Genomic DNA, 144,179 nt, shown 5'->3' with positions numbered 1-144,179 from the left:
ACATTGAAAGTAAAAAAGCTTCAAATACACTGCGCCTAAACACATAAATTAACAAAACTTCACAAAAAACAACCCTAACATCAAAACCCTAATCACAAAATCAGAAAAAAACACAATACCAAGCTTTCGTTATCAATGGCCGGCAAGTACCTCTCAAGTCTCCACTTCAGTGTTCGAAATGCGCCTTCAATTTCTCCACCACTTCGCAAAGAATCGTCCACCACTTCGTCTCCCCTGCCTCACCTTTCCCCAATTTCACGTTTTTATCACATGCTTCTGCGACTTCTTTTTAACTTCTCGCCTTTTTTTTTAATTTTTGTTCTTTTCTTTTTTATTTTTTCATTACAAGACATATTTAATATTCTTCCCCAGATTTTCTCGTCATTAAAAATTAATCACCACATGTTCCAAATTTAATTCAGAGACCAATCAGTATTAGTCAACGTTAACCTTTCTAACGGCGTCAACTTAAATGGACTCAATTGGTGCACTTAAACTAATTTGGGTATGTAATTGAGACTTTTTTTAAACCGGGTACCAATTAAAAACTCCAGCACCAAACTGGGTACTACGCGACTAATTATACCTAATTTTAAAATTGTAAATAATTTTAATTTGAATATGTTTTTGAATTTGTTTATTATAAAATATAAAAAAATAAAAAATAATAATAATAATATTCACGCAACAATAAATTAAATATAAAATATAAATAAATTAAAATAAATTAAAACATAAATAAAATAAAGCATAAATAAATAAAATTAAAATAAAGCATAAATAAATAAAAATAAAATAAAGAATAAATGAATAAAAATAAATTAAAGCATAAATTAATAAAAATAAAATAAAGCATAAATAAATAAAAATAAAATTAAGCATAAATAAATAAAATAAAAATTAAGCATAAATAAATAAAATAAAATAAAGCACAAATAAATAAATAAAAATAAAATAAAGCATAAGTAAATAAAAATAGAATAAAGCATAAAACAAAATAAAAATATAATAAAGCACAAATATACAGCAAATCTTAGAAAAATATCAATTAAATCAAAATAAAAATGAAATAAAATTTTTACAAGTCTTACTTAACCATGAGTGAATTTTCGGGACTATTACAATTCCATTTTCGTCACCAAATACACCACATTCAAAAATATATTAAAATCGGAAGTCGACATCCGATCAATTACATTTTCAGATATCCACTTCTAAAAGAATATGAATATGATTAACATGACTTTCGAAAGTTGAATATTGAAAATGCATGTGATGTTTGGTCGGGCAGTCACCCACATAACTTCATAATTACTTAATTATTACTTTTACCTGATTCACTTTTTAATTTTTAAAGAACATATTTTACCTGATTCACTTTTTAATTTTTAAAGAACATAAATGGAATGGCACAAAACTTTAGGGTGGAGAAGAAATATTGGGGTGTAAGAAGAAAACCCCAGGTCCGAAATATCATTGTAGAAGAAGAAAAAAACTTTGATATTGAGGAGAAAAAAGACATTGCCTACACAAATTGTTAAATGACCAAATAGACAAACTAATAAACAGGTGTAAAGAAGAGATTGTTTGAAAATTTACTGAAATGACCAAATACCCATTATTGGACACGTGTCAAAAAATAATTGGATCAAATAAGTAATTTCATTAATAATGGTGATTTTTCTTAGTGATATAGTTGATGGGATTTGGTCTACAAAACCATGAGTGACACATCCTTAATTGTTATAGCCATATGATCTATTATGTGTCATGTATAATAATGTACTGTGTAGTAATATAACTTCACTTCATTACTTATGTAGGCCCCACACACTCAATTATACATAACCCAAATTAGTTATATAAGAAAACACTCGTCCAATTACCATTCTCCTGAAAGACATAGTAAATTATGTTCTTATCCCAATCAATTATATTCTTATTTTCATAAAAATAACAATATCAACACACTATACATTTTCTTGTATATTTTATTTTATTTATTTACTTTAAAAATGAGGACACTATGGCAATCACTTATATTATACGTTATAATTTAGGGGTGGTCATGGATTGGATTTTTAATAATCCAATCCATGTTATTTTGAATCTAAATAATTGGATTAGATTTTTTATCCAAATTTATTTTTTCAAAATAAGTAGATTGAATTTTTTAAAAATCCAGATCCAAATATTTAGATCAAATTTAAATGCATATCTAAATATTTGGATCAAGTTCAAAATCCAAAATCAATTTTTCATAAAATAAATTCAAATTAAATTTTTTAAAACTTGTGTCCATAGGACTGATACCATAGAATTTGACAGATTTTTTGTCGGAGCCAACGAGCATGGGATGAACTTGGATGACTTTCGAACAGATTTCGGTTGAAAACGACGTGACCAAATTTGGGTCAAAGTCGACTTGACAAAATTTCAGTCGAGATCGACTTGACTGGATTCGACTAAATTTCGACCAGGGCTGATTTTGCCTAGTACAACCAAATTTTGACCAGAGCCGACTTGGACAAATATTACCACATTTGACTTAGTCGACCGAATACAACTAAATTTGGACAATAGCCGACTTGACCAAATTTTGGTCCTGACCAACTCGACTAAATTTGGCCAAATTTAGGTTAGGACTGACTCGCCTAAATATGACCAAATTTCGGTCGCGATCGACTCTGTCGAATACGACCAAATTCAGGCTAGGACCAACTCGATCAAATTTAGTTCAGGACTTAACTCAAATGTGGCCATATTTAGCCAAGTCGGCTCTGGCCAAAATTTGATCGTATTAGGCAAAATCGGCCTTAGCCGAAATTCAATCGAATCCAGTCAAGTCAATCTCGACTGAAATTTTGTTGAGTCGACCTTAGCCTAAATTTGGTCACGTCATCCTCGACCAAAATTCGTTCAAAAGTCATCCAAGTTCATCCCATGCTGAAATTTGACCTCGTTGGCCTCGACAAAAAATCTGTCACATTCTATGGTGTCAACCCTATCGAAAATCTAATCCACATCCATTTTGGATCCAAATAATGGTTGTGGATCCAAATTTGTGTCCATAGTGCTGACACCAAAGAATTTGACAGATTTGGCCGAATACTTCCAAATTTTGTCCAGGACCAACTGGGTCAAATCTCGATCGGGACCGACTTGACAGAATTTGTCCTAATTCGGCCAAATTTTTTACAAGGTCACGCCAACTCAATCAAATACGACTAAATTTGGGTTAGTCCGTCTCAACCTTTAGCCTAACCTAACAAAAAATATAAAGTGAAAATTTGAATTGGATATTTTGGATTATCCATTTTGAAAATCTAGATTTAGAGAATAAGTATCAAATCCATAAAATATATAAAATGTAGATTAGATTGATATCCAGATCCAATAAAATAGATTTTAAATGGATTGGATTTTTAATAGAATGGATATTAAATAGATTGAATCATAGAAAAAATGAATTGCATCATAAAAATTGGATTTTTGCCCACCCTTATTATAATCTATACTTTATTCTTTCAAACCACTCTCAATTATTTATACTTTTTTTTCATTATTTTCTCCTCTCTCAATTATCTTTCCTTTTATTCAAATAATTTACTCTTTTTATTTTCACCTCTCACTTTTAACTTTTTCTTTCGAAACAAATACTTAGAATTGGGTAGCATGGGAGGCGGGAAGGATACAGCTTTCATCACTTGCAACAAGCTATGGCTCGAATACCACAGAACATGCATGGTGTGGTTCATGGGAAGCCAAACATACCCTACAAGAAAGTTATTATAGTTCATTATCACTTCATTATAATCTTCATTTATAAATTGCTTAGTGTAGCTCATTATCACTTCATTATAATCGTCATACAATATTTCCAGTGGAATTTGGATTCTCTAGTGAGAAAGAAAAGAGGCAATAAGCCCTGCAATCTAGTTTTTCTCCTTCTCCTCTCAGAAACCTACAGTGTTCTCTAACAAGAAGGACAAACAAAATCTAATAAAACCATTGCATGTCATTTGTACATTCTCACTTCTTAATAACACAGTGTTAAAAAAATGATGAAATAATAAAAGTATAAGCATCAGAATTCAAACTTATTACCCTTTACCTTCCCTGCCTCACCCATGAGTATTGAGTACCCAACCAACTGATTTGTGTGTCTCAAGATGGGAACACAGTGGTAAAGAGCTGAAGTACAGTTGCATAGAATCTGAATAAAGGAAAATCATGGAGAGCTCTGAAGAGAAGAAAAGAATTTCCACATCTATTTTCTCATGGTACATAATTTTAAAAGAAAACAAAAACCAAAACCCTACTTCAATACTCAATTTTGACTCACCCAAAATTAAAAAAACTTAAAAGAGAATTTTCTTTTCTACACTAAGTACATTACCCTTCAACTTTGCAGCCATTACCTAAATGTTCTTTTGTACAATCATTAAACAAAAACAAAGAGTCCACAACAACAGTAATAAATTAGTACTTTTTTTCACCATGGATAGAAAGTACTAATCCACAAAGTTGATGGTTAATCAGTGCAGGATAGTTTGACAAAGTTTTTCTTTTGAATCAGAACTTTTCTATCTATAAAATTCAAACTCAAAATCTTAGCTCATCATTATTCGTACCAAACAAATTCAATATAAAAAGTAAAACAGACTAATTCATTTCACCTTGCTTCAATATCCAATTTACAAAATTAATCAGACAGAAACGGCATTAAGTAAAATGAGTTAAAACAAAAACCTAAAACAGACATGAGGATAAACAGAAATAGAATATTAATAAACAATTAATATAAAATATATATACATACAGAGAGGATATTCTCAATCGGAATGTGGATGACGATAGCCAAGGTAGGAAAAGAGAGAACGGAAGAGGTATTGGAAAGGGAGACAGAAGAGGAGGTGCAAAACGACGTCGCTGCTAAGCCTCTCGGGATTGCAAGCTATGAATTGGAAAAAATGCGCTGATGTGTGCGCCACTCTCGCCACCACGTTGCTGTTCAGCACCATCCTCGATCTACGTCGTCGTTTTCTGCTCCTTTCGGAGTCACTTTACTTTGTTCCTTCGTCTTCTTCTTCACCCTGATCCGTGTTTGTTACGCAATCAAAATCAAACTCTATTCGAGGCCAAGGCCGTGCTTGTTAGATGGACGTTTGGGACCTTTCCACTTTCATTTTGCTTTTCTTTGTGTCTGACGCGCTTTTTTGGAATGTGATGAGCGATGACGAAATAAGCAAAAGAATTTATTTTCGGATAAAGCTAACCAGTCAGATCTTATAAAAATATATAAATAAATATAATATTAAATAAAATCTCACCTAAAAAAATATATATAGATAAATATAATATTAAATAAAATCTTACCTAAGTGTAATTTTTCTTCTAAAAGACAAAAATACTTATAAATCTTATACATTTGTATTTAAAATATTATATTTAATATTTACAAATAAAAATTAAAAACTAATTAAAAAATAAAATAATTATATTTTAATGTTGTTAAAAAGTTAAATATAATTAAATATAAAAAGTTTAAATTAACAGAAAAATATAGTATTAAATATCTAAAAATTAAAAAAAATAACGTAAGAAAATATAAAATAATAGAAAAACCTACAAAAAAAATAATATTAAATATCTAAAAATGTAAAAAAATAATAATTAAAATATCGAGACTTAATTAATTTTTTTTAGTAGAAATCTTAAAGTGTATGATTAATGATGATTGTGGAATAATAGGTAGTATATCAAAAAGTATCATGCGTAGTTGTATAAAGGATCTTACTCTATTTATGATTTGATATATTTTTTTTCCTTATTTTTTTTTAAATTGTTTCGGTAGCATTTAAAGTGTTTTTGTCTTTTAATTTTTGGTAAAAAATATTTTTTTAAAATTAATTTCATTCATCTAAGTAGTTTTGATTCATGTCTTCTAATTTGTTTTTTTCACTTGTTTTTACTTTTTATGTTTTAGAAAACTCTTGTGGTAGCTATAGATTCTTTATTTGCAATTTTCAGGTTTTTAAACTTTTTGTTATCTGTTTTCTACATTTATAGTTTTGTCTCACATCTTTTTACTTTTTTTGGTTTAGCCTTATTTATTAATATGGTGTTTTTTTGTTTGTCTTGGAAGATTTTTTTTTATTTGATCTCTTGAGTTAATATTGTATTTATTACATCTTTCACTTTAAAAATAATTTCTTGATAGATTAATGGAGAGTTCTTCTTCATAATTAAAGACAAAATTTAGAAAAAAAAAGAGTTCGTAACATTTCAAGAGTAGCACATAAATGAATTGCGTATAAACATTTTATGAGTGATGAGATCCATATAATCTAATCTTGTTTACTTGCCTGGTAATTATTTAGTGGTTAAACTTATGATTGTTTGACTTTGTTATTGTTTATTTGTATACATTAGTATTTATTTATCTTTCTTTATTTTTTTAACAAGACAAATATTTAATAATAATAATAATAATAATAATATATTCATGGATTAACAAAACTTATTTTAGGGTGGTAAAAAGAATCTAACCATCTAAACACTCTAGTGGAATAAAAACTTTGTGAAATTCACATGTATGTATATGAAGACACAAGTGTCTACCCTTAAACTCAAACACCCTATGAAGTATTATTTATAATTGATAAAATATCATGCTCTCAAATAACATTTTAATGTATTGTTTTTCTTTATCAACTTATTTATAAAAATAGCATACAATAATTTGAGATGATTTTAATTTACATGTAAAATCGTATAAAGAAAATATTTTTTTTAAAAAAATTTCTTTTACAATCATACAATTTTGTAAAAAAAAAATTTACACCTTAACCACCATAAGAACTATGTCTCCATAAACATAAAGTCAAGCTTAATATATTTGTTTCTCCATTAAGTACTATTGAAATGATTTTAAAAGTATATTTGAAAATTAGTTTATTTTGTTGTTAAGATCAATATTTTGACATTTTTTACTTAAATGGAGATTTTTCGCTCAAACAAAAATAAAATAGAAAGTCAAATCTCAAACAAAAATAGTAATACAACTCAATCCAGTTTTTACCTTGTTTGTTTTCAAATTAGTATATTTTTCTCAAGCTAATTTCTTTTCTTTTCTTTTTTTTTCTTTCCATCTCTTTAATTCATTGAATATGTATGTTTATATACATGCAAAATGAACATAAATTTTTATATTTGATTAATTTGTGATTTTTATTTAAACAAGTTATATTGTATTTCAATGCTTGTTGAGATTGATGAAACTTGTTTGTTATGCATATAGGATGATGTGTAAACCATTGTTTGAGTTGTCAACTAAGTACTCATACATATGATGTAACAGAGACCTCATAGTTTCACTAATGGTCTAAGTTGCATAGACTAATATATCGGGTGCTAAGTAGGCTAAGAAACTTAGAGAGAAGTTTTCACACATCTTGATATGTGTACATGTGCAACTTCGATTGTAATAAACTTATCCTTATTTCATGATTTGTGAGTTCACTAGTAAATCTATGTATTTGATTGAATCAGATGTATTTTAATCTTTAGCATGACGTACTTAATATGAGTCTTCTGAAAGATGCATGAGCCGATATTTCACTTATTAATATTTTTGATGAATAAAAAACACATGTGGTCATTATGACTTTTAAATATTAATGCTTTAATTAATATTTTTAATGTTTTCTTTATACATATTTTCTTTAGTCAAATGATAAAGATAAATGTTAAATTTTTTTTTAACAACTTACCTTTAACATTTGTTTGTAAACTACGATGATTTGTATAAATAATTAAAATCAAATAATTTATACAATCAGTTGGTTTCATTAGAATTTAAACTAAAAAAATCTATAATACATGCAAATTTACTTTTGTATGTTTAATTTTGGCTTAAATATTTTTTTGTCCTCATTTTCGTAGTGTTTATTGCGAATGGTCCTCATTTTGATAGAATGTTTAAAATGGTCCTCATGTTTGCAATTCGTGTTTTATTTGGTCATTTTCTTGTAACGTCGTTTGAATCATTAACGGAGCATTGTACAGGTGGCACGGTTTGAATTAAGGTGTATTACGTGTACTATACAGGTGTGGTAATTAGATATTTGAGGATAAATAAGTGAGCTAGGGTTTTGGTAAGGAGTGTTTGGGCAATTGGTGAGTTTTGACAATCTTGTTTCTCCATTCCCAATTGGTGTTGCTGCAATCTTCTTCTTCCTGCAATCCCATTATATAGGTATGTTACGGTCCCAATCTTCTTCCTTTACCTCTGGTTGTAATCGTTGGAGGCAACCGTGTTGTATCACTTCATGCACTGTTGGTGGTTCAACGAGAAATGGATTAATCCCGATTTGTAGCTGCGGAGAGATGACAACTTTGAGGATGACAAGAACTCCAAAGAATATTGGTAGAAAATTTTGGGTACAACCTGTTTTTATTTTTGTGTTAATAATAAATTGGTTTTAATTTTTGGTTTATTGATTTACAGAGTGGTGGTTCTAATAATGTGGGCTGCAACTTTTTCAAATGATGGTGTTGATGAAAATGATGTCATCATCATGACACAAATAAGACAGATTAATGATTTGGAGAAGTCATTGAAGGTTGCTGAGAAGAGACTGCAATTAGTAATAGGGTTCACTTGTGTTGTTATTGTATTATTCATACTGTTATTGTGTGTAATCTTTTAAAGTCCAATATGTTTTGTATTATTGTTAAATGAAGAAATGAATTAGTTTGATTATGTTGATATTAGTCCCAACATGTTCAAAATGACATCTTAATTTGAGCATTAAAGTAAATGATATTGATCTAAGTTTGGAAAAAATTAAATTGATCTAAGTCTGAAAGAAGTTAAATTCATAACATTAATTCATCCTCATCAAAATGCACTACATCAATGTTTGGCAAAAGTGAAATTGAACGAAGTTTAAGGAAAGTCAAAATGCAGTACATCAATAATGAATTATACATAAGAAATTCCAAAAAATAACTAAGACGTTTGTAGCTACTATCATGGCCTCCTCCTAATCTGTAATCTCATCCTAAACTGCTGAGATGGTTCTTCTGGTGTTGGTAGTGGTGCTGCTTGACTCTCCACTTCATCCACAATGACATGCTTTATTTTCAAATTTACCTTTGCTAGAATCATCACTTTCGAACATAGTTTCCACTTCAATATCACCTTCCACTTCAAATCACTATTCAAACCACTGACATCCCCAATCTCTACTTCAACAGCCTCTTCATAGGCCTTTACTTCACCACCGTGGTGGACAACAACATCGAACCTATCATCACTCATTGCCCTAAAGTAAATTAAACATATAAAAAGATGTATTATTAAGCCTACTTTAACGCAATGGGGGACCACTGCTACAATCAATTACAAATAAAATAATGGGGACCATTACACCAACACCGACAACCGACAAACAAACCAACTAAAATAATACTCCACTGAACCCCACCTACAGACACAAACTACACAAAATCATGGAAGTAATTTAGAAACCATGCAAAACATCACAACAATCGAAAGACAAACAAACCCCAAAATAGAATTACGAAAACCATAACCCACGAGCAAACACAACCCAGAAAACCCACGAGCAAACACAATCTAGAAAACCTAGAAGATTGCAGCAACACCAATTGGGAATGGAGGAACAAGATTGCCAAAACTCACCAACTACCCAAATATTTCTTACCAAAACCCTAACTCACTTATTTATTCCCAAATACCTAATTACCACACTTGTACAGTACAAGTAACACATCCTAATACAAACCGTGCCACCTGTATAATGCTCCGTTAATGATTTAAACGACGTTACAGAAAATGACCAAATAAAACACAAATTACGAAAATGAGGACCATTTTAAACATTCGATAAAAATGAAGACCATTTTAAATATTCTAGAGGACCATCCGCAACAAACACTACGAAAATAAGGACCAAAAAGATATTTAAGCCTTTAATTTTAAAAACTAATTCTTTCCAAAAGTAAATATAAAAATGTTGTCCTTCAATATGAATTTTAACACTTGAATTTTATTACTTTGTATAGTATTATCTCATTAATCATTGCACTTTACTCATTTAAATTGAAAATATAGAGATTGACAGTCTAAATAAAAAAAATTTAATTGGTATTTGTTTTAAGCTTAAATAAAGTAAAACATTTTTTTTGACGTAAAACAGATGTCTCACTGCCTTTGCAACAATTATTCGCTATTTATTTATTCTTTTATAATTGATGAACTTTACATGTCCATTTTCCCTCTCACTGCTCTCCTACATGCACTTCCTAGGATTTCTCACCATCTTCATTACAGAAGAAACATCATCATTAGAGATAATCACATTTTTCAAACCCCTAATGTTCAAGAAAACCTTCCTTCTCCAAGTAAGTAACTACTTGTCCAGCCATCACAGTAGGTGTTGGACAAAGGCCACCATCTTGCTTTATCTCAATCTGGAAAAGGATATATAATAGTGTAAGCTACAGCATGTAACACACTGCACAAAGCAAAAGATACGTGTAAATAGCTTTTGAAGCTTCAGGAACATGTACCTCGCAATTCAAGGGTGGCTCATATGGGTCATCAATGCCGGTAAAACCTGTGCAATTTCAGTTAGTTCATAAATACCATGTAGTAGAATTCAAGCAAGTGTTAGGATAATTCAGATACAATGCTGAATTCTGGCAACATTATTTATTAGGCCTTGAACTTTGCAATCACATTTAATATTGTAATTCAGCAGTTTAATTATAATATTCAGATGAATGTCAGCCCCGGTAAACTGAATCCAGGGTGGTTAACTTGAGAGTTTATGAAAATCTTCTCTTAGCCTGTTAAGAGACATAGTTAATTAGGTATTAGTTTAGTTATTCCTCACTGTATACAAGACAGGTAGATGCTTTGATTTAATCACTTTCTTCATCTGAGTTACATTACAGATCTGAATCCAAGGATTAGTCCAAAAACATTGCCAACTGTCATAGTCACTAATGAAACACCAGGTACTTTCACACTAGTCATCATCTCACTACTGATGTTTCAGAAGGCACCCTAGCAAATCCATTTTAACCACTCCCAAATTTAATTTTCTTAAATAATTTTTATCATAAAGACAATGATTTCCACTCTCCAGGAAAATAAGTTCATTGCATTACAAAAAGTTTGAGAAAAAATCATTAGTATTCATCTGAATTCAATGAATGAATCCATATGTCGTAGTCAGAACAGTTAAACATGAAATCCTATTGTAGTATCAAACTAATTAAAGTTCAATTGTTTGCAATATTTTTTCAATATTAATGTGAGAAATCTCAAAGCTACCCAGACAAACTACCCTTAATAAACTATAACTTGGCCAACAGCTGAATATGCTCAACCTAAAACACTCAACCACAAAGATCTATGAGCCAAACTAGTGATGACTCTAGCATCTTGTACAGGTAAAGGAAAAAAGCATGGGGTTCAATGCTTCCTTGAAATAATTATTGAATTGAATATAACCAAGTTAAAAATGCAGAACAGGCTTAATTTTGGGCTTCTTTTATTTTCTTTCTTGCTATGTCTCACTTCAGTTTACTCATATTAGAAAGGTAGGACAAAGCCTTTGCGAGTGAAACACACCTTTGATTTTGCCCGCGCGAGCAAGCTTATAGAGGCCTTTCGGGTCTCGTGACTCACACAATTCTAGGGGCATGTTCATGAAAACCTGCCAATACATTCCTCTATTAAATATCGTGTAGAACAACTAATAAAAAGATAAGAATTGCTTAATGGTGCCTTGCCTCAATAAAATTCGCATCAGGTAACATGGATCGGCAAGTGTCTCGATCTCTTCGGTAAGGAGATATGAGACTGGCAACACATATCAAACCAGCATCAGCAAAGAGTTTTGCCACTTCTCCTGAATTAAATAACTTTCTGATTAGTAAAACAAAGTTGGTAGAGAAATATGGATCAGAGATTCAAATAAAGCATCTAGACTTAACATAAATACTACAATCAAAGTACCGTTCACTAAGCAAATGACATATGAAGATCATTAAATCAGATATGTAATATGTAAACATCATAGTTTCATATATATATAGACACACACATACACACTAGTTCTGGGCATGTCATGGTAATATGTCTGGTAATAGGCTTCCACTTTATATGAACAATTTTATCCCTACTTCTGGTTGCAAACACCACCTACATTACTGAAACATTTACTTTAGTAAACAGATATTTGTTACCATATTTCAACATCAGAAAAACAGGGCACCAAAAAGCCATTATAAAGCACAAGATCATATAAGACCTTCCATCCTTTTGATTCAATGTTCAACTATACATTTTTTCATAGAAAAAGGACATGAACAGTTACTAATCAATTGCTCAAAGGGATAACAAAAATGTAATATTTATCATGCTGGTATAGACTACCAATATCACTCCAATATCTACCTTTGGTACATAACCAAATAATTAAAATATTAAACTGACTATTTCCGTTACTCTGTTTACTTAAAGCATTAGTTTACAGAAGCAAGCTCACCAGTTCTGCGAATGTTTTCAGTGCGTTCTTCAGCTTTAAAACCAAGATCTTTGTTTAGTCCATGCCGAAGGTTATCTCCATCAAGGACATAAGATAACTTTCCCCTTGAATACAGTTCTCTGCTTAGGGAACATGCCAATGTGCTTTTTCCTAAACAGTTTGAGAAAATAATTAATACAATATGTCAACAGCACACTACAGACACTTATTCAGGAATTTCAAAGACTATACATTATTTACCGGTACCCTACACACTTATAATTTAGGAATGAGTCAAGAGAAATGGAATACAGCATATCTTAAATGTGATTAGAAAGGTATGAGATGGAATAGATGGGAAATTTTGGTGATAAACAGTATACAATCTGCACATTGTAGTCATTTCCATCAGGGAAGAGGATTATTACAAGAATAAAAAAAGTAAAGAACTTATGTATTAAAGGTTTCTTTCAATCTTTGTAGTTTGTCTAAAATTTTCCTGGTCCAAAAGGTCACAATTCACTTCTCCCAGTGGTATTCAGAAAATATACATGGCATGCACGAGTATTTGATACTTAATTAACTAATTTATTCTATAACATGAATATGTTAAAACAATTCAAATAATATATACCTTCAATGGAGATATAAAGTTGGTTTGGTGGTAAAAGTGAATGGAAGAGAGTGATATGTCATGGGTTTGAATGCTCCGCTAACAAAAGCTAGCATATTAACAACTAACATGTGCCGATAATATATATACACACCTTCAATATCCTATCTTCTATGGCAGCCATAAATTGTCAATGATAGCTACTTAGAAATATCAAGCACCGGCACATATGCTTTGATGGATACAACCAGTTCAACTGGTTGAACTAATAAACACGAGATTAAATTAAGTAGACAATTTATTTCATGTCGTGAAGGGAATAGTTGATTGAAGTGGGTATGTTCTTTGGTAAAACAGATACATGCATTAAAAATGAAAACAGAATATGGACTTGAAAGCTTATTTGGTAATTACCATGCAATGTGACAGATAATACTTACCTGCCGATAAGGACAAGTTAAAGAGAAAACCTAAATTCAAAGAGCAATAAAAACACAACGAAAAGCAAAAAGCATCACAAGGAGAAATAATATGATTTTTTTCATGCCAAAAAAGAACTGAATATCTGGAAAAGGTTTTAAAATGTCAGCACTAAACCAATAAAATTAACAGCATGAACCTGATCCGCTGAGTCCAGTAATCCAAACAACACATCCCTTTTGGTTAAGTAGCTTCTGCCTTTCAGCCCTTCCTATCTGACAATCTTGCCAAAAGATATTTGTTGAATTGCTCAGAGTTGCCATTGCAAACAAGTTCCCTAGTCTTATCCACGGATCAATATTAAGCTATCAGTTTCATTTCACAGATTACTGAAGGATCATATAACATAAGTAGAGAGGGCCTTAGAATAGAAGTGCATGATAGTAATACAAGTATTCAAGAAACTTGGTAAGTGCTTCATCAGGACAAGCATTACAGCAGCAGTACAGTACATGGCACAGGACTGAAAGCACGACAACATGCATCAATTTCAGACAGTGGAATGGTGATCTCATCACTCACTTCCACTTATTATTGTCAGTAAAGAAGTATGACCTGTTTGACATAAATAGCGTCTACATACATTGTACATAGGAAAGGTTTCCATAAAGTCTAGGATGAGTCATGAGACCTTCTAATATGGATTTGGATACTCTCCTATTCTTGAGTGTCAGGGCACGATTCTATTGAAAAGGGAAAGACACCATTTTAAATTTAAATACAACAAGTGACCCCTTGACCTGGTATAGCCAATTATGGTGGGTCCTCATATGATATAAAAGGTACTATTTTATCGCTCTATCCAAATCCTAAAAATATGATCCAAAACCCACTCTTATGTTTCAAACGGAGAAATGTGTTCAAATCTCTTCATAATATCACAACTTATCCAAGCGATTGTTGTTGGAAGAGAACAACTTTCCCCTCTTCAGCTTACAAGTCAGTTTTTTAAAATCAAATTAGGCTTTCAAATTCAAATTACAAGAAAATGAATAAATAAACGATTGAAAGAGAAAATCTTATGAAAAATAATCAGGCTTTTTGACAAATTAATAATTAATAAAACCGGCGAATACTGAAACCACATAACATAAAAATCAGGAAAGGAAAAAGTGTGTCCCAGAAAAAGATTCATAAAATTAACTAGATGTAGCCCCTCTACTTTATTTTATAATCACATGATTCATGCATGCCAATTCTGCAAGCAACAAACTTGATGATTGATTAGATGAGAAAGGCAACGAATATGGAGGACCCAGCACAACACCCATCAGTCCCTTTCTTAAGAAAAAATTGAAGGCATTGTTGGCATGGGGCACAAACTCCAATCCCTTGTCTAAAAAAAACATTTTGAATTGCATGCTCCTCTAACCTACCCACCCTTTCCTCAGAAACACCGAAAATTCCACCCACTTCTCTTCTCTGGGCCATCAAGGAGAGAAATGATCGAAAGAATTTAGAGAGAAATTTGTTTTGTAAAAAAAACAAGAAAATAAAAAGATGAAAGAGGAGAATGAGAGTGAGTGAGTACCAGAAAAAAAAAGAGAGATTGGGTGTCTGAATCTGAGGGGAATTTGGGGTGTGGTGTGGGTTATTGCATGAGATGGTGAATGGGGTTTTATAGTGTGTTGCTGGGTTGAAGGGGTTGGAAGAAAGCAATGGCAATGAATGAATGTGGACACACATAATAAGAGAGACTTCCTCCTTCCTTTCCTTTCCCTCTCTTTCTCACTCTCACTCAGGACGCGCCATTCAAGGTCCTCTGTCATTCGGACCACCCTACCCAAATTAAATTACATTAAATTATATTTACTCTTCTTTCAATTTTATTTTCTCTTCTTTTCTACCACTCTTTTCCTTGTTTTTTAATCTTGTTAAAATATAATTTGGTCACTATTTATTTTTATCTGTGTTAATTTAGTTTTAATATTTTTTACCATGTTATAATTTTTTTAATTCGGTTATTTAAATAAAATTAATGGTAATAATCTGTGATGGTATACCACTTTGTGATTTTTTAATTTAAAAAAATTATAATTTTTGAAAAAATATCTACTTGTCAAACCAACCTAATATCACATGTCAGAAACAATATTGTATATTTAAGAAAAATGATTTTTTGACTACTAATTTTTGACAACTTTCTTTTATAATTTTAGATGTCATTTTTTAAGTGATTTTTCATTTTTCATTTTCTCATTCTCAATATTCCAAAACAACTTATAAGATAAACATCTCATGCTGTAAGACAAAGTTGTCAAGATTTAGTAGTCAAAATATTATTATTCTATATTCAATTTGATTTAATCTCTAAAAATTTTAGATCACTGGTAATTGTTGAAATTTATGTTCTAACTTTAAACTAATTATAACCTTTAATAAAAAATATTTAATAAAAATGTAAACTTTAAACAAAATAACATATAATTTTTATATAAAAATTAAATTTGGCCTTGATGAAAAATAAAATTGTTCAATTTAAAAAAATAAAATAAAAATAACGAATATAGAGACCAAATTAAATATAAAATAGGGTCTCTAACACGTGAACAGGGTGACAGTGAACATTTTTTCAAAAATTATAAAAGAATTTAAAAAAATTTTAAAAAAAATAAAAAAATCACAAAATGACACATAATAGTCAAAATTCATTACTGTTAATTATTTAAATAATGTTAAAAAAAGATAACCAAATTAAAAAATATATATCATGATTGAATTGACACGACTAAAATAGAACTAAATATATATTTTAAACCTTAATCTTATATATTATTATTATTATTCATTTATCATTCTCTTCATTCGAAATTATTATTTCACTTATATTAATTAGTTGTCCCCCATAATGACCATCTATTACCAAATTAATTTTATTATTAATTATCATTTAATGGACCTCCACATGCATTATGACAGTCATTAATAAATGAGGAGAGTAAATGTAATTCATTTATTAAGAGAACAAAACTGTTTTAGTTGTTTACATAAAAATATACATATATTGATTATTATTAATTTATGTGTAAAACTCTTAAACTTAAATAATTTCGAATGTTATTCAAATTTAAATTTATATTATTAACTCTTATTTCATAAATTATATGCTAAATATTTTTAATTTTTAAAATTTGACGCAAAATTAAAATTTATTTTTTATTCTTAAATTTTGATGTATTTTAATCTTAAATTTTAAAAAATAAATAAATAAAATTATTTTAACTTAATTAAGTTAATTTATTTTATGTGACAAATAGATTTTATATCGTTTATCATGTTTGTATTTCAATGTTTATTGAAAACAACTTTTAACAAGCGCAAAAAAGTTAACGTCACTACTATAACTAAAATATATCAAAATTTAAAATAATAATAAATTTTAATTTCACATTCAAAAATTTAATCTATTTAAGTTAAAAAGGACAATATTTATTTTTTTCAAAATTTAATATTAAAATGCATCAAAATTTAAAATAAGTATAAATTTCAATTTTATATTCAAGTTTATAAATAAAAATATATTTAAGCTTAAATTATATTTCCATTTTATATATATATATATATATATATATATATATATATATGTATATTATCATTTTAAATTTTTTTAGTAAGGAAATACTTTCAACATTTATTAACAAAATTATGAAAATATTTTTTTAGTAATTAATCTATTATATTGTTATTTATTATTATTATTATTATTATTATTATTAATACTAGTAAAAAGGTCATTTTATTGCATATTTTTACATAAGTACAAGTATTTTCTCTATCTTTCTCTCAACACTCAAGATACAATCAAAATAAAAATTCAATCCTAATTGCATATTTTCTTTCTTATTTTTCATTTATTTTCTTAAAGAAAAACAAAGAAACATGACGTATTTTTCTCACTAGTTATTGTTATTATTAAACTGGTCATTATTATTACTATCATTATTAAGTTAAATAAGTTTTAAATATTTAATAAATATCAAAGAGTTTAGAGAAATTATTGTGTGGGCACAAGTCTGATACCCAATATTTTCAATTTACATATTAATAACCTCACGATCTTAATTTAATTTTTTATGGTTTCAATGTGGTACATTATTTTTAAGGTTTTGTACTTCAATAAAATAACTCCCAAATATACTTTAATAAAATAAACACATACGCTGTCACGGCTATATATTTTATAAATATTTATAAATTATTTAAATTTTAAAATAATAATATAAAAAGTAAAATAAAAAAATAAAAAATGTATAGTTATAAATTTTGTTATAGATAAAATAAATATTAAAATAAAAAATATTAAAGGTAATATTGTGTAAATAATATTATAATTAATTATTTAAATTTTAAAAAATATTTATTAAAATGACAAAATAGTAAATAATTATTTTATAATAAGTAATTATTTAAATTAAAAATTATTTCCAAAACAATTAAACTAAAAATATTTTTTTATTATAAGTAGATATTTAAATTTAAAAAATAGTAATTAAAAATGTAAAATTAAAAAGCAAAAAGAAGATATAAAAAAGGTATATCTCTTTTTATATATAGTTACAAATACTACAAGTAAAAACTCTTTATCACTTATTAATTATATTAATTAAATACATGTTTTACTACTATTTAAATATATTAATGTTTTTTGTGTATAATATTTATTAAATAGATGCATTAGTTAATATTTATTAAATAGATGCATTAATTAATATTTATTAAATAGATGCATTAATGAATATTCATTAAGTGCATGTGTGGATAAATACTAATTAATACATTATAATTAATTAAATATATACACTAATAACATAGTAAAAATATATACATTAATATTTTAAAAATACCCATAAAGGATTAAACAGATATTGTAACTTGGTCATTTGACTTTCAAGCCATTTCTTTTCTAAATTGAAGGTGATATGTAGGGTAGGTTCCACCAAACTTTCTCAACAAACCCCTTTCCTTGATATAAATACCTCTTCTTTTTTTTTACTGAAATTTGTACCTTCATTCTTTCCAGAACAGTGAAATCCAAGATGCAAATAATGATCCAAAATCTCTCAACAGATATGGACACATGACTAATAAAAATTGCTATTAGTAATCCAACCTCAACTTCCTATATTATAATTGTTAGAAAAAAGTTCAATATGCCATTTAATTTAGTTTTGATTATGTGCTAAAACAACAAAAGTAAAAACAGAGTTTTCTAAGAATAATGTCTCGTGTCATGTTTAGACTAACAGACAAAAGTGTATTATTATTATTTTTTTTTGTCTAATATGCTTTTACTTGAAGAAATGCAAGTGTGTATATCTCATTTGGTAAACTTATTTTTTTAACAAATGCAAGTGTGTACAATTCACTTAATAAGGTTTTTGCTTGAATAGATAAAAACGTATTTAATAAGCTTTTTGTTTCAATAGATAAAAATGTGTATACTTTTTCTGATATGCTTTTGCTTAGATAGATAATAAGTATATTTCATTTTAAAGACATAAGCCTTCAACATTTTATGGTATACATGACACTTATAAATGCCTATTTCATTCTTGTAGGAAATGTTTGCTTCATTCTTACAAGAAGATTTTACAACGTTTTGTCAATATCAAGATCCTTTGAAGATCATGTTTAAAGTCGTTCCTCAAAAATATTTTTCTTGAAAAGAGGGGATGTCATTGTTACGAAGTCAGCTAGTTGTGTCAAGTCTTATGTTTTACTCAAAGGTGGAAAGAAACTACCTATCTTAGGCTTGATAAGACATGTTGTGTATAAGAGGAGTTGTGCAAAGAAGTCCAATGCATTTATTGTTAAGTTAAGAGCATTTAATGTATCTCTAGGCTCTAATAGTGGACAAATTATAGTTGAAGAAGAAGGACTTCATTTTAGTTCACCAGGTTCCAAAGATTTGCAATTGCTCTATTCTTTTGTGTTCTATATAAAGAAGATTTCTGCAGAGAATGAAGGTTGATAAAACTCTTGTAACAAGAATGGGAATAAACTCTTGTAGTATTAAGCAATCCTTATCCTTCTATTTGTAATAATGAAAATTTTTTATGTTCATAACAATTTGAAGATGTGCTTAATATTGTATTTATCTATAACTTTAGCTCTCTTTTAGTGAGAAAAACTCAAGATCATTTATATCATAACCTTTATCTCTCTTTTAGTGTAATCAAGGTGTTTTAGTCAAGAGTGTTTAAGTCCAACGAATACCTAGACTAACTTAGAAGTGATTATGTTTCAAAGAATATTTAGTTTTAGTTATGAATGATTGTGGTCCAATGAATAGTCAACCTTATCTAAGAGTGACTATGTTCCTAAGAATGGTTAGTTTTAGCCAAGAGGGGCTGCAGTCTGAATGATATCCAATCTTAGCAAGCAATGAATGCGCTTCAAAGAATACTCAATTAGTCTGGTATGGTTGTGGTCCAAAGTATACTCGATTTTATCTAGTCTTGGTCATGGTCCAAAGATACTTAGGTTTAACAAGGACTAAGTTAAAAGAAATACTCAGTCTTCTCCAATCATGAATTTGGGATCAAATTTCATGCATTTCTTTATCTATCAAGCATTTAACTTGTGAAAAGATTAATGGACCTTGATTTTCCATTAGTAGAAAGGTTATATTAACTACAACATTTTATATAGTCACTTTTTCAATAATTACTTATATAAGTGGTCTTGCCTTACACAATAGACAAATGCACTCACCAGTATATGGTTCATCAATTACATTACACATCCGACAATTATAACCAAAGGAAGTAGTTAATCAAGCACAATTAAAAAAATTTTATTCCATCCATATCCACTTTATTTATTATGTTAACTTTAGTTTCTATTTTATGTTTTATGGACTCCTTATTATAAAATTGAAATGAGTTGCTTGCCAAACGTTGACACTTATCGTCTAACTTATGTTGTTGACTTTTATATTTTCTCAAATATAAAATTTCATCAAGATGGTAAGGTTGTGTGACAATTTAGCCTTGATCGATCTATTTCCAATGTCCATTAAACCTAGATCAACTTCATAAGGAAGACATAAGAGAAAATACATAGATTCTAGTCACAATATCATTGAACATGGATAATATTGTGGAACAATTGTCCTTTAAACAATATAAAACACAACAAAAGCATCAATAAACAATGAAAACTTATTTACCAACATGTTGGATTTTATCCAAATATTGGTATCAACAACAATATGTTGGTCGGTCTTATTGGTATTGAAGATTTAAACATCTTGATTGAGTTAATTTGATGATTCCAATCACATAAATTTTATAGTCAGCATGTTGAGTTGATCTTGGTGTATATTTAGTGTTTTAGTTGTAATTTTGACTTTAATGTGTTATAAATGGGTTTTCATTCATTCGTCTTGATTAATTTTGATAAAAATGATTTGTTAAGTGTTAAGGGTTCTTTTTGAAATGTTAAAATATTTTTAGTTGATTAAAGATCATTTTAATAATTTGAAATGTTTTTAAACTCATTGAATTAGAAAATTTATTTTATTAAATCTTCATTTTAATTTTAAAGAATGAATTTAGTTATATTTTAATTAATCAAAACATATTTTTAATTAACTAAACTCACTGAGATTCCATGTTTAAGTGATTTTAGCAACCTAAAATATCTTTTTAAAATGTCATGCAACTTCGTAAAACTTTGTTTTAGTTGATTAAAACCTTGTTTAGTTTGCTTCGTAAATCACTGAGATTCCATGTTAATTTTCTTGTTTTCTTGAGAGATCTTTAAAACTTCAAATTAGTATATTAACTTAATTGGTAACAATTGGATGCAACACTTTTATATGACTAATTCAATATATTCAATTTTTCTTTATCTTGCTCTCATCTCTTATAACTTATTTTATTGTTGTCATATATATATATATATATATATATATATATATATATATTCAAAATTTAAAGAATACTAAATACAACATTCCCTACCCTACCATATGTATTCTTACACATAATATTTTGTTATCCCATTCAAATTTTCTCCCATCCAATCAAATATACCTACCATCTTTATCATGAAATAATCCTTCAAGATATATCATGCATAAATTGTTATTAACCTATTGTTTTAATAAAGGTTTGGCCATGCATGTGAAAAAACTCTTGTAATAACACGAACAATTATATATATATATATATATATATATATATATATATATATATATATATATCTTCATGACATGGAAAATAAGTTAAAACAAAATCTTAAATATAATCATATACATACCACACTAGTATTTAAGTAGATCCAAAGCAACACATAAATGATAACACTAGTACAAAAAATATATATATTAGATCAGTTTTAGAGCGCATATTAGATCTAGTTCTGAAACAATAGATCTAATACTTTAAATTGGAAAGCCAAAACAAATATGCACTCACACAATTAAACACAACTGAACAATACAAATTACACAAAATAGAAAACAAGAGTACAAAAGGCAGAGAGTAGATAAGACAAACACATGCTATACATAAAGAAAAGTATGAAAGAAGAGTAGAGAAGAGAGAGGTGAAAAGTAGAGAAGAGAAACATGTGGTATACAAAGAGAGGAGTAGAGAAGAGAGAAGAGACATATGGTATACGAGCCACCCTTGTTTTATAGAGTGCCATGTGTCTGTTAATGGGAGAGCCACATCCCTTAAATTTTTTCCCTTTTTATTTAAATATGAAATAACTTTTTTTTTTCTTAAAAATTCATGGGTGTGACATGTGTCAATTATTTCCGTTTGTGTTCTCTTATTTTGTATTATTTACATATATCTTTAGTATTGAACAAATTTTGCTTGTACTTTGATATTTTTATTTTTTTTTTCAATTTCAAAATGGACATATTACTAATAAAATTGCACCTTTTTGTTGTTGTTTTATTTGTATCTATATTTACATTATACTTATATAAAATGATATCCAAATATAGCAATAGGTTAATTAATTTAATTATAAAATTTATAACTACTTTTTTATATTAATTAGAGTAGTATTTTTTTCACCGCAATTACCGTTAAAGTTACATATTTTTTTATTGGTTGATAACTATGTCATTTACATGACTTCATATATGTTTTTGACACTTGAATTGCATGTAATTTATGTAACTTGAAGTTAATCATCCATTTTTAGCTTAGAAATTATAGAATGAGGCATTGAGGATCATATAAGTATGAAACTAATGTTTTTTTTTTTGTGAATTGCAACAATTTTAACAAGAATTGAAGACTGACCAGCTTAAGCTCCGAAATTTTCGTTGATCATTAAAATGCAGTTAAGACAAAATTCAAATTCAACTTTCACAACTAAGCAACGATGTTAAGTGTTGAGCCACAAAAAGAAACCCTCATAGCAAGAAAACCTTGGGAACTAGATTTAGGTGCTAAACCAAGGAGGAAAGCCTTCAAAGGAGGAAATCTCTAGTTTTAACCATTAAAGTAGGGGCCTAAGCTAGAAGAAAACACTCCATGGGAGGAAACCCGAGAACAAGAGTTGGAGTTGTGTTTTAATTCTAAAAAAATAGAGTCATGTTTTATTTCTTGTAATGAAATTGTAGCTTCTCTCTAGGATATCTTTAGACACACTCTACACTTATTTTAATATCCTTGTAAGAGACATGTGAGAGGTACAACAACTATAAGTTCTTGTAATCAGATTCTTCATTATGAGAAATTGAACTCTCTTGTGTTGAAATTGAATGTAACTCTTATGATTCCCTATACTGGTATTGATTTCTATTGTTGTTACTATGTCAAAGAAGATCTAATATGATGTCCATATGCAAATAATGGTTTAGAATAGGTAGATCTTAATATGATATGAATATGTCTCTAGATATGTTGTGAGACAAGCTAGATTATCCTTAAAATCAATTCAATCACAACATAATAAATTTTAAATAATTATGTCGTGAACTACATCATTTTCAAATGTATTAAAGGCTAAAAATGTTAAAATTGTCATATTAATTGATTAGGTTGTTAATCTAATCGATTAGGTTAAGTTTGGAGAACAAATTTTGATTCTGCAATACAATTAATCGATTAGGTTAATAACATAATCGATTAATCTCGTTAGGAAAATATTTTGTTTAAAAACTTAACATTCTTTCTCATTTTGAAGAGACACATTTTGCAATTAAAGATGAGAGAAAGAAATACTTGAGAGTTCTTGGAGAGATAATCACTGTTTTTCAAGTTTCCATCAAGATTCAAAGAATATTGAATTGGTTCTAAGGTTTCCTTGCTTGGCCTAGGATTGAAATGTAAAAACTGCACATCATACAAGTGTATTCGTTTCATATCTTTTTGTTGTTGTTTTTTTTGTATTTCCTTCATTGTGTAAGTGATAAGTATAGGTAATTGTGTGTAGCATTACCTTGGTTGAAATTCTTGAAGTGTATTTCAAGTTCTTGTATATCTAGAGTGTAGGTTTTACATAAGTGAATCTTGTAATCCTAACTCTTGATATTTTAATGGAAATTGTAGATAAGATTGCTAGAAACTGGATGTAGATTTGTTAAAATTGAACCAGTATAAAATTTGGTGTTTCTTGCTTTTTCTTTCATCATCTTTTAGTATATTGATAGTTGTATACACCATGTCAATTGATTGAAGATGTTCTTAAAACTATTTTTAAAGTAAAAGAAGAACTAAATTTTTGAAAAACCAATTCACCCCCTCTTGGTTTGTGAATATTGGCTGGATCTATTTTAACAATTGGCACCAGAGCTGGTTAATTGCAATATAATCAATTAAAAGATCCTGACCATGGCCAACGTTTCATAAATGCTTTTTGAAGGGGCTTTAATTAATAGACCATCACTGTTTGCTGTTGAAAACTATCCTTTCTGGAAAATATGAATGAAAATCTTTTTAGAATCTATTTACAAGGGAGTTTGGGATTTTGTGATAAATGGACCATATATTCCTATGCATACCATTGACAATGTGTAGGTTGAAAAAGACATAAAATTTTGGACTGAGGATGAGAATAAGAAAGTTGTTTGTTGGAGAAAACTATTCTTTCTGGAAAATAAGAATGGAAATCTTTTTAGAATCTATTTACAATGGAGTTTGGGATGATGTGATAAATGGGCTATATATTCCTATGCATACCATAATGTGCAGGTTGAAAAAGACTTCAACTTTTGGATTGAGGATGAGAACAAGAAAGTGCGGTATAATGCTAGAGCTAGATACATCATCTCCTCAACACTCACCATGGAGGAATTCTACAAAGTTTCTACATGCGAGAATGCAAAAGAAATGAGGGAAACCATGGAAAAAGCTCAAGAGGGCATTAAAGAACCTGACCGTAACAATTCAAAAAGCAACAACAACAATAAAGATATCAATACATGCTTCATGATTGATGTGGAGTCCCAACAAAGCAAGATAAGTACTTGTAACTCTAATATTCAAGCAAAGTATGATGAGCTTCTAGATACATTTGAAGAATTACAAAAGAAGCAAATGAACTTAATTGTTTAAACAAAAAGCTTAAGATGAATTATAAAGAGTTGGAAAATAGATTGAATCAATTAGAAGGGGAAAATAAGAATTTGAATTTTGATTTGTAAAATTTGGACATCATTCATAAAAAGTCCTCTTGTAATTGTAATTTAACCTTGTAAGTTGGAATTTTTGATTATAAAGACTGCAAGAACTTGAAAAACAGAGTTGAATTTCTTGAGAAAACTTTTACAAAGTTTACAATGGGAAAATCCAACTTGGATATCCTTCTTAAGTGTATAATGGATGGATATTGATATTCCTTTTCACAAAAAAAAAAATATTTCAAAGAATTCTCCTTTCAACCTAAAAAATATTCACTATAACTTTTGTATCTTGCTTCTATTGTTTAAAGAAGTGTTGTACATCAAATTCTTATTATTTAAAAAATGTTGGTGTTCCAAGTGGAAAAAAAATTTGTTGCCTAAAAACAACATCTATATTACTAACATGAAAGGACCCAACCAAAAAATGGGTACCTAGATGTATTTTACTTGTTTTTGTAGGGTTTATAAAAAGTCTAATGTTCAATGTGATATTCTTGTTAGGCTATACAAGTAAAGATAAGTTTGAATTATTCACCGCTTCAATAATGATATGAGTAAAGCATCTTTTTATATGTTTCTTAGGACATAAAAATTAATCTTTTACTACCAAAAATGGTTTTAGAAATACAAATTGTGTTGTTGCATACATGTTATCTTTTAACACTTTAAATAAAATGGAAATGCATATCAAATCAAGTGCATGCAAGGAAGTTGTCTTCAATTAGGGGCAATTTCATACTACTTTGATAAAAATCTACTAAAGACATATGGTGAACACTGATTAAATTATTCTGATAATTGATTAAAATCCTGCATGTTATGCTTATGTTTTACTTTGATATCATATTATATAATGACATGCATTCCATAACTATCACACTCTTTGTTTCCTTCCTTACTCTTCATTCATAAAAATGTTAAAATTGTCATATTAATCCTTATTGCTGCCCAGGATCGAACTGGGGACCTTTAGTGTGTAAGACTAACGTGATAACCACTACACCACAACAACCAACCAATCGTGAAACTAAACTATTTAATAATCATATGACTAATTTTATCCTAAAATTTAATCACACCAAAATCAATTAGAAAAATACCTTCTTAGGATCAAAACAGTACCAACCAACTTATTATCAAATTAAACTAAATAAAAATAAAATAATACAAATAAATTGTTGTTGCCCAGGATCCAGCTGGGACTTTTAGTGTGTAAGACTAACGTGATAACCACTATCATGAAATTAAACTATTAAATAATCATATTACTAAGTTTTTCCTAAAATTTGGTGTTTATTACTCTTTCTTTCATCATCATTTAGTATAATTATAGTTGTAAAGGTTCCAAACTATGCATTCTTGTATACACCTTGTCAATTGATTAAAGATGTTCTAAAAAACTATTTTTAAAGTAAAAGAATAATTAAATTTTTGAAAAACCTACTCACCCATATCTTGGTTTGTGAATATTGGTTGCATCTTTTTTAACATCTATACGTTTAAATGTTTTATTCAATGTTAATGGTTTGATTTATATTTACTTGTCCAGATGAACTGATCACTCGTCTTATTTCACTAATTTTGATTGAGTTGGAAAACTAGTCTAAATCTAAGGTCTAATTTAATTATCTATTGTTGTTAGATGCTAGGAATAGATTTAAATATTTTAGCTTAATATAAAGTTATGATCTTAATGCAAGGATTCATTTAATTAGGGGTTGAGCAATCGCTCTAAGTCTGAAGTCCTTAGTTTCTAAACTCAAGAAATTGATTTAGAATTAGCCAAGTACTTTTAGGAACTTTGAATAATGGTTTTAATATGTAGTAAATCAATAACAATGTAATAGAATAATATTAGTGGAGTTCAATCTCAACACGCTCAATCTCATTAGATTAATTTAACTTCAACTAGTATTTGTGTTTGTATTCATTATAATCAATCAAAGCATTGTTTCATTGAAAGTTTGAACAAATCTTAGATTATTGGAATATTTAAACAAACTCTTGTGGATGTGACACTTGTTTAGCACAACTGATCTAGTAGACTTGTTGGGATTAGAACAAAAAGGTCAACATCGACACAATTAAAGTTACATAGTATGACAATAAGATAATTTTTTTGAGTTTCAAAGAGTGAATTATTTGGTAGGAAGAGGTTACCAAGAAGGAGGCAAGGGCAATGTTCATAGTTAGAAGTGAGTGTTTGATTTGAATGAGTTTAGGTGTGGTTGTTAAATATAATCAAAAACCCCACCAAACAGAAGGTTAATGGGAAAATTAAGAAGAAAGAAGTGAAAGAAGAATTAAACTATGGGTTGGAATTATATTATGTAATTATAGTTTAATAGATGTATTTGGCAATAAGCCAAAAGATATGGTTGTTATCAATGATATTTTGATACTCTACAAAAATGCTTCTCTTTAGTCTCCTTAACCTGCTATAGGGAGTAGTAAAGCCAACTGACTCATAGTAGTTGCAACTTCACTTCTCAAACAGCTCTCCTTATGCTAAGCTTGTGTGGCATCCTTTTGATCACTTCATGATGGTTCATCCAACTTAATAACCTCTTTTAGGATCAAATCCAACACCTCAGTATACACTCCTCATTGCATTCAAAACCAATGAAATCAAGTCAGAATTAGTAAACTGAAACTCAACCATAAAATACAAATACACTAGTCAATCGAGCAAATGCCAATTAGAATTAGAGTTTGAATGCAACTGTTGATCCTTTCTTTGTCCTTCCAAGGTCAGCACAAATGTATTTAAGTCTTCTCTAACTTCTCCCAACTGCCATAACATTTATAGCTCAAATGCAAAATGTCAATTATTTGTCAACTCTTTGATCAACTCTGATGAAAAAGTCAACTCTACATAATTTGATGAGACTTGGCAAATTTGGATGCTTTGGTTGCTTTCAATCATCACCTCAGTGCTATCCTTGCATTTTTTGGCTGCATTTAGACTTTATAAAACTCAATTACAGTTAGTCAAGCTAAAGAGTCCACCTAACGACACTAACTAGACAATCCTATTATGTTATATTTCATTTAAGCATGAAGACTACACTAGACACATTACTAATTTGCTTTAACTCTGACTCTAAACTGAACACAACCTTTAAATTGCACACAAACACAAATCTAAACCAACTAGACTAATAAAGCTAACTAAGAAAACTTATTCTACTCTATACTACCTATTCTACTATTATGGCTACTACTAACTCTACTTATTTGAACTAAAATGCTATAAACATATATAAGATTTCGTAATCTAAACTAACCTTTTAGATCTCTAAACTATTCTAAGAGCAATTCTAGAACTTACACTAAAAATGCACTAGAAAGGCCTAATTAAGCTAATTTCACAAAACTAGTCTAAAAAGCTAATTAAACTAAATATATGCTAAGAACTCTTATTTAACAACTTAGATCTACCCAAAACAATACAAAAATCCAAGAAAAATTGTAAAGATAAGGGATTTATCAGTGTTCTTAATCTCTTGTGGTTCTTTAATAAAGTTGTGTTCTTTCCTAAATTGTTTATTCCATTAGTGTTTGTAATTTCAGTTTATTTTTGGTGTTTAGTTAATCCCTCATTTAAGAATGATTAACAATTGGATATAGTATCTTTTGATCCGAACCAGTATAAAATAACTTATGCAATTTTCTCTTCTCTACTTTTTATTTTGTTGTGATTATTAAAATAAAAGAAAGTTATTTTAATTGAACTTTGATTTTTAAGGGAAAATTTTAAAGCACAATTTTATTAAGAAAACAATTCACCCTTCTTTTGGTTTTTGTCCAACAATCCTAAGAGAGTTCCTTGAAGAGAAAGTAGAAACCACATTACATATCTTAAAGCACCGTTCTTCCTTAATTTGCATCGGATATAAACAAAATCCAATACAAAATTAAACTTAACATAGAAAATAAATATTGGAACCAAGATATGTTGTAATAAAGTTTGAATTTGAAATTCAAAAATGCAGAACACTGTGTATTGTTCTTTACATAAATGAAGTCAATGCAAAGTGTGTAGATACATCAAAAGTTTTTAGAAACCTTTATCACAAAATAATAATAATAATAATTCAATTTGTATTTTCTTTTTCAAAAATAAAATGCCCTCTTTTGTAGACCAACAACAACTTAAACCAAAGAAATGAGAATTTTTACACAACATACCACATAATTTTTGTGAACAAGAAGACAATGCAGAGTGTGTAGACACATAAAAAGTATTTAGAAACCCTTGTTACCAAGAAAGTAATAACAATTGAATCCATATTTTTTTCAAAAACCATAATGGGTCCTTTTGTTGACCAGGAACACTACAAACAAAGAAAAGGTGAGCTATAACAAATTATGTGTATCAATGATACAAATGTTACTGTTTCCATTTAAAATATATAGTAGACCGTGCATGTGGAGTGAAATTTTACCTATTTCATCTAATTGGAGGAAGATCTTACTGATTTAACCTATCAACTTATCCAGTGGAGTAAATTGGAGTTCATATAGCTGGGAAAAAACATTAAAAAAAGTGAGAAATTGTGACTTGGAAAATGTTTAACTTTTTTTCCCAAAATAATAATGCCTCAATTGCTGGTTAAATATAATAATGAATTATGAATTGAAAAAGTTTAATTTTTAAGTGAGAAATTGTGACTTGGAAAATGTTTAACTTTTTTTCCCAAAATAATAATGCCTCAATTGCTGGTTAAATAAAATAATGAATTATGAATTGAAAAAGTTTAATTTTTTTTCCTATACAGAGAAAGAATAATGCATAAGAAAGGGGTTAACCTTAAAAAATGAGAAAGTGCCATTGATTAGGGTTAAACCCTAAAGAATGAAAATATGGGAAACTATTCACCATTAATTGTTTGAAAGGGGTTTAGGTTACACATTTTGCAAATTTGGTACAAATGGAGCAAGATCTTACCGAGTTAACATGTGAACCTATATAATAAAGTGAACTGACTTTCATATAACTATAGAGAAACATTAAAGAGAATAAAAATCTGTTAACCAAAAAAAGTTTAATCTTTTCCTACAAAAAAAGAACGAAAATGTCCAAATTAGTGGTTAAATAGAATTGGGAATTGTAAACTTGAAAAAGTTTAATCTTTTTCCAATAATAGAGAAAGTAACAAAATAAATCTACATAGGCCAATTGAGAAAATACCTAGATTAGGTTGAAACCCTAAAAAATAAAACTAGGTGCCACATTTTCAAAGATTTACATTGATACATATATGCATACAATGAGCTAACATAAAGAGGAGTAGAGAAGAAAGAAGAGTAGAGAGATGATATACACATATAGGAGTACAAAAGAGAGAAGAGTAAAAGCAAAATTATAATATATTTTTAGGTGAGATGTAAAATTAACTTTTTCTTTCAAATAAAATGAAAAATATGATATTTCTTACCATCTTAATATACATCACAAATGATATGAAATCCATTTGCCATATCTTAGCACTCAAATTAATATATAACAACTACCGATATGGTTGCTAACTTGAAAAAAATTATAGATACTAACTTGTAATAAATGTTCTTTCATTAACTTTATTAGTCACTGTCCATTCCATTTGAGTATTTCACTTGAAACTGTTGTTAAAAGAAGTTACGTTAATGAACTAGTATTTAATTTTTGGCTAAAATCATGTTTTGGTCCTCTAATTGGTCAAGAAAAAATTCAATTTGGTCCTTAATTTTCATACGGTTCAATTTAGTCCACTATTTTTTTAAAAAAGATCCAATTTGTTCCTCATCGTTATATATGAGAAAACACCATTGAGGGAGTAGTGAGGTGACATTGTGGAACAAAATCATGTTAGTTTTGTTAATTTTGGTTGAAATTGGTGGGAGTGAGGTGAAAACTATGTGTTTTGGGGGGAGAAAACATGATATTTGCCCTAATGAACCATGTTGTATCTCCATCCTTCGTCTTGGCTTTCCTTCCTCTATCGTTTGGGTGATTTATGCCTAGGTATCCATCATCTTCATCTTGCTCATGCAACGATGGGGCATGCAAAATTGTAGCTTTTCCTTTCATGGTGGTGAGTCTAGGGGGCTTAGGTGTACCACCCATTTGCAATTGTGGACAGGTTGCAGTGTTGAGAACGACTAAAATATCAAATAATGATGGCAAAAATTTTTAGGGATGCCTTAACTACAAGGTTAGATTCATGGAATTTTTTTATTCTTTTAAGGTCTACCCTGACTACAAGGTTATGTTTTGTTGTTGTTACTTTGAAGAATAGAGAGGAAGTGAAGATTTGATGAGGTGCAATTATTTGAAATGTTGCATAGAAGATGGTGGTGATGAAAGGGATTATATTATTTTGAGGCAAAGGAGGAAGATTTATAGTCTAGATGAAGATATCAAGATTTTGAAGAAATGGTTGAAGTTGTTAATAAGGGTTGTTTGCTTTTTGGGTGGGGTCGTAGTGTGTGTGTGTTAGTGAAAAGTTCATGATTTAATGTAAAAACAATGAATGAGTTGTAAGTAGGTATATAGTGTAGCTATTGAAGGTTGTGGTCTTCTGTATTGTTATGGTACCATTTAATGAATGAAAAAAATTGAGTTTTTTTTTTTTGTAGAAAACAAACATTTGTATGAATGAATCAACAATTTTACTTCCTTATACAAAGAAACATTCATATATTATGCAAATGTTATTAAAAGAATGAAAAGTTTCATTTATTTATACAAAGAAGCGTTCATATTATTCTGCAAATGGTCTGCTATTATGTGGTGTTGGGTAAAGAAATACAACATCTCATCTCAAATATTTTACACATTCATTCATAAATGTCAAATCAATAGCAATGTTAAATATAAGACACAAATTATTATAAAATACCTTCTGTTTTGTCTGATGTAAATGTGTAAAGAGGATCAAACTTCTGAACCTCCAAGATCCTCAATCAACAACTCCAAGAACCAAGAACCAAGAACTAAGTCCAAGTACCCTTGTTTCCTACTTCAACAACAACCCATGCTATTGGCAACATTTGGTTATTAACATCTCTTCCAATAGTTGTTAACAATTCATCTCCATACTTTCCTTTAAAAAAACAACCATCTAAACTTATTATAGGCCTACATGAGATGAAACTATCCTTGCATGCCTTCAAACATGCATAAAATCTCATGAATATTGGTGTCCCATCATTTTCTTCTACTTTAACCTTTGCAGTAGAACCGAGCTTAGATATAATAATCTCATGTGCATAGTCATACATCCCTTTAAATTGTTCTTTAAATGAACCACTTGGATGTTATTAAGCCAACATTGAATTTTCTACTACATATATGATTATCATCAATTTTCCTCAATTGCCACACGTCCAATGATATATACCCCAATTGCCACACGTCCAATTTTTTTGTTAAATAAAATAAATAAATATATGGGTTCATAAATATTTGATCAAAATAAAATATTTTTTTAGGTGCAATTAGTGTTTTCATAGTCATCTTTTTCTTTTGGTTCTAGTAGTAATTTTAGAAGGAGTTACCATTTATTAAATGGGCTAAAATTTTTAGTTAAGAACAAACCCACTTCTAAACCATTAAAAAAATCGTAGAATTTCTTGTCTTTACTCATGAAAGTTAAGGAGTATAGGTCGTGCCATCTTCAGTTGCAGTAAAACAACCCTAAAATCAGAAGCACACATCGCCGCACCACCGTGCGACCATCGCTGCACTACCGCAACCACTACATTGCAAGCCTGAGCTCAAGTCGCGAACGCATATAACAGGTGCACAAAGGTGTGCGCGAACGAGAGAAGAGCAAAAATGAATCACAAATCGAATTGTGATTCACACGATTCACACTTGTATCGTGTGATTCAAGCACAATTTAGAAACATAAACAATACATCATACGATTCGTATTGTTGAGTAGTTGTATCGTATCGTACAATGTGTCAATGTGCAAAATGAATGTCTTCAACCAAACTCCCTTGCATAAACCAAAATATTTGTAACAGCAAAGTTTCAATATAGCATAAACCCCAATCTCTCGTTCGGAGGAAATCTCCCTCTTCCTTTGTCATGTTTTCCCCTATTTTTTAATTACTAAGATAAATTTCACCTGATTAATCCACGTTTGACACATGTGCCACTCAAAAATCTATTTTGAGCATGTCATTAATAATTATAACATCGCCTTTAATTAAAATTAATTTTGGCATCATTTAAAAATTAAATGACTAAATTGATTCTTATAAAAATTGGGAACGTAATTGAATTTTTTTTGACAAATTAGAGGAAAAATGATTTTAGCCTTAAACTTTTTAGCATGGAATTTTGTTTTTGAATATTTCTACTTGGTCACACTTATTTTTATCACTTACAAAAGTAAAGTCTTGAACATATAGTCTTAGATATTAGCAAGATGCACCAAATTACTCAAACCTACTTCGATTTTATGTACACACAAAAAAGACAATGAAAAGGAAAAATCTTGCATTGAGCTCCACATACTCACTGGCAGTTTAACAGTTCCTACTGACTCACAATGCAATCGCACCTTGTAGTGGGATCCATCTCCATCGCACGCTATGGTGGCGCCGCCGATTCCAGCCCCTTCCACTCCGCCGCACCTTCCTGCTGGACCAACCCTCCTCGCCGGCGCTCTTCACTCATCGTGGCCTCCTCCTCGCCCGCCGCCATCAACGGCGGCCAGAATCACTACGCCGTGCTCGGAGTCACTCGCACTGCCACCGCCGTCGAGATCAAACGCGCTTATCGCCTCCTCGCCCGCAAGGTATTCTTCGATTTCGCATGAATACTTGATTGGTTGATGTTTCGTTCTGAGTCTGCGTTGTAATATGCTACGAGCTGTGGCGATTCTCGATTTGAAGTGAGCACCTAAGAACTAGGTTATATTATAAGAAATTGGATTCTGTGTTTTCTTTGGCATTTCAGTATTTTGTAATTGTTTCAAATTATTTGGCAATTTCTGGTACCTGGTGATTGGTTGTGTAACATTACCACAAGTTTATCTTTTCTCATAAGAGGTCAAACCAAAATAATAAAATTACACAAGTAGTCTACTAAATGTTGAATATCCATGACTTTAGTTCTTAAGTTTATACTTTAACTAACATTCGTGGACAGATTTGAAGGACATTTTGATATCTGGGGATTATTTAGCATGATTTTTGGTATTGGAGGATTACTTATATATTCTCTCTACTTAGAGATCATTCAGGAGACAGGGTAATAGTTTATGGATGGAGTTGATGGTTTATATGAAATGGATTTCTCCAGGCTTAGTAACTATAAGAGAAGAGAGCATTAGAAAAATGAATCTAAACTATATAATTACTATATAGTCAAATCCTGAATAGCGCATGGCAGCTTCTATTGCGAAGTCTAGCACAAAAGTATGCATAATTTTTACTTTTATATCATACACATATAAATACAGAAAAATAGAAAATTTACAAAATTGAAGAGGAAAGACAAAATTACAATTAATCAGAATTTATAGTGATTGTCACTACATTCAAATCCAAGACTAGGACTAATAATCAAAGTAAGTACTTTGCCTAGTGCTTATTACAAGTAATTCCTTAAATAGAATTTCTATATCCACTTTTAAGTTCTTCCTTATCACCATTCTCTTGTTCATCATTATCAAAGATGCTCATCGTCCACCTCCTCCTCTTGAATATGTGCAATTGTTAAGTCTCAAATGCTGTCTAGGGACTCTAACTGGTTGTCTAGCTCACTGAGCCAATCCCACGTGTATCACCAATAACTCCCCATGTCAAGCTATCATACCAAAGATCAGTTCATCTTCACCCATCTTCACCCATCTCTCCTACCTACCACTTATTACAATCATGAATTTCATCTAGGAGAATAAGTTCAATACAATCCATGCTGTCACTACAATCTTTAAGGGTTTATTGTACTTTAAAACCCATGTCTTGTAGCTTTTTGATGTTCAAACTTGCTTTTCTTCTTAGAATGACTTTGTATTATATAGCTTTTAAAAAATAGTTAGTTGTGCTTCAATGTATTTCAGTTGTGCTCAGACCCTGATGTGCTACATGCGATGCGAGGCTTAACACTTCAGTTGCAATCGTTTGCAAATCTGGAGCATGTTCTCCATACATTCTCCGCCACTTATATGTAACTCAATAGCTTATTAGCTTTGTTTTGCATTTGGCAAAGCTGGACCATGTAATTGTAATTTAATAAACCATGCAACTTGAAAGTTAAACTTACTGGAATCAATAGTTGACTGTTGTCTAATTGGACAAGGCATGCCAAATACGACTGAGGATGGTTCATGAGTGTTCAACATAATCTTCCTTCTTGATTCATCATTCCAACCTTAGAAAAGTCCTCTGTAATATATTTGATTCCTTCTTGATTCATCCTCTTAATTCATCAAGACACCAATTAAGGCCAGTGATGAACATGCACTCACGATCATTCTCTCCTTGAACTGAACAGAATCTCTGGGATTTTCCTAATTATCTCGTAACTTAGTCTAACTCTTGCCAAAGAGTCATCATCAAGTTGTAATATGATGTGACATTGTTTCAATTTCTGCATTTATGTCTTCATGTAATAAATCTGTGATGAATTCTTCAGGTCTGAATAGCATCCACATCCAAAATCACAAACACTTTTGGCTGTAGGTAGAAGAAAATAGAGTTTTCCTACTACTAGTTCTATGGAGTTGATCAACCCAAACAGATAGTAATGAGAGAGTTTTCTAGCTTTCTCCTTGTGAAAGAGGGGTCATCCCTTCAATTTTATAACTTGCATGGTTTCTCCAATTAGGTATCTCAATTTTCATTTACCATCTATGCCCAACTTCACAGATTGAGTCCATTTAATGAAATTTTGTCATCGTTGTAAACTTGTTCTGTGAGAACGCATCAAATGGAACTGTAAGAGTGCTTTTTGGAGGCTCTGTTGAAGTGTTTGATGTATTTGTGGAAGCACCTGTCGTCACTATGGTTTAAAGAGGTTATAGCTGAAGCTGTGACATCATCTAGATTATAGAAAAATATAGTTTTTCTCTATTGAAAAAGAACACAGGTAACCATGGTAGTTGAACTTGGATACAAATTGTGAATCAGAATCCTTTTTTCAAGCAAATTGAATCATGAATACAATAACTTTATAACTTTATATAGAAAGTGAATTTTGTCAATCAAACCGTTATTTCATATCGTTATGATTATCAATATCAAATTTTTATAAATCTGAACAACATTGCAAGCTGATCAAATTATTCATATTTTAGTATATTTTGAAAAATATACATTAAATTGATTTTTAATCTATATTAGAGAGACATGAAATAATCTTTAGATTAATATAAAATTTTATACATATGATCTATGTGAAAGAAACATTTCAATATAAAGCTTGACTCAATCAAAAAGATATTAAACGGTGTAACATTTGGTTAAAGTTAAACCAGTGTAATTTAATCTATCTCCACATGTATATATATTCATTGTAAAGTTAACTAACAAAATGGCATATAAATTTCAAAAGAATTCTTATTTTAGTTTCGGAAATATATTAGTTAGAAGTTTTCTTTCTTTAAATTTGAAAATAAAAGTTGATTATAATGAATCCAGATTTTTACTTTTTTGTTTTTTTTTTCTCTGTATTTTGATTAAAGTAGTTTAGAAAGAAAGCCCTTTAATAAAAGGGTCTAATTGATAACTTATGCCCCAAAGTTGAAAGCTGAGACTGAGTGGTGTTTCTCTTGGAATTAAAATATAGAAGTTCCTAACAGTAAAACGAATGCAATACATTGTTCCTTAATATTAGGGCTGTGGACGATCTCCCTTCTTAACTCAATAGCAGCAACAGCTTGACTGGAACAGAGAGGCTGTGGATCTGCAGTGCAATGTGATTTCCCCACTTTAATGGCATTATTTTTGCGATTTTGACTGTGATCATGCTTTGGTTACCTCTCTTTGCTTGGGATAGAAAACGCCTGGCACCAATGGTCACAACAGTTTCGTTCACAAAAGTTAGGGTTTGGTACATCTTGAGAAGCGCAATCCAATCCTGATGGCTGAGTTTCCAAATTGTGTCAGATGCATCGCCACGTGTCGTCTTCTTCTTGTGGTTAGAATCCTTTGAGACCACCGTTGTTCAACTTGCTGGAGCCTTCTGAACAGTTTTCGCTCTTCATTATGATATTGTTTGGTGTCAGTCAACAATTCCTCATGATTTCTCTTTCCTTTGTCTTTCGGGCTTCATCCTCTCTCTCATACTCTTCCTCCACCATTGTTTATTGTTTGTATAGTTGGCACTAATTGTGGTATGTAGAAGTGTTGTTGTTTCTGACTACTATACTCATTGTATTTTGAGAGAGATTTAGGTTGTTGGTTTGCTATTGAGAGTGTTGGATATTGGATTGTTATCAGTGTGCTAGCTTTTTGATTTGGGTGTTAATGTGGACCCTTTAGGCTGCTATAATTTTGATTATTGATGGATTCAACGTCCTCAATGCTCCTTTTGTAGGAGAATAAGCCACACTCGAAACAACTGCTTCTCCTTACTTGGTTTTCCTAATAATAAGACAACAAACATCTTTCAATCTAATGAGGTTGAACCACAATTTACTAATGAAGGATATAAGGATTATCTCAAGTTAAATTCTGGCAGCCAAGCATAGTCTTTCACCCATTCTCTTTTGTCAAAAGCATGTATTTCTCAAACCTTGGAGTGTCAAAGTTCATGAATAATTGATTCAAGTGCTTTTGATCACATTTATGATAATAATTCCTTATTTTCTTCTATTTTTCATCCTAAAATTCCTCATGTTATTACTTTAGCCAATAGATCAAAAGTTATTTCTCAGGGAGTTGGTCAAGTCTCACTTTCTCCCTCTTTGAACTAAAAGCATGTTCTTCTTATACTTAATTGTCCTTTTAACTTAATTTTCTTAAGTCAATTAACCATATCTTTAAAATCTTTGAATTGTTTCATCGAAAAGAATTGAAACAAGGTGCAATGTTGTCTTTTCTATAATTCATTCTGATAGGTTTGTTGGGTTTTGTTATTTTTTCACTTTTATAAATATTCTCATTGTAGTTGGGTTTGCATAATGAAAGATAGGACTAAACTTTTGATTATCTTTGAGTCTTTTCTTAATGAAATTAGAAATCAATTTAGCCAAGTGATTAAGATCTTAAGGAGTGATAAAGTCAAAAAATACTTTTCTTTTGATTTTTCTACTTTTTTAAATTTACATGGTATTTTATGTCAGTCCAGCTGTTCTCATACACTTCAGCAAAATGATATAGTAGAGAGAAAGAATAGACTCTTAGTTGTGTTGGATTACCATTGGTTTTGGGTTGTCACATATATAGGCAAGACTGTAACTGGTTGGTTTTGATTATGGTGGCTCTTTGGATATGACAAGTGCATTTGCAGTGTAAATGTTAATGTGCATGTCAGTGTAACATCTCATCCAAGTTCACCTCTTTGAGCATGCCTTTCCATTGAAGTTGACTTTGTTTTTGTGAAGTATAACTAAACTCTAAGAGACTATCGTGACACAGGAATTTAATCAATCATATTCTCCTAGATAATATCTGTGACTATAATGAGTGGTTAGTTGGGGAAATGGGTGAAGATAAATTGGTCTTTGGTGATGAAATTGGGGCTAACGAGGCAGCTAGACTCAGTAGACGACATGCTATCTCACTACAGGTGCACCTATTGAAAAGGAGTAAGAGGAACAGGAACTTATCTTTGATGATGAAGAACAAGAAAATGATGTAGAAAAAGTTGGAAATGAAGATAGTGATTCTATTTAAGGAATCACTTGTGATAGGCACTAAGCAAGCATAATTTGATTCTTAGTCTAGTGTTGAATTTTGATGTTGCTGAAAATGGATTTTGATTGTTAATTGTGACCGTGTCTTGAATTTTGTCTATTTATAAATGCCACTATGGATGTGACAGTACATTTGGTATATGAATTTGTAAATACTACTTTCTCATTTTTTTCTTGTCTGTTATTCGTTGTGAGTGCAGTTTCATCCCGATGTTAGCAAGGATCCGCATTCTGCAGAATTATTCAAGAGCATCCGTCATGCATATGAAGTGAGCAATTGCTATTCAACTTTTCTTGATATATGGAAATAATTTCTGTTCCCTGGGATATAATTTCATTTTTCTGAGGCAAGGAAAAGTTCAACATTTTTTAATAGGGACCCTACTGTTACACAGTGCAGTCTTACCGGTTCCACAACATTCTTCGGCAGTACATTTTCTTCGGCAGAGACTAAAAAGACAGAATAGAATGCAACTGATTGATATTTATATATTTAATGGTTTTCGGATAGAGAGCATTGCAAACTTCTGCTTCTATGCTCTCTTTCAGTTTCCAAATTCAAAATAAGATGACTACGAAATGTTGTCAAGTTTTTCATCTAACAAATTTATTACATTTATGAAGTATTTTTTGAATTTTGAAGCATTTTATGAAAGTCCTAGAATTTCTTCTGTAATATAAGGATTGCTTCTTATTTGTTTTTCTTGGGCTTCGGAGCATATCTACCTTTAGAAATCCAATGACGGTATCTTTGTATCCCTAAACAGGTACTATCTAATGAAGCAACTAGGGTTCAGTATGATCAAGAACTTCAATTTAGTCACAGTTCTCATAGGGAAAAATGGAGTTACAATACTGAGTTTGAAGATCAGGTAAGAGTCTATAGATGGGCTCACCTGAGGAAAAAAATGCGTAGTGAAAGATACTGGGAACATTACAATGTCAGTGAGGATTACAACAGTGAAACTGAGGAGGAAGAAGATGAAGAAAATTTAGATGAAGAGAGGGGTTCTTTTATTGAAGTGCTTAGATCAGCGTTCTTGTCATTATTTTTGTTTCAGACGTTTGGATCCCGGCTCTCTCTTACATTTAGCGGCCTGACGGCATTGCTCGATCAAAAGTTAGACACCGGCTATAAAATTGGGTATGTAATAGCATGGATTTTGGGCGGGAGGGGTGGCATATTGCTAACATTGTGCTTGTCTTTTGCAAGTTGGGTTTGCGGGAAAACCAGTAGTAGTGTTGTTGCACTAATTGTGGTGGCCATGTGGGTTGGTTCCTACCTTGCAAGGTATGCACCACTTCCCCAAGGTGCTCTATTGGCGCTTCTCTACATGTCCATTAAGCTACAGTCTGACCTAATATAGACACATTGTCGCAATGCAACTAGCATATTTTCTGAACTTGTACATCTGACTATGTTCTCTATTATGGTGTTTGTACAGTGTAATATATATTCTGGTAAATGTAAATAGTTGTTATTTTATGAGTATAAATTAAGTGCATAAACGGTTGATGAATTCCATCTTGTCCCTGAGTTTGTACATGTGTGCAGTGTTGGCATAGAAGAGAGAAAAAAGTGCTGAGAATGAGGCACAAGGCTTTGGAAAATGAACACTGAAATTAGTTTGCAAAATTATTAGAATTGTACAGGCTACTTCCCATTTACCTATCAAGCATTTGCAGAAAGAAAAGGATGACAAGAATTTACAGGTTTCTTCACACTGGGAGTGAAAATAAAATAATGAATTAAAAGTTTGTGCATGAACAATCAAGATTTGAGAAGTTCCAACATCTAAGAGCTCTTTACTTGAACACCATCTGTCCTGGATATCAAATTTCTCCATATATACCTCCCGCTGGCCATGTCAACAAATACCCAGAATCCATTCTGAATCATCTGAAACCGAAGAAAAAGGGTTAAAAAGAAGAAAATCAAGAATGGTGGTGAATTTTATAAAATAACTGGAACAGAGGGCACCTTGTTGAAACTGAAATGATCGTTGGAGGAGGCTTTGTTATTCTGGTCTTGGGTGGTGAGGTCAATCTCTGGGGAGGAACGCACAGTGGTCCAGGCAAAATATGCTGCCAATGCGGCGGAGAAAAAGACAAGGATGAACCTGAGAGGACACATGTCTTGAAAGGCAACAAAGGTAACTGAACTTACAGCAATAGAAGTCGGAAAGAAAAAGAGAAAACTGAAGACAAGCGAAGCAAGTAAAGAATCGTTTGTATGATATGTGGTTGAGGTGGAGTTGTTTTTATATGAGAATCACCATAGTTGGAACAATGAATGAATTAGTAAAACACGTGTAAAGGCAGACGCTGCGTTGTACTGGTCTTTGTGACTTTTCTTTAAGAAGCAGTGTTGTTTACACTCTCAAATGTAACGCTTTCCCTTTGTGCATATTGGACTTTGTAAAACCTTCGATGATATACGTATTATGATGCATCATCAGCCGGCCCCCAAAATCACATCTACTCCACTGACTTATTCTCTGCTGCATTATTCTTTGGTTTTGATATCTTTTTTGGTCTGACCAAAAATTTCATTTTTCCTGTTTAAGGCAATATTCAATATTAACATACTCACTTGCACACACGGACCAAGTCTCAAAAGTTTGTTGAGAAGGACTGAAATTTAAGATATGAATCAATAACGATCTATACTTTTTTTTTTTTTTATAAAATAATTAATTAATTCATGTACCAAATTCAAAACAATTTATAACTTGACATAAACGAGAAAACCTATTTAAAAGCTATTAAAATTGTATAAAAAATAATTTACCAAATTTTAAGGGGGACTAAGCTCCTTTCAAGTGACTTTGCCTCTTAGAATAAAAAGTGCTTCTACCTTGATCCTTTAACTTAATTGAATTCGTCTTTTTATATATAAATAAAAGGTGTTTAACATTTTCTTTTTCACTAAATTTATCAGATTTTATTTTTTTATTTTTAATAAAAATATTTTTAGAGTTTTAATTAGTTTGAGTTATAATTTATGCTTTAAGTTATAATTTATGCTTTAAATGTGTTGTGCCTAATTTCTTTTTATCTTAGATTTTACTTTGATAAACAAGGTCATTTAAATGGGTGTTCGAATGTTTGGTGTGATTATGTTCTAGGACATTTCTTCCTGCACCTCAATAATTTCTTTATGCACCTTCATATATTTTAAAATTCTAAATTTATCCTCTCTCGAATATACAATTTGAAAATATTTCAAAATATACAATCCGAAATATAAAACTTATATTCCAGATTATATAAAACTAGAATGTAAAATGAAAAATGCAATCTAAAATTTGAAATACAAATTTTACATTTTAAATTATTCAATTCGAAATGCATTTTTTATTTTTGAATTATATAATCTGAAATGATTTTATATTATCAATTGTATAATCCAAAATATAAAATTTTGTATTCTGAATTATATAATATAATCTGGAATATAAAGTTAAAAAATGTATTCTATTATAAAATAAATCTCATAATAGAGAGAAGAAGTAGAGGATGAGAGAATGAGAAACAACTTTTCTGTGTGTCTTACTAATATGAAGAGTTTTATTTATAGATACAATATGGTAACCTATAAAGTATAGAAATCAAATAATAATACAAATATTTACATAAAGAGTAATGAATCATATGAGTATCAATCATATCAATCATACGAGTAATTGTATCAAATCAATGGATGATCATTAATTCATAACACTCCCCTTTGGGTTTCCATTGATAAGAGAATGTATTTTGTTAAAACCTTACTAGAAAAAATCCTTTGGGATAAAAACCTAGTGAAGAAAAATGAGTACACCATTCTATATAATATTGTTCTTTACATCTTCTATTTCTCCCATCTCATGTAAACTTACATCATTAAGATGACAGAGTCCAATCTTGTGAACCAATTGCTAAAAAATTATCATTTGTAAAGACTTTGTAAATAAATCTATTAGATTTTCACATGAACAAATCTTTTTTATCTCTACATCATCATTTCAATTGAACAATACACTATTGTCTTCATGTATGGTTGTTGATTCCATTCTTCTCAAGGATACGAATGCACCAAATTTAATCTAACGAATAATAATTGAATTTGTAATCCAATGTTTGATATGCAATAGGTGAACTCTGCCTTCGCTTATAAAGGTTATATGTTCTTGATGTTTTCCAAAATCATATTACAAATTTAACATCATAGTCTAATTGAGAGTTATTTACAGAGTTTAACAAAATGTTGCTATGGGGACAACAAGAGCATAAGGTTTCATTCATTGCTTCAATGGTATGTTCACTTCATTTCCTTTATACATCGATATGTTTCTTCATTAACACATTATGGTTATATGGATGTTTAAGACGCAGGGGGGAGCATTGTGTCGTCGTATTGTCACACGATGCATGAACCACATCCAACTATTCTTCCCGTAATAAAGGAGGCAGAGTTTGGTCAAATGGCTAAATAAGAACATTTAAAGGTTGATCATGCTTTAGTTATTGTTATTTCCTGGTGGAGAGGTGGAGGCCTGAGACACACATGGTTCATCTACCAACTATAGAATGCACCATAACATTGCAATATGTGTCACCAACCATGTTAGATTGGGATGACATGTGCGATAGCTTGTTAGGTATAACACCAGTGAAAGGGGAATCCATTGTGGGTTCTATGGTCAAACTAAAGTGGTTAAGGGAGAATTTGTTGCCTATATATGAAAATTCCAATATTAAGGTCATTCATGCACATGCTAGAGCTTATATATTATGATTGATTGGAGGGTTTTTAATACCTGATGAAACTAGTGATAAAGCACATTTAATGTACTTGAACTTTTTTAGTAATCTTCGAAGAACTTGTAGATATAGTTGGGGTTATGCTTGTTTGGTTGTTTTGTATAGGGAGATGTGTAAAGCAACAGATCGCCATGCCAAGACTATGGGTGGATGTGCTTCCTTGTAACAATCATGGGCATGGTTCCAAATTCCCTTTATTGCACCTATTTCAAGAGTACCACTTACTTTTCCGCTAGTTTACAAATGTAGCGACGGTTGAGTACTAGACTATAAGAATGTCCTCACACAATGATTTACTTGGGTATCGCTCAAGGATAGATCACATACAACATAACCAGGTAACATTTATATTGGGGTTTTACTTTTTTATTTGAACACCTAAATAAGTGACTAAATTTTACAATTATTACTATAGTTTATTTGGGTGCCTTATGAGGGCCTGAAGTCTATAATCCACGTTGAAGCATACTAGGAGCAAGCAATATGGACTTCATGCACAACTTTAATTTTTTTTTTTACAATTGCTGAATGACACCAGTCAAACAGGGTGAAGTTACAATTTCGGCTATTACAAGACATCCCTAAAACACCCTACAACCTTGATAATCTATATAAATTAGACTTGAGGGGAAGACAAGATGAGAATTGGGTCACTAGACATGCGAAATGGATAAACATATGGAAGAACATGCACGAGTTAACGTTGAATGGAGTACCAATTGTAACATCCCGCCAGGATATTACTGATTTATAAATAAATGAATGAAATAAATAAAATCTTGCGTTTAATAATACCTCATTTTCCCAAGACGCGGGAAAATTTAAAACTTTATTAAATGGGCGAATGAAATGTACAACGTTCATTACAAAACCAAAATCCACATTATTATCAAGTCACCCGTCAGGGTTTACATATGTTTTCAAAAACAAGTAAATAAACGCAAGAGATTCCCCAAGTCAATCCCCTCTCCGCGACTAGGCTGCACCAGAGCCACCTGCATCACCAACATCTGCTCCCGTGTACCGCGTACACGATCATCGCCACACACACGCAGATAGGGTGAGCTTAACAATTAAATCACATGTATAAAGTTGCAGAAACATAAGCATATAAACACAAGATATCATACATAACATCAACATATCACATTGCCCAGTTCTTTAATTTCTACCATCTGACCTCCAATCAGATTATTCGTGTTCTACAACGTCTAAGGATTACTTCAAGGTGACTTGCTGCCATATCTATCGGCCACAACCGATAGAGCACGTGCGGGAAAACATGCTACGGATCATACACCGCAACGCCAGGTAGAGTTCCCATATACGAACATAGTCCGTATCGTCCCAAGACTACCAAACTCGTCAGCCAACAACTGAGGAGGGCAATCTAACTGGACCCATCCGTACTGGCCACAACCAGCACACTCACACCGGCAACACTCGCCAACCCGAGCCACAACTCAAGGGTTTCTCGTGTCCATCCGCCATCCCGAGTCACAACTCAAGAGATGCTATTCTGAGCCATGACTCAAGGAATACCACGTGCTTAACCCCTATCCCGAGCCACAACTCAAGGGATACGTTCCGAGCCACAACTCAAGGAACACCAGCAATCTCACCCTTAAAGCATCACTAAACGCACTGTAGATCACGAATTCACAATCAAAACTCAAGCTGCAACAGTCTAACTCGCCTGGCGGGGGACACGTGCCGCCAGGCGCTGCCAGCTCCCAGACCGCTTGGCGGTTGTCGCACACCGCCAGGCGCACAGCGCCTCAAAATTCACCTCGCAACAGGTACCGCCTGGCGGTATTATTCTGACCTCCAGGCGCCTATGTAACATGGCTCACTGTTTGCACTGTTATCGCCTGGCGCCACAGATCCGACCGCCAGGCGCTGTTCCATCAGACTCTCTCTGATTTCTCCTCTACCGCCTGGCGGAGACGTTACCTCCCGCTAGGCGCTGTATCAGTACAATGATCTCTACTGGTTTAGGTTCTCTATCCCAGATTTATCTCAATACCAATGAGTTTCTGGCACTAAATGTAAAACTTACCATATTAATTTACCATATTGTGTCTCAATAATTCAGTCAGCAACAATGTACCCCAACCATCTATGTCCTCAATCTCAACAATCCCTATTCTAACACGTTATTATGAGTCGTGCCTGAAACCCTAGGCTTAACAGAGTGACTAATGCCAATTTAAGCATTCTGTTCAATACTCTAAGCTCTAACGATGTACTACTGAGTGGCTTGCTCATCGGTTCTTTCTTCAAGGCTTGCGTATATGCTAAACCAACGCTTCCCCCCATGCCCCTAACAATTTAAATCCTTATACTCGCTATCCCAATCCACTCACCTATCAATAATCAAACCAGCTGATTAACCCAGACTTAAGTTTTCTTCTGGTTATTGACAACTCTTGTGCTCGATTATTCATATGACCTAGCCCAACATACTTGACCGCAATATAATAAAACAACTCATGACCTCTTAGTTTCTCGACCCCAATTTCCTCTTAATGAACTAATTCTTCCCAGACCAATTTTCCAACCCTCAGCACTCTTCTCGTCAACGCAGTGTGGTAACTTCCGCGTCAGCGCCTGGCGGCAAGGTGCGTGCCGCCAGGCGGTACACTCCATCTGCCAACTCCAGGTTCTTTTCCAGAACCTGTGCCCCTGCCAATTACCCTACTTTGATAATTCTCTTCATTCTCCATTCAGGTTCCAACCACATTCAGAGTAATCCAAAATCTAGTCCCATTAATCATCAGTTTCTACGACAGTTCATAACACTCTGCGTACCATCATACCACAGGATACCACAGTGTTCGATCAAACAAAGATTTCATAGCATTTTATCATATTGGCATTCTACCCTATGGATTCTTACAATATAATGACTCAATTCATCGTTCCTTTGTTGTAACTACATTTTCTCCCGATCAGAATCACTCTAGAACACAGAGAACACCAAAACCGAGCCCATTCCACTCGCGTCGCCTGGCGGGTATTCATCACCGCCAGGCAGTTCATCAGGAAAAACCTAGAAATCGTTATCAGTTTGCGTCGCCTGGCGGTATATGGCATCACCGCCAGGCGGTCCCTCGTGGCAACCGAGAAACCCACTAATATAACATGAGCCGCCTGGCGACTATGTGTAGTCCGCCAGGCGATTTCTGAAAAATTCCCAGAAACCAGAAAACGTAGAATTTAACAAAATCACACATCCAATTATCATGCTAATCATGCAATTACAATTACGAATAATAAAATCAGAGACCATCTCCCCTAACCTGGATCCTTAGCTTAAATTTGAACAATTGATGAAGCTCTCCCTTGATCACCAATAGCCAACCTCGGTTTCTCTCAATTCTGCCTTCAACTCCCTCACGTCAGACCCCTCTCACTCACTCTTGTCTCTGTTTTTCTGAGTCTAAGTTCAGCCTTGCCAAAACCTTGCCTAAACTCCAACTTTTTCCTTTTAAACTAGTACTTTAGGTTACCCTAAACATTAAAACGAATTTATGTTCATTTACTTCTTAATAACCATCCATCACTCATCATGAATGGTGAATGCAGCCCCCCCTTGGCCGTACTGCTTCCCATGGTTTCTGTTAACCTTTCCCATTTCCCTCTAAAGTCACCATTAGCAAAATAAAAATAAGCATAAATTCCATTTAGCATTTCCAAGGTTTGAACCCATGACCCATTTGTTACCACTCAAGTGCATAACCACTTCAACCAATCATGTTTCATGCTAACCATCACAATTCAAGCATCATATCATAACAGAACAAGCTTTCATAGATTGAAATAATAATAATAACACAAAAAGTATCATGCATAAGACTCAAACCCAAGTCCTTTCACACAATCAAAGTGCTCTCAACCACATGAGCTAACACTTTTCCACATCATACCAACCATAATTTAATGTCATAGTTATTACCCCTCCCGTATTTATTAATTAATTAATTATTTAATTAATTAAATTCTACGGGTCTTACACCAATGCTTGAGCCACTTCTCCACACAATGGAGTACATGTCCTGGCATATAGTAAACTCATGTTTATATTTATCAGTTCCATAAATTTTAAATGACCCTAGAGTGCATCGTGCCTCCACATCGACACATGTCCCTCCTCTGGAACCATATGATAATAAGCATGACTTCAACACTCCACCTCCACAGGGAAGTATGAAAGTTGTACAACATTCACTTTCTTCATCAGGTGCACATAAAGGTCATGAAGGTTAAGAACATCTGGAACCACAACCTTCACACCAAGAATCACCTAGACCTGAACATCGAAGGAGGAACCCCACTAGAAACAGGTGTTGATCGCGATGCGGAACTGGACACCATAATGGGGATTGAATAAGAAATATTTTTTTAATGTTTCATTAGATGTAATTAAGCAATGTTTTTGTTTGTATAAAAGGCACATCTATTTCGCACCATTTTGAATATTGTAATTGGTAAAACTCAATCATTCCATATGCTTCATTCGACATACGTAAATTTTCTTTAACAACATTTAAATGATGATAATGACAAACAATAATGTCGTAACCCTTCATAAAGGATGTTGATGAATATTTGGACTAATTTGAACAACACCTTAAATGATGATAATGACAATTACAAAACATTACAAAATAGCTAAAAATCAACGAAGTTGCGACACTTCTCAACCTTCATGAAGTTCACATAAAAAGATATTGTTGCCATGGGGACCATCATTGAATGCCATTGAATGGCATGTCGAAGATCTTTGTCATTCCTTACAAAAAGATACTCATCAATTCCTTGCTCAACAAATTCGAGAGGGACATGGTACCACAAAAGACTTAGTTGGGGCTCAAATGGTCCCATCAAATGACTTCTTATAATAGTGCATTAAACGAATTGAATGCATTCAACTGCTCACAAAATACCATTTTTAATTCTTGTACTAGATAACTTCACAACTTTTAAACCAAGTGACCCCAACCTTATATACCACTAAGTAACTTCATTGGGATAAAGTGCCAAGGAATATTTTTAATTTTTCCACTATAAAAGTTGATGGATACTTGAATACATGGGCTTATAAAGTGTAATAATTAATGCTATGACATGCACCCTGCCACTAAGACAAGATGTTTGAACTTTATTGGGATAGTGTGCCAAGAAATATATTAAACTTGAGCACTGTAAAAGTTGAATGATGCTGCAATAAATGGGGTTATGCACTATAAAAATTAATGCTCTCACATACACCCTAGCATTAGGACAAGACTTGTCAACCTTATTAGGATAGTGTGTCAAGGTAGATATAAATTTTGACCATTGTAAATGCTAAATGATACTTGAATACATGGCCTTATACAATCCAATAATTAATGGTATCACATGCTTCGTGCCACTAAGAGAAGATATATGAACTTTATTGGGATAGCGTGCTAAGGAAGATATTTAATATTTGACCACTATAAAAGCTGACGAAAAGTTCAATACAAGGGCTTATACAATGTAACAACTAATGCTATCACATACACCCTGCCATTAAGACAAGATGTTAGAACTTGATTAGGATAGCGTGCCAAGCAAAATATTAAACTTTACCATTGTAAAAGTTGACAGATGCTGCAATAAATGGGGTTATGAACTGTAAAAATTATTAAACTTCTCAACTTTATTTGGATAGTGTGTCAAGATAAATATAAAATTTGACCACTATAAAAGTTGACGGATACTTCAATACATGGGCTTATATAGTTTAATAATTAATGGTATCACATGGACCTTGTTAGTAAGACAAGACTGTTCAACTTTATTGGGATAGCGTGTGAAGGCAATTAAATTTTACTACTGTAAAAGCTTATGGGTCTTAAATGCATGGATTGATTCATAATCCAAATGAATGGTTTGATATGCACTCAACCACTAAGAAAAGATGTATCACCTTTATTGGGATAACGTGCCAAGTTGTCCTTATTTGAATCCATACTAAGACCCACAACTACTTCTCCTATAAATAGATAAACTCCAAACACAACCTATTGCATTGTTATATTGTGTAATAAACCTACCCACTACAAGCACTCTCCAAAGATTTGAGTCACATCCAATTATTTAACATGGAAAACTTTGGCATCAACACCCAAGAAAACTATTCAAATTCCTACCTGGCAACCTTGTTTTCAAATGGCCAAATGATACAATGTGAAGATGTTGTGAAGTTCCAATGTCAAAGTTCAGAACTCTTTCACATACCATACAACTGCACATTCAACATCTTGAGCCACAAATTCTGCTCAACTCTAGAAATTCCAACCACCACATCCATCAATAAGTTGTACTTCAGAAGACCTACATTTAATGAAGAACGAGCCATTATGTATGATGCTCTTCAAATCTCAACAGATGATGACGTTGCAAAAATCATTCATTATAAGTCTTATTTACCCATTAACACAATAATTGAATTGTTTGCTACCTTTATAAGGTCTATTGAGGAAATACTTAGTCTTCTACAACCAACTCCCTCATCCTCTTCCATAATCCCAAATCCTATCCTGCATTTGTGACGTCCCATTTTAATAGATTAATCCATTAAATAAAGCATCACGCAATTATAATAACGAGAAACGTTCAGATGAACCTCAAACGTAGGGAAAATAACTGTTACAGTCATCCTGAAGTACTTAAGAGGAGGCTTAGGCATACCACATAGTCCTAAGCAAAAGAGGATTTAAAAGGGTGCAACAGTTTTGCAAAAGGGGTTGCCACTAAGGCAACCAGTACAAAAGGCCACATGGCCAAGGAACTACTCTTAAAACTTCCATACAGGGAAACTAGGCCGCACCACCGCTTCTCTCAGATCCGTCCCGATCATTCCTCCCATCTGCTCCCACCAGAAGGTGATCATCGCAAAAGAGAACATACAACGGAAACACACACAAGAAAAGCAAGGGTAAGCTAGTGTAAATCAGTCTCATCATGTTACTACAGGCAAGTATTTAAACATTCCTTAACATGCAGCACACAACACAGAATATCATGTTATAGCAGACAAACAGGACACTATGACTCAATTATCCGGATACATATATTAGGATCGGATTCACTGGATGCCTGCACTCGTGGTGGCCTCTACTGCTCTGCAGAGCCATTGCCAATGGGTTTCACCCTACCACTCACGAGGTTAGCCTTCAAACGTCTAAGGCCATTATCCTGCCAAAGACTAGGGCCTCCCGCTACTCTCACCACTAGGGTCAGTTTGCTCTACTTGAGACTCACTGACCCTTTAGAGTTCGGGATGCGATCCTTACTTGAATCCTTATCCTAATATATACACTACACGCCACCATAAAGTCTCCCCACGAGACTCATGGAATTACGCCTATCACACGCCACCATAGAGCCTCCCCACGGCGACTCATGGAATTACGCCAAACACACCATCATAGTCATATTTCTCATACAATTCCCACCTCTTTTTGGTCATCCATTAAATTCTCATGCAAGTTCTCAACCAACCAACCCAACAAATCCATGTATTATTCATGCCAACATACCAACTTTTAGTTCATAAGATTCAAGCAACCATGTATATACATATATTCACATGCTTTAAGATTTGGAGCAAAGGGGTAATTAAATAAATCACAACTTCCCCCATCAAACAACGAGAGAAAACAGAATTGGAGCCCTCCGCCGTCGCAGCCTCGCTCAAGCTAGGAGCAGTCGCCCAGGCGAGAGAAGTTATCTCGCTCAGGCGACTGGCTCTCGCTTAGGCGAGCCTACCACGTTGAGCCTTAAATGATTTCACGATTTCTCGCTCAGGCGACGCTGTCTCGCCTGAGCGAGCTGACCTGTCGCCCAAAAGTGCAGCATCTCGCCTGGGCGAGTGCTCGAGGGAGAGCCAGGGTGAACGTCCTGCAACTCTCGCCTAGGCGAGACGAGCTCGCTTGGGCGAGAATCGCAGAGCTCACCACTGTCCACCCACATGCAGTGGCGGAAACCGCCCAGATCTACCCTCAAACACACATGCAACTCCATTTCCAACGATAAAAGCACACTATGCATACATTCAAGCATAAAACAATCCAAAAACAGCCAAGAAAACTTAAGAACGGAGAGTCTAGCTTCCCTTACCTTTTTAAGAGCTAGCAAACAAAAAAAAGGTCCACACCACGGAACACCACAGCTTTAGAAACTACTACAAGGAGCTGCAACCACGAAACCATGACCAAACAAAGGTACGGGGTTAGATCCCAACCCAACTCAGGTGTTCAAAACGGAAAAAGGAAAGACCGAGAGAGTTCCCAGATGTTTACTTACTTGGAAGCCAAAACGAACTTAGCTAGTTCGAAAGGGGATTCACTGTGCCCTAGCAGAGGACCTCTGTTAGAGTTTGTGGGATGGAGGGGACCTGCTTCTGTGTAGGGAACAAGAACCAGAATGAGAGAAATGGTAGGGTATGGGGTCCTTCTGTAGGACAGGGCCTTGGGCCTCCGAAAAGGCCAGGCCCAAAACAGGAAACTGAAAAAAAAAGCTTACAATATCTCCCCAACAACAAAAATTTTTCGTCCTCGAAAAATTAGACTTACCAGAATAGATGCGGATATGAACTCCTCATGTCCTCCTCTAGCTCCCAAGTAGCATCACCTGTCCTCCGGTCCCAGATGACCTTCACAAGACTAGTGGCTCTTCCCTTCCGCTCCTTAACTTGGCGATCCTCTATAGCCACGGGCTGTACCACTACCTGGAGATTCTCCCTGACTTGCACATCCTCTGCCTCTAAGACATGCGATGGATCAAAAACATACTTCCGTAGCTGTGAAACATGAAAGACTGGGTGTAGATTAGCTAACTGGGGTGGCAATGCAATCTCATAAGCCACGGGCCCTATCCTCCTCAAGATCTGATACGGACCCAAAAACTTAGGAGACAACTTCCTTGAGCGGATAGCCCTTCCCACGCCAGTGGTTCGGGTCACCCTCAAGAATACATGCTCCCCAGCCTTAAACTCTAGGGGTCTTCTCCTCCTATCAGCATAAGCTTTCTGCCGACTCTGAGATGCTTGCAACCTGTCTCTCACTAACTGCACCTTCTCTGTGGTCTGTTGCAGCAACTCTGGTCCAACCAAAACTGACTCACCGTCCTGGTACCAACACAAAGGAGTCCTACATCTCCTTCCATACAGAGCCTCATAAGGTGCCATCCCTATACTCGTCTGGTAACTGTTGTTATAGGTAAACTCCACCAGCGGTAACACTTCATCCCAAACGCCAAGGTGATCCAAGATACAAGTCCTCAGCAAGTCCTCCAAGGACTGAATCACTCTCTCTGATTGGCCATCCGTCTGAGGATGATAAGCAGAACTCATCCTCAACCTGCTACCCATAGCCTCCTACAGTGCCTGCCAGAACCTAGAAGTGAACCGAGGGTCTCTGTCAGACACTATGCTACTAGGCACTCCATGAAGTCTCACTATCTCTCGGATGTAGAGCTGAGCCAACTTGGTCATAGACATCCTGAGATTCACCGCCACAAAGTGAGCACTCTTCGTCAAACGGTCCACCACTACCCAGATAGCATCATGTCCTCTCACGGTGCGAGGCAAGTGGGTAACAAAATCCATGGCTATGCTATCCCATTTCCACACCGGGATATCCAAAGGTTGAAGCGTTCCACCGGGTTTCTGATGCTCCACCTTAGCCTTTTGACAAGTCAAACAGGCTGATACAAACTGTGCAACCTCCTTTTTCATGCCCTGCCACCAAAAGTTCTCCTTGAGGTCTTGGTACATCTTAGTCATGCCAGGGTGCAGACTAAGACGACTCTTGTGTCCCTCCTCAAGGATCAACTTCCTCAACTCAACATCTTCTGGTACACAAACTCTGCCTCTGAACCTCAACACACCATCACCGCCCAAGGCAAACTCCTTGGCCTGATCCGATCCCAGTAGTTCTTTCACCTTCTGTAGACTAACATCCCTTGCTTGCCTCTCCCGGATTAAGCCCAAGAAGTCACTAGATATAACCAAGGTGCTACATCTAATGAATTCCGGTTCCAACTCAAACTGTAGCTTCATGTCTCTGAAACTCTCAAGCAACTCTAACTCCTTCATCATCAAGTGTGCCACATGCACTGTCTTCCTACTCAAGGCGTCTGCCACCACATTCGCCTTTCCTGGATGATAGAGGAGCTCGAAGTCGTAGTCCTTCAGAAACTCTATCCATCGCCTCTGCCTCATATTCAACTCTTTCTGATCGAAGAGATACTTCAAGCTCTTGTGGTCACTAAACACACGGAACTGCGCACCATACAAGTAGTGCCTCCATATCTTCAAAGCAAACACCACTGCTGCCAACTCGAGATCATGAGTAGGGTAGTTCTTCTCATGAACCTTCAACTGCCTTGAAGCATAAGCCACCACCTTCCTCTCTTGCATCAAGACACATCCCAGACCCTGATGAGAAGCATCACAATAAACCTCAAAGGGTTTACTCACATCTAGGATTACCAACACTGGAGCACTCGTCAGCCTCTGCTTAAGCTCCCTGAAGCTCTCCTCACACCTATCAGTCCATGCAAACGGCTGATCCTTTCGGGTTAACTGTGTCAGGGGTGCTACTATCTTGGAGAACCCCTCTATAAACCTCCTGTAATAGCCAGCTAAACCCACGAAGCTTCGAATCTCAGTCACTGACTTGGGACATTCCCACTGTATCACTGCCTCTACTTTAGCTGGATCCACAGCTATACCCTGAGTTGATATCACGTGCCCCAAGAACTGCACCTCTCTCATCCAGAAGTCGCACTTGGCTAACTTGGCAAACAGTTTCTTCTCCCTCAAAATGCCAAGCACTATCCTCAGATGCTCGGCATGTTCCTCATGCGTCCTGGAGTAGATGAGAATGTCGTCTATGAAGACCACGACAAACTTATCTAAAAACGGACGGAAGATCCGGTTCATATAATCCATGAACAAAGCTGGAGCATTGGTCACACCAAATGGCATAACCACATACTCATAGTGCCCATATCTGGATCTAAAAGCAGTCTTCTCAACATCTTCTGCCTTCACCAGAATCTGATGATAACCCGACCGGAGATCAATCTTGGAGAACACAAATGCCCCATGAAGCTGATCCATCAAATCATCTATCCTCGGCAAGGGGTACTTGTTCTTAATAGTCAGCTTGTTCAGCTGCCTATAATCCACACACAACCTCGAGCCGCCATCCTTCTTCTTTACCAACAAAACAGGCGCTCCCCACGGCGAAGCACTCGGCCGTATAAACTGTTTCTCAAGCAGTTCCTCTATCTGCTTCTTCAACTCCACCAACTCTGCTGGCGCCATGCGGTAAGGAGCTATCGACACCGGACCGGCTCCTGGTACCAAGTCTATGGAGAACTCAACTTCTCTCCTCGGAGGTAAACCTGGTACCTCTTCTGGAAACACATCCTCAAACTCTCTGACCACTGGTATCACCGTTATCCTTTCCTCTTTCTCAACTTCCATCCTGGCAAAGACCATAAAGCACTGTGCACCGTCCCGGATTTCCTTCATAACCTCATTCGAAGACAACAACTCAGGCTCCTCTGAGTTTGAGAACAACAGCTTCTTCTCTCGGCAGTCTATGAGAACGTGATTGCCAGAGAGCCAATCCATTCCCAAGATCACATCTAACCCTTGCAGAGGGAGGCATATAAGGTTGACTTTGTATACGCGCCCCTCTACCTCAACTGAACACCTAGAACACACTGAAGAAGTCCTAACCAACCCAGATGCCGGAGTCGATACCACTAGATCAAACTGTAGCTCACACACCGGCAGACCCAACTCCCGCACACAAGACTCTGACACAAATGAGTGTGTCGCTCCAGAATCAAAAAGAACACAACAGGATTTGCCAGAAATCACACAACAACCAATTACAAGGTTACCTGAACCTGCCGCCTCTGACCCAGTCATCGCAAAGACTCTGCCGGTAGCCTGAGGCCTGCTGCCTCCTCCTCTCTGCTGAGTCTGGCCTGAACTCTGACTCGGAGTCTGTGGTGGGGGTCGTGCTACTGCCCCTCTCCTCGAAGGACAATCCCTGCCAAAATGGCCTACCCTGCCACATAGGTTGCATCTGCGGAAACCTGGAAGCTGTGGGCAGAAGTTCTTCGCATGCGGTCCTCCGCAATGATAACACTGTATCCTGCCGGGCGGGGAAGAGAAACCTCCAAATCTCTGTGGCTGTGGATGGGGTCTAGCATATGGCTTCCTCTTCTCTTCGGCTCGTGGCCTGGACCCAGATGGTCCGCTGACTCTCTGCTGTGGCTGCTGCTGAGCCTCCACTTCCACCTTCATGCGTTCCATGACCCTGGCCTTTTCCACTAAGGCCGCAAAGTCCTTGATGGACAGTGGAGCTACCATCAGGCGGATGTCTCCTCTGAGACCATTCTCGAACTTCCTGCAACGCCACTCCTCATCTAGTGGCATGGTGTAGAAGCGTCCCAGATGCTTAAACTGTTCGGCATACTCGGCCACAGACTTGTTTCCCTGCGTCAGCTGGAGGAACTCTACCTCCTTAGCGTACCTCACGCTATCAGGGAAATACTCTGACAGAAACCTCCTCTTGAAGACTCTCCATGTGATGTCCTCATGCTTCTCTTCCATCACCAGCTTCATGCTGGCCCACCAGTGCTCAGCCTCCCCAGTGAGCATGTAGACGGTGAAAGCAAGCCTGCTCTCATCCGGACACCTCTTGGCATCGAAGATGCGCTCCATATCTTTCATCCATTGGTCCGCTTGATCGGGACTCTTCTTGCCATCAAACTTGGCAGGTTGGTGCTTCAGAAAGTCTTCCAAACTCCATTCAGGGGGTGGAGGTCGGGGATGAGGACCGTACATCGGTGCACCAGCAGCATTCTCCCCTAACTGACGGAGAGCATCCACATGCTGTCTCTGAGCGTCCTCTGCAGCCTGTCTAGCAGCTTCCATCTGCTGCATCATGAAGTGCTGCTGCTCCAGAGAGGCTTCCTGGCGCTGCATCGCCGCCTCATGCTGTTGCATCAAAGCATTGCTTTGTTGCGTCAAGGCTGCAGCCATAGCCTCGATCGCCCTAGCCAGGTCTTGCCCATCGCCCTGAGAAGGTTGAGGAGGAGCTACACGAGGGGGTGCCATATCACTGGACACACAGAAAGCACCATTAGAATCTGGGTTAGACTGGAAACTTACCCGAACACAACCAGAAAGACACAACGAAAGCTAAGCAAACACATAACCCACAGACACTTAGGAACGAAGGCTCTGATACCATAAAAGTGTGACGTCCCATTTTAATAGATTAATCCATTAAATAAAGCATCACGCAATTATAATAACGAGAAACGTTCAGATGAACCTCAAACGTAGGGAAAATAACTGTTACAGTCATCCTGAAGTACTTAAGAGGAGGCTTAGGCATACCACATAGTCCTAAGCAAAAGAGGATTTAAAAGGGTGCAACAGTTTTGCAAAAGGGGTTGCCACTAAGGCAACCAGTACAAAAGGCCACATGGCCAAGGAACTACTCTTAAAACTTCCATACAGGGAAACTAGGCCGCACCACCGCTTCTCTCAGATCCGTCCCGATCATTCCTCCCATCTGCTCCCACCAGAAGGTGATCATCGCAAAAGAGAACATACAACGGAAACACACACAAGAAAAGCAAGGGTAAGCTAGTGTAAATCAGTCTCATCATGTTACTACAGGCAAGTATTTAAACATTCCTTAACATGCAGCACACAACACAGAATATCATGTTAAGCAGACAAACAGGACACTATGACTCAATTATCCGGATACATATATTAGGATCGGATTCACTGGATGCCTGCACTCGTGGTGGCCTCTACTGCTCTGCAGAGCCATTGCCAATGGGTTTCACCCTACCACTCACGAGGTTAGCCTTCAAACGTCTAAGGCCATTATCCTGCCAAAGACTAGGGCCTCCCGCTACTCTCACCACTAGGGTCAGTTTGCTCTACTTGAGACTCACTGACCCTTTAGAGTTCGGGATGCGATCCTTACTTGAATCCTTATCCTAATATATACACTACACGCCACCATAAAGTCTCCCCACGAGACTCATGGAATTACGCCTATCACACGCCACCATAGAGCCTCCCCACGGCGACTCATGGAATTACGCCAAACACACCATCATAGTCATATTTCTCATACAATTCCCACCTCTTTTTGGTCATCCATTAAATTCTCATGCAAGTTCTCAACCAACCAACCCAACAAATCCATGTATTATTCATGCCAACATACCAACTTTTAGTTCATAAGATTCAAGCAACCATGTATATACATATATTCACATGCTTTAAGATTTGGAGCAAAGGGGTAATTAAATAAATCACAACTTCCCCCATCAAACAACGAGAGAAAACAGAATTGGAGCCCTCCGCCGTCGCAGCCTCGCTCAAGCTAGGAGCAGTCGCCCAGGCGAGAGAAGTTATCTCGCTCAGGCGACTGGCTCTCGCTTAGGCGAGCCTACCACGTTGAGCCTTAAATGATTTCACGATTTCTCGCTCAGGCGACGCTGTCTCGCCTGAGCGAGCTGACCTGTCGCCCAAAAGTGCAGCATCTCGCCTGGGCGAGTGCTCGAGGGAGAGCCAGGGTGAACGTCCTGCAACTCTCGCCTAGGCGAGACGAGCTCGCTTGGGCGAGAATCGCAGAGCTCACCACTGTCCACCCACATGCAGTGGCGGAAACCGCCCAGATCTACCCTCAAACACACATGCAACTCCATTTCCAACGATAAAAGCACACTATGCATACATTCAAGCATAAAACAATCCAAAAACAGCCAAGAAAACTTAAGAACGGAGAGTCTAGCTTCCCTTACCTTTTTAAGAGCTAGCAAACAAAAAAAAGGTCCACACCACGGAACACCACAGCTTTAGAAACTACTACAAGGAGCTGCAACCACGAAACCATGACCAAACAAAGGTACGGGGTTAGATCCCAACCCAACTCAGGTGTTCAAAACGGAAAAAGGAAAGACCGAGAGAGTTCCCAGATGTTTACTTACTTGGAAGCCAAAACGAACTTAGCTAGTTCGAAAGGGGATTCACTGTGCCCTAGCAGAGGACCTCTGTTAGAGTTTGTGGGATGGAGGGGACCTGCTTCTGTGTAGGGAACAAGAACCAGAATGAGAGAAATGGTAGGGTATGGGGTCCTTCTGTAGGACAGGGCCTTGGGCCTCCGAAAAGGCCAGGCCCAAAACAGGAAACTGAAAAAAAAAGCTTACAGCATTTACCAACCAACTAATTTATTTCAAGCAATTTTTGATCTATTATTTATTATGATATTTTAAAAGCATAATTTTTAAATATATATTTAAATTTAATAATTATTATTTTATTTCACAATATAACTATAAATTTTCGAATATTTATTTATTTCCAAACCAAAATACATTATAAATTAAATTGTTATAAAGAAATCAAAGTAAGAAAATAAAAATACAAATTAAATTTTAACTTTCACTTAGTTTTTTTTTAAATATTCAATAAACAAAAAAAAATATTGTAACACCACCTCAAAATCGCTAATTTTATATAATAATTATTTTGACTATTATTACTTCTATTATAATTCATACAATTTTTTTTTCCAAACTTCTGTTATAAAAAAATAATACTAAACAAATTAAAAAATCAACTTTTAAGATTTACTTTTACATTTTCAAATAATCCATAAAACAACTTAATATATTTTCAATATATTAATTTTTATCATTTTATTCAATATAATAATTTTTATCATTTTATCCCAAGTGAAGTATTTGTCACCTTTTAGAAGAGTAATATAATAAATCAGCTTTGGCACCTCCCAATAAAGTTGACAAGTCTTGCCATAATTAGAAGGCGCAAGTGAGGCCAATTATTTGAAATATGCGTTAACTTTTACAGTGTGATCAAAGTAAATTTATAAATTGACACGTTATTCCAATTGAAGTATTTGTCACCTTTTAGAAGAGTAATATAATTAATTAGCTTTGGCACCTCCCAATAAAGTTGACAAGTCTTGTCATAATTAGAAGGTGCAAGTGAGGCCATTTATTTCAAAGATGCGCCAACTTTTACAGTGGTGAGACATCTTTTATAGTAGAGGGTGAAATCGTCGAAGCTTGGTTTTTTTTTTCCTTAAAAACCTAAGGACACATGTTACGCCTCAACAAAATTTATGCTTATTTTCAGACCGCCACAATTCAATCAGTGCAACATTCAACAGTAGTGGTTGGACTGAAGGGAACTGCGTGCAGGTGTTTTGTATTCGACACATTGCACAAAATTTTACAAAAAGATTCAAAAATACAACTCTGAAAAAGGACTTTGAAAAAGGACCTCATCAACATGGGTAAGTTATTACATGTAAATTTATCTTTTTCAATTTTTTGGCTGTTAATTATTCACACCCATTATTAGAAGATAATTTGTTCTTATAATTATATTTGTAGCGTACGCATTGACAAAACCACACTGTAACTACTACTACAACATCATTAGAGAAGACAACCCAAAAACAACAGCTTAGGTAGACCAAATTCCAAGGGAGCAGTGGTGTCTTGCATATAATCAAGGAAGAAGGTAGGGTCACGTAACAACAAATCTGGCTGAAGCAATAAATTTTGTCCTCAAGAAGACAAGGAATTTTCCAATTTCATCCATAGTATTGTCCACGTACACCAGGTGCAACATATACTTCACGAAAAAAGGTAGGCAAATAACTGTAATGGTCAGTGCTAGTCATGTGTACTCTGAATATGCGACCAACTTCCTACAAGATGCGGACTCCAAGTCAAACACGCACCACGTCATTGAATTTGATAGAAATACCACAAGATTCAGAGTGGAGGAGATGGTGAATCCCAGAGAAGTACGTCCTGTAGGAAAATTTGTAGTCAGATTAGATGAAAGGTGGTGCGATTGTGGAAAGTTTCAAAAAATACATCTACCATGTTCACATGTTATTGTAACTTGCAAGCATGCACATCACAACTTCAGTGTTCATAAGTTCCCATTATAGGTTGGATGTCGTCATGAAAGTATATGGCAATTTATTTGGCGAGTTAAGACATGAAGATTATTGGCCACCATACCAAGGGCCACAGGTTTGGCCTCATACTGCCACAAAAAGGAGCGAGAGGGGTCGTCCTAAATCAAGTAGAATTAGGACTGAGATGGACATTAAGGAAGGAAGACAATCAAGAAAGTGTTCCTATTGTAGAACTGAAGGACACACAAGAAATCATTGTCCTAATAACCATGCACTTAGATGATCCACATCAAACCACTTAGTTTATGTTTTACTTTTAATTGTGATAATAAATTTATACTTTATTCAATTCAATGATACATCTTTTCTTATTATCTTTTATTGTTACTTATTTTACATAAACCAAGAACAAATAACAAAATTATTTAAAATACAATAATGAAATGGTTTTAAATTATTTTAGTTATTTCCTACATTTTTAAATTATTTTTTAAAAATTTTCAATGTTTATAATATACAATTTTTAAAAATTATCCAAAATTAAAAGATAACTATAATTTCAATATTTATAAACATCTATTAAAAATAATTAATACTACACAAATTATAAAGAAAAAATTAAATTAAATTAACTTTTATATTTTCAAATTACACATAAAATAACTTACTACACAATACAAAATCTATTTTTAAATCAACAAATTCAAAAAAACAACAAATAATACTTATTTTTTTATTTTTCAAATAATACCTAAAATAACTAAAAACACAATATTAAATCTATTTTTTTTAAATATATTTTCAATATTTTTACAAAAAAAAATTAACTCTTATTTTTATTTTATTAAAAATTTTCAAAAAAATAATTATAATTGATTTATTTGAAAAACAAAAAAAAATAAAAACCAATTCGAGCCCTAGCCCTGCAGACCGAATTCAGACTGGGAAATGAAAAACAAAAATGTAGAAGGTAGGTTGGAATTCGGCTTACAGGAACTGAATTCTCATTTAAAACGAAAAACCGTGCTACACATGTAATATTTGTTTACAATATGCTATTCAGGAAAATAAAAGAGGAAAGAGTGCTTTTGAGAAAAAAAATCCAAAATTCAATATATGAGAAGTCAAATTTGACCATGATTTTTTGACGTTTTGGCTGGCGAACCGGCTAAAATTCAATTTTTTTGGAATCGAATTTTGAGTTGGATTTTGTTTTTTTTTTTTCTAATCTCATAAGAAACTTAGAGGCGTAAAAGAAAAAAAGAAGGAATATGTTATAATATGAAATAATATTTATATTTAGGTTGGTTTTTGGAAAGTAATATTTTGTAAATATATTTTTATTTAGGTAAATTAAATGACTTCAAGATTTAAGAAAATGAACTTGATTTATAAGATGAATGTATATTTTAAAAATTATTATTTTTTATTTAAATGCATTTAGGAAAAAAAAGAAAAGTAAGAAATGTTTTAGTTGTAATTTTGTTTGTAAGAAAAGTTAGTAAAAGTTATTAAAGATTTGTGGTTAAAAAAAATAAAGTATTGGTTAATTTATAATTTATAATTTGTATTTTTTTAAGAGAATTTGAGTTAATAATAATGAAGTTAAACAAAGTAAATATATATTTTTAAAAAGTTAAATTATTTATTGAAATAAATAGACATAAAAATATTCAAAAAAGTAAAAATTCTAAATTTTTTAAGAAATGTTAGTAAAAATGATCAATAAATGTGTAGGAAAAAAAATAAAGTATTGGTTTATTTACGAAATTAACTGTTAAGAATTAAAAAGTGTTTAAATTTTAAAAAAAATGGTAGGAAATTTTTGAATATTAATGTATTTGTACAAAATTTTGTAATAAAGTTAATTAGGAAACCTAATTAAATTGGGAATTGAGAAGTTATAAGTGAATATAACTTTTATTGATGGGATGAAATATATTAAAAAAGTTGAAGATAATTAATGAAGTAGATCCTCTAATGTCAGGGTTGGGTCACGAGGATAATGATTTCTTGTGTATCTTGATGTTTGACAGTATGAGCACTTTTTTGGTGTTCTCCTTTCCTGATATCTATCTCAGTCCTAATTCTAGTCGATTTTGGTCAATCCCTGCGTTCTTTCTTGTGGTTGGATTTGGCCAAAGTTGTAGATCTTGGTGTGATGCTCAATAATCTTCATGTCTTAACTCCCCAAACATATTGTCATACATGTACACGATCACATCCAACTTATATAATGTGGATTGATGTACATGTTGAAGTCATGGTGGACATGTTGTGTACCCCATTGAGGACTTGATGAAAGCAATGATTGTAGCAATTAGTCTAAATAGACCAACTTCGACCATCTCACAAATGTGTTGGAAATGATGTGTGATCCCAACTTGTTCTGGTCTTGTGAAATCCAATGTGTCGCAAATGTGTGAGCCTCTTTGATTATGATTATAAAGTTGACTTTCTCATTTTTGTTTGAGTTATTAAGATGTATTTAAATTTGCATCTGAATTTGAGAAAAAACTTATAAGTGATATAGGGATTGGTATGATCTTGAAATCAAAGTGGATAAAAGCTTTTCGCTATGGAGAGTATGATGAGCTATCAATTGAAACAAGGCAGTGAAGTATGCTCGCAGGGAAGATGTCATTCTTCATGCTCTTGAACTAGAGAATGCTCACTTGGACAAAGAATCATTGACCTTGTGCTCTAAATTAGATCAACCTGGTAGTGAACATGGAGAATCAGCGAGGGAATTACCACTCATGTCTAATTCTAAATACGTGACCGGTGATTTGAATGACTCTAACAATTCTAATTCAGTCCAAGAAATGTCACAATCTATTATATCTTTTGAAGTGCCTAATCTCAATGGGTCTTTAAATGCATTTTGTGCAAGGAAGAGGAAAAGAACACCTAATGATTCAAAAAATGATGAATCTGAAGGAGTCAAGCAAATGAGAGGACTTGAAGGCTTACTAATTTGTATTTGTGTAGTGATAGAAAATTATCTCTTGATCCATTACAAGAAGAACTTGAAGAAGAGTCATTATAAGTCAAAAGACCTATGATAAGGTCAAGGACCAAAACCAAGAACAAATCTCCTTGAAGCTCAAGATATTCCATGAAGCTTGCAAAATGAAGATCATCGCTTGAAGCACACTTGAAGAATAATTTGACACTTAAAACATGTTTGTAATTTTTCTTTTATTTTTTGTAATCTCGTTGAGCAACACTGTTCGCTGGACGAGAGTTTTGTTTTTGAGTTGTGTCTTTAGGCGAGTGTTCGTATCTACATACTGCGTTTTCAAGTTACTTTTGCAGCCTAATGTCTTTGGACTTTCTTTTGGATTTCTAGGGTTGCTCAAACACTCGTGGTTTATATATATTTACACCAAGAAGAGATGTAAATATGTTGATAGTCATTATATGAATTCTGTTGGGAATAGTCCAAGTGTGAGTCAAAAAAGTCCCACATTGGATAAAAAAGACAAAGTTAAACACTATATAAGAATAAAAACCCATAACAACATTGTCTTAAGGTTTTGATGTAAAAGTGGTGTCAAAGGTCTTATATGTGTAAAACAAATGTCATATAACCGTATAGAACCAGCATCTCTCAATGACCATGCCATAATCATGCCTATGACTATAATCATAACCATATATGAAAAAATATATAACCTAGATACATATGCAACTGAGATTGGTGAGCACATTAGTGTTCCACTCAACAATTCTACCAGACTGCCTAGCAAATGGAACATCTGTAAATGGTGGTAAAGCTTATTCTTCAACATTGAAAAGGAAGAGACCACAAGTGGCAAAGTTCAAGATTAGTTATTGAAATGGAAAATTGATGCCTACCCTTCACTAAAGTTTTGAAAAGTACAACATGGTGTCAGTTCCTGTCATTTGTGATCAATTTTCCAGTTCAAACAGTTCTCCACTATGTGGGGTAACTAATGGAAGAATTTCTAGATTAGATTCTAAGGATTAGAAGAAAACTTTTCCCATGGCGACACATAATTCAAATAGTACTGAGGCTGCTTTTGAGAATGGGACTTCGTTAATTGTTCAACATAGTCATAAGTAAATTTATTAATGCTGGAGGAACTTCTCTTCACCATTAGCATGGTTTGAGGTTATGTGTTTTCAAGAAGCTGGATATAAGAGTAAGTAGAAGACTTGAGAAACTTCTTTTCTTCATTAGCATGATTTGTGATTATTGTTGTAATAAAATTGAGAAATCAGTAAAAAGAAATTGTAATGTGAGAGAATAATTATATTTTATAAGAACAATAACTTATCATTACTAATGTGTATAAAATTGTATGAAGATTTATATCTGACTTAAATCTATATATTTAAAATATTATCTTAAATAATTTTAGTATAATTGTTTTTTTCTTTTTACAATATAATGCACAAAAATGAACTCTCACTGTTTTATGTAATTATTATATCTCATTTACTTATAAAGTATCCATATAAGCTTTAATTTATTCATGAGTAATTCTTAAAAATAAATTTAAAATTATTATTATAGACTTTTTATGTTTATTATAAATTATTTAAAATCCTATTTTATAAAAGATAAATTTTAGGCAACATTATATTTAATATATATTAAAAATAAAATAAAATAATAAATATTTTATAAATTTTAAAAAAGAATACAGTGATATTTATCCTCTAATAGAAAAACCAATTAATACAAAGTGAGATATTTATATTCTATTATTATTGTAGTATTTTTAATTTATATTAACTGATGTATATAATTTTTCAATATTTTAGAATAGATAAATTAACTTTATAAAACTAGAAAGTGAAATTAAAATTTATTTTATCAAATGGAATACACTACTTAGACCTTATAACTTATAAATATCAAAATTATTTTTAGAAAGCTAAATAACCACATTTATATTTTATGTTATTAAATTATATCTTATGTGTATAAGTTTAAATATTTTTATGTCATTAATATATTTTAAATATTTATAAAAATTTAAATCAAATTTAAGAGAAATAATTATATATCATAAAATTAGTACCCAAAATTGTTTTTTGAAAAAATAATTATATATTTCTCATTGTTACTTACAAATTATTTAATATCTTATTCTATAAAAATAAGATTTAATCAAAGTCATGTTTAATAAATATATTATATATTAATATAATAAACATATTTCAATCATACGGTTAAAAATTAAATTGTATACTAAATATATTATAATTTTCTTATAAAAATTAGAAAAATATTCAGTTAACTAAATAGTAAATATTTTACCTTTTTAAACATATTAATATTTTTATTCATTACTAATTATTGAATTTATTCTAAAAAATGAATTATTTATTATAAATAAATGTTGAATTACTTATTATAAATAATATGTAATAATTTTTTCAAACAAAATTATTTATTTAATAAATTTATTTAAAATTTAACACATCATATTATATTAAACCACTACAAAAAAAAGGATATATAGCATGGGTCATTTTATGGAGGTTAAAAAGACCTCCACAAATAAAATTCATATAGACTGATTATGATAACTTTTCTAAATGCTAATAATGGAGGAGGTTTTTTATTTTTTCTTAGAAGGTTTATGACCTCCGCAAATTACAACACATTCTTCTCTGAAGTAAATGAAATTTTTCCAAGTGAAAACCTAAGTTAACACTGCCATAACCTCAACCTTTCGAAAATGTAAGTTTACAGTGCTGTAACCTCACCCAAACGAAAACCTAATTTGATCAATCGAAAACCTAAGCCATGTCGTAGCTCCGTCGCGCTGCGCCGTCTTCGCGCGTCGTCGCGCCCATCTCCGTCGCCGCGTCGTCGCGTCGCCGCGCCCATCTCCGTCGTGCTGCGCTGTCTTCGTCGCGCCGTCGCGCCCATCTCTGTCGCGCTGCGCCGTCTTCGCCGCGTCGTCGCATCGTCGCACCCATCTCCGTCGCGCTGCGCTGTCTTCGTCGCGCCGTCGCGCCCATCTTCGTCGTGCTGCGCAGTCTCCGTCGCGGCGTCTCCGTCGCGCAGTCTCCCTCGCGGCGTCTCCGTCGCGCAGTCTCAGTCGCGCCGTCTCCGTCGGCGTTCTCTTCTTCGCTTCATCTTGGTCGCGCTGTCTTCGTTTCCCCGTCTCCGTCGCGTCATCATCCCGGTTAGCCTCTGTGGTAGCCTCTTTCGTTACGCTCTCTCCTTCACTCTCCGATTTGTCACTCTCTACAATAGTCAACTTTACTTCATAGCACACTTTTACAATTGCATCAAACACTACTTTCATGCTATCTGGGAGAGATTGGATGGAACTATTACCCTATCTCTTGCGTAAGGCACCTTTGTCGCACTCTTGTTCAATGATTTTTTAGAGTATCACTTATGGTCAATTAATGTGTTTCTTCACTTTTGTTTTTACTTGCAGCTGTCAATGGACTCATTACCTAATCTCAACTAGCATCCTGGTTTTATTCTCTATCTCTTTATTCATTTGTCATTTGTCATGTTTATGTTGCCTATATTATTAAAACTAGCATTATTTGTGTAGCCTACATTGAAGAACAACTACCATTTGTGTTTCTTCTATGCTTTATAAGTGTTTGTGTATTTTATAAAATACTCATTGCCATTTTGTTTAGGTATCTATTCCAATGGATAAATCTTGGATTGTTAAGCCTCGGAATACAATTGAATACTCAATTGGTTTAAAAAAATTCTTAGATTTTGCTTTTGAAAATGGGGCTGTTGGAGATACAATTAAATGCCCATGTCCTAAATGTGGGTTTATGAAATGGCAAACTAAAGGCGTAGTTGAGGAGCACTTGATTTTAAAAGCATTTCCCAAAAATTATGTTATATGGAATCTTCATGGTGAGAAACAAATAGAAGATATTTCTAGTAATGAAGATGATATACAAGAGGCATTTCATTATGAAAATTCAATGGAAACAATGATCAATGAAGCATTTGGGCACTATAGGCAAGAAGGTACTAATCTAGGCAAAACACAACCATTGGGTGTAGATGATGTTTTGAATGAAAGGCCAAAGGAGGATCATAATGAGTTTATTGATTTTCTCAATGATGGAAATCAAACATTGTGTGACGGGAGCAAGTACACAAAACTAGAGTTTGTAATCAAATTATATCACATCAAGGTTTTGTGTGGATTAAGTGACAAGGCAATGACTATGATCCTAGATTTGTTAAAAGATGCATTTAATGAAGCAAACTTGCCTCTTTCTTTTTATGAGGCTAAGAAAACCATCAACAAACTTGGTCTTAACTATACCAAAATAGATGCATGTCCGAATGATTGTATGTTATATTTAAGAGATGATGAAAAAGATTTGCAAACATGCAAACATTGCGGTACATCTAGATGGAACCCAAAGAAGAAAAAAAAACAACCTGCAAAATTTTTGCGTTACTTTCCATTGAAACCAAGATTGCAAAGATTGTTTATGTGTTCTAAGACTGCAGAGCATATGAGATGGCATTCTTTAGAGAACAAAGATGGGTTCATAAGGCATCCAAGGGACGGTGAGGCATGGAAAACATTTAGTTTATTGCATCCTGAGTTTGCTTCTGATCCTCGAAATGTTCGTTTAGGCCTTGCTAGTGATGGTTTTAATCCTTTTGGTACTATGAGTTCTACTTATAGTATTTGGCCAGTGTTTTTAATTCCATACAATCTTCCACCATGGATATGTATGAAGCACACTTCATTGATCCTATCCATGATCATTCCAGGCAAGCAAATGCCAGGAAATAATATTGATGTGTACTTACAACCCCTTGTGGATGAGTTACACGAGCTATGGAATGATGGTGTGGAGACCTTTGATTCTTCATTGAATGAAACTTTTAGGATGCGAGTAGCTCTTATGTGGACAATTAGTGACTTTCCTGGCCTAGGTATTTTATCTGGTTGGAACACACACACAGGTTTAGCTTGCCCTACTTGTAACTTTGATGCAATACCTTGTCGTCTTCCTTATAGTAAGAAATGGTGTTTTATGGGGCATCGTCGCTTTTTGAGTAGAAACCATAGATTCAGATTGAATCGTGTTCGCTTTGATGGAAGCACTGAAACAAGGAATCCACCACTAAAATTATCAGGATCTGACATTTTTAGGCAAGTTGAAAATATTAATGTTACATTTGGGAGAGGAGTAATTTTGGATGGTAGAGGAAAAAGATCTAGAGAAGAAGTTAAACAATGGAAACAAAGAAGCATTTTCTTTGAACTTCCGTATTGGGAGTCTAATTTGTTACGCCATAATTTAGATTTCATGCATATTGAAAAAAATGTATTTGACAATTTGGTATATACTTTGTTAAATGAAAAGCCTAAATCCAAAGACAATGTAAATGCTCGGAAAGATTTAAAGGAAATGGGCATAAGAGAGGATCTTTGGCCAGATGATAATGGAAGATATCACCTTGCTTTGTTTTCACTAACTCGTGATACCAAAAAGTTGTTTCTCAAAACTTTGAAAAATGTTATAGTATCGGATGGTTACTTAAGTAACATTTCTAGATGTGTTGATGAGGTGCAACAAAAAATATTCGGGCTAAAAAGTCACGATTGCCATATTATTATGGAGCAATTACTACCGCTGGCAATACGTAATTTGTTACCAAACCATGTCACTGCAACCTTGGTGGAGTTTTGCTCATTTTTTAAAGTCCTTTGTAGTAAAAGTTTAAATCCACAAGAACTTGAAATGCTTCAAGATCGCATTGTGCTAACACTTTGCCACTTAGAGATGTTATTCCCACCATCATTCTTCACGGTTATGGTTCATTTAACTGTCCATCTGGTAGAGGAAGCAAAACTTGGAGGTCCAGTTCATTATCGATATATGTATCCTATAGAAAGGTAATGCTTAGTACTTTTAGATTAAGGTATTATTATCATAAATATCCAAGTTGTTTACTCTATTTATTTCTCATTATTATAGGGAATTAGGTCATTTAAAGACCTTTGTACGAAACAAGGCAAAACCAGAAGGTTCTATAGCTGAGGGATACTTAGCTAAAGAGTCTCTTACCTTTTGTTCTAGATACATTGAAGATATAGAGACAAGGTTCAATAGACCAAGACGTGTTTGTGATAAAACAGGTGATAATGAGCCTTTTCTGTCATCTATCTTCCCACAAGGTGGGAAGCCAGTAGGAGGTTCCTCGAATTTTACTTTAACTCAGATGCAAAAACTACAAGCCCATCGATATGTGCTTTTAAATTGTGCAGTAGTCACACCATTTGTTGAGTGAGTAATCTACATTAAGTGTGTGATTTGTATTTAAACTAATTAAATTATATTAGTCATGTTGTTTGATTATATATGTAGTGAATTTAGACAACTAATAAAAAGAAGTTCAAGGGGAAGGCGACCTTCAACCACTGAGATCGAAACTAGAGTGTTTAAAGAGTTTGTTGATTGGTTTCAAAGGCGGGTGGGTTATCAAATAGTACACTTTCTGTTATTTACTATGTTTTCTTTCAATTATGGCTAACATAACTTCTTTATTTAGATTATGAATCCAGACACAACAAATACAATGTCTAATGACTTAAAGTCAAATTAATATCTATACAATATTTTGATAATTTTTTTATTATTATTGTTATTACTATTCTAATACAAAAAGTAATATATAAAATTAGTCGATTTTATAAAATTTATTTTAATTGTTACACACTAAAAATAGTTAGAAAATACTACTATAATAATATTAAAATTAAAATAATGATATAAAAATAAAAAAATAACTGTAAATAAAATAAATAATAAAATATTAGAAATAATAATTGTTACATCCTATTTAATAGATAAATCTGATTTAAATAAAAATATCGCATAATCATGATAAAATAGAGCTAAAGATTTCTTGGTTTCAATAGAACTCCTTACTAGGGATGGCGACAGGGCAAAACGGGACGAGTTTCGTTATCCCATACTCATCTCCGTAGAAAAAATTCATCATCATTCTCATATCTAAATCCAACGGGTAACAAACTTTTGTCTCATCCCCATCCCCATCCCCACCAGATAACGGATATAATTTCGTATCCATACTCGTACCCGTTTTCTTATAATTCAATATTAATTTTAATTAAGTTTTATAAAACAATACAAAATTACGTAAATGAAACATAATATTATCAAATATTCAATAGTAGGAGGATGATTGTTTCTTCGATATCAAATACTTTGTAATAAATTATAATTGTTTACATTTTATATTAGAATACCAAATAAAATTTCATGAGAACTAAAACATTTATTAAATTTGCAAACATTAATGAAACCTAGTTCATAAAATTTAAAAATATTTTTAAAAAAATATAAAAGAAAAACAAATATTCAAATTAAAATATATTTTAAATGTTTGTTTACTTCAATTTTTTAAATTCTAATAAATCTCTTTTTTTATACACTAATAAAAGTTATAATACATCCCTTGATCAAAATGACGCAAAGAACAAATAATAAACATAATAATTTGACATAGATCTTGTATCTTTTGAACTCCAATATATGTTGGATGGTAATAAAAGAATATTCATGATAATTATATTAAATTTTTATTGTAGTAAATAAAAGTTATTTATACAATCATAGTAACAAAATTACAATATGATTAATAATGAGTTAGAAAATAAAAAATAATTATATAAAATATATCGAAATAGTATTTTACATGATGAAAATAAACAACAAATAAAAATATAAAAAAATATTAACAAATGTGTCTCTTAAAAATAATTTGAGAAACTATCGAAAGAAATCGCACAAATAAACAAATGTATAATTAAGGGTATGTTAAGATGAAAAATATCTTAGAGATCTAAGAAAACTTTTCAAATATTTACATATATACTCAATGGTTGAGAAATAACGAAAATTGTTTTAGCGAAACAAAAAAGTTCTTCAAATGAAACAAAAATGAATAATAATAAGTAAATAATACTTTTTTTATATTACTAGTAAATGAAAGGTTTATGCTATTAAACAATTAAATTGAGAGTATTAAGCATTCTCATGTTAAAGGAAAATATAATAAATAAAAATATTAAAAAATAATAGAAATATTCAAATGTGAGACATAAAATTTTTTTAGTTGAGATACATCATTTTAACATAATTACATAATTACATATATATATATATGGTTAATTAATTAATATTTTAATAATTTAAACAAGGAGGGAGATGTGGCGAGGACGAGTATTATGGCGGGGATATATACATCCCCATACCCATCTTCATATCCAATTGAAAAAGTCGGGGATTCCGCATACTCATACTCATACCCAATCAATACGGGGATTCCTGGTCAAGACGAGGACAGATTCGGGCAATACCCACGGGGTGGATTTATTTGTCATCTCGACTCTTTACAAGCATTGTTTCTATCTACTATTATCTAAAAGGAATCAAGTTATTAATGACAGAACGAAACCAAGAAATAACTTCTCACGTGTGAAATTATAGAAGGTTCCAAGATCAAATAATTCCATCGAATTAAGTGTGATTGTATGTGTGATAGCATCTACTATACCAGGAATATCAATGAACCCTATTATTGAAATTGCTCAGGATACTTTTTTAGCTTCTAGAATATATTTCTCAATTCAACTCTTACCTTACTAACTGGAATCAAAGAATTAGTAGAAGCATATTAAAGTTTAACCAACCTTTTTACCGTTATCCATAATATACTAAAAATAGAGTACCAAGACACAAAAACAAGGGCCAGGAAATAAGATTTAAAGGTGCCACAACTTAACAAAAGATTTGTTCACAGAACAAATGATTTGCAAAATAATATCCCATAAATTGTGCTCTCCAAACAAGCATAAAAATAGGACCTAGTCTAGACAGCTGCATCTCCACATCTATATGACCACTAGGGGTTTCCACATATGCTCACACAAAGTATTTGATGATCATTGCAAAAAGGAAAGCCAAACAGAAAACAAACACAAAAAAGAAAGGATAAGCTAGAGACAAAAGAAAAATTTCAACACATCATTAAGCAAATAATATTAAATAGATTTCAAACAGGCAAAACAATAGGCACTCAAAACATGTGATAACAAACAATAAGGTTCTATGACTCAATTATCCGAATACATATAAAGAGATCGGATTCACTGAATGCTTGCACTTGTGATGACCTCTACTGCTTTACAGAGCCATTGCCAATGGATTTCACCCTACCACGCACAAGGTTAGTCGATGATCATCCAGGACCATTATCCTGCCAAAGACTAGGACCTTCTGCTACTCTCACCACTTTAATCAATCTGCTCTATGTGAGACTGACTGATTCTTTAGAATTTCAGGATGCAACCTTGCTTGAATCCTTATCTAATTATATACACTATAACACCACCATGAGGTCTCCCCAAGAGACTCATGGAATTACGTCTATCTCATACCATGTATATGATTCTCAAACCAAATCCACATGTAATCTCAAATCATTATATTCTCATACCAATGCACAACCAACCCACGAATTCATATTTTATTTCAGTCCCAACATGTCAATATCACATAAACATACATAATCACAGGTTCATGCTTTTAATAAGAATTGAATCAATCCACAAGTGAAATCACATAGTTTGAAAACCAATTTGCCTCCTTCTCGCTCAAGCTAAGAGGTCTCACTCAAGCGATAGGGTGGTCTCCTCGCTTAAGCTAGACTCTCTTCGGCTGGGCGAGAACTCGAACAGGGTTACAGTGCATCATTGTGAGTTCTCGCTTAAGCTAGACTCCCTCGCTTAGACGAGACTACTATCGGTTGGACGAGAATTCTCACTTGGGCGACAACTCGTGCAGATGCAAGGAGAGTTCTCTGCTATTCTCGCTTAGGTAAGAGGATTCTCGCCTTGGCAAGAATAGCATGTTCTCTCCTGCTTCTGCATGCAACAGTAAAAGAACCATCCAAAAACACATACAATATATTTTCATACAGTCTCAGGCATCATCCAAGCATCATAAACACGAAACCAAACTAAAACAAATGTAAGATTATAAAACACAAGCAAAATCCTAGCTTCCTTTACCTCGAAACTGAGAACTAACTCAAGAAACCTTTAGAGGAAGGAGCACCAGGACCTATAGCAGCTTAAGTAGCTGAAAAATATAACATATGAGAATGAAAATGACACCATGACTAGGAACCAGAGCTTAAGAACAGAAAAGGAACATAAAGAAACTTGAGTTTTGAGTTCTACTTATGCGGGGGAACAATGTTCAGTGAGCTTGCTAGAGGGAGTAACTCAAGCTCTAGCAAAGCTCTCTGTTTCAGAACTAGGAGACAAAATGAGAGTTAATGGATGTGAACGGCTGAAGAACAAAGTGAGCTGCCTTTAGACCTTTTACCAAAGTTGGCCCAACCCCTTTAAAATAAAAGATGGGCTTACCATACTTCGTTTAAAATTACAATGTAATTATGTCAAATTTAAAAAATAATTTTAAAAACATTGATATAAGTGTATTATTTAATAGTGAAAATTATAAATTATAAATTTTTTTCAATATAAAAGATTAACTAACCGTTTCAAAATTATTATTTTTTTCTAAAATAAGATTCATATTGTCGATGAAAATTTTAAAATATATGATAGCAAAAGTTGAAATTTAAAATTTGAAATTGTTAGTGTAAGAATGTGATAACAAAATTTATATTTAAAATTAAAAATTAAAAAAGTGTAAAATTGTAAAGTGAAACTACTTTTATGAACATTTAAATCTCTCTGAATATCTTTCTCATATTATTTTATCTTTGAGAAGGATTTGAATTAATTTGCATTTGAGATATAGGAACAAAATCTACAAACATGAAAAATTCAAAAGATTTCATTGCTGTTAATGTAATACATAATAATATTTATAACATAATAAAATAATATCATAATAATACTAGTATAATAATAACAAAAATTAATATATAATATAAAATACTAAATAAATAATTAAATAATGCGTGATCAAGAAACTTAAAATAAATTAAATAATAAAATATTAAAAATAATAATTTATTTAAAATTATAATAAATTTATATAAAATTTTAATAATAATTTTAAAAGAAATTTCAAAAACATCACATAAGTTTATTATATATTATAATTATAACTATATTATAATTTTTTAAAATTAATGTAATAAATATACTTCAATTTCTAAACATCTCATGCATTACACATGAAAAATTATATAGTAGTCTCCATAGCAAAAACAAAGCAATAATTAAAAATTCTCATTTTAAATTATGATACAAACATCACAAATACAACGTGGTTTAGAAATAAATATTTAAAAAATTTAGAAGAAAAACATATGTTAGATTGCACCACGAATAGGAAATATATAATAAGTACATATATTGAATTTCAATTTTAAAAAATTTAAAAGTTTATATTTTGAGCTCATTGTCATTTATTTTATGATATTATCATAAAGTCATTCATCATGAAATAATAAACTCTTATATTTGTAATGCTTTTTTATTTCAATTTTTAAATATTGAAATACATATTTTTAAGATAACTATCATTTTTATATAATAATAATTTTTATATTATGATAAATTCATTCTACTAAACTAACTAATGTGTTTTACACTCATTTAATTAGTTATAATTAATTATGAATATAATTGTTATAATAAGAAAAATATTTTTTTACAAACATTTAATTAATTATAATAAAAAAATGAATTAAAAATAAACAGTAAAAACCCTAGTTTAGCACATGGACAGATTCCTCCATCTTCCTCATTTTCTGTCATTTTTCACCCGCAGAACACAACACAAGGGTACTCCTTTTTTTCCTCCTTCATCGTCAACCAACACCCACAACAACACTCAGCTGCTACGCATTCTAGCTTTCTTGTTCATCTACTCCCTCGTCCACCGCGACCACAGGCACCTCCGATTCAGTTCACTGGCCGCGGCCGCTGCCAAACCCCAGTTGGTTCAGGTCCTCTTGGACGAGACTTAAGCCCTGTCGCTGCCATTTCTGATTCCAACGAGGGAGCTTCCGACCATCACAATATTGACTCTGTTTGGGTGTGTATTATGTTTGGAGATATTGAATCTGTTTAGTTGCTGATATGGATGGCATAATGTGTTAGTGTTTTGATAATTAGTTCTGTTTGGGATTTATTTGGGGTCACCTTTGTTTTTTTGTTTTCAATCAATTCTCTGATGATTGGTTGAGAAGAGGGTATGAGTTCATTCCTAGGATCATTGCTGGATGTGTACCTGAGAACCTGAGATTGGGGAAAGAATTGAATCCTGAAGTTTGAAAAAATAGAGTATTCTGTTTGATTGGTGAGAGTTCAATTGTTAATTCTGATTTTTAGTTGTATAATATGTTTAAATGTTTTTATAGCTGATTTTAAGGATTCATTTGGAGTTTTAGGCTTTCAACTTGTGATTGTGGACATGGCTCCATTCCAATTGTGAGAGCTCTTTTATAACGATGGAAGTTTTTGAACCAAACTATAATGATATAGCTTGAATTATTATGAGAAAATGTGTAGTTACTAGAGATGATATATATGGGTCTATCATTATACAAGTTGAAATGTTCATTTAGAATTTAGAATTATTAGGCCCATTTACATACATGGCAATTTAGTCTGAAGTATTTAGATGGCCGTTAAATTCTTATTGCTGCTTATCTATTTTCCAAACTATGTATATTTGCTTTTATGTTTCTAGGCCCAATTGCAGGATATAGATACGAACACAACACATAGGGTTTGTTGTGTTGTGGTGAAATATGGAGGGTGCTCGAAGGTTACAGGGACAATCTATAGGAGTTTTCTGTGAAGGAATTGGATTACTCCTTTTTCGCTGGTCTGCTCTTCGAACAGCTATCGAGAACGAATGGGGTGGCCGTGAGTCCCTTGTCAAAGCTGATCAACTTGTCACGGATATTCTTTCGTGGTTCACTCAATTCAAAGGTATGGTTTACTCAATTCAAAGGTATATCAATTGACGCAACAAAAGATGATTCAATTCTGTGGATCGGAAACTCTGTTTTAATTTTTTTGGTGGATGTGTTCCAGAGCCACTTTACATTGATGACTTAGAAGACATATTGGATCAAGGTATGCTTTCTCTCAATGTGGAGGTCGAAGATGGCAGCATTGAAGAGGTATACATTTTCTTTTTGTAGTTTGTTTTTTTTTTGATAACTTCACTTGTTCTTATTTTATTTTTATGATTATATAGGTAGCTGAGAAATTAATGGTTATGCATGAAGAATTCTTGGACGGAAATTTTAGTTCTTTCGAAGAGCTCAGGAAAGCCAATCTCGAGCAAGCAGCTCGTCCTCAGACAGCGCAGGTACGTAGGGTTCTATACTGGTTTAATTTTACTATTTTTTTAATATCATATTTATAGGGTTCTATACTGGTTTAATTTTTATATTCTTTTAATATTATATTCACAAATATCAAGTCATAACTATTGTGTGCTTCAATGCAAAATGTCATCTAGTGCATCTATTTTTTCCTCTCACACCACCTTTCAATTTCAAGTCTTGAAAACCTTGCTATAGTTACTGGAGCAGCCACTAATTTTTTGTATTTATATGATTACCTCTCCATTTGCATTTCACCGGCTATAGTTTCCTACCTTTTATCTTCAAACTGTTCGTTCTCCTTTAAAAGACTTGGAAATCTGGAGATTTTTTTATTTTTGTTTTGAAGTCCTTTTCCCGAAACCAGCGATTGCATGTAACTTGATCATTTAAAAAATGTATTAAATCAGATTGTTTGTTAAGGTTAGCAGGGGTATGAGGTTTAATTTTATATAATGTACTGAAGTCTGTATATAAATAATTTTCAGGCATTTTACTCATTTTATATGGTAAAATTAACCATTTAGCCTTTGTGTAAGATGTGTAATTCTTAGTTAATGCTTCAAAGAGAAATGCTTGAATAATGTTATTTTTTTAATTTCTGGTTGTTTGGGATATGCTTTTACAAAGAGGTGTGTCTCTAAGAGACCTAGTTGGATATTGTTCCAAATATGATTTTGATCATGATTCTTTTTGAAATTCATTCAACAAGCTTTTTTATTAAAACCCATTATTTAAAAATAAGTTAATTTAAACATGTACAGATTAAATGAAATGCCAAGTTTGCGTTTTTATTTTAACCAAGTCCTCATTGCATTTCGTGGTTTTGTTGGGGACAATGAACACTTGATTTAATCTGAACAATGCTTGCAAAACATGTTTTTCTTGAATGTGTTAAATGTAAGAAGAAATGACAAGGTTTACAGGTTTCTATGCTAGTTTAATTTAGGGTCTTTCAATTTGTACATGATGGGTATTATTCACAAATATCAAGTCATAAGTGTTGTGTGCCTCAATGCAAAATGTTATTTAGCATCTACTTTTGTCTCACACTACCTTTCAATTCAAGTCTTGAAAACTTTGCTATAGTTACTGGAGTGGCCACTAATTTTGTGTATTTATTTGGGTTGTTCTTGTTTTCATTCCTTGTTTTCTTGGTTCATGACTTAGAAGTTGGAATAATGGGAAGTATTCAAAGAAAGTAAATATGTCCTGAATAATTATTATATTACTCTATATTTGAAATATTTTGGAGTTATATTTGAGATATTTTGAAGTGTGAAGTTGATAAATCTGATGAGAGTTATGATTTTCTTTTCTTTTAATCCCACTTCTTGTTTTTCACAATTTTCTTCTCACCTTAATCAGTTCCTAACCTACTTACTTCTATAGGCTCGTCCAAAATAAATGGGAGAACTTTTTTGTTGATCTCCCAAGGTGGATTGGGACTAGATTATATAATTTTCAATTTGCTACATATGTTTACATAGCATGCTTTTACTTGATCTGTACATATTTCTCCTTACTTTTTTTATGTACAACCAGGAAACAATTCTATTATTTTCCTCTTGTCTCGAATTTGAATGCATTAATAATGTTAAGCGTTTTCATTTCCCCTTATATAGTAGCCAAATAACAATCGGATGATCTTCCACTTTCCTTGAATTTGAATGCAGTAATAATGTTAGACTTTTTTTTTTTGTGTTAGATTATAAATGATGGTGAAGATGACAGTGACGAAAATGGTGATGATGAAACCATGATTGTAGATGGTAATTCTTCAAGCATGAGTACGGAGATTCCAAGATCTTATTCAAACAATAATTCAGTTAATGAGCCCCGACAGAATGTTTCAGGCGAAGCAGACGATGGATGGGTTGTAGTTTCAAACAGAAGAAAGGGTCGGAAAACTTAGATAATTTTTTTTTTCTTTCAAATTTTTGTTTCAAGCGTGGTAGTCCTCATCCTTTTTGAGGTTTTGCAAAATATCTTGAGGTGTGTATTGTGTACTCGGATTCTTTTTGTACTCATTTGAAGGTCACCCGGTGATAAGCATTTTTGTTGATCTCCCAAGGTGGACTTATGCTAGATTATATAATTTTCAATTTGTTACATATGTTTAAAGAGTATGTTTTTAATTGATCACTATTTTTCACTATTTTGGATATTAGATAGACATACTTGATTAATTTTTATATTAATTGATAATATGTTAGTTGAAAGTTGAAAGTTTGAAACTAATATATATATATATATATATATATATATATATATATATATATATATATATATATATATATATATATAGGCGTCTAAGCGTTCTATCTCGTGATTTATGTTTTTTCAATTTAATCGTATCTCTGTTTTATATTTGAGCTTTATACATTACCGATGTGAGATAGTTGTGAAGTGCGGGTGGCGGGCGACCATAAACAACTTGGAAATGAGGCAGGTGGATGGTGTAGTGATGGTTGGTATTGTACCAATATTTGATCCAGTGGAGGAGGCAAAGTCAAATACGCGACTGATCACTCGTAAAACAATGAAGGTATGTTTAATGTAGGTATTAATGTTCCTGATGATTGTTGGTAAAGATGTTCAGGGCAACAATCATAAGAGAGTCTAAAAAACTCACGAACAAATGTAGTGGAAGATATCAAAATGGACTTTCCCAAGTTCTAATTAGGAACTTGGAGGGCTCATAAATGAGACAAACCCCAAGAGAAAGAATCTCATTTTAAGTGAACTTTAAAGGCAAGGGGAAAAAGCTTAAAAGCAATTCAACATTGAATGTATTCGTCAAAATTGCTAGTTACAAGGGGATAGGATCTCTATATATAGAGGCATGCTCACTATGCACTCAAACACCCAGGCGATGTGGAACTTGGGTGGAAAACTCGGCTGCAACATACATGAATCAAAGCAACCTCACATTGGTGAATCAAAATGCCAATGTAAAAAAATAAAAAGTGAAGTCGTTATGCAAGATAATGAGTTCACTTTTTCACTCAATAGAAATCGACTTCCAAGATGATGTCTTCACTTTTTTTTATTTTTAAAAAGGAAACCGATATGGTAGAAGATGACTTCATCTATAATGTCTTCCTCCACTTTAACGATTTGTCCCTATTTTACAAAAAAAATTCAACAGATTCATTTTTACAATTTTGAATTCAAAAGTATCCTGGAATACAAAAAAGCCACCTATGTCAATGAGAATAGTGATAGGTAGGCCCAAAATAATGCCTTTGAATTTGAGGGATTTAGAAGATGGTTGTCCTAGGAGTACTTAAGGAGAAAGTTCGAAGTGGATGGAATTTGAATCTAAGGATGAAGGTAAGGGGAAAGGCTTGGGTGGAGGATTTGGTGGTATAGGTGGTTTAGGTGGATCATCATCTAACATTAATAGAACGGTTTTGTTTAAAGCACATTTGTGGCCTAGTAAGAATATTTCATCACAATAGCAAAAAAAATCTACTTCTAAATCTTGTCTCATAATCTCTTGAGTAATTATAAGTTGCCAAAGCAATACTAATTCTTGAAGAGAGATAAAGTATGTGAAACCTCAAACCTCAAATCTTCTGCCATACCATCACTTGAGTGACATGACTTGCTTCGCAAGTAACCAAGATGCACAATGCAGATCAAATTTTGTTCTTTGCTTGAGAAATTATATAAGTCACTTAAGCAACAAGATATCAATTACGCAACAAATGTGGTGTTTGAGCAACAATATTTAGTGCATGCAATAAATTTCATTACTTGAGTGTTGCTCAACCAACTTGACACTCAAGTGATGCATGTAAAAAAATATTTTTTTTATAATAAATACAAAGTGTTTTTCAAATTAACCTATATGAGTAGTAACTTATTAAAACAATTTCAAACATCTAATAACATTGTAAAATAATTACAAAATTCATTATTATATATTGATATAAAATATGACCTTGCAACATTGAACATGTTCAACCTTGTGAATTATGAATTAGGATTTATCAAATATGATTAAAAAAATTAAATTGACGCTGATTTTGTTTTAAAATAATTTTTAATAAATTAAAACACACATTTATGATGTTTATATGAACTTAATTCGCTTAGAAATAGAAAATGAAATAAAAATAACTCTAAACATAGAAATGTAATGAAGGATATTCAGAATTTGAATTTTATGAATGTGGCAAGTTAGAAAATCAAAAATAAATTAGGCTCTTCAAATCTCTCCATTGAACACGAGGTTTGATTCCTAAAACATAAAAGAAAAAAAAAATGGAAGACATAGAAAGATGAAGAATGCATCACTTTAAAGAGAGAAAGATGATGGCAAGAAGAAAAATCACCACTTGAATTTGAAAAACTGAGATAAGACTCAATAGTGAGGAAATAACCTCTTAACGAATTCACAAAGAAGAGTAATGTCAAACAAGCTTTTCTATTCCATGCAAATTATGATTCAAATGTGTATGTTTAGCTTATATATGGTAGTTTAAGAAGAGAAAAATGGTAGGGCTTATTTGGTTGTTAATCATCCAATCACTAAAGCTAACTTGTTTTGCAAGAATAACAATTCCAAACTACTAAAAAAAAAGCTTCCCAATCTCAATGAATGAACTTTTAAAAACTTCAAACTAGAAAATACCTTCGTTTGTTTAGATCACTAAAAGAATATTATTATCAAGTTTATTAAGACAAATGAAATATAAAACTCTTATTTTACAAAAATGAAAAAAAAAAATCAAGCATAGAAAACCAAATAACTAATCTAGATCGTTATTTTGAATAATCTATCAGTCTTGATCTACTTGTTACTATTTGCTTAAAAGTTAAACTTGACTTTTAAAATTATGAACAATTAATTTTGAATTTTAAAAAGTTTAAAAATCTAATTTTAGAAAAATAGATTCTTAAAATAAATAAAAAATTAATTTTAAATTTTTCTATAAATATTTTTCAAGGAAAATATTTTTTATTCATTTAATTTAAAATCGGATCTTAATCTAAATAGCTATATAACAAAAAGTTAACCGTCAACAATCACTTGATTGAATTTCTGTAAGTTAAATCTTCGTACTAATCATACGGTTAGGATTAAAAAAAATGTTAAAATTGTATGTATAAAATTTAAAAGTGATTTAAAATGGTATTTACATCGATTAACACTACCCGAAAATTATTAAATAATAAATAATTATAAAAACAAAAATTAATTAATCATTATTAATTTTAATAATATTTTATAAACTAAAAATTATTAATATTAAAAATAATCTCTATAATAAATAAAAAATTATAAAGTTATGATTAATTATTAAATTATAATTTAAATTGATCTTTAATATTAATTATTAATATTTTAGTTACTAAAAATATTATAATATCTAAATTAATTTATAGTTTAAAATTAAAATTATTTTAGAATTAATAACAACAATTATATCTATCTATATATAGAACTGATTCTGATTTAGTACCACATTTTCCAGAATTAAAGATTCATATAATCTATCTATATTTATAACTCGATCAAATTGGATTGTCATGATTATTTCTTTAAGATATAACGATGAAATTAACTATCCCTTAGAACTATTAAATTTAAAAAATAATACTTAGTATGAGAAATATTTCTTTTAGATTATTGGAGTTTGGTCTCTCTATATAATTGAATACTGTTTTAGCATCAGATTTAGGGATGTCAACAGGGCGGGTAGGGTACGGGTAGTAGCTCCCCGTATCCTACCCGCTAGATAAATATCTGTCCCATATCCGTATCCATATCCGTCGGGTATCCGTTATGCGGGTACTCGTCTATTTTTTTCATATCCGTGGGTATCCACGGGTATCCACGGGTACCCACGGGTATTTACAAAATTATTTAAAAAATAAATATTTAATCATAAATCCAAATAAAATAAAATAAAATATATCACTATCATAAATTTTAAATAAAGTTCAAACAAACTTAGTCCAAATAATCATAGAAATATATAAAATGACGTTCAACACAATGAAACTTCCTGATTCTTGAGAAAAAAATTAGGTCAGAATGTTTTTTACTAATATATATATATATATATATATATATATATAAAGATATTTTTATAAATTAAAGTTTAGCGGGTACGGGTATCCACGGGTACGGATACTATGATACCCGTACCCGCCCTGTATCCGTAGGTAGCGGGTATCCATTTTTAATATTCGTTTTCTACCCATTGCGGGTTTTATCCGCGGATACCCGCGGGTACGAATATTTTTGACATCCCTAATCACATTCTCTATAAATAAAGATTTATGTGATTTACGGTAAATATTTGGTAAATATTTGTTTAAGTCACCATATTAATATGAGAAATTTGATGCAGATTTAATTGGAATGTAGTCATAAAAATTTTAAGAGTCATATAATTATAATATGAAATATTATGAGTTATATAATTACAGTATAAAATATTATAGATGTCGGAAATTTTCAGGAATTATGAAAATATGAGAGATATGAAAATTTATTATATGATAAATATAAGAGATATGTTATATATAAAAAATTATTATATATATATATATATATATATATATATATATAATAAATTGTAATAAAATATAAAATTGAAAGATATTTTTAAAAACATAAACATTTACTAAAAACTAATTTAAATAAAAAAGAGACTAAGTAAATATTCTCAACCATGAGTCATCTAATAAAATTATAAGAGATCGAGCAAAACATGAATAAGATTGACAGTGGTGGAACATTGTGGTAACGGGGCCATGGCCTCTCCCAAAAATTTTTTTTTTTTTGTATTATAGGTATTTTGAATTTTTTTATATTATAAATATTAGGTAATATATTACAAACTAATAATGATTAAATCAAATATTTTATTTTTTTTATAAACATAATAATTAATGTTAATAAATAACAAAATATAAAATCAAACATAATAAAGAACGAGGAATAAAAAGATTTATCAAGATATTTTTTATTATTTTTTTATTATGGGCAAATTGTTCTCATATCTCATTCTCACTTATTTTCTTTTGTTTCTGAAGAGAACAAGATCTATTATTTTTGTTCTTATTTCTCCTCTGTTCTCTTCCATTCTCGAGAAAGAAAAGAATAAAGTAATTATTTCGTTTCACTTAATAGTGAAATATTAGTTTAATAATTTATTTAATGAGTTTCTTTTATATTAATTTTTTAATTTATGAACATAAAAGAAGAAGTATATGGATTGTACTGTGTGTTTTTTATAACCGGATTTTAATTGTTGTTCCATTATATGTCTTTTGTTTCTCACAAATTTTTCTCATCTCCCATTCTCACCTATTTTCTTTTGTTTCCAAATAGAAAAAAAGATCTATTATTTTTGCTCTCATCTCTCAATTGTTATCTTCCATTCTATTCTCGAAGAATTAAAGAAGGTAATTATCTCTTGTCCCACTTGATAGTGAAATATTAGTTTAATAATTTATTTAATGAGTCTCTTCTATATCAATTTTTTATTTTATGAACATAAAAGAAAAAGTATTGTATTGTGTGTTTTTTATAACTGGATTTTAAGTGTGGTTTGATTATCATTGAATTTTCTTTTGGTATTTACGTCTCTCAATTTTTTATTAAATTATGATAAATTATTTTTTAGTTTTATTTTTTTAAAATAGGTATATTGATGAAGAATAAAAGAATAGATTCACTTTTTAAAATTGTAAAAAGGGAAGATACATGTGAAGATGAAAGCAGGACAAATTCAACTCCTCCAAATATTCTAAAGCATGATACCAATGATCTAATTGTTCAATCAGAGGAGCCCTTTTTTAAAGTTCAAAGAATTATAGGTGATGAGTTTCATATTAATTCTTTGGAACGTAATCCAGTAAAGCAATCTATGCACATTAATAACATTATAAATATTCAAAGTTTAGAACAAGTCTGCTATTTCTATTGACACAATTCGTTGGCTGACAATTCGTTGGTTGACATTTCAAGCTTGTGCATTTAATGGCTACGAGGAAACACCAAAGTCAAGTAAGAGAGGTAACTTTCTTGAAATGATTAAACTTCTAGCATCATATAATGATAAAGTTGGACAAGTTGTGTTAGAAAATGCTCTGTTTAATGCTAAGTATACTTCTCATCATATTCAGAAAGAAATCTTGCACATTTTCTCTAGAAAAGTAAGAAGTCACATTCGACAAGAAATTGGAGATTCTAAATTTAACATAATTGTTGATGAAGCATGTGATGAATCTAAAAAAGAGCAAATGGCTAATTTTTTGAGATTTGTAGATAAGGATGGTAATATAAAAGAACGATTTTTTGATATTGTGCATGTTAAGGATACAACAATCGTCACTCTAAAAGAAGAATTGAGTGTTGTTCTCTCTAGGCATAATCTTGATGTTTCCAATATCCGCGGTCAAGTGTATAATGGTGCTAGTAATATGAGAGGAGAATGGAATGGCTTGCAAGCATTATTTCTTAATGATAATCCTTATGCTTATTATGTGCATTGTTTTGCTCATAAACTACAACTTGCTTTGGTGGCTGCTTCAAGAGAGGTCACTCCAGTTCATCAATTTTTTTCAAATTTGGGTTTATTGTAAATGTTGTGTGTTCCTCTAATAAACGTCATGATGAGTTACAAGCTGTTGAATTAGATGGAATAACTCAATTGTTAGAAATGGGTGAACTTGAAACTGGTAAAGGAAAAAATCAAATTGGCACTTTAAAACGAGTTGGTGATACTCGTTGGAGCTCACATTTTTATTCCATTTGTAGTATGATGAAGTTATATAATGCATCTTGTCTGGTTCTTCAAAAAATTATTGTTGATGGATCAACTTATTCTCAAAGGGGTGATGCTGATGCTGCATTTAATATGTTGTCTTCATTTGAGTTCATAGTAATTTTACACCTGATGAAAGAGATTATGGGAATTACTGATTGTCTTTGCCAAACTTTGCAGAAACAGTCTCAGGATATACTGAACGTTATGCAATTGGTTTGTTCTACTAAAATTTTGATTCAAAAGTTGAGAGATGATGGTTGGCAAAATCTATTTAAAGGTGTGGTAATCTTTTGTGACATTGATATTCCTGATTTTAATTCTACTTATGTTGCACGTCATGGCCGTTCTCGACATCAAAAAGATCATGTCACTATGGAACATCATTTTAGGGTGAATATATTTCTTGTTACAGTGGACAAGCAGTTGCAAGAATTAAATGATAGGTTTAGTGAGCAAATAATGGAAATTTTAACTCTAAGCAATGCTTTAGTTCCTAAGGATGCTTATAAAGCTATTAACATTGAGGATATATGCACTCTTGTCAACAAATATTATCCTTTAGATTTCAGTGATCAAGAGAAGATTAGTTTAAAATTTCAACTTCAACATTTTATTATTGATGCTCCTAACCATCCAGATTTGAAGAATTTATCAACCATGCTTGAATTATGTCAATTTTTGGCAAGAATAGGAAATTCAAGGACATTCTACTTGATTGGTCGTTTAATTCGTCTTATTTTAACGCTTCTTGTCTCTACAGCTACAATAGAAAGATCATTTTCTGCAATGAAGATTATCAAAACAAGATTGCAGAATAAAATGAAAGATGATTTTTTTGTCGACAATATGATTATTTACATTGAAAAAGAAAAAGCTGAAAAATTTAGTTCTAATTCAATTATTGATGAGTTCAGGGATTTGAAGGAACGAAGGACAATCTTTTAGATATATGTGATTTCCTTTTTAGTTATCCTTATACTAAATTATGTATTTATTTTTATTTTATTAATGACAATAATTAAATTTATAAATTTTAGATGTATTATTTTGGTTCCCCTAACAATGTTGGTCAAGATCCGCCATTGAAGATTGTCTTACAAGGCCTGCTACTAAATCTGATAGTAAATTTGAAACTGGTCTAGATGAAGTTGAAGTAAATTTGAAACTGGTCTGGATGAAGTTGAAGTTGATTAACGCGATGTTATCTTCAAATCATTAGAAGGTGCTATCAATCTTGATGTTAATATGAGCGAGTTGAAAGATTTTCCTTATTTAACATCTGATAAGTTAAATCAAGCTCAAGGTGCATTTTTCACCCTTCGTCACATTTTACAAAATGATCAATCAATCAATAATCACACATGAATCGGAAATAGTTGTCAAATGACGTGATTTTTTCTGAAAATAAAGTCACAATTGATTCGAGAATTTTTCCTTTCCAAACACATATTTAAGCAGGATACAAACTTAAATGAGTACGAATTTAAGCCAATATCTACTGTATATAATCGGATGAATTGGCATTGTGATCTTATGTCTTTTAAGATATAACGATTAAATTAACTATCCATTCAGAACTGTTAAATTTAAAAAATAATAGTTAGGATGAGAAATATTTCTTTTTGGTTATTGGAGTTTGGACTCTTGTGTGTCTATATATAAAACCATTATGCTTTATGTATAATTATTAGTTTATGATATGCCAAATGGAGTACTTAATCATTCTTAAAAATGTATATGTACTAAATACGCTTACAAGTGGAGTTGTGATGAATATGTTCTCTTTAAAGCGGTACATGCATGGTGAATCATCATATGCAATGTCACTACTCACTAATATTGGTCATCCAAATGCATTATTGTATAGGTCATCACATTATGATTTTAGAATATGTTTTCTTTCTTTCTTTCTTTCTTTTCAGTTATACTTTACTCAAAGTAAATTAAATCTGATGCATATACCAATAATTGTGCCTGTCGTGAAAGGATGTGAACATCATGCTCTAGTGTAGTGTTTAAATACTCCACTCATCATTGCTCACAATTATACGAAAACTTTACCAAGCCTTTTTAACTTACGTTATTTTGCTGAGTCATTATTATAAAATTTATACTACTACGAAATTTCAAAAGCACCTAATAAATTCAATCCAATCTAACACGATATAAAACTTAATTTGAAAAAAAAAAAAGTTAAAAATGGTCAACTTTTTTATTTTTTTTAATAAACAAATATTTGTATTAGTATTAAATTAGCATCGACTTACACAACATTAATAGAATCAGCTTAATATTGAACATTTATAAATGGGGTTAAGTTGATTTTAATACAATGAAAAATGTTAAATTTTATAAAAATTTTATAAAAACAGTAAAATTATTATAATTTTTTTAATATAACAAATATTTGTGTTAATATCGAATTAGTGTCCGACTGTGATAAATGTTAAAAGTAATAAGGTTAGCATTAATTTAGTCGTCGAAACTAACTAAAATAAATATTAAAAAAGTAATATGTTAACTAAAATAAAAATTAAAAAAATAAGGTTAATGCGTGCTTGACAATGAATATAAATTATATATTATTTTTAATCTGAAAACTCATTTAAAAATGATAAATCTTCTCACTTATAACTTTGCTCTCAAAGTCTTATATAAATCTCTTCAAACTTATCTTTTTCATTGGTATTCATAAATATCCTCATCCTTTTCTCTTTCACCCATCTTTCACTCATCTCATCTTTTTGATCCACACATATGTCTTCGTACACGTTTTTTTTGACTTATCTCCTTTATTTGCACTTATTTCCTCATCTACTATAATGTTTTTTTTTTCTGTTTTTTTTTTGTTTATATTTTATTTTTGTAAACATAGAGACATTGGAATTGCATCCTATTCTTATTCACATTTTACACTCCAAGTGATTTCGGAGTTTGAATGTTGGTATTGATTATGTTTAAGGAGATTTATGTTGGTGGTGTATGGTTACAAATTAACATGAAAATATAATTGTTGCTAAGATGAATTAAACATGCTCTAGGTGTTTATTTTAATTTGATTTTTTTAAGTGCTAGATGCTAGCAATTATGATAATCATAGTTGAAGTGGAGAAACCTTTTAAGTTAGATTGGAGAAATATTTTTGTTGCAAAAGACAATTTCAATGTTATGGATATCGAGATATCTTTAGCATTAATGGCCATATTAGTTAAAAAGGTCTCATTGTTTAGTAAAATAGGATGCACTTCCATGATTGAAAAACACAAGGTTAGAGAAATGTTTCAATGCATGGCTAGTAAGCAAATAAGGGCATTCATTAAAGCATCATTCCTAGAGAAAATATGAGTTGATTGAATTTGTGTATTCAAATATTTGTGGTCCATTCAAGCTAAAAATTTTAATGTTGTACTTTACTTTTTTTTTTTTACCTTTATCGATGGTTGTTCCAAGAAACAAAAATGTTCAACTGTTCAAATAATTTTATGCGTTGGTTTAGAGGTATATAACTAAAGTGCATTTGTGTTGACAATGGTTGAGTATGGTGGACCCTTTGCTTTTTAAAGCAAGCAACATGATATTGCATATAGAAAGACTCTCTCCTAAACTCCTCAATTAAATGACTTGGTATAGATGATGATAATGCCATTAATTGAGAGAGTGAGGTATAAGCTATTTGAAGCTAAGTCACTTAAATATTTTTTTGGGTGAGATAGTGTACAATTCAATTTATGTTTTTTTCTTTATCTTAGTCTTTATGTTGCTTGGAATAGTAAGGTGCCTAACAAAATTTGGTTTGGCGAGAATGTTAAGTATGAGATCTTGATTGCAGGACATTTTTGCTTGTTCAAAATTATGAGAGGTTGGATTTGTATACAAAGTCAAATAATTTATCTTCATTGGCTATATGGTAAGGATGAATATGGTTACATGTTCTATGATTTTTTTTAGAAGAATCGTGTCAGAGTTTGTGTTGTGAAATTCATAGAACACTAACCTTTCAAGGCATTAATGACATTGACATGATTATTTTTGAACCCATTCAAGAGCTTATTCAAAATCTAGATATTGGCATTTCAAATGATGAGCAACATCATTATAAATCTAGATATGGGACTTTTCAAGACATGTTATATTCATCAATCCAACATTCTTCACCCTGATTAAAATAAACACATCTTCATTACATATACCAACAATCATACTCCACACTCCATCATGAAGAGTATCACTTGAAATCATCTTCCTGAGAATTTCCACTTGGAATCAAAGCATCCCAAGAATTTCCACTTGAAATCAAACTATCCCGTGAATTTCCACTCGAAATCAAACCATCCCAAGAATTTCCACTTGGAATTAAACCATCTCAATAATTTTCATGCACTAACCAATGCCCATGTATAATCACCACACCTTGCATAAATATTAGCCAATGCCTGTGTATAAAAGCCATACACCCTACAACAAACGCCAGCAAAACGCGAAGCAAGCCCAAATCCCAAAATCAGATCTACCGCTACACAGACTCATCCTTTTTCATGGCTACGCGGTTATGCTATGAGGATATTTATCGCATTTTTTTTCATAAAAGATCATCGTCTCCCGTAATGAGAGAGACACTCTTATCCGATCTGAATCATTTTTCCATGATGTATCTCCACCTCGACAATTTTTCCTCACATGCCTAGGCTTTCCACATTGCCAACATATCACATTCATTTTGTAGTTTTTGTTCCCATGTGTCTCACTTCTAACAACCATCATTGATTTTTTTTTCATGCTTTCGTTACTTTTCATCATTCTCTCTTCAAAAAGGATCTTACTAGCAATTTCATCAAAACTCAATGTTTTCTTGTCATACATCAAAATAGGCTTGATAAGCTCATAAGAGGACGGAAGAGACCAAATGAGTCTTTGAGATATATCTTCTTCCTCAACCTTAACTCCAATTGTCTCTAATTCACACAAAATTTCATTAAGATTACTAAGGTGATCAGAGACTTTCGTATCATCACCCATGCTTAGGTTATGAAACTTTTCCTTCAATAACAACCAATTTGATATGCCCTTTGCTTGATATAAACCTTCGAGTCTCTCCCAAAGTTCCTTTGCCGTCGACATTTTTTGCACGTTCGCAAGAACATTTTTAGCCACACACAGACAGATTGTACTAACAACTTTAACATCTAACTCCTTCCATTATTTTTCCTTTATGTCAGAAGGTCTTCCTTTTAACATGTCGTGTAATCCATATTGAATCAACACATCTTTGACTTGAGTTTGCCACGAGCCAAAATTCATCCTTCCATCAAATTTCTCTGTCACATTTGATCGCCCTTGCAAAAGCCATTGCAATTTGAGCAACCAAGGATGATTTTCCAACAACAAGGAATTAATCTTTTCTGATGTGGAAGATCATACTATGTTGCAACCACAAAGCATACTAAGAAAAAAAATCTTTATCGAACCTGAAATTAATCTTTTCTGATGTGGAAGGTCAGACTATGTTGCAACCACAAAGCATACTGAGAAAAAAATCCTTACCGAACCATAACTCTTGATACCACTTGGGAAAAATCCCTGAGAATCACTTTATTAATAGAGAAATAAAATAAACACAAGGAAACATATAGACAACTCTCACATGTCCTTTGGCTCCAAGTACACCCACACTCTCCAAAACATGAATTTAACTCAAACCTCACAACGCTCTCAATACAAAAGTATAAAAAATAAGAATAAGAAGAGTCAAATACAAGTTTGAAGTGTCTTTGACTAGGACAAGGAACATCTTGAACTTAGAGTCCATTATATAGTCACTATCACTCACCCTCTAGGTTATCCAAGGTAATGCGAGACTTTTCAAGACATGTTATTTTTATCAGTCCAACAAATTCAAATTTTTGAATTACAAATGGAAATTGATTCACTTGTTAAATTGAATTTATTTATGGATAAAAATATCATAAGGATTAGGTCTTCGTTTCCAATAGCTGGATTGTGATCATGATTTGTCTAATATACGATGTTATAAATGAATAATGTATTATGCAAGTGTTTCAAGGAAAAATAAAAAATGTTGGTACACCAAGAATGGATTACTTAATTTTAAATACAATAAAATGAACTATGAATATTTTTTTAGTGTGATGAATTTAGTGCATTTTACTCTTTATTAATGAAAATAGTGGTCCACTCATGGACCACTTAACTCATACTCCATGTTAGAATCCACCAATACGTTATTAATTAATTAAGTATGAAAAACATTTATAAAATTGAAATATGGTTTTGCTGTAATTTTTGGCTTATTTTGGAAATACAATTTCTAAAAGATGTAAAATCAAACTGAATCTAATAAAAATAATAAGACTATAAATATAAATTATTGTTTTATTTTTGGTTAAAATACCTTTTTTGTCCCAATTTTCGTTAAGTTTTTTCAAATAAGTCCTAATTTTGGTTTTGTGTTCAAATAGGTCCCAATTTTCGTCAATTTTGTTCAATTGGGTCCTTTCTTGCTAACACCGTTTAAAACATTAACGGCCATGAACAATGACCGCCACGTGTCACTTCGTGGTTTTTTCGAAATTTTTTATTTTCTTTTTATTTTTTTTGAATTTTTTTGATTTTTTTTAAAAACATTTTTAAATGTATACATGTCAACCCAGTAGCATGTCACGTGTCACTTCGTGGTTTCTTTGAATTTTATTTTTATTTTTTTAAAAAAATCTTTTAAATATCCACGTGTCAACCCAATAATGTGTCATGTGTCAAAGTCAATGTTCTATATTCAATTTGGTCGCTATATATTTTTTTTCAATTTAGTCCCAATTTTTGTTAACATTAACCAATTTAGTCACTCTCCAAATTAAAATCAAATTTATTTTTTATATTAAAATTCACATTTTTTATTAAATATTTTTATATAATATATTAAAATTCACATCATTATAACTTTGATATAAAAATTAAATTTGGTCACATCTTCGATAGGGACCAAATTGGTTAATGTTAACAAAATTTGGAACTAAATTGAACAAAAATAACAAATATAAGGACCAAATTGAATATAGAACATTGACTTTAACACGTGGCACGCTAATGGGTTGACACGTGAACATTTAAAAAATTTTAAAAAAAAATCAAAAAAAAATCAAAAAACCACAAAGTGACATGTGGCACGCTACTGGGTTGACACGTGTACATTTAAAAGAAAGTAAAAAAATTAAAAAAAATTAAAAAAATTAAAAAAATTAAAAAAACCACGAAATGACACGTGACAGACTGTTCATGGTCATTAATAATTTAATAATTTAAAAGGTGTTAGTAAAAAAAGACCCAATTGAACAAAATTGACGAAAATTAAGATCTATTTGAACGCAAAATCAAAATTAGGACTTATTTAAAAAAATTTGACAAAAATTGAAAAAAAAAATATTTTAACCTTTTTTTTAAATCGATATTGTATCTTATTATTTGAATGCAAAACCAAAATTAGAACTTATTTAAAAAAAATTTGACCAAAATCGAAAAGAAAAAATATTTTAACCTTTATTTTTTTGTTTTAAAGTCGATATTATGCCGTATTGTTATCCTGTTCTTAACAAGATATGAGCTGCACTGCTGATATAGGGTGAGTTGACAGCGTTGAGAAACGCTTTGAGAAACCCGAACATGCTTTACTCAAATTTATTAAAAATTAACTAACTTTCATATGCGTGTGATATGTATAATATGAATTCCTTGTATGCGCTATGATATGAATTCATTAATGTTTTTACATAATAAAGAGGAAAATCAACTAAAGAGGATTCTCATTTTTCCTTTATTTATTTTGGATGCTGGGAAGGGAAAATAATTTCCAAGGTTCGGTTATGTACCTGAAAAAGGTTGATGTTTAAAAAGAAAAAATACATAAATTCAATGAATATCATATTTGGAAGAATAAATTAAGGTGGTCCAACTCTCGAGTATTATTAATCTTGCAATACGTGGGGGTACCCTTTTCTAGTCTAATATTATACATGATAAACGGGTTTGAAATTGACAAAAAATATTCTATTTTTGTTGAGTTTTTTAATTTAGTATTACTTTTATATTTTTGTAATCAAATTTTAATTTTTGTAAATTTTTATTGAGTTTTTTTCGCTAATAATCTTTAAACAGTTAATAGCATAATGAAAATGTGACTCATTTGACATGACATAACTCATCTTCATCATTATCGCTCAATATTTTCATCATCAATCACCATAAAAAATAAAAAAAAATCCTTCATCTCTTACTCTTCTTTGATTTGCTACATGTTCTCATCGTCGTAATCATCAAACACCACATTCTTCAACTCCCATTTATCTTCACCATCATCCATATCATAACTTTATCTTTAGCCATCGAAGGATTCACTCTGCAAACACTAAACATGCACAATCCAGAACACATCACAATACTCATTATCACTTTCACACTTCCCCTCCATTCTCAAGTCCTTGCAACCCAAAACCTCTAGATTTCTCATCCCACCCCCTTATTGGACAGGAGTGTTAAGAGTTACGTGTAGTTATAATTAACGAGTCATCATCATCATTCTACATATTAAACTAGAATATTCACTTAAAATTCATCCCAACCAATCTAAAAATTCCACTACAATGACTACATAGAGCAAAATCAAATCAGAAAATCGAGGGCAACGAAAGAGGAAGAGCTAGAAAATTCTTGGCATTCCCATTTTACCAAGAGAAGAAAGTGTTAGCATAATCTAAGAAAACACCGAAACAATGTGAACTTTGGGTGTGATTTAGCGTACCCAGTTGCAAAAATGAGGGAAAGAAGAAGGAAAAATCTGAGTGATTAAGAAAAAGGTGTCCCCTTCTTTGTTGTTAGCTTGGTCAACAAGTGCAATGTCTTTGATCATGATCCTCTCCTTGTTCAGAATCTATTAATCAAGAAAAGTTTTAAATTTACCCAAATTTACTTATGCAATTAACTTCTACTTTGATTTACTTTGACCGCTAAACATTATCAATAATGGACCTTTTTCCAATCTAATTATTAATCATTCGCTTTAACTAAGTTTTGTTTTCAAAATCATTTGGATATTTCCTTTAAGAAACATATTTCTGACAAAAAAACATTCAAAACACGAGAAAATAAGAAACTTTAAAATTACTTAGTTCCAAATTCAACATGAATAATTGAATAAATTCCTATAAAATTACAGCGAAAAACACCCTTGTAAAACACGATCGATCACACTTCCAAATAATGTACTTGAACAACCTCAGAGATATTACAAAACTTTTGCATAAACGTAGCGCACATCCTCATGAACAAATTAAAAAAGAATGAATAATATATTACCTTAAAGTGATCAATTTATATAGTATAAAACATTGATCATTCACACCTGAAGAAACCGGTTTTATTTGTGTTCTCCGTGAGTCTTTGCTACTTTTACTATCAAGCAATATTCGACTTATTAGATAGGAATATACCAATCTCTATCATATATCAGCATCTTCACCTTATCAGTTTAAAACCAGGGTTTGGATACCCTTGTGTGGAAATTGTGCCAACCTATTGAGCCAATTTGCAACAACCCGAGCTTTATAGAGCACTACACTCACAACTAGATTATCACTTAAAACATATCTCTGCTATATCGAGTAATAAATTGGACCACTTTGATCGTAACAACTAACAACTTAGAAAATAAGTATATGACATCCTCGTAAATCAAGTTTACTTGTTTTGTACTAGTGTCTGTAAAATAGTCCTAGAATTTAACAGAATACACGATTCCCTCTTTAATGTTTCGATTATGGTCCCAAGAGACTTTTAACTAAACATTTGGCAAAGGTAACATCATCAATGGGGGTTTGAAGATTTGATTGGTTAGTATTATATGTGGGAATCGTGTTGGATTCCCGTGTGTGATGAAACCATCTATATTTATAGTCACTGGGCAATGACAGTACAACCCTGATAATAATATTATGCTTATGTTCCCTTCCTCCCAAGTGTGTTGTGTGTCAGTGAGGTGCAGTGTTGTGACTAATGGTGGAGAGTGGTTGAGATATGCTATATAGTGCCAAGTGGGATATAGGAAAGGACATCAAACACTTATCTTTCGTTCACACTCGCATCATATTCTGTCAGTGCAAAATTGTAGTTCTCAGTTCTGATCAAAGTAGATACATATGTTGATTTGAGTGTTTCTGGCATATTTGGGGTCTCTGCAAACTACACAGGGATTTTGCTTTACAATTGAATTAGATTCCTTTTGGAATTCAATTCTGATTCTTCCTAGGGTTTAGGTTTTCTTTCTTTTTTTCCCCTCTATTTATATCTGGGTTGGTATTCTTCTAATCAAGCCTTGACTTGCTTGCTGCAACCTAGCTTCATACTGATTTCCATCCTCCGAGTCTGATTCTCCAAGTCTTCGGTAAGTTTCTCCATTCAGTTTTCTATCTGAAATGTTTGAAATTGTGTTAAACAAATTTGGTTGCTTTAGTTCCTTTCTTTCTGTGTTCTGCAATTCAATGATATTGAGGAGTTTAATGTCTTCAATTAGAGAATGAGTTGGTCTTTGCCTTTGGTACTATGGCTTTGGTTTTTACTTCTGTAGAGTCAGGGACTCTGGATCATGATGACTTTGCTTTTGTAAAAAATATATAACACAACTGACAAAGATTTCCACTTTACCAGTTCTTAGCTTACATTATCCAACAAGCATGAGAATGATGACTTTATTTATTTGGATAAACCATGATGATCATTTTCAGTGCAAAGTGCTGACCAAAATTGAAGCAAAAGGGCTTGTTTTATTTAATATAAACAACCAAATCACCATGAATATCTCATTTGATGGCAGATTATTATAATGACTCGTGTTCCGTTTGATATCTAAGTTATCCCCTTTAGTCCGATGTGACTTGCTTCATCAAATAATAACTTGTTACTATATGAATTTAGCTGATGTATAGAATATGCCAAGATGATAAATTTGTGTACACTTTCAGAGTTATTTTAGCACAGTAAAATTGCAACCAATTGGAATTTAAGTATAGGAGAAAATTTAGTCCACATAATTTGAACTGATTCATTCATATATTGGTATGAAAATGATGTCTACTTAAACTGATTGGATATGTGCAACGATTAATTAAATTTTATAAACTTAGTAGGGAAGGAGTCAAAAAATTATAAAGCTCATCCCTCTTGCTTTGAATAACTAACTATACAGATTCTGGATATATCAGTATATCCTAACCTCAGCATTTTCTTGGAAACCACTTTCAAAAGAAAAAGGGTATGATGTTTTCCATCGCGTTGTTCAACTCATTGAATTTTTAATTAAGATAATTAGTCCTATGCTGATGTGGGGTTTAAAATTTAATACGTGTGTTTGTACAGTCACATGTGCCATATGGCATCCCAAAAACTTACTTTTTGGAATGAAATCTAACTTTTTTTTCTGTGTATGTTTACCTCATCAATGATGCAGAACTTGAACTACCCTTCTTCTGATAAACCTTTTTTTCATTTCGGTAACTTAGACCATAAATATTATTGATTTCACATAGTACCAAAAGCCAATTTCAGTGGTTGAAGCAGTGAATATGATGCTGGCTTAGCGTGTTCTCTTTCACACACCCAAGAGTAGCTCGAACAATTTAAATGTTTTTAATGTTGTTGTTATGACAAAGTCTAAAGTGTTATTAGATTGGACTGAGGACTTGTCATTCAAATATAAAAGCAGAACAAGTTGGCAAGTGGGGGAGGTCCATATATATTTAAATCATTACAACAAAAGTAGAAAAGAAAGGGCAAATAACTTCAAATTTGTTTCCTTTATTAAAAAAATATCTAAGGGCTAGAAGGTTGTGTCATCAATACCATTTAGTGGGGCATCGTGGAAGGCAAGTACTCAGAAAAATAATTTAGTGAAGTTTGGAATTGCCACATTTTGTAATTCATATATGAACTTTGGAACAAAAAACAATATAATCTATGGCACGATCCGCAACAAAAGCCGTGAAATCTGTGTTTGTCTTAAATGCATAATTTATGTTCCTTCTTACCCCTGACAGGGAAACTTATTTCTGTGAATTGTTTATCAATATTATTGTTATTATTTTCATGTCGTATATTAGATTATTTGAAATTGAAGAGATTTATGTTTATAAATTACAATCTCTTATAAATCATTAACCATAGAAGAAATATGAAATATTAGAATAAGAAAGGTTATTTTTGAGTTAAAAAATCTGTTAGAAGATACTCAAATTGAAATGAAACTTAAATGATTGTTTATGCAAAGAGCATTGAAGATTGAAAACACCACACTTTTTTATCCCTAGTTACTATTCATTTTCTCTTTCTTCTAGAAATATAAAAATTAACTTATGTTAAGACTATTTTACCCTTATAAGAGTTTTCAAATAGTGTCAAAGAACCTTTTTCCAGATTGAAAATGTGGTAGTGACAGACAAGTGTGAAAGTGTATGTGGATGCAATGAATTTAACTGTAAGCAACAAGTGCATGAACCGTATTTAGATGTTAGACTTGTTAAACAAAATTTTGCATCTTAGAGGGTAGAATTTTGTCTCTTATGTTGAGAGTATCTTACTTCCCACCTCACCTGGATAGTGCCTCTTCAGATGATTTCGTAGCCATTGAGAAACTTCTAATTCTTAAAAGTTTCTTCTGCATAGAGATTCCAAAGAAGTTGGCCCTTCTTGATGTTGTAGAAATGTGATTTTCCTGAGATTCTCTTTTTGGGTCCATTAGCAAAGGCTTTGCCCTGTAGTACCTCATAACGTGTCAATAATAAAAGGGACACTGGCTGCACAGTTCTTTCATAAGCTATTTCAGAAAAGTATAACAAAGGCTTCCTGAACAGATTGACTTTGAATTCTCAGAAAATGAGAAAAATAAAACTGTATTCTCATCCCGAGGAGCATGGTAAATCTCTCTAACTAGTTTTCTTCTTGGAGATGTGAAAGAAGATAGAACACTAGACAGGTACACTCAGTAGTGAAGAAGATTATTGCTGCAAAGTTAACAATCTTTTCTGTTACCAGATATTCTTCTTGGGATAATGCTAATTTATATTTAGCCTTTCAAAGAGAGAGGGTGTTTTAAATTTCACATGATTAACTGGTGATATTGATCCACATGATATGGCACATTGCTGGCACTTATCCATTTTGCTTGTATTATATGGGCCATACCAACATCTACTAGTCTATATTGTATTGTTGACATTTGACTATAGCTGGCTTTGTGTATATCTTGATATAAATATTAGCTCAAATGCATCTCTTTTCATCTTCAATACAATATTTCTAGTCCCAATTATAGTAACACTGCAGGGTCTATTTTCCACATCTCAGATATCTGTGGCTAAAAGATTGAATATTGTTTTGGTCTTTCCTGTAGTAAAGGGGAGCCATGAATGCACTAGCAGCCACCAACAGGAACTTTAAGCTGGCCTCTAGGCTTCTGGGATTGGATTCAAAGCTTGAGAAAAGTTTACTGATTCCATTCAGGGAAATCAAGGCAAGTAAAATTGCTTCTTGTGTTTTTCATATCTCCTGGAAAATTAGTTGACTTGTTTTCTCTCTGCTATCTCACGTGTTTCACCAACCCTAGTTCTAAATAATGTTTCACAAAATGCAGGTTGAATGTACCATACCTAAAGATGATGGCACATTGCAATCTTATGTTGGGTTCAGGGTTCAACATGATAATGCCAGAGGCCCCATGAAAGGAGGAATCAGATACCATCCTGAGGTTAACACTAAAAGCTTTCAATTATTCACAGTTCAAGTTTTTCTTTTTATTTATGAATTCTTTTAATTGAACATCTAGTCCAGCGCTGAATTGCTATCAGATTTTTGTCAAGGAAACTTGTTTGATTCTTAAATTTTTGTATAACTTCAAAACACTGTAGGGATAATCCTCTGAACAGCCATTATTTAATAAAAGCTATGCTTCAAATTACAATTTTTTCATGTGTTACTGTTTATATATATGGGTATATGGTGTGTAGTTTAGGTTCTCAGTTCTGACTCAGAATCACTTAATGGAAAAAATAGGTTGACCCTGATGAAGTGAATGCTTTAGCACAACTAATGACATGGAAAACAGCTGTGGCAAATATACCATATGGTGGTGCCAAAGGAGGGATAGGGTGTAATCCAGCAGAATTAAGTATATCTGAGTTAGAAAGACTAACCAGAGTTTTTACCCAGAAAATCCACGATCTGATTGGAACTCACACAGATGTGCCAGCACCTGACATGGGAACAGGACCACAGGTCATTACTAATCACACAGATTTAGAATTGAATCTTCTGCTGTGTGTTTAAGACCATATACATTTTTTTATTATATTACTGTTATTTTACATTTGACTTCTCATATGATTCTTTGCAATTGAATATTATCTTACCGAATGGATGCTTATCCATGCAGACTATGGCATGGATACTAGATGAGTACTCCAAATTTCATGGCTATTCTCCTGCAGTAGTGACTGGAAAACCTATAGTAAGTACTGTTTTTCGTTTCTATACTTCATTTTATTGGTCCTTGCAAGGACATGATGAAATCATGCTTGAAAACAATTGAACCTTATTTTCTTCGACGTAGGATCTTGGTGGATCTCTAGGTAGAGAAGCGGCTACAGGACGAGGTGTCCTGTTTGCAACAGAGGCTTTGCTTAATGAGCATGGAAAGAGTGTATCAGGACAACGGTTTGTCATACAGGTACTTGTTGTGTCTGGTATATTTACTTTCATTGATCTTTGTGCCAGTGAAGGGATCTTGCATTGTGCCAACTTGAAATGATGTTCAAGTTAGTGATCAATGAACACATGATTGTGTTGGTGATAACAAATGAACCTCTGGGTTGTGTTGTAACAGATTCCCTCAGAACATTAGTTAGTTAGAAGTTATTCATAGTAAATAGTTAATTTAGAACAATTAGTCAGTTTTGGAGAGGTTGGACCTTTTTACTCTGTTCTAATACAGTTGAACTACTAACAAATGACGCATTGGCTAGTGTAAAAATTTTCTAAAACCACATTTAGTATTCAATGAGTTGAAGATAAACTCATGATATCATAGTTTATTTCTTCAGGGTTTTGGAAATGTAGGGTCATGGGCTGCACAATTAATAAGTGAGAAAGGTGGGAAAGTTGTTGCTGTGAGTGACATATCTGGAGCCATAAAGAACAGCAAAGGTCTTGATATCCCAAGCCTACTCGAACATTCCAAAAAACACAAGGGTGTAAAAGGATTCCATGGTGGTGATCCAATTTCCGCTGACTCAATATTGGTTGAAGATTGTGATGTTCTAGTTCCAGCAGCTCTTGGAGGTGTCATCAATAGGTGATTTTCCTAACTTAACTACAAAACTCTTTTGTTATTAACTCAGGCAAACAAGGGACACCTCAAACTATTTGATTATTTTGACAAACCGCATAACACAACATCATCGTCATAGCTTACTTTGAAAGCAAACATAAAATTGAACCACCCATTTTCTTTGTTAGCTTTGTACTTCCTTCCAACAAGCAATATTCTAAAGTTGAATTATTACATAATAAGGGGAATGTATAAAGCTACTTTTCTTTTATGTTTTTGTATGGTTGAAGGGAAAATGCAAATGAGATCAAGGCCAAATTCATAGTGGAAGCAGCTAATCACCCAACTGACCCAGAGGCTGATGAGGCTAGTTTGAATTTTCTCCTCTCTTTCCTTCTTCAATCAAGAAAGAAAAAGAAGAAATGCAGTATTGCTAACTATTTCTTTGTCTAATGAACTTGCAGATTCTTAAGAAAAAAGGTGTTGTCATCCTCCCAGACATATATGCAAATTCAGGTGGTGTTACAGTTAGCTACTTTGAGTGGGTTCAGGTAATATTTATCTGTCTAATGAATTCACAAAACTAATTTGAGTGTTTAATGAAAAAAAAATATGATATTCCAACACAGTAATGTAAGTTAACAACCATAATAGCAATGATTAATGTTTTTAGAAGTATGTTTTTTCTTGTGTACTTTATGTAGTCCTGATGTTGTTGATGGATTTTTTACGTACAGAATATCCAAGGATTCATGTGGAATGAGGAAAAAGTGAACAATGAACTAGGGAACTACATGACCAAAGGTTTCAAAGACGTGAAGGAGATGTGCAAAACCCATGACTGTGATCTTCGTATGGGAGCCTTCACCCTGGCAGTTAATCGTGTGGCACGTGCCACTGTCCTTAGGGGGTGGGAAGCTTGATACCTATGGCTGCTGCATGCATGCTTTCAATAAAAGAGCTCCATTCTCAGCAACACTTCACAACATAGTTTTTGTTGGTTTCATGTGTTGGGTGAATTGTATTCTCACCCCCAATTTTTCTTTGATCCGTTTTATCTCTCATTTATCAACGACAAGAATTCGTTTCCATAAGCAAGTTTAAAGCATTTTAAAATAGTTTTGGTTGTTGACAAAGAAGCATCTCTTATGAACACTCTGCCATCAATATATTGGAGCTACTTTACTTAAACATTAATATCTCCCACTAGGTAACTGAGTTACAATTGCTTCTCACATCATATCACACAACCCTTTAGTTACAATATTCAACAAAAACAAAGTCAAAGGTTTTCCTTGTCGAAACCATTTTGATAACAAAGTAGGACTTCCATTAACTAATCATATGACATAAAAAAGTCCTAATTGATTGAATTATATGTTTTATCATAGTCAACTTTAAGAATATAGGACACTCTGATTGTTTTTCTCATTGCATTGTCCACGACTTCATTTGCAACAAGTGCGTAATGAAATAAAGTTAAATCTCGTACGCTTCTCTTTCAACAAAACTTTTACAAATTTTAAGTTAAATCTATTTAAACTTGGACTCTTTTCTCCTTTGTACTCAAGCTCCATTCAATTTGGGCTTATTTACTCCTTATTTGTTGAACCTTTCTTGGAAAAAAATAATCCACTTACGGCTATTGCTTCCTACACCACATCAAATTTCTCATCTATCCCGTCAAAAAGCTTTCCAGAAAAATTCTCCGTAATAGAAGGGGAAGATTGCTTTACGGAAAAAAAAATCCGGAAATGTTTATTGTGTTAAAAAAAATAATTTCCAAAAGTGATAGGGTGCTGGAAGAGATCCGATGGGGTACAAGAAGTAATAACCTTAACTTACTCCTTTAATTTTGTGGACTCTTATACCCAGACGACAAAGTGGGTCATAATAACCCGTGGATTTAGTTGGATTTTTCAACCTACTTTGGTTCATCTCCCTAACCTGTCAAACAGGCGGGTCAAAGGCGGGTTAAAGAGTCGGAACAAACTAACCAATTGATCTGCATGTTTTTAATTAAAAGTTAAGATAAAAATAATTTTAAGGATTAATTTTTTTTATATTATATTACTTTAAGGATGTCAATACATTCTAATTTAAATCATAAATAATTATAAATTAAGTTTTAATTATTGTTTATAATAAAATAATTTAACGTAAATGTAATAATTATTTTTATTTATTTGATTAAAGATATTAATTAATCAATTAAAAACTTATAAAATATTTATATAATCAAATATGTTTTATATTCAACCAACCAGTCTACTCATTTGCAAGAGGGGACTTCTTCTTATACCTCAATCTTTCTCCGATATCCGCAAGTAGGGATGGCAATGTGGGCTGGTCCGGCCCGCATTAAGCCCGCAAGTTGCGGGTCGGACAGACCCGCCCCGCACAAAATTCGCAGAGTGGAACACACGGCCGCCCCGCAAATATATATGCTCGCGGGTCTGCGGATTGGCCCGCCTACATTGGGGTAGTTTGAAATGATGCACACATAATGCAGTAATATTAATTGTGAAACTAAGGGAAACATGGAAAAGATGAAAGTGAAGAGAATATTCACCTTTAAATTCAACGAAAATCAATGTCCCCCAAAATGAACAAACGTGTAGATAAAATTCTAATATAAGTTGCAGTAATACAATTAAAATTGTCATTATAAATATCATTTGGAAAATTTTGGATAGGACGCCCATTCATACAATATAAACAAGAGAAGATGTTGCAATTCAGTTCTCATATCTAACAAGAGTTCGTATTCATTCGTCAAGTGTCACTTCCCCCAACGTTGCCAACATTAACAAATGGGTCTGTCCACTGCGAGTCTGCGACGATGGAGGCAGCAAGAGAGAAGACAAACCAATCGGTGGAGGTGGTGACGCGACCCGTGTTGCTCCGGTGCAGTGGACCAGCGGCGTGCAGTTCGATGGTGGATTAGCAATGGATCAACGACCACAAATTGGAAAATCAGTGGTGGTGTTCGTGACTCGTATGGTGTGTGAAGAGAGCAGAGAAAGAGACAACAGAACTGACTTTAGGTTAGGTTAAAGTAGAGTATGTGGGCCCACGGGCCAGCCTGCGCGGGTCATGGGTCATTGCGGGCCTACGGGTTCATCATCCTGGCCCCCCTTCCCCCCCCCCTACAGTTTTTTTGCAGGCCTACGGGCTAGCCCGACGGGCCAGGTCCATATTGCCATCCCTATCCCCAAGTTCCTTCATTAATTACATTTATATCCTTACCAACCAAATTAGTTAAGGTAATTAAAAAAATTTATTGTCCATATGTTTTTTAACTAAAACTTGCATCTTTAAAGTTTTCACGTTTTGAAAACACACTCCAACCTTTGCCTTCTTTCATCTTCTAACGGTGTTTTTCTCTAAAACGTTCTATTATGCCTAAGCTTCAACATATCAAGTTGTGGTCCCTTCCTCATGTTTGAATATGTGGTCCCCTTTACGCTCGTGTCTCTCTTTGTTCATCCAGGTACGAGTTTACTGTTACAAATTTTTTATTACACGTATCATTTGTAATGCATAAATATATACATGTTTTCATTGTTTGTTGATATAAGGTGTTCATTATATTGTTTATGCATTCTTCGTGCATTGCCTTCGTTATATTCTTGATGCATTGTTCGCAAAAGTGCCTGAAAAAATAAAAAAGTCAATAAATACCAGATATGGACTTACGGTTAATAAAAACTTAATAAAAAGCGTACTGGTTGTTGACATCCGATAGGTCCTGAAATCGGATGTCGAGATATGATTTATATTGGTTACAAATGTGATCATTCTTAATATAAGACTTGTTTTTTAGATGAAGTGAACACTAGTAGTCGACATCCGGTACGTCCAAAATTCGGATGTTGACATACATAACATATTTAGAAGACTACCGACTTTGGACATCTGATATGCACATAAACTAGATGCTGACATCCGATGCGATAAGGAAATAGATGTCAGATAGGCAATACTAGATGTTGATATCTGGTGTTAGAGAAGTCAACGAATGTCATTTTATGAACTAGATGTCGACTTTCGGTTCATATACTTACCGGTTGTTGACATCCGGTATTCATTTGATTAATTTTTTATTGTTTTTTTTAAATTACTATTGACTGTCTATGTTGTATTGAACATTTTTTGTGTATGTCCTATATGGCTTTGTTAGTTTTAGAAATATTCATTTAGTAATTTTATTCTTGATTTTTTTTAACAATTTAATAAATGTATTTGAAATAAATGACTAGAATTTTAACGGATGTCCCAAATTCGATATTCAACTTAATATTTATTTTTTGGTATATTTTTCTAAAATTTATTATTTGAATGCTGCTTTTATAATTATGGTGATTTTTAATAAATTAATTGTAGGGGATTATAGTAATGGAAGATTAGGATATGAAAGGGGTGAAAAATATAGGAAATATAAATCTGATGCGGAGCCTATTTTATCTGACAAAAGAAAATGTGAGTGACCATTTAAATTGAGAGGCAAACCCATATCTAAAGGGGAGGGGTGGGTGTTGAAGGTAATACGTGGTTACCATAATCATGATTTGTCAGATACTCTAGTTGGTCACCCATTTGCCAGTAGGTTGAAGTCCAATGAACAGTCATTGCTTGTTGATATGACTAAAAGCCAAGTGAAACCTGCAAATATACTCCTTACTCTCAAAGAAAAAGATAAGTGTAATGTGACCACTATGAAGCAAATATATAATGTGAGATACATGTATGAACGATCTCTAAACAGCTTTAGGTACGATACATGAACGAAAGTCACACCCTTATCAGCAAATATAGTGCACCCAATAAGGTGCAAAAGATACACTCACGCAACAAACTCCTATAGTTGGTTTTTGCAACAACCGTAATATAGGTCTCTCAACCAACTCAATCTAACTTGGGAACCACGACACTGCTTCAGGTCATTTGTAACCATAGGTCAGTCCACACCCAAAAGTGTCATCAAAGTCTTTATTTCATCTTCATAATCAAGTGGTTCATTTGGGCAAAACTCTCCCATGATAGGAAGATGTATAGCAATCACACATCATCTAAAGAGATGGTCAGCTCATCAATAAGTAGATGAAAATTTTTTGTCTCAGAGTGTCATCTCTCAACAAAACCCAATATCAACTCAATATCGGGGTAATCATATAAAATATCGCAAAAGGAAATAAACCAGAATTCAACACAAAAAGGCTGAACAAATACGTGAGTCTTCAAATCTTTTAACATTTTCAGCATGGGAGACCAATTTCATAACTCGATCCTAAAAAGAATAAATTACTTAGCAATTTCTAACAACATATCAACCATAAAAAAAATTTATAAAAACCTTTGACCAACCTGACCCTCTCATATCACACATGTTACATGATAAGCATAATTAGTGAACAAGGAAGTATCAAATGGACCTCCAGGAAATCTTGCTCCATCATTCTCATCCTCCTGCTCTTGCTCTTGAGCTACATTGGCCTCACTATGCTCAATAGCATACTATTCCTAATGAGCTGACAATGGACTTTGCTCAAGTAAAGCAGGTACAACATGCTGACCCTTTCTACGAACTGAAGTTGTTGGTCTCTTTTACGTAGCCACCTTGTGTAGAACTCTCAAGTACATCCTGTGCAGAAGAACCACTGCATCTTGTCGAGCCACCTCGTGTCCTAGGAATATTTATAAAATTATAAACACATAACTAAAATTATAAATAAAATTTAAATAACAACGATGTCAACAATAATAATAAACTAGACATGCACAATAGCAAAAAAAATGACAATAGCAACATAACGGAAGTCCACAACCATAGGTAAAGCACCCAAAACAGTTATTGGATGTCCACATCCGCAATATAAACAAATTCACCAGATGTCGACATCCGCAACAAATAAAAAAAATGGTTATAGGTTGTCGACTTCCGCAATTCAAACCAATAATCTAGTTGTCGATAGTTGAAACACATTTGAATCCAAAAATAATATTCACCGGATGTCCACATCCGCAACAGACACCCCCATATCGGATGTGGACATCCGTAACACAAAAAAATAAAAAAAAAAGCTTATGGGTGTCGACATTCGCAACACTTAACTCTATATCGGATTGTTGCATTAAATAAAAGAGAGAAAATTTACTTTTTAAGTTTTACTACGTGGGGCAAACTTGGAATTAAATTATGTTTTGGGGATACAAGAGAAAGCATTGGGAGTGCAGGAAAAAGCCATCTTGGCAGAGTCAACATTTTCAACCTATCTAGATACGATCGACTAACCCAACCCACCTCATTTTTGGTTGGTAAATGGCGAGTCGAGCTGAATGAGTCAAAATGAATCAAAAAGACACACTTTATCATTACGACTTATACCCACTCTCCCTCCAACCTTATCCCTTTAAAGTATTTTTCTTTCTTCACTAATTCATATGATAATGAAATATTTTTCAGTTTTTACCACCTTCCATAACCCACCCCACTCATAAATTTTTTCTAATAGAAGACTCTTAGGTTTCAATTCTTCTTGGAGTTCAAATTTTCTCTTCTTATCTTTATCCTATAGTTCCCCATCATCTTCTTCTATTTTTCTAAATCATTTAATTTTTTTTCCTACCAAAGACATATCTCTTCTTTCACCTAGCACTTCACTTCTACCCTCTCTTTTCATATGATCTTCTCACACTATTAAAATTACCAATCTTACAAAGCCTCAATAGAGATATTGGTCGTTCTTTCTTTTAACTCACGCCATAATCTTATTTTTCGCACAATCCACACGGAGCATATAGAATTACAAGAACTACTTCATTGTCGCCTTCCTTCCAATTTCCAACTACACTCAAGAATTGGCTTCCTTCAACATTCAAATCTAATCTAATATACAATTGAGAACCTAACAATTGGAAACTTTCTAATATAATATTATATCCTACACAAAATCATTCAAATTTTTTATACCACAAAAGGAATAACACTACGTGGCATCTACTGAGGAGTTGGACTTTGAAAAGTTCATCTCATTCAAAACAAAACACCTTTCTCCTAAACCTACATCTCATTTTTCTCATACCTCTCACCTCTTTCTCTCCCTCTCCGCCTCCTCTCATATCATTTTATTCTTCTTCTCAAGCTCTACCCTTCTCTCTTCTTCCATCACTCTCCGTCCACAAAAACCCACAATTTCTTCTTCTAGTCGATCTTTTCTTGAGATTCATCAACACTGTGAAGAATACAAAAAAGGTAACAACTTTCCTTCTTATGGTCGATCTTTTCTTCTTCTACCATATGTAACTACTTTTCTTTGTAGTATTTCTCTATTGGATCAAGGTTTTTCCATGAGATTCATCAACATTGTGAAGAACATCAAAAAGATAACAACTTTTCTAATTGTGGTCGATCTTTTCTTCTTCTACCATATATAACTGTTTTTTTTTTGTAGTATTTCTCTGTTGGATCAAGGTTTTTTTGTGAGATTCATCAAAATTGTGAAGAATACCAAAAAGGTAACAACTTTTCTTCTTCTCTCAGATCTTTTCTTCTTCTACCATATGTAACAACTTTTCTTTGTAGTATTTTTCTTCTGGATGAAGGTTTTAATGTGAGATTCATGAACACGGTCAAGAAAACCAAAAAGGTATAAGCTTTTCTTCTTCTCTCTGATCTTTTCTTTTAGATGAATGAAATGTTGGAGAAGATTGGCCAAAATCAAGACTCTCAAGCACAAAACTTTGAACAAGATTTCGTCTTTTTCGATCCAGAATTAAAATGGTATGTAAAGTTTCGATTTTTACTCAACTTTTGGTTGTTTTCCTCTTTCTCAGTGAACAAATTCATCTTATTTTATTTTTGCTTTTATCGGAATAAAGTTTGCTTTGATCTTAACTTTTTTTTGTTGAGATGAATGAAATGCTAGAGAAGATCGACCAGAGGCAAGGCTCTCAAGTACAAAACTTTGAACAAGATTTCGTCTTTTTTTACAGAATTAAAATGGTGTGTAAAGTATGAATTTTTACTCAACTTTTGGTTGTTTTTCTCTTTCTCAATGAACAAATTCATCTTATTTTTATTTTTTCTTTTATCGGACTAAAGTTTGTTTTGATCTTAACTTTGTTTTTGTTGAGATGAATGAAATGTTGAAGAAGATCGGCCAGAGGCAAGGCTCTCAAGCACAAAACTTTGAACAAGATTTCGTCTTTTTTGGTCCAGAATGAACAATGGTAGGTAAAGTTTCGATTTTTACCCAACTTTTGGTTGTTTTCTTATTTCTTGAGGAACAAAATCATCTTCTTCTTATTTTTAAAATTATCTAACTAAAGTTTACTTTAACTTAATTTTGTTTTTATTGGGATGAATGAAATGTGAGAGAAGATCAGTCAAAGGTAAGGCTTTAAAGCATAGAAATTAGTACAATATTTCGTCTTTTTTTGTCAAGAATGACAATGGTATGTAAAGTTTTGATTTTTACTCAACTTTCGATTGTTTTTCCGTTCTTAATGAACATATCCATCTTCTAATTTTTACTTTTATCGGACAAAAGTTTGCTTTCATCTTCATCTTATTATTTTTTTTCTTTCTCTTACGTAATTTTTTTAGGTTTTCATTCTTCTTTTGATACTTTTGTTTAACTTTTTTTCTTGCCAGGTTTGATTTTTTATTCACAAGACTGAAGGTATTTTGTGAGCACTTTTCTACACATTACTCTGTCTTTTTGGTTCTAGAATGACAATTGTAAGTTTCAATATTTTCTCTCATCTTCTTATTCTTATTTTTACTTTTATCTATTTGTAATTCATCTTCTTCTTCTTTTTTCTTTCTCTTCTGTAATTTAATTATTTTTACTTTTTTCTGTTTTCGTTCTTCTTTTTTTATCTTTTTACTTAATTATTCTTTTTGTCTAAGCTTAACACTTCTATCATCACAAATTTACATAGGTTGAAAATGTGAGATTTGTTATTTTTCCTATAATTGCGGAAAGTTAGTTTTTTCTCAAACCATATTTTAATATTCAATACTCAATCTCAATGTTTTTTTTTGTTTGTATTTATGGTTTTCGACAATGTTATTTTTTTCATTTTCATAATTATTGTTTTTAGTGATTGAATGAGTTTTTCACTCAAAATTTGGTAATGTTTCTATTTTTGTATTAAAGTTTGAGCATGAGGACGAAACAGGTCTAGAAGTTATTGGAAGATAGAGAATGAGAAAAAGACACTTGAAGATAGAGAATGAGAGAAGGAGACGAGAAGACAAAGAATGAGAAAAGGAAACGAAGATGTAGTCAACAACAAAAAATCAATAATTTTTGTACCATGAAAATGTTGGTAGCTTTAGATTCAAAAGTTGAAGTGTGAATCTTCATATCTTCTCTCTATAAGGACGACGACAACACCTAAATTTGATTAAGGTTATCACCACACATGTATTCTCCTCTCTTTCTCTCAACTTTCTCTTCTCTTACGCCCTCTTTTGTCATTTGGATAGTTGTTTTTTCTTTGTCCTCTTTTTTTTCTTCTAATATTTCAAAAATTTTCTTAACACCTTGCTTTGAAGGAGTTTGGCTAACAATTTTTCCTTGAGGATTCATTGAGAAACACAAATTGCTGGGAGAGGAACAATATAAAGATTTTTTATCAATTTTAAAAGGAAAAATAACTATGTAATTATTGTTGTTATTTTTTCTAACTGATCTTTGAAAATGGTAATTGAAAAGTTGAAAAGTTATATCTTTTGAGGTTTCTTTCGATATTGTTGATATTAATGTTGATTTTTTTTTTAAATAATGAAAATCATTCCACTGTACTTGATAATTCTAATTGATTATGTTGTTATTAATCTAGTTGATCTTTAAAAATGGTAATTGAAAATTTATATCGTTTTAGGTTTCTTTCGACATTGTTAATATTAATGTTGATTTGGTAAAAAAAATATTAATGGAAACTATTCCATTGTCCTTGATAATTCTAATTGATTCGCAAATAATTTTTTTTTATTAAATCATAGTTCATTACTAATTGATTTGCCAATAAAAATTATAGATGGAATTGCTAATAAATTTCTTATTAAATTATAATTGATTTGTCTCTTTCATTTTCATCATTAATTATGCAACATTAATTATGAATAAACTAATAATTTTTTGTGTGTCTCAATGTAATGTGAAATATGCACAAAACCTCTCATGATATTTTGAAGATAATAACTCAATGTATCATAATTAATTTATTGTATTAAAGAAGAAAGAATAAAGACTCAGATAACAAAATAAATAATTAATAGAAATAAAGTTTTGTAAGAACAATATTTATAACAAAAAAAATACTTAACAAAAATAAAGATTGGAGGAACGTTTATTATAATAGATTTATATTTGTCAATAATCTGTATTAGTTAATAACATTTACAAAATTTGAACTTAAGGAGTTAGAATCACTAATTTTCTAGAGTGATGGATACAAAATCAACAAGGATATCATAGTTATTTATCCAATTTGATTAATTATTTCCTATTTCATTTCTTCTTCATTGTAAGTTTTTTATTTTATTTAAAAGACCTTTTATGTTTGCAATGTTTCATGTTTTCTATTTTATATTTTAAAACAATATTATTGAGTTATAAGTTTAACCATTATTGAACGTAAAGATTACAGATAAATAGTGAATAGTAGACAACAATTAACTTATAACAAAGAATAAGGATAAAAAGTGAAATAATAAATAATAGATAACAAAAAAAAAAAATATATATATATATATATATATATATATATTACATATAATATATAATAAATACATATAATTTAAACTTTTTGAATTTATCAATAAACAAATAATAAAAGTAAAGAACCTGATTGCACACCTTTATCAATAAATTTATTTTGCATTAAATGAGTGCACATTTTTCACGGATTGATTCTAACACAAACACTAAATGAATGTTGTCTTCCAATACACGCCTTCTCCAACACGCATTCTCCAACTCTGCTAACCATAAATGTTTTGTATGAACAGTAAGGCTGTGTTCTTTTGCAAGAAAGGATTAGAAGGAGAGGAAGATATCAGAAGGATTAGAGGGTGAAGTTGATGTTTTTTTAAGGGATTAGGAGGTGATTTTAGAGTGGATTAGAGAGTGAAGTTGATGAAACTTTGTGATTGAGTGCACATCTTTTCAACCTTTAATTTCTAACAATTGTTAATTCATACAAAATTATTTTTTTCTTTATTTTCAACATAGCTTCTTAAATAAGTTTTAAAAAATCAACAATTATGTTTTCCAATATAAATGTCAACAATATAGAGAACAAATGAAAACATGTTGGTCACACTACCAATGAAAAATTTCTCATATTCCTTTTGTCTTCCAACATTTTTTTGTCAAATATCAACAACTTTTCGTCTTCCAAGAATTTTGTATCATTGGACTTCAAAGAGAATTAATTATGAACAAAAGCAATTCAATATTTTTTTATTTCAATGCATTGCCAACATACAATAAGGTAGATTCACGTAAATGAAGAAAATTTGTCTCTTCCAACATGTATTCATTTTTAATTATAACTCTATTTATTATGAACAACACCAATTATAATTTGTGGGACTCAATGCACTGCTGAACATCAAAGTTGTGAGAATATCTGTAATTTTATTTTGATACAATAGTTACAACCTTTTTCTTTTGTAAAAGAGAAGTGACTTTTCTATGCAAGTGACAACTGTTTCCAATACATGTTAATATTTGTACAAACCTCATTAATGAGCTTCAGTTGTTGACTATTTCTTCTGAATAAATAAACAAAAATGAGCTGCCATGCTAACATTATGTCATGCCTGCAATTTGTCAATTTCCTACACATATTTGAAGTCTAACTTTTGGTATGAATTATAGCTTAAACAATATACATAGTATGGAAGCAAAACATGGTGATATATTGAAGTGCTTTGTAAGAATTATTTATACCATAAAAAGTGTTATAATTATGTTTGCCAATTTGATTTTAAGTGTTCTTATTATTCATTGATGATTTTTTGAAAATAATTTTTAGTACATGTTGTAACATATATATATATATATATATATGGGTTATTTAACTATCAATAAACTATTAACCATTAACAATTAACTATTGAAAACATTTTAACTTTTTTATGATGATTATTATTATTATTAAAAACATTTGAATTTGGATTCAAATTTAAAAACTTTAAAATTTAAAATTTCTAATAGATAAAGAAACAATTAATGGCATTAACTAAATAGATTTATAATTGTAAATAAAGGAATTAAATAAATAAAATTTACTCTAATGTGGTTGGTTTCCAAAATATGGTCGATCAACGGGCTATTAAAAATTATTGGACAAACCTTTCGGTTGTGATGAATTTATTTTAATTACTTTGAAGAAGTAGTTATTTTAAATAACTAAATATATCAATAAATAAAATAGAAAATATAACAACAAAAATTAGTACTTTAATTTTTAAAAAGTTATTGTTGAGATTCTAATAATATTTATAACAACAACGATCATTATAATGAGTAAATAATCCAAAATCGAATAAACACATTAATATTCATTAATATAATTAATATTAACATAATAATAATAGTAATAATTATTATTATTAAAAATATTCAAATTTGGATTCAAATTTTAAAAGTGTGAAATTTGAAATAAATAAAAATGTAATTGAAACATTAAATAAGTAGATTTTTTGTTGTAAATAAGTGAATAATCAAAGAAATTAAATAAAAAAATTACTCTTTTATTTGATTGAAAATAAGAGTGACCTTATTATTATTACAAATAGTTGAATTTAGATTCAAGTTTCAAAAATTTTAAATAAACAAAAAAGTAATTATAGACATTAAATAAATAAATTTTCTATTGTAAATAAGGAAACAATGAAAGAAATTAAATAAAAAATTTATTCTTTTAGTCTTCCATCTTTCGGTTTTCAATAAATTTATTTTAACTATTTTGAGGAAGTAATTATTTTCAATGAGTAAATAAACAAATAACTAAAATAAAAAATATAATAATAGTAATTAGTACTTTACTTAACAAATAAACAATGAAATATTGGTATTGATTAATATAATGTATAACGAAATATTTGAATTTGTATTTGTATTTAAAACATTTGAATTGAAAAAATTAAAGAATAATTAAAGTTATTAAGTAAATAAAGGCTTAACTAAATTGACAAAATAGTTTATAGTATTCCGATTTAAATAATAACTAACATATAGTATATATAGTTTTACAATATCTAAATAATCTTTACTTTAAATTTTATTTTTTTAGATTAATCAAATTTTAAAAGACAAATAACGTGCATTACATTAATTCAGTAATAGCTTATTAGATATTTTTCATTCTATCACTAAAAAATCTTACAATATTTCATTTCGAGATTCAAGGTTTCTAAAATAGTGTTATAATACATCGTAAAGTGTTGTCCTATTTTAAAAACATTTTTTATATATAATATTTGGTATGTTTGACTCTGGTAGTTACAACAAAAGACAAAATTTAGACTATAATGAAAAAATTTGATAAGATTTGAATTTAATATACAATACATTTCAATTTTTGATTTTTTTTTTCATTTATCATTTTAAAGTTTACATTTTATTATTTTTATATGATATTTATGAATATTAATGAAACCAAAATAATAATTTAGGAATATTGCATTTAAATATCAAAGAAGATCTAATTTATTATTTTCTTATATATCCTTATATTATTTAGATTAATATATAATCTATTTTTATATTTATATTTATATTAAATTATATTAATTTATATTAATCAATTTATATATATATATATATATATATATATATATATATTTTTTTTTTTTCAACATCAAATTACATTATTTCTTAATATTATTCTCTTATTAGATGATGCATAACTTATTTACATAACAGAAGTATTTTTAAAAACTAAAGTAACATATAATAACGGTTTAAGGCCTTTCAAAAAGTGTAGTTTATCAATTTTAACCATATATAAAATATTCAAATTTTATATTATGATGTTGTTTTTTAGAAATATTATATGTTGTTTATTTATCATTAATCATTAGGTTAAAATACATTTTTTTTTTCTATTTTTATCAAGTTTTGTCAAATAAGTCCTAATTTTTGTTGTGTTAAAATAGGTCTTAATTTTCGTCAATTATGTTCAATTGAGTCCTTTTTTTATTAACACCATTTAAATCATTAACGGTTATGAACAGTGACTATCACGTATCACTTCGTGATTTTTTTAAATTTTTTATTAACTTTTCTCACAAATTTTAATAATAATATTAATATTAAAATATTATTATTATAAATTCATTTTTAAATAAATATTAAAAATTTTATTAATAATATATGGTTCAATGTTCACGTATGAAACAAAGTTCCATAAATATCACGTAAAAAATATTATTATACGATAAGTAGTTTTAAACTTCAATATGGGATGGAGTTTTTTAGTATCCTTTATATTTGTCTAGACTAGGCCTCAACATCAGTATTGTAATGTTTGGTTAAAAACTTTTATAAATTGTGTTTGGGAGATGTATTTTATAAATTATAAATTTTATATTTTCATACTAAAGTCATTTTTTTTATATAAGCTTAAACCTTGGGTGATGTATTTTATAAATTATATATTTCATACTAAAGTTATTTTTTTATAAGCTTAAATGCGGATAGAGTGAAAAAGAAAAAAAAAATTAAGGAGTATAGTAAATTAAAGGCTAAATATGTTTTTTGTCCTTTAAGTTTCAGTGAAATTTGAAATTAGTCTCTCTTCAAAACTTTTACCAATTTAGTCTTTTATCTTTAGCAATGTGTGAATTTAGTCCTTTTAATCAAATTTTATTCAGTTTATTTGACATTCAAACGCGTTTTATGATAATATTTGAGTTAACATCGAAGAGAAAATGTGTCAAACGGTATAAATAATTCAAATACTGTTATTTCAAAATTTCAAATGTCATTATTTTGGATTTAGGGTGTAACGTCCCATTTAATTAATAATCCTAATTAAAGGAAGCGTCACCCAGAATAACATAGTAAGCATAGTCCTGGAGTATAAACGTTACTCATTACAGTTGTCCAAAGCAACAGGAAGAAAACCCAGGCACACCATGATGTCGGTAACATAGTATCATAATGTATAGACAATATTTCAAAAGAAAACCTAAAGACAGGGCAATACATGGTTGTAGCCCTAAAAGAAAAGTCCAAGCAAAAGGAATCCAGCCTAAGCAGGCTACGCAGCGGAGTCCCCATTTCCCTGTTGGCCACGAGGATGTCTCGCATCTGCTCACATCAATAAATTGATGATCATTGCAAAAAAAGAGAACCACACAAGCAAGACATACAACAAACAAAAGGGTAAGCTAGAGTAGAAAACAAATTATCATACATTCACATACAAACTTATAATTCAAGATGCATAAGCCAATCAAGCATGTTATGATTTGCAAACAATACACTAAGACTCAAACATGACTCATCCAGATACATATAATTAGTCGGATTCAGCGGATGCTTGCACTTGTGGTGGACTTCCCTGCTATACCGAGCTAAGTGTTACAATGTCTCATCCCCCACACACAAGGTTAGTCCTTAATGAGTTTCAGGTCTCCTACTACTCTCACCACTAGAGTCAGTATGCTCTATGTGAGACTAACTAACTCTTTAGAGTGTCAGGATACAACCTTACCTTGAATCCTTACTAAATTATATAGATGGGGCACCACCATGAACTCCCACTAACAGAGGTCATGGAATACGTCCCGACCAACTGAGGCACCACCATGAGATCTCACCTAGAGGCCCATGGAATTACGCCCTAACCAATGAGGCACCACCACGAAACTATTGTGAAATTACGTCCTAACCAAACCAACAGCATATTCCATTAATCAATACAACTTTCATGCTCATACTCAAATCATGATCACATATATAACCAATCATTCATTCATATTCCATACTAAGATCATGCCAAACTCATCATTCACCACCCATAAACCATCTTTACTCATGCATATTCACCAATCTCATGCTTGAATATAGAAATTCAATCAAACACATGCCAAACATCCAAGAACAGAGAGATATCAAAACAAGGACGCACTCTCGCCCAGCTCCTCGCTCAAGCAGAAAGGTCTCGCTCAAGCAAGAGGGACCCTCGCTCAGGCGAGCTCCTTTCGCCTAGGCGAGAGCTTGACAAACAGGAACAATGGACTTCTACTCATTCTCGCTTAGGCGAGACTCCCCTCACCTAAGCGAGACATTCACTCACTCAAAACAGGGTTGGTCGCTTGAGCGACAACTCGCGTAAAAGGGCTTGGGAGAGCCTCTGTTAATCTCGCCTAGGCGAGACACGCTCGCTTGGGCGAGAAAACCAGTGCTCACCACTATTTTCTCGTGCAACAATCACACAAACGCAATCCCAACAGCTCAAAAAGACATTTTCATCAACTCACAGTAGCATACAAACCATATATTCATACAATAACATCAAAGCAAGCAGAAGACGAACTAGACAAGTGAACCCTAACTTCCCTTACCTGGAAAGTGCTAGCCAAGAACTTCGACACCCAAACCGTGGAGCACAATAGCTCAAGGAATGGTTTCGAGAGCTGGAAAATAGTGGAACACATTCAAAATGGGTTACCAAGGTGAACCCTAGTTAGACTCACGACCACAGAGCTGTAAAGAAAGAAGGTACGAAGGGGAATCACTTACGTGAGCAGAAAATAATGGAGTTGAGCGAACTCGAAGAGGAAGGAAGTCCAAACCTTAGCAGAGCTTTTGGGGGAAACAAAGAGAGGAGTAAGGCACTGTTTTTGGCAAGTGAGAGCAGAAAGGAGGGATTAGGCTGCTTTAGGGGCCTTGGCACCCTATGGGCCAGCCTTTAGGCCCATCTACTTAGGAGGAGCCCTTAAAAATTAGGACAAAAAATAAAGGAATAAAGTGGGCCTTACATAGGGAGTGACTATGCTATTATTTCAGAATTTCAAATGTCATTATTTTTTTTGTATAATTACTGATTTGGTACCCCAACTTTTTGGTTAAGTTCAATTTGGTACCCATACTTTTGGTTTGTTCAATTTAGTACCTCAATTATCTAAACAGATTCAATTTGATCATCTCCGTTAAATTGGAGTTAACACCGTGTCCGTACAGGACACGTGTCAAGCCATGAAAAAACTATTATCACCGCCACGTGTCTTGATTGTAAGTTGCCATGTGGCATGATGATAAACTGACACGTGGCAGTTTTAAAATTTTTTGAAAAAAAAATATTTTTTTGAAAAAAAATATTTTTTTTTGAAAAAAAAATTAAAAAAAAATTAAAAAATTAAAAATTCAATGGCTTGACATGTGTCCACGGTGTTAACTCCAACTTAACGAAGAGGACCAAATTGAATCTCTTTAAATAATTGAGGTACTAAATTGAACAAACCAAAAGTTTAGATATCAAATTGAATTTAACCAAAAAGTTAGAATATCAAATCAGTAATTATACCTTATTTTTTTATATTTATCATTCATTTATTGATTCATTCATTTATTTGTTACTTATTATTTATATTTATATTAATATTTATTTGTAATCATTGTTTCAAACATTTTAACAACTTTTTAGGTTATAAATTTTCACTTTATCATTCAATCACAGACGGAAGATTGTACCTTACAATATTTTATTTCAAGTTTTTAAAATAGTGTTATAATGCATTGTAAAATGTTTTTGGAAAATAAAATTCAAGATTAGTTCATTGGGAATCGAGATGTTCTTTGTTTTCTAATTCAGAAAGTGAGAAATTTCTTTTAGTATACAAAATAATAAAGTTTGGATTTAAATTTTGAAATTGCAAAATACTGTAAACAAAATTAAATTTAACATTTAAAATATAAAACATATATAAAAATTTAAACTCTTTAATAAATATTTTTAATGTTTCTGATAAAAAACATATAAAAATTTAAAAGTTCAAAAGATGTGATCATTCGTAACGATATAATAATTATTATAAAATATAATAATATTTAATAACAATGTAATTATAAAATAACATAACAATAATAATTAAAATATAATGTAAAACAAAATTGTAAATGTTTTAAAATTTTAAAGATAAGAAAATACTTACCATTTCAATTTCCATATTAAGATTCATATTGTAAAATTTGAAATTCGAAATATATATAAAAATAAAGTTTGAATTTTAAATATGAAATTTCAATAAACTATAAAAATATCTTACTTAAGTTTGAATTTGAAATTCAAAATTAAAAAAATTGTAAAAAAGTTGAGTCTTTTCAATATTTTAATGCCTCTAAACAATTCTAAGATATTTTTAATCTATGAGAAATTTAAGATATGAACAAAATCTGAAGATGAAAAACTTTTAAAAAATTAATGACAATACTTGAATAATTACAATTTAAAAATATAAAATAAAATATATGTTATAAAAAAATAAATAAATAATATAGTATTTGAGAACAAAATTTTAAAAATAAAGAATTCAAAAGCTTTGATAGTTGTTAATGATATAATAATATGTTATAATTCATAATAATACTCAATAATAAATAATAACATATTAGCACTAATATAGTAATAATAGTAATACTAATTAAAATATGGTGTAAAACCATAAATAAATAATTGAATAATGGCATTGTTGCTAGATTAAAAATAAATATTTAATGTATTTAATGCAATTGTAATTTCAATCAAAGTCACTTATTAAGTTATTTATACAATTCAAAATTTGTTATTTTAAAGCAACGTTTATAAATAAGAGTTTGAAATATGAATTTGTGCTAAAATATGACAACTCTACCACTAGACCAATCTACTTTTTATATGTTTTTTGCAAGGTCTATCGTTTATACTTATAAATTGTTTAATATTTACATTCATGTGCATAGTCTAACATTTGTATTTTCAGAAAAATTAATAATATTAATATTAAACTTGAATGTTGATTAACTTCTCTCACAATTTTTAATAATAATATTAATATTGAAATTTTATTATTATAAACTTATTTTTAAAATAGAAAGGAATTAATATTAAAATGTTCAAAATATTAATAATACGTGGTTAAATATTCACACCTGAAACAAGCTTCAGACATAAAATATATTAATATTAATAAATACTTTTTTAAATATTATTTGTACTTATTTATATTAATATTAATATTTAAATTGAATTAGATGGAGACCTTTATTATAAATTTGAAAAACTTCTTTACACTTAAATCCACGTCACAATTGCATTCCAATACACATTTCCTTTTTCTATGTATTAATTCGACAAACACACATTCTTTTGTTTTCCTTTCTCATTAATAAAATTATAATCTTCCTTTTTAGTCTTCATATTCATTGCAGACCATCTTTTTAAGTAAGTTCTTTTTTACTACTTTCTTCCTAAACATTTGAAAATTTATGCAAAGAATGTGACATGTTAAACTTTCAATTACTTTTACATAGGTGTTGATTGACTTTTGATACGTTAAACAAGTGAAAATTATAAATTCTTAAAACTTTTAGCGATATAAAAATCACTAACGATTTTAATTTCAATTTTTAAAAAAAATTAAGATACATATTGTTAAATTTAAAATTCAAAATAAATGATAATAAAGTTTGAATTTGACATTCAAAATCGTAAAAAATTATAAAAATATGGTGACAAAGTTTTAGTTTGAAATTCAAAGTCAAAACAAAAATAAAATCCAAACTTTGCCAAATAAATAAAAAATATATCTAATTTAATATATAAATATGATACTTATATTTATCAAAATTTATTATCTTATTAAAATGATTTATTTTGTATAAAATTATATATAAAATCAAACATGACCCTAAATAAATAGTATATATATTCCGATTGATATTTGCCTATTTATTATTTTTTTTTAAATTATTATAGAATCAGTTTTAGAGAAAAAAAATAGATAAGTTATATTTTTATAATGATTTCAAAAATTAAGTTACAATTTTAAATTTAACTATATCAAAGAGGAGGTAATGATTTTTATAATTAACATTTATAACGTCAACAATACAGAAAATTTTAAATTCAAAACATATGGTAACAAATTTAAAATTTGAAATTTAAAATAGCAAAAAATGGATAAAAATATGATATCAAAGTTTAAATTTAAAATTCAGCATCCAAAAATATTGTAAAACATTAAATCCTTTTTAATGAATTTTTAAATATTTTTGAACAACTTTCACGTATTTTTTACATTTCACAAAAAGCTTAAACAAAAATTTTAAAAATATTTTTTATAATATAGACATCAATGTATCATTACAAAGTAAAAATAATTCTTAAAATTTTTAAAGATATAAAAATCACTAAAAATTTCAATTTCAATATTTTTTTCTAAATTAAGATACATATTACAAAATTTGAAATTCAAAATATGAATTATTAAAGTTTGAATTTGAAATTCAAAACTGTAAAAAAATTATAAAAATATAGGAACAATGTTTAAATTTAAAATTCAAAATAAAAAAAAATATGAAAGAATGTCTCTGATAAATGAGTTTATCAAATATCTAACTTTTGTATTTTCATAGAATATACTTTTTATATTTTTTCTGCATGGTCTACATTTTGTAGTTTTCAATCGTTTATTATTTATATTTTATTTGCATAATCTATTATTTGTATTTTTAAAGAATCTACTATTTTACATTCTATCATTTATAGTTTTATATCGTCTACCCTTCTATTTTTTGTATTATCTAATTTTTGTATTTTTATTAAGTCTACTTAACATTAACATTCACTCAAGTAAAATTAAAAAAAATTATAAACTTAAATTTATACTTAATGATTATGGAAAGATTAAACTTTTAAAATTCTATAGAACATACCATAATTGCAAAACATTTTGTACTCTTTTTTTAACAGTTCCTCTGGAGGTATATGCACACGTTGGAATTGGCGCGTGGGGTGCTCCTCTCCTGCATCACCATTCGCTCGAATATCTACACCCTTCTGTTCTTCCTTCCAATTAGTGCTCCTTATTTCTTTCATCTTTCAATGAAAGAAAAAACGAAGAGAACCATGGTTAAAGAAGAAAATTGCATGATATGAAACGGATTTAAAATTTATGAAACAGAATTTGTATTCTGTTTTAGAAAATATGAAACGGATTTTGGGATACGTTTCATAAAAAAAAATGGAAACTTATGAAACGGATTTTAAAATCCGTTTATCCTAACCACTGAGACGGTAAAAAATTATTAGGGTCAATAATGTCATTTTTGGGGGTACAGAAAAATCTTTGGGGATGTAGGGAGAAGCCCCCAAAGCAAATTAGGAAATGAAACTAAAAGCTTGAAAAGGAAATGCACCATGGTGAATTTATTAATCTCACCATCATGCATTTTTTTTTTCATTTATGTAATAAATCATAAAGTATTAAAATAAAAACAAAAAAAAATTGTGGAAATCTCATGCAATTTTTTTAAATTTTAGAGAATAACTGTCACACATAATTAAAATAGCAAGGACTTATTTTATAAAGTTGATAAATGATGATAACTATTTTAACATTGGATTTCATGCAAACCTTACAACTATTAGCAATTTTGTTAATATCCGTAAAGACCGTATTCTTTATCCGGTTATAGTCTACAACAAGTAATCAAAATCATTCCTCTTTTCCAAAGATTATCTTCAGTTAGAAACCCGTGAAATAAAAATATTATAAGCCTCCTTTAACGTTAAGACATCATCATATGCATAATTCTACGAATTTGAATTCCCTGCTAGAAACTTTGTTATTCTTATATTATATCTTCAAAATACAAAACGCAGTACACATATACTGATTTTAATGTTGTAAAACATATTAAAATCTTTAATATGTCAAAATTAGTAAACTAATTTCCTCTAAGATAAGCTAATCACCTTCAACAATGAACTCATCCATCACAGATTTCAATTTAACATGAATAAGAGCAGGAATTTGCAATCAATCCATAACAAAAACCTTTAACTGTTTATCAAGCAAAAATTTAATTTGCTCGCCCACTAACTACCTATCATACAGAATTATCAAAAATCATTCCAATTTTATATTTGATTCTGCACCACAATCAAGACTGAACACAGTGCCCACATTGGTCTTTCTTACACTCCAAAAAGTTACTGTCTGGAACGCAGATAGAGTACTTTAAAACTGGACTGACCAAGAATATGCATGATGTCACTGATCCAGTTTTAATTGACTTTATATAGTCTTGGAATCTCAATTCACCTTGGCACAATGATAATAAAATTATCAAACAAAATGCAATGCAGCAGAACCACTCAATCCATAAGAAATAACAAGTTAAATGAACATCTATGTTATCTCCAAAACAAAACTGCAGCAATATAAAAAACATTACATAAGAGTCCCCCTCTATGATCTTCCCCTTCCCCTGAAACCCCCACCCCGAGGAGGACCTCTCCCACCCCTTGGGCCACCTCTTCCGCGAAAACCGCCACCTCCACGAAAACCTCCACCACCTCCACGGCCACCTCTGCCTCCACCACGACCTCTTCCTCCTCCACCTCTTCCACCTTGTGCTTGTCCCCTGCACCAAAAACAGGTCATTCATGTCAAGTAAAATGACTCCCTCCCAACCATTTTAAATACAGTGCCAGCAGAATATATAAAAAAATATTTCAGATTGATCAATTATAAGTGAATTGTTGTCTTCATTCAATATTTTAGGATATAAGGAAGCACTAACTAAAAACCATACCTAAAAGAAGCAACATTTTGTTCAATGATTGTCACAAAAATTAACTATACAATAATTCACAAATAAATCACTTTGACAGAGAAAAAGTTCAGAATCCTATCTTTTTCAGGACTGCAAACACAGTACTAATAATCCTTTAAACCATATATAATCTCAAGAGGCTACACTGACTTCCATATTCACTTTCAACTTGTGGCTGCACAAGAATCTGTTGTTCTGTGTATAATATAAGCATCACATGCTTACAACAAAAATAAAACAACGTTGGCAAATTCAATAAATCATAAAAAACATTGTTTTAAGGCAAGAACAGCACAGCATAAAAAACCTGTGAAACAATTCGAACTTCAAAATTCAGTTAAAAAATGATGTGGTATGGGTGGTAAAAAACCACGGTAAAACATGATGTAAAAGAATGAAGCCAAAAACAAACAAAAAATATTCAACACAAAGATGAACAAAAAAATAAAATAAAATTCAAGGACAATCAGAACATACATAAGTAAGAAAATTAATTGGACAATGATTAACTCATATTCATCTCCATATAGTACATATCAATGAGAAAACAAATTGCATGATACTTGGAAAAGTTAACTTTTGGCAAAGAGATGCAAAGAGGCCATACTTGGGTTGTGGAAGAAATCTTGCAAGAGGCAACAGTTTACTTGGGTCAATGTAAAACTTATCCCCAGCTGAATAAGAGGTAGCAACAATCCCTTCCATCATTTTAATCGAGAAGTACTGCATGTTCACAAGGAAAACACCATAACATTACTACTCCTTTGCAAAGCAAAAGAATCCAACATGTTAAAACACAAAAAAGAAAGAAACTCACAGCTTCGTTGATGGGGCCAAATATTTCGTCAACTTTCCCGATCTGAGTCATGTTTTTCAGATATATAGGAGCATTGAAATAGGGAACTTTCTCATTCGTAAGCTTAGTCACTGCATCTCCCTCACATGCATGCATAAACGTAGCAACCTCTGCATACAACAAGCCCCATTAAAAGATTAAACGCCAACATAAAAATAAATAAACTATTTTTTATAACCTTGTCTAGATAAAGTTATATTCTTTCACAGAAAATTGTAGACGAAATCGTGCCAGCAACAAAAACAACAACAAAGCAGGACATTTTTCAGCTTCAGACACTGTTCGTTAAATATCCAACAGAGAACAAAGAAATAGAAACGTTTCTTAAGTTCCGGAATGGAAGAAAAAACAACCTACGACTTCGGAGGGTGGCCCTTCGTCGCGAAAACCGCCGCGTCCTCCACCACCACGACCAAATCCACCTCTACCGCGACCGCCACCGTCGCGGCCACCCCTGAAACCGCCACCGCGCCCACCGCCTCTGGGGGGTCTCATTGTTTAGTTATCAGAGAATGCACCCACAGACTTGCCAAGACAACGTTTGGGGGGTTTAGGGTTTTGGAGCGACGGTAGTGGAAAATAGGGTTTTGAAGAGAGAGGAATACTTCAATGTTTGGGCCGCCAATGAGCAATCTTGGGTCTAAATATTATTGCCATCTTTTTTCTCCACACACACCCATAAATGTTTTACTCCTCCCTCCCACCCCACTAAACTTCCATTTAATTTTTAGGTTTATTTTGTTTTCTTTTTATGTTTTGATAAAAAAATATTAAGATGATCCTTTAGTTTCTTTTAATTTCAATTTAATCTAAGTTTAGGAAAAATTGATGCATTTTGATTCTTTATGTTACAAATGTATAAAAGTTATTAAAGGTAGTGTCACAGGTTAATTTGTAATTTTTTTTATTTTTTTAGTTATTTTTTTCAAAACAAAAAAATTCAACATGTCAAATAAAAAATTGTGTCATGTGATACTGTCAGTATAACTAGGGGTGAGCAAAATGTGAGAGACCGACCGAAATCGAAAAACTCGAAAAATAAAATTGAGACGGGTCGAATTTTAATGGATACGGATTAAAATGGATAAAAAAAATGGGTTCAACAGGTATATATGGTCAGGTTCGGGTATAGATTTATTTTTAGAAGATACCCGACCCGACCGTTAAATATGTTATACTCTTATGTTAAAAGTAAAAAGCCCAATCCAATTCTACTACTAACTCATTTATTGCCACTATGCCTCACATTACCACATAACATCCCTCACGTTACTGCACACCATTGGTGCACCTTTACTGAACCTTCACGTTACCACATACCACAGCCCCTCCCCCTTCTTCACTCATGGTTCCCATTTCACGTTCAAAATAGTAACTTTTTTATTCCCTATTTCACATAGTGAAGAAAGAACCTATGTTTGTTTGCTTGGTTTGGTGGGATTTTTGCTTTTGGCTTGCGCTACAAAATTGCAACATCTAAAAAAACTGAGGGTTTCAGGTTAGTAAATTATACATTTCTTTCATTCATTTCCTCACTTTCATATGTTGTAATTCTATAATATTGTTAGTATGCACTCTACAGTTCCTCAATTGTGTTTATCATTTCAGCTTTTTCATGGTATCAATCTCATCCTTTTCTTCAACTATATTATTACTTTATTCTTAAAATTCTATTTTAAACAATTATATTATTACTTTAATCCTAAAATTCTACTTTAAAGCTAAAATCTTTTGTAGAATTTTAAAAAATTATAGTTATCACTGTAAATAGTTTATGGTTTTAAGAAAGTTTAGATCATATTTAATAAATTATAGCTTGAATGATAATATAATGTTAAGAATTATTTATTTAAGAAAGTTTAAATCTCTATTAATAAATTATAGCTTGCATGATAATATCATTGTGAAAAGTATACAGTTTTAAAAGAAAGTTTAGATATATTTAATAATAATATTTTTAGGAATTAATGTGATGTTATTATGTATTTTAAGAAGTTTTAATGTTATGTGTTACTGTTTTTAAATGGTTTTTACGTTTCCTTTATAATGTCAAATTTTTTTTTTATTATCTTTCTTATGATTGGTTGAATATAAATTTTTTTTCTGAATAAAAAGAGCATGTTAATTTTGTGGTGTTTTCTGTTTTGCTAATTGATATGTGTCCCTTAAAATAAATTACACATATATGCTTGGTAGTTATTGATTATGATTTTTTCTTTGTAGTTGTAATGGAGAGACATAGCCAAGAATTGCCTCCAATTTCACAACAATCTGAACCGCCAAACCTTACAACTGAACCTATATGAGCTGTAGGAGGGGAACATGATGTTCCTCATTCCCAAAATACAAAAAGAAAAAACCAAATGCTAGTGGTAAGAAAACAACCTCTGTTGTTTGGGACCACTTCACAGGATCTCTTGAATCCACATATTCAATTGCAACATCTAATCATTGTGGTAAGCGATTTAGATGTGATCCAAAGATACATGGAACATCTAACCTTCTTAATCACCTTAAAAGGTTGTGTCTTAAATATCCATTTGCTGCCATTAATGACCCCAACCAAACAACTCTCACCTTTAAAAGTGGTGACAATAACAGTCTCCTTGCAACACCCCAAAAGTATAATGTTGAAGCTTGTCGAAAGGCAATTGCTATGTTTGTTATTGTGGATGAACAACCATTCAAGGTGGTGGAGGGTGATGGTTTTAAGATCTTGTGCAGACAATTACAACCTTTGTTTGTTGTCCCATCAAGATTCACCATAGCTAGATATTGTTTTCAGTTGTATATGGATGAAAAAGTTAGGTTAAAGGAGTTCTTTAAGTCAAATTGTGTTAGAGTAACACTCACTACCGATTGTTGGACATCAATTCAAAAATTAGGCTACCTAACACTCATTGCACATTTCATAGACAATGATTGGAGGTATCAAAAAAGGATAATCAGTTTTTCAGTCATACCTAATCATAAAGGGGAAACCATTGGAAGGAAAGTTGAAGAAATTTTAAGGCAATGAGGAATTAGGAATGTGTTAACACTCACTATTGATAATGCATCATCTAATGATGTGGCTGTTACATATTTAAAAAAAAGGATGAAGAATATGGGTGGATTAGTAATGGATGGAAAAATTTTCCATATGAGATGTTGTGCTCATATACTAAACTTAGTTGTGAGTGATGGCTGAAAAGAGTTGCACAATTCAATCATAAGTATTAGGAATGCTATAAGATTTGCAAGGTCTTCACCACAAAGATTAGCTAAGTTTAGAGAGTGCATAGAGTTTTCAAAAATTGAATGCAAAAAATTGTTATATCTTGATGTTCCCATAAGGTGGAATTCCACATATATGATGTTAGATGCAGCAATCAAATTTCAAGTTGCGTTTGAAAAGCTTGACAATGAAGACTCTAGCTATATGGATTTTTTTGGTGATGAAGGTCCACCATCTCCTAATGATTGGAAACATGCCCAAGATTTTGTGAAGTTTCTAAAAATTTTCTATAAAGCCACTAAATCTTTCTCAACATCATTGCATGTGAGTATACACATTGTGTTTCACCAAATGGCTATTATTCATTTTGCACTTGACAAGACAACCATGAATATGAATAATATATTAGAACCTACTAGTTGTGACATGAGGTTGAAGTATCACAAGAATTGGGGTAATGTTGACAACATCAATCACTTGTTATATTTTGGTCTCATTTTTTATCCTCGATACAAGTTTGAGTATGTCATTTGGAATTTTCAAGAAATGGACAAACATGATTCAAACAAAGTTGTTGAATTAACTAACTGCGTAAAAGACAGTTTGAAGAAAATGTATGATTGGTACAAATCACTTCATGATGAAATGCATAGACCTGAGCAACCACTTGAACATCAATCTGATGCATCAACCATTTTTGAAATTCCTGTATATTTGGCAAGGGCTTATGCTTTTAAGAAGCATTTGAGAGAAAATGACACCATAGATAGAAAAAATGAGTTAGAGAGGTATTTAAATGAATCTGTTGTTGATGGTGATGACTAACTTGATATTTTGGTTTGGTGGAAAATAAACTTTTCACGGTTTCCCATTCTATCAAGAATGGTTTAAGATGTGTTGGCCACCCCTATTTCTACAGTCGCCTCTGAGAGTGCATTTAGTACTGGAGGTAGGGTTTTGGATACTTTTTGAAGCTTTTTAAATCCACCAATGGTTGAAGCACTTATCTGTGCTCAAAATTGGTTGGGGACCACTATAACTCAATTTGATGGTATCAATGTCAATGAAGAGTTTGAGCTTTCTGAGTAGGTTTTCATAGGTATAATCAATTATTTGTTCTCTAAACTTCCTTTGTAATTATGTTGTTGTGTATATTAATAATATTTTATTTCAATTAATTTCAGAATTTAACGGTAACATAGTGGGAGGAAACAAATTCGGTTCATCATCTCATAACAACCAATGGTGTGACTCTTAATTGCTCTAAGAAATAACATTGTCAGTGAAGAAAACTCTAAAGGTGAGATATTATATATAAAAGAGAAAGATTTAGTATGGTGACATGTTCTGATCATCTTCCTCTGCCTGTAGGAGCTATATTTTGTGGCTTGAAGAAGTTACTTTTTTTGGATTAAAATAGCATTAACAGTGAAGAAAACTCTAAAGGTGAGATATTATATACAAAAGATAAAGATTTAGTTTGGTGACATGTTTTGATCATCTTTCTCTGTCTATAGGACCTCGAGCTACATCTTGTTTTGGCTTGAAGAAGTTACTTTTTTTTTTGGATTAAAGACAGATTGCAAGGAAACCATACTCAAGAAATATGATAATTAGATGTTTTTTAGGTTTTGGAATTGGAATTGACAGCAAAACTCTAAATACTGATGAAGTGTGAGGCTGGAATGTGAAATATCTGGAGCGCTCGTCATAATTACAATCACCAAGGTATCATGTTCTATCTTATAATTAATAGTATAGTTATGGGTTTTGTAATTTTAAGGCTGTAATGATTGTTTGATTTCTATTTGTAATTAATAGTAGTTATGGGGTTTTTAATTTTCTCATACATTTTGTAGTAATAATGACCTCTTCATACAATTTGATTATTTAATTTTTGGAGAGGACCACAACTAACAACTAACGTGTCTATCTTTAATTGACTGATTTATTATTCATATTTTTTTATGTTAACATTAGTCTTAGAAAAATTGAAACGATGTAGATGTTGAAGGTCCATTGGCCTTCTATAGAACAAGTCACAAAATATATTTCAATGTTATCAATTGTATTTGAATGTTTCTCGGTTACAATGTACAAAGTGAAAACCTATTATTTTGGTCTATTCATGGATAGTTTGAGATAAGTTGATTTAAAAGTGAACTATGTTAATATTGGATCAACAAGTGCATTCAACAAGTAATCATCCTTGTGATTTATTTGTTCACCACTTATGTTCTAGGAAGAAATTGCATTAAATTAAGCTATTAAGAATAGGTATTTAAGTTTGATATTTGTAGAGTATTAGTAAGTATATCACACATCTGAAGTGCATGTCATAATTATAATCACTAAGGTAGTATGTTTTATCTTCTCTTATTGACTATGCATGTGATAATTTCTTATCATTTATGTTTTCCAAATTGGGAGGCACTATTTGTGGTTGCAAATATCATAAGAGGAATCACAAATGAGCTTTGTAGTTTCCATCTCAATTAATAGGCAAGGGTATATATCTGCTACAACCAAGCGAGGAGGTGTAGGGTTGGATCCAAGCATGTATGTTCTTTCTTTTGTAACTGCAGATTCATTATTCCATCAATGGTTGATATACTTACAAAAACTATTAAATTTTATAAATTCAGTCAATATATTTATTTAAATTCAATAATTTTTTTATTATTTATTCAAATTAAAATTAAATCCGAACAACCCGATCGTATTTAACTGTAACCGATATTATCCATATCCAAATAACTCGACAACTAAAATGGTCGGATTGGATTTTAAAATATTAAATTTGGGTTATGCTGGATTGCACATATTAAACCCGAACCTGATCCAACCCGACCGCCGCTCACCCCTAAGTATAACGTGACAGTAGCAATGTGATGTGACAATGTCATGTGATAAAGTCTCAAATTAGTCCTTATTTATTTTTTATTCAATTTAGTCTCACATTATTAAAATTGAACAATGTTGTCCCTCTTCAAATAGGAACAAAATTTATTTGTTGTATACATCATTTACTAGTATTTTTGTTAAAATTTATATTTTTATTAAATATTTATGGAATTATATTTAAACCAAATTTAATATTTTTATAAATGTTTTCATCAATTAAACTAAATTTGTATATATCTAAACTTGTTTAATTAATAATTATATATGTAAATATTTATTTGTCTACATATTTTATCTATAGTTTTTATATACCTAAACTATTTTTGGACGAAACGAATAATTGAACCTTAATAAATATTTGTTTAAATGTAATTTATTTGAATGAAATTAAAGTTAGTTTAAAAATATTTGAAAAATATTTAATACAAATAGCAACATAAGATTTATATAACAAATGAATTTCGTCACAAATTGTAAAGGGATAACATTATTTCATTTTAACAAAAATTGATACCAGATTGAATAAAAAAAGCAAGCATAGGGACTTCAGACTTTGCCACATGGCATTGTCATGTCACACGACATAACCATGTGACACAACTTTGATTTGTCATGTGGAATTTAAAAAAAAATTAAAAAAAACTACAAATTGTCATGTGACACTACTTTTATCATCATTGGACAATATTAATGGAAATGACTTAATTGCATCAATTTTTCACAAATTAGGATCAAACTAGGACTAAAAAAAACTAGAGGATAATTTGACATTTTTGGACCAAAGTAGAGACTAAATGACTAATTAAGCCTATTTTCCAACTCTTATCTTCTTTCACCCATTGTGTCCTATTTGTTTTTTCCTTCTCATCAAATAAACGACAAAATTGTCTACGTTATGTTAAGTTTTCCGAGCATTATTTTCAATTATACACAAGTTTTCAATGTGCATAACAATAAAAAAATTGTTGGGAATTATTTTTTGGATTTTGAAAAAATATGAGAGATATGTTGTATGGAGAAACTAGTTAGTTTATTTTATTCATCTATTTTATACATAGAGAAAAATGTAATAAATATCAAATATTTACAATATCTCAAATTGGTTTTCTAAATTTAAATAATAATTAATTTCTAAAACCGAAAGATATTTCAAAACTGAAATATTTCATAAAAATTAATTTTAAAAAAATATTAAGTAAATATTCTCAACATTCTTCTTTGAGTAATATATGTTTATTTAAATTCAAATCTTTAAATTTGATTTTTCTTCTTTTGGTGATCGATTAACTCCTTTTTTGCTTGTAATTTTTGCTTTTCTCTTTTTTCCATAGTATCTCATCTTCATTCAATTTGACATTCTGCATTGTATTTCTTCTTCTATCAACATCATTTTCTTTGTCAATTATGGATTTTATGGTAGTGACATTCGACTTTTGATGAATGTTAGAATAAGGGCCTTCATCTATTTTCTCCACTTCGACATCAAACTTCTTCAAAGATACTCATCTTCTTTCGATTTTGATCATTCTTTCACATTTTCTTCATTTGTAATCAATTACTAGAGATGACAAATAAACTTGTCCCCGTGGGTATTGTCCAAACCCGTCCCTGTTTTGGTGGGGAATCCCCGCATTGACTGGGTATGGGTATGGGTATGGGGAATCCCCGATTTTTTCAATTGGGTATGGGGATGGGGATGAATATATCCCCGCCATAATACCCGTCTCCGCCATATCTTCATCCTCATTTAAATTATTAAAATATTCACAATTAATTAAGTAACCCTATATATTTATATATATATATATATATATATATATATATATATATATATATATATATATATATATATATATATATATATATATATATATATATATTCTTTCTTATTTTTATTTTTTCTAAATATTTTGTTTGTCATGAAACTCATTCGCATTTCCAATATATTTTTTTATCTTATCATAACCTTTATGTAATTATGTTAAAATGATGTATGTCAATTAAAAAAATTTTATGTCTAACATTTGAATATTTCTATTATTTTTTAATATTTTTATTTATTGTATATTTTCCTTTCACCTGAGAATGTTTAATACTCTCAATTTAAGTGTTTAGTAGCATAAACATTTCATTTACAAGGTAATATAAAAAAAAATTACTCATTATTATTAATTTTTGTTTCATTTGAATAACTCTTTTATTTCGCTAAAAAAAAATTTGTTATTTCTCAACCATTGAGTATATATGTTGATATTTGAAAAGTTTTCTTAGATCTCTAAGATGTTTTTCGTGTTATCATACCATTAATTATACATTTGTTTTTCTTTGTGCAATTCCTTCCAATAGTCTCCAAATTGTTTATAAGACACACATTTGTTAATTTTTGTTTATTTTTATTTTTGTTTATTTTCATCATATAGAATACTATTTCGGTAAATTTTATCTAATTATTTTTTATTTTCTAACTCATTACAATCATACTTTAATATTTTCAATGTAATTGTATAAATAATTTTTATTTACTACAATATAAAAATTTAATGTAATTGCCATGAATATTTTTTTATCACCATCCAACATATATTGGAGTTTAAAAGATACAAGATCTATGATAAAATTTTATTATGTTTACTATTTGTTCTTTGCGTCATTTTTTTTATCAACCATTAAGTATATATGTTGATATTTGAAAAGTTTTTTTAGATCTCTAAGATATTTTTCATCTTATCATACTTTTAATTATATATTTAGTTTCCTTTGTGTGATTCCTTCCAATAGTCTCCAAATTATTTTATAAGACACACATTTGTTAATTTTTTTTTCACAATGTAGAATACTATTTCCAAAAATTTTATCTAATTATTTTTTATTTTCTAACTCATTACAATCATACTTTAATTTTTTCACTATAATTGTATAAATATTTTTTATTTACTACAATATAAAAATTTAATGTAATTGCCATGAATATTTTTTTACCACCACCCAACATATATTGTGGTTCAAAAGATACAAAATCTATATTAAAATTTTATTATTATATTTATTATTTGTTCTTTGCGTCATTTTAATCAAGTGATGTATTATAACTTTTATTAGTGTATAAAAAATAGATTCATTATAATTTAAAAAATTGAAGTAAACAAACATTTAAAATATATTTTAATTTAAATATTTTTTTTGTAACGTCCCATTTAATTATTAAGCGAAATTAAAGGAAAACATCACACAATATAAGTACAATAGCGTAGTCTTGGGGTCTTTAACAGAACCCCGACAAAACTCGGGCACACCACGATGCCAAAGGAAAGCTGAATACGAATACAACATAGAATATAGCGTAGAAATACAGAAAGAGATACATGGGCCATAGCCCTAAATAAAACACAAGTAAACTCCAGCCCAGATGGCTAAGCAGCGGAATCACCATTCGCCTGTTGACCATGAGAACCTCGCCCATCTGCTCCCATCAACCAAGTTGATGATCATCGCAAGGAAAAACGGCCACATACAACACAACCATGTAACGAAACGGGTAAGCTACAGCCATCAACATATTCATCATGCAATCAAATATATTTTCATCATCTCATATCCACATAGCAACCAAACATGTTATGACTCTTCATTCAATACACTACGACTCGACTCGACTTATCCGGATACGTATAACTTGGTCGGATTCAGCGGACGCTCGCACTTGTGGTGAATACCCCTGCTCGACTCTGAGCTGCTCATCTCCGAGCTATGTGTTACAAGTGTTACGATGAATCAAATCTCTCCCACCACAAGGTTAGCCCTTAATGAATTTCAGGCGTCCTGCTACTCTCACCACAGGAGTCAGTCTGCTCTAAGTGAGACTAACCGGCCCCTTAGAGTGTCAGGATGCAGTCCTTACCTTGAATCCTTACCTAGCTATACAGATGGGGCACCACCATGGGCACCCACTAACAGGGGCCATGGAATTACGTCCCGACCACTGAAGCGCGACCCCAAAGGTCTCACCTAGAGACCCCAAGGAATTACACGCTGACACGGACCAACGTTCATGAATCAGCAATAAGAGAATATTAAATTATATTTTTCAATTTCATGTCAACCCTTGAAGTTTAATCCTCATATCAATCACATCTCAAATCCATACCTCTGATCATCACCACCCCGATGAGTCTGGGGCCTAGTCTCATATTTATACCATGATCCTTTAGTTTCAAACCGCATACTCATTTCACATGCTAAGTCCCCACCACACTCATCATTCATCATTTATGAATCATGTCACGCCTATATAGCAACCCATTAGGCATATATTCATACATCGGTACATGCATCTTATCATAGCAGTCATACTCAAACAAATCCAAGCACAAGAGAACAAAAACGCAATCCCACACCACACTGTCTCGCCCAAACCCTTCGCTCAGGCTGAAGGGTCTCGCTCAGGCGAGCCCCCCTTCGCCTAGGCGAGGGCTCAAGGAAAACCAGGGCCTGGGCAACACGGGATCTCGCTTAAGCGAGATCCCTCTCGCTTGGGCGAGTTGCCTGCTCGCTCAAAAGTTGAGCGAGCCGCCTGGGCGACTTTTCGCGCAATAAACCTAGGCGGGATCCTATTGGGTCAATTTATCTATGGAGGAGGTTGAGAGAATTAGTAGATAAAAAGCTGGTGTGGTCGTATATGCATGAATTAAGGGTAGGAAATAATTCTAGCGTGGTTTGGTAATTGGAAGAATTATATATGAGAAATAGTGTGGAATAAATGAGCTATGACATAACTATGAATAAGATTAATTGTAGAATAGAATTTAGAATTTGGAGATCCTTTGTAAATTGCTCAAGTGGACTTAGGGTGCAATTATCTCACTAAGGGTTGGTAGTTGACGTTGGTATTGTAGGAGAGTTGGTTGGAAGTATGGATTCTAGTTAATTAGTATTTAAGAGTTGAATCTAGAATGAGATATGATATTAATGGTTGCTAGAATTGGAGTCCTTGTGCTAGGCTTAACTTGGGATTGGGGTTGAAGGTGGATATGATTCCAAATGGGAATGATAAGAGTCTATTGTTACTATGTAGGCATGGGATCAAGTGGACCAGGATAAATTGCAGAAGTTCATAATTTGGTGAATCCAGGGGAGCCTGCTGGAAATTTAGAGAGGGAGACTTGGTTTTGCATATTGTAATAATAGTAAACTCGATGTACTAGTGTAGCGCTTGGCGATGAAGTTTGATTCACCAAGTAAGAGCTATTAAATTAGAGGGGATCCTAGAGTGTGAGCGCTTGACGATGAGGACGATCCCACTAGGTGACGACTGTGTGGACATTGACACTGTGACGAGTAGCGTATACATATATATATATATATATATATATATATATATATATATATATGTATATATATATGTATACATATATATATGTATACATATATATATACATATATATATATATATATATGTATACATATATATATACATATATATATATATATATATGTATGTATATAGTATATATATATATATATATATATATTATGTTATCTCACTCTATTTGTTTGTGATTGGTGATGATTGTGTAAATCCTTTACACATTAGTAGGTGATGTTGTAGGTGGCGCTGATGAGGTATAGAGCCAGAGAGGGGATAGCTTGAGGATGTTTTTCTAGAGTTTTATTATTAATGTGTTTTATGGATTTTGATGATTTTGTAAACATTTATTTTACCAGACTATGAGACTGTAATCGTCATTTACAATTTGTGGATTTTGAGTTATGGTGATGTAATAAATTATTTAAATTTTCCTACGTTTTGGGAAAGACATCATATTAAATGCAATTTTTTTTGCTATATTATTTATATTATTTAAAATTAGTAATATCCGATTGGGATGTTACACATTGTGTCTTCCTACTTCACCATCATTAGCAGTCACATCACACACTCCTTTCCTCCATATTTTCTTCACTTGAATAAATGAATGAAGTAAAACATTGTATACTTCACACATGTTACAACTTTACTATTGTATTTGTAGACTACAAAGAGTAGAATACAGAAGGTCAAGGGACATACTTAAACCCTAATCATAAAGTTAGGTTTCCATACATTACATTTCAACACTCCCCCTCAAACTAGAGCATATAGATCATATGCACCAAGCTTGGAACATATAAATTGAATTGTAGCCCCCCTTAGAGATTTAGTAAACATGTTTGCAAGTTGTTCATTAGAGCTGACAAACTCAGTAATAAGATCCTTAGACAAAAGTTTCTCTCTAACAAAATGACAATCAATTTGTATATGCTTTGTTCTCTCATGAAACACTAGATTGGAGGCAATATGAAAAGTTGCATGGTTGTCACAATACAACTTCATCTGCTCATTTTCACAAAATTTCAACTCTTGAAGGAGTTGTTTAATCCTCACAATTTCAGATGTAGCAAGAGTCATAGATCTATATTCAACTTCTGCATTAGATCGAGCAACAACACTTTGTTTCTTACTTTTTCAAGATATAAGGTTCCCTCCAAGGAATACACAGTGCATGTCGTAGATCTTTTGTCAATTGGAGAACCAACCCAATATGCATCACAATACCCTTCGATTTGAGTACTTCCCTTGTTCTCATACAACAATCCTTGTCTCAGGTTCCCTTTTACATATATGAGAATGTGAATCACTGCATTCCAATTATCAATGTGGGGATTTTGCATAAATTGACTCACAACTCCCATTGGATAAGAAAGATAAGATCTTGTTATAGTAAGGTAGATGAATTTTCCAACCAACCTTCTATATCTCTTTAGGTCTGGAAAATGATCACCTTGATCTTTCATTAACTTTTGATTTGAGTCCATAGGACTATCAATGGACTTGCAATTTTTCAGTCCTATTTCCTTCAAAATATAAAGAGCATATTTTCTTTGTGAAATGGTGACACCTTCTTTTGATTGTGTCACTTCAATCAATATAAAGAAAATATTTTAGACGACCTAGATCTTTGGTTTGAAAGTGGCTGAACAAATGATTCTTTAATTGAGCAATTCTAGTGACATTGTTTCCTGTAATGACAATATCATCAACATAAATCATAAGATAAACAAAATTTGTCAAACGAAGTATGACCATAAAACACTAAATGATCCACCTCACATCATTTCAATCCAAAATTTTACATAACACGACTAAATTTACCAAACCAATGTCGAGGTGATTGCTTCAAGCCATAAAGTGAACGATGTAGTTTACAAACTAACTCAAACTCCCCCTGAGAAAAAAACCCAAGAGATTGCTCCATGTACATCTCCTCTTCCAAATCGCCATGAAGAAAGAAATTTTTAATGTCCAATTGGTAAAGAGCCCATTGGCGAATGGCAAAAAGACAAGGAAAACACAAACAATATTGGTTTTAGCCACAAGAGAAAAAGTATCACAATAGTCAAGGCCATAAACCTGAGTATATCCTTTAGCTACTAGATGAGCTTTGAGATGATCCACTTCACGAGTAGGACCAACCTTTGTTAGCACAAATGGTCTTGATGATTTGGTGCTTGAAAATTTGATGAAGATGTATGAACATTGCATTAGAACATGTTGGAGCCATGATTAACTTGATGAAGATGTCAAGATTCAATGTTTCACGTGTTGATCAAGCCTCATATGTGTGCTCTATATCTGGATTACTCATGAAGAAAACAAGTTTGAAGATTGGAGTTCATTGTGTAGACCATTTAGCATTGCATATAAGTATAAGGTCTTATTTGTGTCTTTTAATCTGTTAAAGTATTTTTCAACAGGTTAAATAGTTTCTTTTAATTTGTTCAATTGCTTTTTAACAAGTTGAATGGTTTGTTGCAATAGTTTTAATTGTTACATATTCAATCAATTGATTTACTTTTTAATCGATTGATTTAACTTAAGTCAAGTGAAATCAATCGATTGATTGGAATATCAACCTGTTGAATTTCTTAACAATTTGACTATAAGTTCTATTTTTCTCAAGAGAAGGGTAGACTTACCATTTTGAGCGCGAAATCATTGGATATTCTGTGGAAAACTCCCCCTTTCTCTCTCTACTCTCTTGATCATACAGAAGTGCGGCCATTGGAGATTGCTCTTGGATCTTTCTTGGAGCAATTTTTGCTTAGTTTTGAAACTTGGAGGAAGAGGTTTGGTAGGCTAGGGAGAACCTTCATTCAAGTTTGATCTTTCTCAAGTTTATGGGTGGTTCCTAATGGTTTTCCAGGTCTATAAAGGTGGTATTGTTATGCTTGTATTGATTCTTGTATGATTCAAAGGTCTTAGAATTCATTCATTAAATCATTCCACTAAATCAAAATAACTTTTTAGAGTCCATTCATTAAATCATTCCACTTAAATATTCAAATTATTATTTTTTACATTTTTAATTTTAATTAAAAAATTCATATTTTAAAACTTATAAATTTTTTTAAATGAAAATGTAAATGTAAAGTAACACTTATAATTTTTAAATTTTTATACTTGTCACATTAAATTTATAAAGTTAACAAAGATGTAAAGCATATTAAGTTAAAAGATGCAAGTTTATTTGTCACATTAAATTTATAAATAAGTTAACAAAATACATTTTTTTTAAATTATTTCTATAACATCCCATTTAGTAGTATAAAACTATTAAGATAAGACATTTCATATTATAATATAAATTAGAGCACGCGACTGATGTATATGAGAATCAACCTTCTACAGTTATCCAAAATATACGAAAGCAGTGGTACCATAGGCACAAAACAATGCTACAAGCAGAACTTAAACATGAAATAATTGTCCAAAAGGATTGCTCACAGAGCAAGGAATTACAAAATTAAAGTTCTAAAAGGGGCTCTAAAGAAAGTTAACAAACATGCCTACACTAAACACCATCGTCTTTGCCATCTGCACGATCACCAGAAGTTTCCACATCTGCTCACACCAAGATTGGTGATCATTGCAAAAAGAAAAACCAAACAAGAAGCAAACACAAAGAGAAAGGGTAAGCTAGTTGCAAAAAGAAAAAGAAATACACACACACACAAACACACACACACACACACACACACACACATATATATATATATATATATATATATATATATATATATATATATATATATATATAACACTCAAAATAATTGCAAAACAATGCACCAATTACACCAAGCAAAGCAATATCAACTAACTCATCACACAAGATAACACTCTAGACTCAATTATCTGGATCTAGACATTGATGTATGATTCTTGGTGGTTTTTGCACTTGTGGTGGCCTCTACTACCTGCAAAGTCATTGTCAATGAGTTTCAGCCTATCACACAAGGTTAGTCCCTTTAACCGTCATAAGAACCTTGTGGTTGTTCTTAAAGATAGGACATCATGCCCCTCTCACCACATGACTCATTCCACTCTATATGAGTCTTGAATGAACATTAGAGTATCAGGATAAACCTTCAATACTGACTCTTTACATCAATGATCACACTACTAATTAAATCAAATAGGATTTCCCCCATAGAATCTCCTATATTCTTAGACAAGCATTTGAAAACACATAGTAAAAATCATACAACATATGTCTCTCTTGGAAAATAACTAATTCTTATAACTTTTATCCAATGCAACTTAACAACACATTAGGCAAACGATTTGGGATTTTAGAAATAAAACTACAGCTTGTGTAAAACTCCAAAAAAAAAATTATTTATATTCAAATTAAATATTATTGAATCAAGAACCAAATGCAATAAGAACCAACTTAATTGAATAACTATAGAGAAAGTTATGCACCAAACAAGCAACAAAGGTCAATGTTGTCAACAACCAAACTACAGGGACCTTGTGATAAATATTGTTCTCACTACAGAGCTCCGATTCAAGATCCAATCGGTCAAAGTCAAGAACCATGTGTTACGGATCAACTGTTAAAATTTAAGCTCGATCCAACAGTTAAAAAAGTAGGAACCTTCATTTTACAAAAAGTGTATAGTGTAGAAAAATGAGTAGTGCCACACCATATGCTTCTTGGTTGTGAGATTTTGACATGTTGCACTACACAATTTGGTATCTAGCAATTTTATCTTCTCAAACTTATTTCAAAGTGGTTTATAGATGATACCAAACTGAACAATTGCAACAATCAATATCTCTCATTCCAATTGTATTCTAAACTGCCTAAAATTCTTTAACCCATAGATACCCAAACATGAAATTCATCCCCATTCAATACAATCTTCAATCAAACATACTCAGCACATTCCATAACGAATATAAGTACATTGTATTTCAAAGAAAAAGGAGTTCTAGCTTCTCTTACCTTGACAAGTGTTAACCCACGAACAAGCCCCAAAAGAATAGCACTATGACACGATTACAGCTTACGAAGCTGGAAAACAGAACTAAAGGAGGTGAAAACTAAGACCCTAGCAGAGGTTAAAGTGGAATTGAAGCTCAAGGGAGACCCTAGCAGAGCATGAGTTTAGAGTTTTACTTATGCGGAGGATAACGTTTAGTAAGCTCAAAGGAGGATATTGTTGTGCCCTAGCAAAGCTTCTGTTTCAAACAAGGGAGAAAAGGGGTGGACTGTTTTTTTGTAAAGGAGATAGAATTGAGAGTTAGTGGTTGGAAAGGGGGTTCTGGTGGTCCTAGTGGGCTGACCCTGGGCCCTCTAGTAAGGCCAGACCCAAAGCCTTTTTAAATCATAAAAAGAGGGTCTTACAACCTCCCCAACAACAAAATTTTCGATCCCGAAAATTCACTCATTAGGTAGAAAGAAAACTATGCTCTCTATTACTTCTTGTAGGCTTTTTACCAAAATCTGAAGATAGCATCGGGTCTCAATCTAAAACATGTTTGTTATCACTTGACATCACCTAATCCCTTCCTTGAAGTACTGTCCACCTAACTTGATCACACACGACTCCATGACATACCCACAAGAAGTAAGCATTCTTGACCACCCTATCCACCACTGTCTTAGCAACATCATGCTTCTTTTGTTGACTTTGACCAGTGAGTAACAAATTCCATAACAATGTTATCTCACTTCCAGACCGGGTTTTTCAACTATTGCAACGACAATACCAAATTTTGACACTTCCTCTACATCTATAAAACTACTACCCTGTAAATATTTCTCCACTATCTCTTTAGAATCACATATTTTCTCAACTTGAAATCTCTAGTCTGGTCTGTACCTAGTAACTCTATGTTGCATCTCAAACTAGGATTGTCCAATTTGCCTTTTCCCAACCATTTTGAGAAACTCACTCGTTCTAGTCAAGTGACTTACACTAATGAAACCTCTTCACCACTCTACTTCCCAACTCAGATTCTTATACTTCACAAATTCTTACTCTTACCTCAACAAACCAAGGTCTTGAACCCCTTTTTTGGTTAAGCATCTATTCTCACTTCCTCACTTCAAGGTCGGTACCTCTTCTTGAAACCATAGCTTTTTTCATCTCGTACTTCTTGTGTCGAACTTCCCTTGTGCAACTTCATGTTTCCTGCTCTAGATGATCACTGAACCACATTAACTAATCATCATACAAACGAAACCTTTGTTGTGTTTATAGAACTCGCTACTGCATTAACCATCAGGTCATGAGTAAGATAGTCCATCTCATGCATCTCTTACCCTTGATAAGCATTATCTACCATCTTTCTGTTGCACTACTCTGATCCATACACAACTTACTTCTTCGTTTACTTAAAAAGGATAATCCTTTCGTGTCTACTATGACAAGGAAACACTCACCTTTGAGAAACTTCTATAAAACCTACAAAACTCGTGAAACTCTCCTTTTTATTGATAGCCTTAACATTCCTTTTTCTCAAAATTGCACTCACTCTTTAGAACCAAATTTTCTAATAGCAATTTCTCTCTCTGCCAAGACTTACACTTGAATGATTTGACATACCAGAACTTCTCCTCCAAGATTCACCAAACTTACAGTCATCCTTGTGATTATACTTAGTATAAGCCACTACTTCTCCAACACCTCCTCCACTTCCTTATTTACTTCAAACTCTCAGTAGGAACCATCCAATTAGGAACTATTGGCACAAGTTCTTCTTCAGACACCAATGCAAAACTGAACTCCACCACTCCAAGGTTAAAATTCTAGTACTTGCTTCAGAACACGTCTATAAACTCTTCTACCACTGAGATCCTTTGCTTCATTATTCACTTTCCTTTGTCAGTAGACTTTGATTCATGTGAAACTATGCCCCCACCATTTAGCTTGATCCATACTTCATATGCAACCACTGACTTATCTCTTTTAATCAAAGAACACTACCTCATTGGTTGTCCCAGCTCATCAAAATGAGATTGAGAAAACAATCAATTCACCATTGAGATTATGTCCTAACCTTGCAAAGGAAACAATTCAAATTGGGTTTGAATTTAAATACTTTTATCACCACGAAAACGCGAACACACTTGAGCGAATCTTCACTTGGCCGCAATTGTAGCAAAAACCACCATCTCAACCTCAGCTCCTTTTTGCAGACAACCATGACTCTTTTACCATACTGGCGACATAAAGGCGTATACAACCCTAAGCAAAACCAAAAACCATAATCTAATCACCACCTTTGTAACATGTATCTTTTGAATTAGATCATCTGTGCTAACCACTTTAGTACCAATCATCGCAAACACTCTCTTAGCTACTCAAAACTTTTGTTTCCTTTCCTCTTTCCATGTGATGTGACATTACTAACTATCCTTCCCCCACAAGAATAAACTTAACTATGTGCTTCTTCTTCTGATACTTGAAA

At 31.8% G+C, this 144,179-nt stretch overlaps 8 protein-coding genes, 2 long non-coding RNA genes, 1 other non-coding gene and 1 pseudogene across 23 annotated transcripts; 6 read left to right on the top strand and 6 right to left on the bottom strand.

Moving 5' to 3' along the window:
* Window positions 1-3,792: 3,792 nt before the first annotated feature.
* LOC114177881 lies at window positions 3,793-5,234 on the bottom strand. Its single transcript, XR_003603235.1, has 2 exons — window positions 4,823-5,234; window positions 3,793-4,216 (listed from the first exon to the last, which is right to left on the bottom strand). It is a non-coding gene; the product is annotated as an uncharacterized LOC114177881 (long non-coding RNA).
* Window positions 5,235-10,242: 5,008 nt separating this feature from the next.
* LOC114184370 (adenylyl-sulfate kinase 3) lies at window positions 10,243-15,438 on the bottom strand. Of its 2 annotated transcripts, none has more exons than XM_028071749.1 (7): window positions 15,194-15,438; window positions 13,802-13,944; window positions 12,591-12,740; window positions 11,833-11,951; window positions 11,672-11,756; window positions 10,603-10,649; window positions 10,243-10,503 (listed from the first exon to the last, which is right to left on the bottom strand). In XM_028071749.1, exons 2-7 carry the CDS (start codon window positions 13,923-13,925, stop codon window positions 10,405-10,407), a joined length of 624 nt encoding a protein of 207 aa, XP_027927550.1. In that variant the 5' UTR covers window positions 13,926-13,944; window positions 15,194-15,438; the 3' UTR covers window positions 10,243-10,404. The 2 variants fall into 2 exon arrangements, with proteins under 2 accessions (XP_027927550.1, XP_027927506.1); XM_028071705.1 differs by lacking the exon at window positions 15,194-15,438 and adding an exon at window positions 14,053-14,336.
* Window positions 15,439-26,194: 10,756 nt separating this feature from the next.
* TRNAV-UAC lies at window positions 26,195-26,267 on the bottom strand. Its single transcript has one exon. It is a non-coding gene; the product is annotated as a tRNA-Val (tRNA).
* Window positions 26,268-33,672: 7,405 nt separating this feature from the next.
* Window positions 33,673-40,637, top strand: LOC114195465 (dnaJ homolog subfamily C member 18). Of its 2 annotated transcripts, XM_028085957.1 has the most exons (4): window positions 33,673-34,050; window positions 39,318-39,386; window positions 39,885-40,261; window positions 40,331-40,637. In XM_028085957.1, the coding sequence occupies exons 1-4, from the start codon at window positions 33,802-33,804 to the stop codon at window positions 40,482-40,484; spliced, it is 849 nt and encodes a 282-aa protein (XP_027941758.1). In that variant the 5' UTR covers window positions 33,673-33,801; the 3' UTR covers window positions 40,485-40,637. The 2 variants fall into 2 exon arrangements, with proteins under 2 accessions (XP_027941758.1, XP_027941749.1); XM_028085948.1 differs by having other exon boundaries at window positions 33,674-34,050; window positions 39,885-40,637.
* An 82-nt stretch (window positions 40,638-40,719) lies between these two features.
* On the bottom strand, window positions 40,720-41,528 carry LOC114195478. The gene is made up of 2 exons (XM_028085968.1): window positions 41,099-41,528; window positions 40,720-41,017 (listed from the first exon to the last, which is right to left on the bottom strand). The coding sequence occupies exons 1-2, from the start codon at window positions 41,249-41,251 to the stop codon at window positions 40,913-40,915; spliced, it is 258 nt and encodes an 85-aa protein (XP_027941769.1). The 5' UTR covers window positions 41,252-41,528; the 3' UTR covers window positions 40,720-40,912.
* Window positions 41,529-66,715: 25,187 nt separating this feature from the next.
* On the bottom strand, window positions 66,716-67,267 carry LOC114190098 (probable splicing factor, arginine/serine-rich 7). Its single transcript, XM_028078869.1, has one exon. It carries the CDS (start codon window positions 67,265-67,267, stop codon window positions 66,716-66,718), a length of 552 nt encoding a protein of 183 aa, XP_027934670.1.
* On the top strand, window positions 67,132-70,557 carry LOC114178653. The gene is made up of 3 exons (XM_028064678.1): window positions 67,132-67,311; window positions 67,406-69,865; window positions 69,948-70,557. The coding sequence occupies exons 2-3, from the start codon at window positions 67,632-67,634 to the stop codon at window positions 70,258-70,260; spliced, it is 2,547 nt and encodes an 848-aa protein (XP_027920479.1). The 5' UTR covers window positions 67,132-67,311; window positions 67,406-67,631; the 3' UTR covers window positions 70,261-70,557.
* A 5,217-nt stretch (window positions 70,558-75,774) lies between these two features.
* LOC114188177 (pre-rRNA-processing protein TSR2-like) lies at window positions 75,775-79,503 on the top strand. 4 transcript variants are annotated; one of them, XM_028076836.1, is made up of 5 exons: window positions 75,775-76,076; window positions 76,746-76,978; window positions 77,084-77,172; window positions 77,250-77,363; window positions 79,088-79,503. In XM_028076836.1, exons 2-5 carry the CDS (start codon window positions 76,795-76,797, stop codon window positions 79,292-79,294), a joined length of 594 nt encoding a protein of 197 aa, XP_027932637.1. In that variant the 5' UTR covers window positions 75,775-76,076; window positions 76,746-76,794; the 3' UTR covers window positions 79,295-79,503. The 4 variants fall into 4 exon arrangements, with proteins under 4 accessions (XP_027932637.1, XP_027932567.1, XP_027932734.1 ...); XM_028076766.1 differs by having other exon boundaries at window positions 76,734-76,978; XM_028076933.1 differs by having other exon boundaries at window positions 75,775-76,340.
* A 319-nt stretch (window positions 79,504-79,822) lies between these two features.
* Window positions 79,823-87,119, top strand: LOC114190091 (annotated as a pseudogene).
* Window positions 87,120-96,096: 8,977 nt separating this feature from the next.
* Window positions 96,097-102,744, top strand: LOC114184478 (glutamate dehydrogenase 1). Of its 4 annotated transcripts, none has more exons than XM_028071789.1 (10): window positions 96,097-96,621; window positions 99,622-99,741; window positions 99,862-99,975; window positions 100,281-100,502; window positions 100,660-100,734; window positions 100,837-100,953; window positions 101,327-101,577; window positions 101,844-101,919; window positions 102,018-102,104; window positions 102,291-102,744. In XM_028071789.1, exons 2-10 carry the CDS (start codon window positions 99,634-99,636, stop codon window positions 102,474-102,476), a joined length of 1,236 nt encoding a protein of 411 aa, XP_027927590.1. In that variant the 5' UTR covers window positions 96,097-96,621; window positions 99,622-99,633; the 3' UTR covers window positions 102,477-102,744. The 4 variants fall into 4 exon arrangements, with proteins under 4 accessions (XP_027927590.1, XP_027927606.1, XP_027927600.1 ...); XM_028071805.1 differs by lacking the exon at window positions 96,097-96,621 and adding an exon at window positions 98,785-99,144; XM_028071799.1 differs by lacking the exon at window positions 96,097-96,621 and adding an exon at window positions 98,835-99,204.
* Window positions 102,745-108,563: 5,819 nt separating this feature from the next.
* On the top strand, window positions 108,564-110,977 carry LOC114163263. Of its 5 annotated transcripts, XR_003599394.1 has the most exons (7): window positions 108,564-108,808; window positions 109,008-109,071; window positions 109,242-109,336; window positions 109,466-109,558; window positions 109,690-109,785; window positions 110,210-110,296; window positions 110,718-110,977. It is a non-coding gene; the product is annotated as an uncharacterized LOC114163263 (long non-coding RNA). The 5 variants fall into 5 exon arrangements; XR_003599392.1 differs by having other exon boundaries at window positions 109,242-109,558; XR_003599391.1 differs by having other exon boundaries at window positions 109,139-109,558.
* A 12,873-nt stretch (window positions 110,978-123,850) lies between these two features.
* LOC114177174 (putative H/ACA ribonucleoprotein complex subunit 1-like protein 1) lies at window positions 123,851-125,845 on the bottom strand. Its single transcript, XM_028062434.1, has 4 exons — window positions 125,616-125,845; window positions 125,224-125,372; window positions 125,014-125,129; window positions 123,851-124,214 (listed from the first exon to the last, which is right to left on the bottom strand). Exons 1-4 carry the CDS (start codon window positions 125,755-125,757, stop codon window positions 124,040-124,042), a joined length of 582 nt encoding a protein of 193 aa, XP_027918235.1. The 5' UTR covers window positions 125,758-125,845; the 3' UTR covers window positions 123,851-124,039.
* Between the last annotated feature and the right edge of the window lie 18,334 nt (window positions 125,846-144,179).

The sequence above is a fragment of the Vigna unguiculata genome, chromosome 1, assembly GCF_004118075.2.
Source record: "Vigna unguiculata cultivar IT97K-499-35 chromosome 1, ASM411807v1, whole genome shotgun sequence".
Taxonomy (NCBI): domain Eukaryota; kingdom Viridiplantae; phylum Streptophyta; class Magnoliopsida; order Fabales; family Fabaceae; genus Vigna; species Vigna unguiculata.
The sequence above is the reverse complement of the archived record's forward strand: the minus strand, read 5'-3'. Positions and strand labels throughout refer to the sequence as shown.

Excerpts from the sequence above, each read along its gene's own strand:
- LOC114184370 (XM_028071705.1), bottom strand. The coding sequence starts at position 14,177 with ATGAGATCACCATTCCACTGTCTGAAATTGATGCATGTTGTCGTGCTT. Across the intron at positions 11,757-11,832 it reads CTGATGCGAATTTTATTGAG|GTTTTCATGAACATGCCCCT; the intron begins GCAAGGCACCAT and ends ATGTATTGGCAG. Across the intron at positions 10,650-11,671 it reads TCGCGCGGGCAAAATCAAAG|GTTTTACCGGCATTGATGAC; the intron begins GTGTGTTTCACT and ends GAAATTGCACAG.
- LOC114184478 (XM_028071789.1), top strand. The coding sequence starts at position 99,634 with ATGAATGCACTAGCAGCCACCAACAGGAACTTTAAGCTGGCCTCTAGG. Across the intron at positions 100,735-100,836 it reads TAGTGACTGGAAAACCTATA|GATCTTGGTGGATCTCTAGG; the intron begins GTAAGTACTGTT and ends TCTTCGACGTAG. Across the intron at positions 101,578-101,843 it reads CTTGGAGGTGTCATCAATAG|GGAAAATGCAAATGAGATCA; the intron begins GTGATTTTCCTA and ends GTATGGTTGAAG.
- LOC114177174 (XM_028062434.1), bottom strand. The coding sequence starts at position 125,757 with ATGAGACCCCCCAGAGGCGGTGGGCGCGGTGGCGGTTTCAGGGGTGGC. Across the intron at positions 125,373-125,615 it reads GCCACCCTCCGAAGTCGTAG|AGGTTGCTACGTTTATGCAT; the intron begins GTTGTTTTTTCT and ends TGTTGTATGCAG. Across the intron at positions 125,130-125,223 it reads TTGGCCCCATCAACGAAGCT|TACTTCTCGATTAAAATGAT; the intron begins GTGAGTTTCTTT and ends GTGAACATGCAG.
- LOC114195465 (XM_028085948.1), top strand. The coding sequence starts at position 33,802 with ATGCAATCGCACCTTGTAGTGGGATCCATCTCCATCGCACGCTATGGT. Across the intron at positions 34,051-39,317 it reads ATCGCCTCCTCGCCCGCAAG|TTTCATCCCGATGTTAGCAA; the intron begins GTATTCTTCGAT and ends TTGTGAGTGCAG. Across the intron at positions 39,387-39,884 it reads GCATCCGTCATGCATATGAA|GTACTATCTAATGAAGCAAC; the intron begins GTGAGCAATTGC and ends ATCCCTAAACAG.
- LOC114188177 (XM_028076836.1), top strand. The coding sequence starts at position 76,795 with ATGGAGGGTGCTCGAAGGTTACAGGGACAATCTATAGGAGTTTTCTGT. Across the intron at positions 77,173-77,249 it reads AAGATGGCAGCATTGAAGAG|GTAGCTGAGAAATTAATGGT; the intron begins GTATACATTTTC and ends ATGATTATATAG. Across the intron at positions 77,364-79,087 it reads CTCGTCCTCAGACAGCGCAG|ATTATAAATGATGGTGAAGA; the intron begins GTACGTAGGGTT and ends TTTTTGTGTTAG.
- LOC114190098 (XM_028078869.1), bottom strand. The coding sequence starts at position 67,267 with ATGAAAGTAGTGTTTGATGCAATTGTAAAAGTGTGCTATGAAGTAAAG.
- LOC114178653 (XM_028064678.1), top strand. The coding sequence starts at position 67,632 with ATGGATAAATCTTGGATTGTTAAGCCTCGGAATACAATTGAATACTCA. Across the intron at positions 69,866-69,947 it reads TATATGTATCCTATAGAAAG|GGAATTAGGTCATTTAAAGA; the intron begins GTAATGCTTAGT and ends TCATTATTATAG.
- LOC114195478 (XM_028085968.1), bottom strand. The coding sequence starts at position 41,251 with ATGTGTCCTCTCAGGTTCATCCTTGTCTTTTTCTCCGCCGCATTGGCA. Across the intron at positions 41,018-41,098 it reads ATCATTTCAGTTTCAACAAG|ATGATTCAGAATGGATTCTG; the intron begins GTGCCCTCTGTT and ends CTTCGGTTTCAG.